Source organism: Pleurodeles waltl, chromosome 2_1 (genome assembly GCF_031143425.1).
Source record: "Pleurodeles waltl isolate 20211129_DDA chromosome 2_1, aPleWal1.hap1.20221129, whole genome shotgun sequence".
Classification (NCBI taxonomy): domain Eukaryota; kingdom Metazoa; phylum Chordata; class Amphibia; order Caudata; family Salamandridae; genus Pleurodeles; species Pleurodeles waltl.
The window spans coordinates 596,714,191-596,858,369 of NC_090438.1; the positions used below are offsets into that span (position 1 = coordinate 596,714,191).

General features: G+C 42.7%; 1 protein-coding gene across 3 annotated transcripts; it reads right to left on the minus strand.

Annotated features, from left to right (window-relative positions):
* Window positions 1-11,776: 11,776 nt before the first annotated feature.
* On the minus strand, window positions 11,777-107,081 carry TBX20 (T-box transcription factor 20). 3 transcript variants are annotated; one of them, XM_069215490.1, is made up of 9 exons: window positions 106,111-107,081; window positions 94,644-94,881; window positions 71,868-72,032; window positions 68,807-68,915; window positions 66,288-66,446; window positions 54,261-54,337; window positions 43,764-43,820; window positions 21,864-21,976; window positions 11,777-14,345 (listed from the first exon to the last, which is right to left on the minus strand). In XM_069215490.1, exons 1-9 carry the CDS (start codon window positions 106,235-106,237, stop codon window positions 14,005-14,007), a joined length of 1,386 nt encoding a protein of 461 aa, XP_069071591.1. In that variant the 5' UTR covers window positions 106,238-107,081; the 3' UTR covers window positions 11,777-14,004. The 3 variants fall into 3 exon arrangements, with proteins under 3 accessions (XP_069071591.1, XP_069071593.1, XP_069071592.1); XM_069215492.1 differs by lacking the exon at window positions 106,111-107,081 and adding an exon at window positions 102,972-103,450; XM_069215491.1 differs by lacking the exon at window positions 43,764-43,820 and having other exon boundaries at window positions 11,779-14,345; window positions 106,111-107,078.
* Window positions 107,082-144,179: the final 37,098 nt, after the last annotated feature.

The following is a 144,179-nucleotide window of genomic DNA, read 5'->3' on the forward strand; positions in this document are numbered from 1 at the left end:
CAAGGAGGGACTCCCTTTTTGCTACAGGTGAAAAATGGCTATCCAGAGTCCCCTGCACCAACTCCTGAATAAATCAACCAGCTGGCCACTGCCCAGTGGCCAAAAAGGAGTTTGCGCCAGGTGCATTCTGGGAGTTGTAGTCCGCACCCCCAAGGACCATCTCAGAACTTCTGGACCCTTGGGGTGAGCTGTGGACCTCACAGGAACCTTAAAAGGACATCTGGGAGAAGCCCCAGAAGTTTGGAGAAGTTTGGTGAACTTTTGTAAAGACGCTCCATAGAGGGACCGACCCGCCGTGGCAACTCTAGCCGGCTTGCCTTTACTGCGACCCGGCCTGATTTGGTGGTTCGTCCTGGTAAAGAAAATCTCCGAAAAAGTCCGAAGGTAAAAAGTTGACCGGGACCTCCCAGCCAGCGTATCCGAGGAGGGATCCATGGGTGTCGGGTCAAGATCCAGGTTTACCCCGGTCTAAGGATTTTCACCTCAAAAAAACGACTATCGCGTATCCGGAGAAGGGCTCCAGGAGGTCGGATTGGACTGGCAGGTTCGTCCCGCTGAAGAAAATCTTCGAAAAAAAAGACTAAGGGGGTCATTACAACCCTGGCGGATGGAGGAGAACCGGCGGTAAGACCGCCAACAGGCTGGCGGTCTCACCTTGGTGAATTATGACCATGGGTCTCCAGCCCTGCGGCAGTCAGTATACCGCATGGCGGTAAGCACTATCAGTGCCAGGGAATTCCTTCCCTGGCACTGATAGGGGTCTCCCACACCACCCACCCCCACCCCGACTCCCTCCCCTACACCTCCCACCACCCCTGCCACCCCCCAAAGGTGGCAGGGCCCCCCTCCCCACCCCGACCCCCAACATCACATTACTCACACACACCCGACACGCATGCAGGCACCACCAACACACACACGCCCACACCCCGAAATACATGCCCACAGCCACACACACAGCCAGGCACGCACACCCCCATTCAAACATACACGCACACATCCATACAGACATACCCACAGGCATACACTCACTCATTCCCATACACACAACACCCCCGCAAGCATAAACGCACTCACACACCCCCTCTACATACACACACGCACACCCCCATGCATGCACACAACACCCCCCACCCCCTCCCCCTAACGGACGATCGACTTACCTTTTCTGTTGATCCTCCGGGAGGGGACGGGAGCCATGGGGGCAGCCCCGCCGACACCGCCACGGCGATTCACAGGACGTGATTCGCTGGGCGGTGTTCTGTTGGCGTGGCGGTGGAGGTGGAGCAACCTCCACTCCCCCGCCGCCCGCATGTATGGCTGTTGGCGGCTCTCCGTCGGAATAACGACGGAGAGCAGCCAACAGTCATAATACGCCGAGCGGCAAACTGCCTGCACAGGCGGTCTTCCGCACGCGGTCCCTCTGCGGTCTTGCAAAAAGACCGCCGAGGTCGTAATGACCCCCTAAGTGTGAAGGTAAACTTTTAACCAAGGCCTCCCGCGGCCTGTAGCCGAGCAGGGCTCCATCGCGGTTGGCCTTAAACTTTGACTTTGCCTCGGTCGAGGTGCAACCAGATGACCCGATTGGCGCTTTTTGTTTCTAGGCGCTAAAAAAAAAGAATAATCTTTAAAAATTCATATCTCCGGTTCCCCTTATCCGATTTTATTTGTTTTGGTGTCATTTTAAAGATAAAAATATAATCTATTTTTATAAATTGGTTTTGGATTTTTAAACTGTTTTTCCTGTGTTTTATTTAATTACTGTTTTGTGATATTTGAATGCTTTACACTTTGTCTCCTAAGTTAAGCCTTGACGCTCTTTTCCAAGCTACCAAGGGTTGAGCTGGGGTTAATTTACTGAGACCTAACTGGACCTTAGTGGAGGTTAGTGGCCTATTGCTAAGTGTAGGTACATACCTGCCCTTACCAATAACCCATTTTCCAACAAACACGTTAAAAGCGCCACTGGCTGTTCAATATACCTCCCCCTATTGAAGGTCATCTAACCCAAACTAATCCCCACAATAACGTAAGGCAGTGCAGCATTGAGGGGTAGAGGAGGGGAGCTACTGGACAAAACAATCGTCAAGCTCTGCAATGGGCTGTTTAGTCTGCCAAATCGTGCTTCAGCGGCCCAGGTTCGCCTTGAATTTAGCCCGGTCAGATAATCTCGTGCAAGGAACGGGCATTTATTAACTTGTGCTTCAAACTCAAGACAGCAAGACAAGGTACTCTAAGCTTCCTCTTCTGGGCTAAAATCTCAGCGAAATCCAATTCTCCTTCCTGACTTTCTTTTGAGTCCCCCCTGGCAGCACTGGGTTTGGCAGACCAACTGGTCCAACTCAGCTCATATCAGCTTGTCAAATTATTTTCACAGCTAATGGACAAAGAATCTCTATTAAAACAAAGCCATGCTTGGCTCGTCTTGTCATCCTACGACAGACTTGTCCTGCACTCTTACCTGGGGGTAGCAGTCAATCCACGGATCAAAACAGCCCTTATGAAATATCGTATGGGCTGTCTTCCAACATACACCCACCTCCCCAGGTGGACACAAAGCATTATGATGGGCATCTGTCAGCTCTGCATGCTGGCCCCAGAAACACTGATTCATCTGATATGCCTCTGTAAAAGTACTATGGTGGCCTGTAAAACTCTCTTACGACCAGCGTAGCTTCAAAGAGGGCTGCACAGGTGCAGGCCAGCAATTATAGCTGGATTTAAAGGAAACAATGTACCACTTAGTTGCAGATGGGTGAACATTTTAGATAAACTTCGGAGCCAGCTTTCAGAGATGGAGAACTTATGACATGGGTGCACAATCAGTTAGCAATCAAATTTGTTATAATCTATAATTAAACTTTTGTATATTTTTTATTTGGCCTTTTTAGCATCTTATGATTTTATTAAGTGCGTCTATTGTTTGTGTAATGATTTTAATTAACCGAACACTGTTAAATAAAATACTCAAATAATCAAATAGATACTGCTTAGTTGTCTTTGTTAGGATTTTTTGTATTGTATAAATTGAAAGTGACATTGATATTGAAATGTTTCTCTGCACCTACTCATACTCACTTGTAGATATTCTGAAGTGAAAAACATATAGGGCCTGATTACAACTTTGGAGGAGGTGTTAATCCGTCCCAAATGTGACGGATATACCACCAGCCGTATTACGAGTTCCATAGGATATAATGGACTCGTAATACGGCTGGTGGTATATCCGTCACTTTACCATCACTTTTGGGACGGATTAACACCTCCTCCAAAGTTGTAATCAGGCCCATAATGCTTGTAGTTATAATAATATGGTGCATAACGTATAGATCCCAAGTATTGCATATTACAAAAACCATCATGGTGCATTTTGCATTCTTAAATTAACGTAGCATTTTAGATAATGTGATTCATTTTACTACTTGAATAAGAAAATAACATATATTTTTTTTATTATTCCCTATTATGTATTTGCAAAAGAGAGATGTAAGACCCACACAACCATTTTCACTTTTTTCACTCTACCCTATGTACATCGGTTCAGGTTGTATACATATGGGCATTGATTCCAAAGACATGTATAAAAGCCAATGTTCGTCACAGCTGTGCTTTACTTTGCTTGTAAGGGGTGTATCTTTATGATCCCTTCCCTCTTCTAGCAAAGGGGCCATATCTCTTGGAACAACTACACGGTGTCTTGTATCTTATGGGTTATCATCTCATAGAAGGCTAGGGGGCCTACTTATGTCAGCCACTACTTATCTGTGTTTTTTTTTTATTTTTCCAGTAACACAGTATACAAATTTTGGCTACCAGGATCAAGATGGCCACCCATTGGTGCCAGGATGAGATTGTGTCCTGCTTTCTGATAAATCATGCAAAATGACCAGTTTTGTGGATGCTCTGAACATATTAGAATTTGGCCTCTCAGTGTTTCCCATATCTCTGACCAATAGGGTACTATTAGTGAACATGCCCAGAGTACCTGGCATAAGGTACCCAATCAACTGCATCTCAAACTGTGAGGATCACAGCTGAGTTGAGATTTAACCAGATGTGAGGTTGTCCAATCCCACTCATGGAGTAGTTTGAAGTATGTGAACTTCAGCCTTGACTACTGAATTTCCTGATCATGTAGCTCCACCAACTCAGACCAGTCATCAACTGTATATGTCACTGAATGGTTGGATTGCCAGTGTATATGCAGATCATTTAGTGAATGTGGAGTGTAATTCTGTGATGAGCGTGTTAGAGAGAGCTCCTACCTGTTTGCCACCAAATTTAGTGTATTTTTGTGTAGTGCTTCAGTTGTTGGTATGTCTAATTCTGGTTATCACAAGATCTAATCTTTGAACATGAGAAGTGTGGAGTCCCTAATTATATGATTGAACTGTAGGGTCCCTCAATTCACCCATTCCCTCCAATTGATGTGCTGACCCACTAATTTTACCCCAGCATATTTTCAAAGGGGAGCCTTCAACTGCAGATAGTGGTCAATCTTCATCACCTTATGTAGAGTCAGCCACGTTATTAGCATAGATCTCGTCATCAGGTTGAGTCCCTTAGACAAAGACAAAGCTGCAGTGTGCATGTCAATAGACCTGCAGTATTATTTTATAGTGATGAGCTGTGGTCATTCCCAGAAGGGCGTTTGTGACAGGGTATGTAAAAAATGAATAACTTGTGATAAGTGTTGGGAACTGTGATGTGTTTAAATATCTAAGACCCCCTGAAGTTGTGTGTGCATACAGTTTTGCAATTTTATCCCTTGGCCTAATTTTATGATTGAATTGTTATAGTGTGTCCAAGGGAACCATAAAAGGAAGAATGTTCAGGGCATAATTGAATGTGGGGCAATCATCATTTTGATTATTTGTAATCAGTCCCACAATGATAAGTTTAATACCTTTAATTTTTGAAAGTCAGGTTCCATTTGACTATGAAGGGAAGATCAATTATTGACGTCTATATCCTTAAGGTCAGTGCTCAAAAGGATTCCCAAGTATGAAGATTACGTGCGATAAACAGCTCACGTTGTACACAAAACTAAATGGCCTGCCCCACCCCTTGCAATTGGGTTTCAGAGCAGGGCATAGCATGGAGTGAGTTCTTCTCAGTGTCACTGAATATCTAAGGCTCCAGCTAGATAATTGTGGTACTGCTGCTTTGATCCTCTTAGATCTTAGTGCTGCTTTTAACTATAACACTTTTCTCCAAAGATTAGAGGAGATGGTCTGTAGGGCAAGGCCTTGTCCTGGATAGGTTCCTTCCTGTTGGACTGTGCTTTCCGGGTGTGCACTCATCAGTACAGCTCAAAGTGATACCCTCTATCATCTGGTGTACCTCAGGCCTCCACTCTCAGTCTGACCCTTTTCAATGTTTATGTAAAGCCACTTGTTGATATTGTGGAAAGCTGCCATCTCACACTCTTCTGCTGATAACAACCAGATTGTGATTTCCCTTTTATCTCAGGATAAATGGAGTGCTGAGGCTTTGAACATCTGCCTTGCAAAAGTTTCATTTTGGATGAGCACTAACTCCCTTAAATTGAATAGGGATACAACTTAGATTCTGTTGCTGGGTAACATCCCCCTCCATTAGGGAACTCATCTTTGGCCTGAGGCTATGGGTAATGCTCCCACTCCAGTACCTGTGTTTAAGAACCTTGGTGTTTGGCTTGATGACAGGTTGTCAATAAGTCTTCAGATTACCAAGGTTGCTTCCACCTGTTTTGGTGTCCTAAGATAGCTCAGGAAAATTCTTGGATGTCTTCCTGTCTCAGCCCAAAGAACTGTGATCCTGCCTTTGACTATACCCAGGCTGGATTATGGGAATATTCTCTTTATAGGTGCCCCGAAGGCTCTATTTAGGTGGCTTCAGACAGTGCAAAACACAGTCGCCCGATTTTTACTTCATCACCCAAATTTACATCCACAGCCAATGACTGCAATTTAAAACACTATGTTACATGCATAAAAGTTTATCCGATTCTCGACACATCTACCTCAGATCCTTGGTGTCACCATATAAACCTAATCATTCTCTGTGCTCTAGCAATCAAGATCTTGCTGTAATTCCCAGTGTAAGACTATCCCAGCCAGGTGGTAGAGTTGTTTTCTGTTTAGGTCCAAAGTTGCAGAACGCCTTACCCCATCCATGAGAGCATGCCACTCTCTTTCAGTTTTCCACAAACTGCTACAAACTTGGTGGCTTTAATGTTTGGTCATGGAGGAGGCGTGACTCGGGGTATCTGGAGGAGCATAGAACTGGGAAACCCTTTTTGGGTAGCCATGTGCTCTACAAATTATTATAATAATAATGTGTGACCCATCTAAAGTTGAGTAACATAACTGCATCTTTTATGGCGTAGCAGCATTCACACTTTATTCAGCTGATTGTATAGCTAGAACAGGAGAATGTCTTAGCTAGAGACATAAGAGATGCCAATATGGTTTCAGGATTGGTGTATGTTAACATATTATCTATGTAAAGCAAAGTTTTAACTTCTCCTACTAGCATCTGAATTCCTGTTATGGTAGGGATCTGTCTTAAGGCTACTGCTGTTGGCTCTAGTGAGATAAGGAACAGAAGGGGCTATAGGGGCAGCCCTGTCTAGTTAATCTCTGTATTGGGAATGAGTCTGATAAGAACCCACCACAGGTCATTTGTGCTGTAGGGGGATCATAGAGGTATTTAACTTTCAATAGGAAGTCATCTCCTATGTTTAACCTTTTGAGGGCTTCTGAATAGATAACTCCACCTCACTCGATCAAAGGCTTTTTTGTGTTGAGGGAGAGGGATATTGTTGGATCTAGGGAGTCGTTGGTCCTCTAAAGTAAATGAGAGACTGTTCTGAGATAGTGTCAGGAATGTCTGCCTGAGATCAAGCCTATTTGTGAGTCATGGATCAGTGCTGGAAAGGCTATCTATATGCCAGTATGTTGCCAGTATCTTTATGTCCATGCTGATTAGCGAAATGTGTGATAGCTAGTGGGCTGCCTGTAGCCTTTATTTGGTCTGGGAATCATTCTTTTTATTGACCTATTAGAGAAACATGGCCATGTGGAGTGTGTTTATGATTTTACTGCCTCCAGTTTCGTAAAATATTCCAGATATCCATCCTTTCTTTGTGATTTATTTTTGGCAGAGAGGATATGGCCTCTCATTTCCTCTTGGAAGATTTCAACATCAAGCAGATTTTGTCCTGCGTCAGATGAAGTAGAGATTGAGAGTTTGGCAATGAATTCTTCCTCACCCACTGTGATATCATTGTCCTATACTGGTCTGTGAAGTCCTGCTATGAATTTTGCAAAGGTGTTGACTAAGTCATATGGGTGTGTTAGAAGGGTATCATTAGTATCACACAGACTGCCCCACACAGACTGCCCCTCTGTTTCAGTTGGAAAGCTAACAGTCCACCCCCTTTCTCATTTGCTCATAGTGGTAGTAGTGTAATGTTTGTAGCTCATATTCTACAGGCAAGAGGGAGATTAGGGCCATCTTTCCCCTGATCAAGTGGTGAAGTCGTTCCACAGTAGGGCATTGCAGTGTTGCATGAGTGGCCTAATGGATAACTCAAGCTCTGCCTGTCTTAAACTTGCTCCTTTTAGGGCTAGGACACTTTGGCCCAAATTTATGGATGGCCTTGCACCATCTAATGCCACCTTAGCTTAATTTTTCTGATGCTAGTGTGGCATTAGATTGCAAAAAACGCTGCGCTGTAGGTTAGCATGATCAGTTATTAGTTGTTCTTGGAATTCACACTTCGGGATTTTGGAAGATTGCAGACCTAAGGTCCGAAAGTAACTGAGTCTAGAGATAGACCATAGACACATGAGATGAAGGTGTAGTTTCTCTCTTTTGGATGCAAAAGATGCCAAACATCTATGAGTTTTTGCTCTTGTAGGACATCATGCAATAATGCTCTGTCAGAATAATTAGTTCTGTTAAGGGGCCTGTTCTCTCTAGCATGGAGTTAAGGACCAAGTTGAGGTCCCCGCCTATTATGATTTCTGTGAGGAGGCAGCCAATGGATGTGCAACAATGAAAAGATTGGTGTGTACACTCATCCACTGATGAGCATGTCATTTGCTAACTTTATTTTGAAAAAATACGTTGCTCCCATATGGTTCCTTCCTGGTTTTTATTATTTTAAGAGCTAATCATTTGTTTAAGAGGCTTGCAATACCATGGAGTTTTCATGTCTTAGAGGTACTTAATTCAGATGTTGTTTCATGCTCAGTATAGCTACTCCCCACTGACAGACTTACTGAGTACCTCCTTGGTTTATCTGTTTCATAGGGTGATATGTGCGTTTCTTGTATGACAGCAATGTCCACGTGCTTTGTAGCCAAATACTTTAGTATTTATGGTTGTTTTATGTTTTGTGAAACTACTCTTGCATTTATTGATAAGATCTACAAGACTTGGTTTGTTGTGACATGTGCACTACGAAGTTGTCCATTGGTCTCTATAATAGCAATGTATGTCATGGTCCACTTTGATTATGATCGAGGTGCTTGTTGCTATTGTGAGTAAAATATCTGACCCAGGTAGAAGAGAATGACAAGTAAAGGAGGAGTAAGCTGTTAGGTCAGCCTCCAAAATCTCAGATGGCTAAACTCTTAAACTGGTAGGTTAAACTTTGCTTCTGGGAGCCACTAACCCCTCAGTTTTTGACAATGTCCTCTGGGTGCAAGGGGTGTCACAGTTCTTTGTAAGCGGGAAGGGAAGAGAAAAGTTAAGGAAGAAAGGTAAGTGGATGTTTCTGGGTATCTATGGTGATGTGGCAATGTTCCCAGTGAGAAGATGATTGGGATAATTTAGTGAATAATATTATGAAACACAATTATCTTGTAAGTGCTTCTGTTGCCTCCCATTGCTCCTCTAAATCTACATATTCACTGTTCAGATAAACCTTACCAGCTCCATATAGTAGAATATAAAAGCATAAAACATTGTAGTTTGTCGTACATGACAGAAAGAGGGACACTAAGATTGAAACTTACAGTGGTATGGTAGGTACTAGGAGGACTTATTTATATTGAGCTAGTAATGGTTTTAGAGGGGACCTCAGTTTCTCTCTTTTTCTTCACTACGTCTCCCATGTAGAGCAGGCTCTCTTTGTTTGAAGTTCTGTCTGTTAGTGGTGTCTTCACTGTAGATACTGTCTAGAGGGTAGTTTATGAGCTGCTGGAAGTCTCTGGAGGCCTGTGTGTCCATATGAGTGAGTTGTCTCTGATGAAACCCCAAGAACCGCTCAAGATCTTCTGGTTCTACAATTTTTCCCTACTTCATGACAATTATTAAGAACAGGTCTAATAAGCCATATTTCATCTCTCTCTGATGCAAATGGGCCACAGAAAAATATTTATTTTCCTTTTCAGGTTGATGGCAGCTGAAAAAAACTGATATGTAGATCTTATCGCCTTCAATAGTATAGGTCCCATTCTTTTTTGCAGCTTGTAGAACCTGTTGTGTCTGTTGGTGGTGTCCGAAGCAAGCTATAATGAGCTGTTGGCAATTGGTATTGTTTGGCAGTCTTGGACCTTAGACTCATTGAAATTCCAATCTAGGTGAAAAGTCCATCTGTAAAAGACAGGGGAAAATTTCACTAAAATTCCTGCATGAAGCCACTTGCACGCCCTTCAGGAATCCCATGGAAGCATATATTGTCTCTTTGAGACCTATCTTCCATGTCCATTAGTTTTGTCTCAATCACAAGGTCTCTCTTTCTCAATGCAGAATGGTGTCCAGCGAGCATTATAATGAAGTTATTCACTTCTCTGTGTTATCAATGTGAGCATGGAAGCTAGCGATGTTTTTATGCATGGATTTTATTTCTGTAAAAACAGTTTCCCTTCTGTGTTCCAAAGTGTCACTATCTCATCTATTGCATTTATCTCATTAATGATATCCAATGTTAATTCTGATTTTCTCCAAGGTGAGTGTTGGTGTTTGGTCCCAGCATTGCTTCTGCAAAACCCATTTGTCTGGAGGTCTTCCTAGTCGACAATGGTGTAATCACTACAAGGGAGTGCCTGCACTCAGAGAAGCTTGAGAGGTACACTATTGTAATGTAGCACTACGAGGGCACAGAGCGAAGAAGTCAAAGCCTATATGAGTTTCTTCTTATTTTATTGTTTTCATCCCTGTGCCCTCTGTATTCATGAGGGGGTTGCCACTGCAGGTCTTGACAATAACCAATATAACCCCTCATGTGTGAGACTTGTCACTGGTCCCCAATTGCTACACTGGTAATGCCTGTAGTGCCTTTCCTGTATAAAACGTCCTCATGAATTTTCTAGTTGGGCACCATCACAAGCAACAGACTCCATGTGGGGCGGGACATGTGTAAGATAGTCTGATGTCAAGAATTCTTGCTTTATTCATGGTCTTCTCTCTGCTCCATTCAATGACTGTCACAAGTTCCCAATGTGGTAACTGCTGACTTCAGTGTCTTTGGTTTTCTTCTTCTAATCTTACATATATCCCTTCAAATGAGAGCCTGCCACTTTCACTCCTGGTAGTCACACAAGGCAGTCCTTGATCTGTGGAGGTTTAGCCCGAGCACTCTGACCTCTGATCCCAGACTCAGGCAGTGTCACTGCTATGCAGATGACACAGCCCTGAGAGCAGCCGGCTCCGCTTCACCTTCAAAAATGTGTCTTTGTTGATCTACCTCATTCTGCCACTGAATCTACATTCTTAGCAGTCGTATTTGGGCTACCAGCTCTTCCACAATCAGCTGAAGGGACGAAGCCCACACGCAGGAGAACACTAGGAGGTGGCCATCTTGTCAACTGGCCATGCGCTGCCCTCAAGAGAGCCATAGTTCATTAAAAGCAGTGTTCCCGTGGTGTAACATTAGCCCCTGCAGCCACCGAACTGTAGGGGAGGAGCTCTAGGGCCCTCAGCCAAGTATCCTGGCCTGAGAACGCCTGGGAATCTGTAAGCGGGCCCCTCCCTGTACTTTGCTGGTGACCCCCTCAAGTTTCGTTACGCCACTGCAGTGTGCCAAATCTTGCTAACGTATTTTCAGTTGAAAATGTGATAATTGTGCATTGAAAAGTAAGTAGAACGTGTAAATTGAAACACCTTCAATAATTTTGATGTGAGAGAAGTTAAACGCCTCGCATACTACCTTTCATTTTACCTAGGATTATGAAAGTTCAGTAACTATTTGGCGGTAAAATTCATAACATTCCCTTTGCTCTGCTGGTTAATACCCACAGATTCGAAACTTCAAACTGAGCCCTGCTTTTCAGAGATGGAACTGTGGATGTTATCAACTGTCGATGCAATTGTAGTTCAAGTCTAACAGTTTTCTTTCACTGAGCAGATATTTTAAGTGGACCCGGTGTACTCATTCAGAATGCTTTTTTCGGGCATATTTAGAGTTAGATAGCTGTTACGAAAAGATTTTAACCTGAGCTTTTCAGAGAGAGAAATTCAAAATGGGGGAGACTCATTATACTGTACATTATACCGTATAATTTTAAATATAGGTCAATTAAAAGGACATTCTTCTGCGAGTTTCAACATTTGCATACAGTGGCATTAGAGATGTTTAATTGTATTTTAATCCCGATATTGATCAATTGAGTCCCTATTGATTCGTATTGACTATTTCATTACTCATTCAAAAATTAATTTGACAAATCAAAATTAGGTCCCCTTGGTTGAATGAATAGGTATCACATGTAGACTCTCGTACAGAAATCTGTTGTATTGTGTGGTTTAACCAAAAGTAAATAAAAAACAGACTTTTCATTTAGAGAAAAAAAAAGGTGAGATTATATCAAAACACACAGATTTTTTAATGAAGAAAAAGAATATCAACGTTTTGATTTATTTACAATATTTTTGTGTTTATGTATATATATGTGTATATATATAGAAATATAGATGCAAATAAACATGCATATATATTTATATATATATTTATATATTATACGGTTTACAAATAACATTAGAATGTAATGAGTCAATTATCACATAATGTTGGTATAACATTTGTAGCAGAAATAAATATATTGCACTTAACGAGAAACTTTTCATTGGATGTTCTTCATAGTTTTTTATGCTTGTATTTAAAAATTTCGTAAAACTTCATTTTATAACACTTCATTACACAGTGACTGTGCCAACACAATTGCCTGACAACATATGAACACAGCAAATATTCAGATCTGCTGCAAATTCTACTTAAAGAACAGGCTATATCCAGTTTTCCCCTTCCCCAAAAAAGGCATCGCCAGCTATTTAAACCAGATATGACAACAGCAAGAAGTTACTTCACAAATCATCGCAATCGTGCAATCATAAAACATATACAGCACTGCTGAAGGTAGTTTTGCAAGATATATATACCACAAACAGTAGAAATGTGACATTTTAGGTATTCATTAGGACAAGACGCCATCATGGCAACGTCACAGTTAACCCAATTTTAGGGTCCAAAGGTTTTGTCAGAATGTAACCCTTACCCACAAAGGGGAAAGAGTTTTCAGATTTTTAACACGTACCAATATATATTTATAATTTTTGCACGAGGACATAACTTCTAATTATATAATTCCTCCAAATGGGAGAATGCTTCCAAAATTGAAAGATTATAACCCCTAGAGTTAGTCTACTGCTCTATCACACATAGATAGGGCAATATGTCTCATTGTGGTTCATCAAGACTAGGAATAGAGACCAATCACACATATTCATCAATTTACACACAAAGTTAGATTTTGGCTCGCAGCCTCAGTCAGTGTAAATAGGTCAGTTCGAGGACACTGTACACCATGATGGCTTAAACAGTGCCTTTAGAAAAGAGACTGCTTCCCTGCGTGGTAAACTAATTGTGATTACTGGCCGTTGTAATGTTTCATCTTGCACAGTTTGTTGCATCATACAAACAAAGAGCAGCTCAGTAATGTTAATATGGAGTCCCAGAGATGCATAAGGGCTGCTGTCAGGAAATGCGCTCAGAATGGCACTGTTCTCGTTTCTTCGACTCCAGAGGGACATCGGCTGACTACTTTTCCGGCATCATGAAAAGAGATTTCAGACTGTCCACTTACATCTGTACTTGCATTAATTTCAACAGCAAAAGGAAATTTTACTAGTGTGGAAGCTTAGTGCACCTGAAGGTGAGGGTCCTCCAAAGACATAAGCTTGACATGATATGAATATGTCAGGCATTGCCATATAACAACCCGATCTAACCTGTGTTCTCAAAGCTGTTTCTGCTCCAACCTCTCTGCAGTGACTCCAAATCGTTCTGCCAATAAAATGAAATGATACTGATAGACTGGCTTATCCATAGCACAGCATCTATTCCTTAGGAATTCCTTAAGAACAAGTCTCGAGCAATAATAGACTAGTGCAAACTCTCCTACTGGAGTGTAAGGCAAGATACAATTACCATTAAATACATACAAACACATTTGAATCAGTTTGCTCCGGGTATCCTTCAAGAATCTCGACTTGGCCTCTGCTTTTTAAAGCACAAACAAGCTGACATAAAATACTCAAGTCAAAGCAGTCGAAACATGCTCAGGTACTACCAACCAAGCTTTTCATACTGGTGGGACATGTATGGTGAAGTGAAGTGAAGTAAAATGAAATATAAGTGGCTATTTCCTCTTCGATAATGATTTTCCATATGCCAAAATTAATCCTCAGATTATCTACTAATGTCTCAAGCAGTGAAACATTTCACTTTACCAAGTTTCGTTGCACATCAGAGTCAATCCACATTTTGTTTGCATCCATTTGTAAAGTTTGCAGTTTATATTGTTGAGCAGACGAAGTGCCTGCATGTCCAAGCGGCTTAATTTCTTCCTCTTCCTTATGCTGCCCCGTTGCCTCGCCTTGACAGAGGGATCCCTTCTGTGATATATTATGTGGGATGAGGTTTATTAAGAATCCAGTTTCCTCCATCAAAGGTCCTGTCAGTCCAAGAGTGTCCAATGTACAGGTAATAAGCCCTGTTTTTTCCTATGCCAGTCATACAAATGGCGTCATCACTGCAGAGGAGTGACGCAGTCCTTGAATGGCTGCGTATGGACCCTGTTGGAAGTAATGGTGGTACCTGGGCATGTGGAATGACGGGAATGCTGGCCCACTTCCTTGCATGGAGCTGGCGAGAGCTGAGGGGGTGATCGGCATTCCTAGCCGACTATAGGGTGGCAAGGACCCTTGGATGGGGTGAGGGATCGGTGTGGCAATGGATGCAGTGCTAGTGCCAAGGGCAGCCAAGGATTGGGGGTGCTGGAACCCAGAAAAGCCTGATGAAGTTGAGACCCAGGAGCTGAGAGATAGGTTATCTGATGTTGTAAATGCTGATCCTGTGAAGAAAAAAATGACACTTTATAAAACTATTGCTTAAAACATTAACTATTCAGATAACCTAGCCACAAAATAGAGGTGCTAGTATGAGACTTAGGGGTCATTACGAGTCTGGTGATCCGAAGGCCGCCAGACTTGTGGTGATGGTCGGACTGCCGCACTCCAGGCGGTCTGACCACCACGTTATGACCCTGGTGGTCGGACTGCCAGGGGACCGCCATCTCCACAGAACGCATGGTTCCTGAAGGGGTGACGGTGATCGGGGTTGTGATCAACCACTGCAGTGCTGAACTCAGCGCTGCCATTCTGATCACAACCCCAGTTACCGCCAGCCTCTCTGTGGAGGGTACTGTGCCATGGAAAGGCTGGCAGTAAGCCAGTGCTGGGGGCCACAGGGGGGCCCCTGCACTACCCATGCCCATGTCGAGGCCAATGCCGAAGCACTGTTCCCGCCAGTCAGCCTGACAGGAACGTCATAATACAATGTTCTCGCCGCTCAGCCCAGCAGGAACATTGTAATACAATGGGGGAGGGAGAACGCCACCTGCATGACAGTGGTGAGATCCCCAAAGTCATAATGAGGCCTTTGGTTTGGAAACATAAAAGTTACATTTACATAACACTTCTTCTCAAACTGTTAATCAGTGGTATGCTTATAGTGAAAATTAATGTTAACTCTATTACGAACAGGTGATTAGAACCTGCACTTGTAATAAGTATCTTTTTTATGTCGTGACTTAAATATTTATATATAAAAATAAATGGCACCTCACAAATGATATGAAGATCAAGTATTCATGAACATCTCTACATGAAGCTCTAACTAAGGTAATCGACTTTGATTACTACAAATGCACTGCATGTGGGACAAGAGATCATTTGCTGCCATAAAGCGAAAACAACATTTCTTGTAATGTAAAAGTAAGTTGGCCTTTGACTTTGTTTGTTTTAACACAAAAGACGAACATTAAAATGCCTGACAGGTTTACCAGAAATACTTCTCAGCCAGAAACAGAACATGCATTCATTGCAGAAACTTGAAATCAATGGTCGGACATCCTTGTGTATCCTCAGTTCAGGTTGTACCTCAAAGAAGGTAAATGAAAGTAAACAGCTTTGGCCCTTCATTGGCTCTAAACTACATTATCTTAGGAGGCAGTCACCCGTCATGTCTGCCCCTCTACATCCTCCGGCAAAGCACAACTAACAATGTCACTCACTCACTCACTCATTCTCTTGTCCCTTCAGTTTCATATATGACTCTGAAGCATCTCACATGTACAGCTAAGGTTACACACTAATAGCAATGACATTGAGTTGCTATGCCTGTATACACAAAAGACAAGCTTTCCTATTATGTCCAGTTGGCCCTTCCCCTCCCTCATTGGAGTGGCTATTCCCTTCAGTTAACCCTCATTTATCTTTTCAGAAGATGTGTACTTTAGGTGTTACATTTTACATTTAACTAGGCTTAACTTGTGTTACTCTTGTGACCATCATATCTTTGTTTAGTCAATGATGCTTTCCATAAACTGCCCCACCAAAGCAACACATCTTTCTGGTCCTCACAAACGTAATGTCCTGCTTGGAGTACACTAAGGCATTTGATTCAGCCTACATATCTACAATTTGAGATCCTCAGAAAGGAGGTGCTAAGTATATAGCTCGCCTTATTTGCAGAATGAAATTATGAAACCATGTTACTTCACTGTTCCAGCCCTGTATGGGGCTCCCATAAAACATCTTTCAGATTTTTAAGGATTTATACTTAATCCAGATAGCAACTCGTGGCTTAGCTCTCAGTCACCTGTTCTGCCCTGATCAACCACCCAGAATGAGCTGTCTTTAATTTTATTAACACCACAGAAAAGGTGGTAGTAGGGTCCTACTTTTGCAAGACTATAAACCTCACGTCGTCCATTACATCGGGACCCAAGAACAACATTGTTTAAAGTCGAGCATATCAATCAATCAATCAATCACATTTATAAAGCGCGCTACTCACCCGTAAGGGTCTCAAGGCGCTGGGGGGGAGGGGGATGTCAGTGCTCGAAGAGCCAGGTCTTGAGCTGCCTTCTGAAGGAGAGGTGGTCCTGTATGGCGCGAAGATGGCTGGGAAGAGAGTTCCAGGTCTTCGCTGCCAGGAAAGAAAAGGATCTTCCTCCGGCGGTGGCTTTGCGGATGCGGGGTACGGCTGCCAGGGCTTTTCCGGTCGAGCGTAGGGTGCGCGGAGGAGTGTAAAAGGAGACGCGGTGGTTGATGAGTTTTGGTCCGAGGTTGTGCAGGGCTTTGTGTGCGTGGGTGAGGAGTCTGAAGGTGATCCTCTTGTTGACTGGTAGCCAGTGAAGTTTCTTCAGGTGTCCGGAGATGTGGTGGTGGCGGGGTATGTTAAGGATGAGTCGTGCGGCAGCGTTCTGGATTTGTTGAAGTTTCCTCTGCAGCTTGATGGTGATGCCGGCATACAGAGCGTTCCCATAGTCCAAGCGACTGGTGACGAGGGCGTGGGTGACGGTCTTCCTGGTGTCGGTGGGGATCCAGCGGAAGATCTTGCGGAGCATTAGGAGGGTGTTGAAGCATGCCGAGGTCACCGAGTTGACCTGTCTGGTCATGGAGAGGGAAGAGTCCAGGATGAAGCCGAGGTTCCGTGCGTGGTCGGTGGGTTGGGGAGTGCTGCCTAGGGCGGGAGGCCACCAGGAGTCGTCCCAGGCGGTTGCTGTAGGGCCGAGGATGAGGACCTCCGTCTTCTCTGTATTCAGTTTAAGCCGGCTGTCTGTCATCCAGTTCGCTACTTCCTTCATGCCTTCGTGTAGTCTGGCTCTTGCTGAGGTGGGGTTGTTGGTGAGGGATAAGATGAGCTGGGTGTCGTCGGCATAGGATATGAGGTTGAGTCCGTGTTTTCGTGCGATGTTCGCCAGGGGGGTCATGTAGATGTTGAAAAGGGTAGGGCTGAGGGAGGATCCTTGGGGGACGCCGCAGATGATCTCCGTGGCTGTGGATCTGAAGGGGGGGAGGCGGACTCTCTGAGTTCTTCCGGAGAGGAAGGAGATGATCCATTCCAGGGCCTTGCCTCTGATGCCGGCGTTGCTGAGGCGGCGTATCAGGGTACGGTGGCATACCGTGTCGAAGGCTGCAGAGAGGTCCAGGAGGATGAGGGCCACAGTTTCTCCTTTGTTGGTCAGGGATCTGATGTCGTCCGTGGCTGCGATGAGGGCGGTCTCGGTGCTGTGATTAGCTCTGAAGCCGAACTGTGAGGGGTCGAGAGAGTCGTTGGTTTCCAGGGCGGTGGTGAGTTGAGCGTTGACGATTTTCTCAATCACTTTGGCGGGGAACGGTAGGAGCGAGATGGGCCGGAAGTTTTTGAGTTCGGTGGGGTCTGCTGTTGGTTTTTTTAGGAGGGCGTTGATTTCGGCGTGTTTCCAGTTCTCCGGGAAGGTGGCGGTGGTAAAAGACGCGTTGATGACGTCTCGGAGGTGGGGTGCGATGATGTTGTCGGCTTTGTTGAAGATGTGGTGCGGGCAGGGGTCGGATGGTGATCCTGAGTGGATGGAGTTCATGATGCGGGTGGTTTCCTCGGTGGTGGTTGGGTTCCAGGTGAGGATGGTGGTGTTGTCGGTGGCGGGTTCCAGTGGTGGGTTCGTGTTGGTAGTGGTGAAGCTGTTGTAGATGTCGGTGATCTTGTGGTGGAAGAAGGCTGCGAGGGAGTCGCAGAGGTCCTGTGAGGGAGGGATGGAGTTGTTTTCTGCGTCGGGGTTGGAGAGTTCTTTGACGATGCCAAATAGTTCCTTGCTGTTGTGGGCATTGTTGTCTAGTCTGTTCTAGAAGGCTGATTTTCGTGCGGCGCAGAGGCGTTGGTGGTGTTGGCGGGTGGCGTTCTTGAGAGCAGACATGTTCTCTTCGGTCTGGTTGAGGCGTCAAGTCTTCTCGAGGGTGCGGCATTCTTTTTTGGAGTCCTTGAGGTCAGGGGTAAACCAGGAGTTTTTCTTGTGGTTGTTGGTGTTTGCTTGGGTCTTCAGGGGGGCCCGGAGGTTGGTGCAGTAGGAGATCCAGCTCGTCAGGTTGTTGGCGGCTTCGTTGGGGTCTGTGGTGCTGGTGGGTTGGTTCTGGGAGAGGGTCGATGTGAGTTGTTCCGTGGTGATTCGATTCCATTGTCTTCTTGGTGGTTGCTGGGTGTGGTGGCGCATGGTGGTCTTCTTGAAGCTGAAGTGAACACAGCTGTGGTCTGACCAGGCAAGTACGGTGGTGTGGCTGAAAGAGATGTGTTTGCTGGAGGAGAAGATGGGGTCGAGCGTGTCTCCGGCGTAGTGGGTGGGGGTGTTGACTAGCTGTTTCAGTCCCAGGTTGGCGAGGTTGTCCAGTAAGGCGGTGGTGTTGTTGTCGGTGTGGTTCTCCAGGTGGAAGTTGAGGTCCCCTAGGAGGATGTAGTCGGTGGACGGGAGTGCGTGTGGGCTGACGAAGTCTGCGATGTCTTCGCTGAACTTAGTGCGTGGTCCTGGTGGTCTGTACATGAGGGTGCCTCTGAGGGTGGTCTTGGGGTGGTCTTGGGGTCGCTGTGGATTGCGAACCCCATAGCAGTGAAAAGGCCCATTTTCACTCAACATACGTTCTTGGCAGGATGCTCAACAAGGAATAACCTACTATGAAATATGCTCTTTCTTTTCAAGAACATGGCCTTTGAGTGAAAAGAGAACTATCCATATACACCATACTTAAACTTTCTCAAGATTGGCCAAGGATTAACTCCAAAAGGTTTAGGATTAATGTGATGGTATAATACTGCCAGCAATTACCCAGGGCTAATTCACTGAGATTCCATACACACATTTAAAGGCGTAAATTATTGGCAAATGGTAGTTTTACATTCTTTGCTAAAATGTTGTTTGTTTAATGTTACACGTTCTCAGCATCACTAAAAGAGAACTAACAGTTGAGGTTATGTAGAAAATGTAGATGTCAGTGGATCTCAAATCTTCTAAAGACTTCACCAATATAATTCTTGGCAGTGAACCAAACCCTGCGCTTGCTGTTTTCTGTGAAAGAATAAATATGACTAATGAAATGAAATGAATAATATATCAATCCACTTTCCCTGCTTACATTATAAAACAAGATAGATTATTTTCTAATTGCTTTTATCCCCTTTATATGTCCTCCACACTACGATATCATTTTCATCACCCTGTGATTCTTCCGTTTGTCTTTGCCCCGTTCGTGCCTTTATTTTTCATTTATTCATATCTATAGCACTACACACATCTGCCAATTTAAGGTTCACAGATAAAGAGGCATCACTAAACTAGTTATCAAGCATAAATTCTATCACATCTGTACAACAGTTCCTCTCTTCTTGTCCTTTTGCTAGATTTGCTCCACATGTATGTCCTTAATTCAGGTGTATCTTTTTTTGTAAAGGATCCCATGCTCTTATAGCTTGCCTTCAGGTTGACTTGTTTTGGGCCATTTTAAAGAACTGCATGTCTTGATCATATACAACATCTCCTTGACAATGAAACCATCCTACCAAAGCCTCAAAGTCACCCTTTCTCTGTCTTGTCATTCTGTGTTGAACATATGCAAAGCCATGTTCCAGTTCTCTTTCAGTTTTAACCCAAATCAGCTATTTATTGCTGGCTCGTCCTTATAGAGCAAACTCAATTTCTACACCTGAAAATTCACTCACTCTATGCTCTCTACAGTGAGGGAAGTTGCAAAGTTACAACCTTGTAGTTTTCTTCTGTAGACTTTACGTAGTTATGCTATGTTAAGAAAAATGTAAAGTGTGGCTGTCCTCCAAGTGAGGGTATCCTGGTGCAGTTAGAGCGGAAAGTGTGTCACCGTACAGGAGAGAGGTCCAGGAAAAAACAACATAGATTTACAGTTCCTAACAGAGCACAAGATGTAAAACATATGAAGTCTAAAAATAATGGCAACTTTACTGAGCCTTGATTCTATGGGGATGCCTTTCCCACTGCACAGGAGGATTGCACAGGGCACCTAGTGTGCCTCATCCTGAAGAAAGTCCTGAGACTTGCCTCTGCATTGCCCCCTGTTTGCCCTCTAGAGATCCACCACCCCTCGAACTACCGCGCCGCCATCTCTGCCACTGTTGCCTTGCCCCCATACGTCTTCCCATGCTACCTATCTTACACCAAGATCCTTTGTGGCAAGGTTTGCAGCTGGTTGCCACAGATTTCCTTATTCAAGATTTCCCACCCTCAAAACGTAATCTGGGAGTAAATCCTAGCCCATAGTGGTCCAGATGATTTAGCGTTGCTAGGGGCGAAGTCAAGTTAGAGATTACCATCTTCGTGGGCAATGGGAAAACTTTTGCCTGACCATAAATGTATTTCATTTCGCTTTTGTATTTCGTCCTACATAATGTACTTCTAATGCATTGATTTTTTGTGGTTAATGTTATTCAGATCTGCGGGTGAAGTGGCTTGTAAAGCCACAATAAAAGAAGTAAAGTCGTTTGATTGAGAAGACACTATGAGGAGAACACTCCGAGATCCATGGTAATGTAGCCACTGAGAATAAACTTAAAAGTTAGATTTCAATATGTTGAGAAAATAAAGTCACTTGAAGTGGTCATACTGAAAATGAATTGATTGAGAAGCAAAATAATAGTCTGAAACAGAAACGATTCAATTGTCAGAAACTGAACTTCGTGTTGAAATGAGAAGACAATTAAGCAACTGACTGTACCCGTACATAGGTGCTCTCATTGGCTGAGAGGAACATGATATCCTGCTCTGATCTGAGGATGGTAGAGTGGAGTATTAAAAAATCTGTCGGGTTGGCTGACAGTTGTTTAGCATTCTATCAGAGAAGCGCTATTCTAGCTCAAAGAGTTATTGTATAACAGGCTGATATTGATGTGTCACATAGAGCTGACAGGAAAGGGATGTCATAATATTAGGCAAATGGACTATGTTGAGGTAAGAGATAAGGGCTCACGTGTTAATCGATAAGTGATTTTGTTGGGCTATGATGGTGCTGAAGTTTCATGGTAGGGTGATAGTAATATAATGGCAACGCAGAAGGGGAGAAACAGAGACTTGATTAAAAGGGTTGTAAGTAAAGGGAATCAAGGAACCGGTGGGGAAGGTCTACAAAGGGCCTACAAATAAATCGCATACACCAAGTGACACATAATTTCTAATTAGACTATCATCTTCCTTGGGAATGGTCACATGGAAGGAATGTAATGATCTGCCAGGGAACATATGGAATTGACAGGCAGAGACGTAATCAGAGTTCCAAGCATGGAAGTGATGCGTGGGACGTCAGGAAATGGACAGTCTGGCACTTCAAAGAACCACGCCACCACAACTGCAGACTCTCCCAAGAGACAGTGGGGGTGTTTGTCTCAACGACTGTGATAGTCTTCCAGAGAAAGTGAGAATGCTTTAGGTCCACTGACGCCATGTGCAATTTGTGTAAAAAGGCACTCCACTTAAATGCTACATTCAGCTTGCTTTCTTCGATTCACCAATCAGTTGCCTGGCCTTCATTCTTACCTCTGCTCTGTGCTGCTTGGCTCTCTTCGCCCATCATGTCCTCTTCTGCTCCATATGTCCTGATGGGTGACCGTGCATAAGAATGCTTCTGAATTAGGCTTTCCACGCTTTCCCTGTTAGGAACGGAAATACACTTCAAAGTAAGTTTCCTCAAACCATCTCTTCACTTGTTACATAATTGAATATATTCATACAACTGAGTTTAAGTTCAGTTTCATTCTGAGTCAAGATCAGGCCCACTGTTTGTATAAAGCCTACAAAGAACAGCTGAGAAGCTGTGTATGTGGCCGAGGTTGGTGTAAGCAAGGGTCACATGTTTACTTTGAGCCCCTGGCCATACAATCAATAGTGTTTTACCCCTTACCAGCCATGCCTTTTTTACAATGCTGGGTGGGAACAATAATGTTTGGCCTACTCACATAGACAGACTAGCAGATCTATGAATGCATTTTGTCAGCACTGACCCTGTCCGTGGTCCTTACATTAAAATTACTGTTTCAGAGATCCATAGCTATAGGCAACCACAACAATAGACAATATGATGAGATGCTTGCCAAATTGATAGTTGCTCTCCACTTAATCGAAGTAAAAATTATTGTGTGTAAAAGATGCCATAAATACTTTTAGCGGCAGTAATAACAAAACTAATGTAGGGATATATTGGAATAGTGACCATTTTGTTTTGTGACTAAGGCCTAAACGGAATTAGAAGGGATTGGTCATACTCCTGCTTCCAGTATCTGCCTCATTACGAGATCTTGGTCAAACAATGTTTTATTCCAATATTTGGCCTCACTTCCAAACAACTGCAAACATTAGGAGTGCATATAAGCAATGTTCACAAATGCTATTACTGATTCTGAACTGGTAAAACAGGTGAGTATTGCATTTAAAGGAAGGTATAAGTAAAATTGGCAACCTACTAAGTGCTTAGACTCTCACTCTTGCATGTGCAGGGTTCCAGTCTGGCAAAGGTCTGAGCCACGACCCAAATAGGGATTGCCCGACTGGTGCTCGTCTGCGGTTGGGAGTCTTTGGAGCATGAAAGAGGTTTGGGGGCATGAGTTGCTCCTTGAAATGTTCGCATTGCCCAGCAGGGGTAGGTGAAACCTTGGCACTTAATGCTTGTGTAGTTTCTGCTCACCTTGCCAGTTTTGATTGCTCTTTCACTTCCTTCCTTTTACCTGGGATGTTTCTGTTGAGCAGTAGGCAGTATGCTTGCCTTCAAAAAGGTGCAAGACTATTGCTCATGTCACTAATTCCCATTCTTGCACTTTAGCCATCTTATTATTAATTTGACACCATCTCTGCGTTGCACATGTTGCAGCATGGCACTCCACTTTTTGGGTGTATAAGAACACAGTGCCCTACTGGCCCTATGGCTAGGCAGGTGCAATGTAGCTGTCTATATGTTTTATTCTTCATTACAATTATAATTTGTATAATTAAAAAAAAGAAATGCACCGTAGGATTGCGCAAAAGAATGACCATTTAATGAAAGAAGTCACGGTCCATTTTTATTCTTATTCTTCATGAATGTCTAAAGTTAAAGAGAATTGCTGTTTCTTTGAGAATCTTTTGGCAGCCCTTCCTTTTATACAGTGGTCCTTCAAAAACAAGAATCTTGAGACTCCACTGCACTTAATCAATCTTTATCACTTATATCTCGAGGCTAACACATTGCCAGCCAATTACAATTTACATGTCTAACTCTTACATACCCTCACACCACCAGTTGATGTGCCCAAAACACGACAACTGCACCCTGGTGGTCATGACATGAGTACACTTCCAAAGTAGGATCAAAACAACAAAAAAACAACTCAGTTCCAACCACAAATCCTATATGATGTATCTCACTGTCCATGCGGGTAAGCCTTCCAACACCCCTAGTAGAGAAAGTAAGTTCAATGCAGTATAATAAATGTTTGTACCACACACTTCCCTGTCTGTCGTTCGCTCTGGGCTGTAAACAAGCTGTTGCTCTGAAGCGGCCTCAATGCAACGTGTGCTGCCCTGTAGCCAATCACTATTTTTGTACAAAAGCAACTTGTCATAATGAGCTCAGGAGAAGTAAAGCCAGTCATTCAGATGTTAATTGTGACATATATCTTAGAAAGAGCGATAGCTATACTAAGTATGGTTTGATGTAAACAACGTCGGACGGTACGTCTAGGAATAATACTCACATTCTGTTGAAAAACACATGCGCCCAAACCCACAGAAAATAATATAACATACCTGCATGGACTTAGAATCCTCACACTATGGGATGCCGTTCAAGTACATGATTTAGTTCAATTATGCAAATAAAACATTGCGGAGATCCCTAACGAACTCTTCGAAGCTATAGATAATACATTATTTTTTTATATGAAAACGGACATCATTGAAGACCCCTGAATATGTTTTCATGAAACTCCATTTTAGCCCCAGTTACCCCAGATCCATGGTGTGGGTTCAGATGCCTTTCTTTATCGCTCATTGGCGCCTAAGATTACCTGGTCTGACCTCTGGAAGGCCAAATGGCACTGGGCAGGTCGAAACGCACCGAAGAGATGTGAATCATGGCCGGCTCCTTCCAAGGGCCTTGATAGTCATTTCGCCCTTGGCATGTCACTGAAATCATGGCGCGCACTGTCCCGGAGGGGAAGGATCTTATCAGAGTGATTTACTTGTGTCAGGACTGGAAGTGGACAGTAAGCTATAACAGCTCCTCCGCCGAGGCTGGGCTAATTCAATTGTTGCCTCTTAAGTGATTGAAACCAGTGGGCATATCAGGGCCATCTCCAAGAAGATTTTACGAAGCGGACAGGCCACATTGTTTACGTTATGTATTTACTGCCTCTGTATGATGTGAAGGAGAAAGCGGCATAGATCATCCATTTAAGGGACAAAGGAAGAAGAGCAGCCTCGCTGGGACATGAATGAGAACTGACTTGTAGACAGGGGTTCAGACTTATGATCCTTGTCACTGCGGACCAGGATGTTGAAAGTCTGAGAGGCACTTTGGTTATGGACTGTGCAATAAAGAGAGCTGCTAAGTGCCTCACTGTAATGTCTATTTGTATTTATCCCACAGCCTTGTGTCTTTTTAAAAGTAAAAAAACATCACCCCAGCTTTTCACAGGTCAGCCCTTAAGGATTGCTCATAATAGATATCTTAGAAATATCCACAGACGAGGGGTGGATGTACAACCAAATGAACCGAATGATTTGTTAATTTATTGGTGGGTGGACCTGTGGGTGGAAAAATGAAGAAACAAGTGAATGGTGAACACATGAATGATTGAATCAATGGATGAATGAGCCAAAGTGTAATTGTGTCTATGATCCTTACACTTCATATTTAATTCTGTGAGGATGATAACTCATGTACTTGGCAGGCCAATACACTGTCAATGGATCAGATCTACCCAGAAGCCCTTGGGACACACCCCGGTTGCCACTAATTAGCTAGAACCTCGCTACCATAGGAAATTGCTTTTTTTTTGTTTTGCTAATAACTTTGATAAATTTGATGAATCCTGACAAAACGTTTTAAAAAACACGTTCATCCACCTTGGCTCCTCCCTGGAAAGATTTGTGAAGTGGGGGCCAAGAAAACACAGGGTCCAAAAACATAGTTTCAGGTCTTAACAGAATTACTTGAAATGTGGCAGAAAACTAGATCTATACTCATAAAGCGTGCTTTTTGTGATTTGGTATACGTCTGTTCAGTTGTTTTTATAGAACTAAGGCTCAACATTTTTAGATCTCTGAATAGGTGGATTGTGGGCAGTTAACTTTAAATAAATAGAATGATCTGATTGGCTGAGCAGGCTACTTTTCCCATTAGCCTCCCCACTCCCATGGGATCTCACCCTCTGATTGGTTGTCCGCTACCTGAAGAAAGTTATTGCAACCACCATTACAGGATTCAGATAAAGGTAAAAGAGTCAGGACACCGGTACCCTGTCCCCCTGACCCTTGTGTGTGTGTGGGGTTGGGTCCCTGTGGGAACCTCCTGGGGTCAAATTACAGAAAAAAAAATATTTTGGGGGTCTCTTTATCCATCGTGAGTCCCCAGAGCCAGTGCTTCCCTTAGACTCCTGCAAAATTCCTGCAGGACTCCTATGGAGCCAGGATGGCCCTCTGGACTCCTGCAGCATTGGGAAAACAATTTAAAAAGTGAGGTCAGTGTCTGTTGGGGTTGGGAGGGTTGGTCGCCTGGGAGGGGGTGCGTGCAGGGACCGACCACAGCCCAGATCCTGTGTCTAACCTCACACCATGCATGGCTAAAGGTCATGCACAGCCGGGGAGTGGCATAGTTAGGTATGGTAATAAAATCTTACATTATGTAAAAAAAGAAACTTGAAATTCAATGAAAATATGAAAGGCAAATGCGAGGGCATGGTTATGTGAAAATGTCAGATAAAACGAAACATTCTAAACTAAAAAAACACAGCTCAGGTAACTATAACTTGCTCCCTCATCATGCACTGCGTATGACCTCACATATTACAATACTCATGAAGTCCTACAACATCATTGGTAACATCACTGATGACAAATTAAATGCCATCTTTGATCACATCACTGTGCATGATGAGTGTGTGTGTGTGTGTGTGTGTGTGTGTGTGTGTGCGTGTGTGTATGTGTCTTTATGTGTTCAAATCACCACACATGTTGCCTATAAAGACAGGGATTTCGCTTTTTCTCTTGCTTGAGGGCTAAGTTCCTTACTAGCTTTGTTACTGCTGATTATTAAGAATGTTGTTTCCACAGCCATTCACAGTAATCTGATGATTTGTTATCATCAGTAAGCAGTGATGGCCCATCATTAAGGGTAAGGGGGCCCTCCCCACTACCTTTTGCAAGCATGATGAGTGTCCTTCTAGACACTGACCATGCCAGCATCAGGCAGCCAGTTTCTATACATGTGCAAAATGCACAGACATCTGACAGCCCGTGTTAAGCTTTGCTGGGCTCAAGATTTCACAGCTTTGAGGGTGTGGTGATTTCATCAACCCCACAAAGTATTTTGTGAACCTCAACCTTATGACAAAGGTGAGCATCACTAAAAGGCTCAGACCTGGGCACGTTAGGTTTAAGCCTGAAGCCCACAGGGCTGACTGTCTATCACAATGCCTATTCCCAGAGTGGGGGTGAGGTGAGTAACTATCACTTAACCCAATTAACTCTGTGGGGATGTGGGGAGTGTCCCTCTCTCATTAGCTGACCCATGAAAAGGGTAGTCAATGAGAGGAGGTATCTGGATCTTCCAATTTTCCCTTCTCTTTCCATAGGGTCCACCTCCTTCCAGTGCCTTCTGCTTTCCTGCCACCCGCTGGACCTGCTGTCACAACAGTGGCCTGGTAAGCAGTTTTTTAAATGTTTAATTGTGTGCATGCATTTACTAATGTATGTACACATACATGCTGTGAATTTTCATATATGTGTTTGTGCTTCTCAATGGTGGATATATGTGTGGGCACTTGTAAATGGTTGGTGTGCATGTGGATGAGTGGATGTGTGTGGTTTTGTGGAAGAGAGTGTGCGTATGTGTGCCTGCACCACCACTCCTGCATATTACAGGCCATTACTGCGAATAAGAGAAAGTGATGGCTTCCTCCAGAAACAAAATGAGAAGTGCGTGATGGTTCAAAATGGCCTTTTCTTCCCTTGTAGTATCCCTTAAAGCTAAGATTCTAAGGGGTAATTCATTTTGTATTCATTAACTTAAGTATTTATATAGTGCAGACCTAGCTGTAAGAGCAATGGAACACTTTACCTAATACAAGGGTTTGGGAGGAGAACGGGGGAACCTAAGATCAGAATAGACCAGAAACACAGCACACAATCTGAAGAAACATATGATTAGACTGGAAAACATTTTCTGAAGAAATGAGTTTTTGGGGGGCTTTCTGAACAATTGGAGGTTTGTGGTTTATTAGGACAGCGTCCCAGTACGACCATGTACATCTTCGAACGTGGACTTACTACACCCTCAAGGTCAAGATGATCACTTTGGTAGCATTTCTAGAGATTTCTGTCTATCTCTGCAGTATGTCTACAGCATGCTGAAATTCTTAAGCAGTTATGAGCAAGTGAATGAAACCTGATAACGCCCTCCATGTAAATATTCATTCATCACTGATTATAGAGGTGCCCACCTATTAAAACGTGTACAACCATTGTAATGTTTAGAAATAGATCATTTATTTGCTACATTTCTGTATCCCTCTTGTTATGTAGAGTGCTCCACTGCCCTTGAGGGACTGGTTTGCTCTAAAAAGACAACCCATTATAAATAGAATATAATAAAAACTCTCTGGTAGATCATTGAAACATTTGTTTTGCAGTGTAGTTGTATAACGAACACAAGAGTCACTCACTGATTTCAGGCTTCTGCACAGTGTTTCAAGCATTAGCTGTTCATTTACTAAGAGAGTAATCCTTGCGGATATCACTTTAGCTATAACATAATTTAAATGATTTATGCTGATTGTTTTATAAATTTGTATTAGATAACAAATCAATATTTGCCGTATTATGATTCTGGTCCATTAAAATACTTAAGAAATGGAAATTGTGGATGGAATCTAATTTCTGGTGTTGTTAAATGATCCATTTTAATTTTATGGGATAGGGATGCAAGTTTATTCTTTTCGCAAAAGATGAAGTCATCCAAATGCAGTTTGATAAAAAATACTTTGGACTGTCAGGCTGGTTGCGATGCTCATTACTCAACACTTATCTGCTCCGATGTTATCCTTGCTAGACTCTTTTAAAATTACATGATGCCAATGTCATGTCACTTTCGTTTAGGAAGATGAAAAGATGCTGGGCATTCGAGCAGTGATGTATTCAGCTTTGAACTGGCTTCATTGCTGCTCAGGCAGCTGGAAACAAGGTGGTTGTCTTGTTCGTCTGAATGTGGTCCATGAAAAATGTTGATTGACTGTTTGAAATCCCTTTTGATCCAGGTGTTCCTTCATAGTTTTGAACATCTTTAATAATTAGGGACCTGATGTATGAAGTGCTATTGCAAACCCCGCAGTTTGTAAAAGCACAGGTCATGCAACCACAAAGGAACAAGTTGCCACGTACTAAAAGTACTTTGTGAGTCAGAAAAGTCCTTCAAACTCACAGAGTACCCTTTGTGGCTCATTCCGAAGAGCGAAGAGGAGAGGGAGTCAAATGGACACCACTCAGCACCATTTGAGTTGAAGTGATATGTATCAATGCCTTCTGATTGCAATTACAGTTGCAAGGCAGTGAGCAATACTCGATATGGGATGGTAACTATTATGCGAAGTGAAAGCTGCCCACCAGGGCACCTTCTAGGCACAGCTTCCACCTTCTGAATGGTGGAAGGGAAATCGGGGGAGCAGGCAGTGGTCTCGATGACTACTGCATGTTTCCCTTAAATAATTCCCTGCATGCAGAGTTTTTAAAAATAATCGTCTCTTTAGGAGACAGACAGAGCTTCAATAGAAATGGTGACATGCAAGGAATACAAAAGAAGGGATGAAGATCTGATCTCTCTCCATTCCTGCATTTGCAGATGCTTGCAGTGGATAAAAGAAATGTGTACCACATCATCATACATGGAAACGAGGGTGAGAGTTTTGGGTCCTCTTGCAAATATGCATTTTGTGCTGAGACTGATTACTACTAAGTCTGCATACCAATATGAAGGGCAGGTTGCAAATCAGTCAGTATGCAAGAAACGCAGACTTGTTTGTGATCTACCCTTTGTACATCAGGTTTTCAATTACAAACCATAGAGAAGAGCATTGTGTTTTTGCATTAATGTGGATGGCTGCCAGATGGCAACCACTGGCAAGTAACTAAACCAGTTGGGCACAAAATACTAGTGTTGTACAAACGTATCTCCAGTGCATCCTCAGGAGTACACCTATTACAGTGACAGGCTGGCAAGTGACCTCTGCTTACATCTTACTCCTGTGCACGGGAGCATACTGATCCCGCCAGTTCTGACATCTAGCTCACTCAGCCACTTTCTAGACAATTTATTGGGTAGTCTTAAATGTTGTACAGCCCCACTGCCTCCACTTGTTCTGAAATTCAGCACAGACGGTGGAGCCAGGAGAAATAATCATCAGGAAAACAGGTTGCATGGGTCCTATCTCATGCATCTTGGTTCTACTTATAATAGCTGTTCGTGTACAGCGTGTGCCATCACTGTAAACATGTGACACGTTTGTTACCTAAAGGGCAGTAAACCCATCAGCTACTGTGTGACGACGCATAAGATATAGCTAGTATACTTGTCACTAAAAAATAAGACCTATAGAAAGTATACATGCAAATGCTCCTACGGAAATCTATAGTGTGCCTGCTTGACAGCTACTCGGCCTTGAATGGTAGACAATGTCACCCACATTTGATACCTATAACATAATAAAGAGAGGACTGTTTTAACACTTAACCTAAAGGCATTAGTGAAAACCTACTCCCCATCATGCCTTCCAGAAAAAACACTCCATGTATATGTATGTATGACCCATACTTTTTTATCTTCTGATCAATAGCAACGATGCAAGTCAAACCTTCATAAAAACAGTTTTGTTAACGGAGTCAAGAGTAACAACTGCTATAGTTTTCATTTGATCCTTTAACTGGAGAGGTATGCTGGGATATGTTATGCATATTTTTCCTTGGCATCATGCTGAGAGCTGCTTCCTCCACTCCATGCACAATGATTTATCTAATCATTACAGCCAAAATGGTGTTTTGAGAGTTTTCATTTAAGAAGTAGGCTGAAGAAATAAAGGTACTGATAAATTAGACCGGCACAGGGCCCTAGTCTTTAGAAATATTCAAATTTGAGCATATTAGACATAAGCCGATATTTTGCATAAATGTGTGCACTTTATGGAGATCTATGGTAGTCATAGATTTCAAAGTACTCCACGTTGAGAAAGCCCAAACCTATACACCCTGGAAATGTGAAGGAGCATCCTTTTTTCCAGGAAAAAGTGATATCTGACGGTGCAATGGAGATCACGAATCATACTAGGTTGGGATGAGCCATTCACCACAGAAGATCGATTCTGCAATCATAGATTTAGACTTAAGGCCAAAGTTAGGGCTCCTAGAGCAGAGCAAGCGTTAGCTAGGAGGGTAGTGTAACCCAAAAGCAATGCATGCGTTAATCAACCTTCCTAGTAGTTTCCACATCAATTTTCACTTTTTAGTATAGACTAAATAAAATTAAAGACTAAAGTATTCAAATTTGGTATAAAACACACCCGAGCACCGCCATATATTCTTGGTGTTTAGACAAAGGGATTTTTTAATCTGAAAAATATTTTGCAAGTGGAGCAAAAAAGAGAGCGTAGGCATTTGCAATGTAACCCTAATTATGAACACAAACATTTTTAACATCAGAAAGTAAGCTGCTGTAGGGTTGGGTTTATGATTATGAGGATAATCAGCACTCAAACATTTCTTATTTTTTGTGAAACGACCCTCATATTTTTACATTACATTATCATCTATTTACAGTGGCACAGCATGAGTAATGCAGTATAAAAGTCCTTATCATTTTCCATTTTCCTTACCCTCTCTGTTTTAGGCACAGGAAGACCTGGTTATTATCAGTGTTGCGAGAGGGACAGATAAATGTCTAAATAAAACGAATACACGCTTCCCTGTTTGTTGATATGTCAGGGGCCAATAGCTGCGTGTTCTTTGATATAAAACACTCCCAATATATTATCTATGAAATATGACCTGATATGCTAGTGGTATTATGCACAGGTTGTGAAAGACTAGGTTAATGTTTCAACATTCCTGTCAGTGAATTCAAGCTTCTGAAATGTTAACAATGCTCGTCTTTTTAATGGCTTACCTTTATTGGAAAAATGTATACCTTTGATAAATACCTTTAATAAATATAAATGATCAATCAGCCATGTGCAAGAAGACAAATCAACTGGATGATGGCTTTGAGCCACTTGCATATTGAAAATCCCCCAAAAAACTAAACCCCAATTTCAGCAGTTGGGTTTGCTAAATATGGAAGTAACCTTATTACAAATAAAGCATATTTTTTAGTGTAGTTGAGCATCATTACGAACATACAAAATTTAGATAGATTGGACATCAAGGTTGAACTGGACACATCGAATTTAGGCTCAGCTTTAGTGAACATTAGTTGAAGCTGAACAATTTAATTTTAGATCCATCTATCTATCTATCTATCTGTCTATCTATCTATCTATCTATCTGTCTATCTATCTATCTATCTATCTATCTATCTATCTATCTATCTATCTATCTATCTATCTATCTATCTAATAGGATTTCTTTGCAGGTGTTGCTGAAAGCATTAAGGCATTAATTGGGAACTCTATTTACAGTGTCTGTATTGGTGAACCGTATTTTTCATTCCATTGTCAATACCTATATTTCTGTAAGTGGCATTACAGTATCACCGCTGGTGCTGTGCCACTTGTGTGATGTTGTCCATGATCACTCTACCCTGTATAACAAAAGATGCACATACTGTGTTAAGGTTGGTGATAGTCAATGTTAACATTTTATATTTTGTGTGTGGAACTGCGACATTGATTGGAAGAAGTAGGCATTGGCCGAAAGTTTCACAACTTAGAAAGTTGGACAATGATTCTTCAGAAATTATTGTAAAATGCCTTGTTAATCACCAACGTGCTTGGGTTTGGCTTGGTGCATACCCTGTTGAAGATTTTATGTTGAGAAGGACAGGGAATCCCAGCTGATCTTCCTGTAACACTAATACACTTTTATTCCATGCTTTAACACCACCTGTATGTTTCTCCCCACCCTTGCCATATCTTAGGTCAAGGCCTGCAGTGGCCAATGCACGCCAGATTCTATGTGATCTTCGCAAGTAGTCTTAGAATAGCTCTAATAACATGGTTAGCTGGGTGTAATCCTGATTTAACCAGACAAGAAACCACCTCGAGAGAGTTAACAATACAGATAGTTTCAATACAATAAGAATGGAAAATCCACCAGGGACTAAAATTGCTGATTGTTATCAAACCAAAGGACCTAACCCAGTAGGACCCATAGCAAAATCCATGGCTGTAAGGGTTCATAAGACATGTGTAAGTCAGATATACATTATAGGCCATGGAGAACATTCCAGCACACATATGTTCTGTCTCTGCTTCCCTGTTGATTTAATATTAGAATATAATTGACAGAAATACCGTTTGGCATGAATATTATGTCCTAAATATCGTTTAATAAAGATTGTTCCATGGGGTGTCGATTTTTTATTATTAACTCGAATGGAGCATTGTTTTTGTAAGCTATATTTAGGGCACAAGATGTATGTCAGAAAGTATTCTGGCAATTATATTCTGTAACCATGGGGCATTTTGAAAAGCAAAGACTATGAAATTTCAACTTGTGATGTATAATTCTGTAATGGGTGTACCTATTGGGTTACACTCACTGCAGAAATGTTCACCGTAGGTGAGCAAATTGCAATAACTGGACATTTCTATTTAAATAATCTTTCATGATTTTATTTTTGTTTTTAATTTTAATACTCATCCAATCCCGGTGCTTTGAGGTGGGAAGTTTGTCTATTAGCTGTCCTACTTCTTCCTCTGTAATGCCTTCCTCCAACAGTTGAGTCAATAAGAATTTAAGTATCCGTAACTCAGAAAGAAAGTGGTCTGATGCTAAGTTAGTGGACCCACATTTTACAGACTATACATTTTTATAAAACAAGTAGAAGAGACAAAGAATGTCCAGCGGATGTCTCACTATCGAGCCCTGCCTGCCTTGTACTGCTGCTGCCACTAGGGTGGTAGTCTAGAAGGTGGGCTGTTTTTTTCCCCACATAAATAATATCTGTTTTAGTCAAAATTTAGATTTTTCAGTCTTTGAAGCATATAACTTGTTGAGGTTGAATTTTGCTTTACAAAGCAGAGCCAGGGTTTCACGTACTGGCCTTGTGTTATATTGCACTCTAAGAAGTGTTACTTCCTGCTTTAAAGCCTTCTGGACAGAATGTGCCTGTCTGTTAAATTTTTCAAATTACATGTGAGCTACCCTCATTTACAGGCCTTAACTGCTTCCGATAGAACCTGGGGTGATGGTACTGAGTGTGTGTTCTCCTTTAAATATGCCCACCGAGATACCTGCAGTTTCTCTTTATCCTGAGGGTGTTTATATTGCGATATAATGAGACACCAATGTCTGGAGTGCTAATAAGTCTACAGCAATGCTAATCTGTATTGTGTCATGATCTGAGGTGCAGTTTGGTATGATGTTCGAGTCAGTGACAAGGGGCAACAAGGAATATGGTACCAAGAAATAATCTATATGAGTGTGTGCATCATACATGCAAAAGGTGAAGGTATACGTTCATGCAGTTGGATGGAGAAACCTCTATGGATCCAGTAATGAATGATCAGTCATTAAGTCACTCGAGATGTGTCTCTCTGCGGGTCTATGTAGTGAGTGGTGGTCCCATTTATGCATTAATGGGTCCAAGGCTATGTTACAGACCCCGGCAATCAACACTTTGGCCCATCAAAGGAGAGTAATAACCTCAGGAGTGCTCTGAAAACAGACTCTTATCCCTGACTGACGGCAAAGATGGACCTCAAAATAAACATATGATGCTGTATGGTGCCTCTTATAAGCACAAAATATCCATCTTCATCTGACCACATTTCACTAACCCCTAGAGGAGGTCCCTCCTGGATTAAGATGGCATTTATGATATGCCCTAGATGCAGCTGCTTAATTGGCTTGCCGGGAATGTTTGCAGGCATGGTATTCCTTCCTACCTAATCTCACCTAATTTCTCACTGCCAGTTTGGTTGTAGTACAAATCCTTGTTCAGTGCAATGTCCATTCTGATCTTGTGACAAAACAACGGTATTGTTTAACTTTTTACAAAATGAGTAAGTCCATTAACATTGAGTCAAATAACCACTAGATCACAGCCTGCATAATAGAGAAATAAGAGCAAGTGAAGAGAAACGGGAAATTTGCAGTGATATTGACTGATATAAAGTTCCATTAAAAGGTGCAGGGCAGGTTCAGCCTAACCTGTGCTTAAGACAGAGTAAAGAGGTATCTGTGTGGTGCACATGTGTATATCATCAGAGTCCAGTCACAAGTGTTACATCCATAGGTGAGGTGACTAGTCAATCAGCCCCACATAATCTGGGTTCCAATCCAGGTTAAATTTAAGGGATACATGAGTATGAACTTTGTAACTAGGTGTGGTAAACATAGCCAGGTGGCCCATCCTTTCTCTCTTGCAGCAGAAGCAGGCTTCCTGTAAAAAAATTAAACCACCAGTAAACCACGGTGAGCATGCCACCCATGGCATCCTCATTAGGAGATTAATGCTGTCAATGTCAGCAATAAGTAACATATTGAGAGTACCCCCTCAGGATTCTTTTTCTACCATTTGGCATGAGATACAGAGAACCATATGGCTCCACAATATGACAACACAAACAGGGAAAATAAAGCAGTCATACAATGATACAGAAGGGAACGCCTTCCTTGCTTTCAAAGCCAAGTCGATGTAAGACAACATGGGAACCAGGCAAACACCAACAGGCAAATGGCAAAAGTTTTCCCTGCTACCTGAGAGTTAAAAGTAACCCACAAGATGGTTTGACCATGTCTTATCTCTAGTAGGGGCTGCTCATTTGGATGCTTAGGCTTGTGGCCAGCAGACCAAGCTCTGGTGATTTCCTCCAGCCTCACTCTCCCTTTCTTTCCATCGGTGGTGGTAGATCCATATTCCAAGGGGCTTGTCTACTCAGGTGATTTATCATTAGTGGTGCAGGATACGTCCATAGATGATGAAGCCCATAACATATTTCAGTTTTTTCTGTAGGGGTCTCAGGGACAAAAAATGGTTTCTCTTTAGCATAATGCCCCAGTAATTATCCTGGGTGGCATGTATTTTGTGGCCTTCATGCATAAAGGGATCTTGTTGCTTAGCTGCCAGGAGCAGGTCTCAAACTTGTTAGAGCTATCAGAATGCTTACTTTCCTTGGAGCATTTTGCCTGTCATTTTTCCGGAATTGTTCCTGTGAGTCTTTTGCAGGTCCAAAGGTGGGTTAAAGGTCAGGCTTGTAAAGTCAGGAATAAATCAGAGCATAAAGGCTATTATAGTATTCTTACCCATTGCCTCCGAAATCCATGAGAACTGCAAGTTATGGTGTATGTTTTTATCTTCCACTTCTGTAAGATCTGCTTCTCAATGCCAATAATCTTATTCCAAATCTATTGCAGTCGTCAGTTTATGCTCCATGGCTGTGAGTCTACTTTCTGTCTGCAAAACATGGGAGTTACAGACTTCAAATCCCGCTCTGATTGAAAGGACAACTGCTTATGTCCTAAGGATATTTTCTTCTAAGGAGGAGACTGAAGTATGCAGGGCTGTCAATTCTTTCAGAATACATTCCAGAGCTGTGTCTTCTGCCATCACTTTGGTGTATTTTATTGTCTTGCACGGCTTCTCTGTGTCTGCTTCTGTGAACAAGAATTGCATTGCCAGCTTCCACATCTAGGCTGGGTTCAAACAGAAGAGCATTCATAGCACAAAAGGATCATTTTGTGTACTTACACTATAAGGAGTCGCCCACAAAAGTGGAAAGTCTTGTTGGGTGTAGCTTTAAGTTTGCTCCTAAATCTTCAAGCAGGGGAATGCAAACGGTCCATTTAGTACTAAAAGTACTTCATAACTTGAGCGTGGCCAAAGGAGTAACTATAGATAGAACATTATGATTCTGCTTCTACTTCACTTCACAGTGGACCGGCAGACTTGACAGTCTTTGTCCAGGGATATGGGTTTAAAAGTGGTATATGTCAGTGTAGTGGAGTTATTGAGTGGGCATTAATTGTTTAGAATTGCAAAGTAATGCTATGATGCATTACTGCCAGTGTTTAATAAGATGAGCACGAGGGGCCCATAAAAAACGGCGTGATCAGACAATGGGGTCTAAATTGATAATTTTTGCATCTGGGTACCAGTCTTGTCTTCAACTTTCACAGAAGTGATCTTTCACAATTTTTGGATCTATTCAGAGCTCCCTTGTGCCCAATCCAAAATGGCTGCTGATAAACTCTATGTGGCAGACCTTTTTCTATTTCTATCACTGCCAGACCTGGGCGTACCACTCTAAAGCCCTGTCAGAGGCCATCCCAGCATCTATATTGGTTCAATGCACTGCAGGATTCCAGCAGCCCTGTATGTTGTGATACAATGCCCTGTGCTCCTCTCTGGGTCTCTGGCAAAATTTTATTGGTGTATGTCAGAGTATCCTATACAGAAATATTGTCTGACATACAGATTGTGCCCTAAATATTGTTTACAAAAATATAGTCACATCGGGTGTAGAGTTTGTAACACTTGCCCATCAAAGCCACCAATAATCCTGAATATGTGAAGGGACACCTTTTACAATTTGCAGGATATTTCATCATATTTTGTAATATTTCAAAATGTTTACACTTTCATTGTGGCCACAGCTTTTTGAGTTCCATTTCTAACAGTGGAACATATGCCCAGATATGAATGGCGTTATGATATTATCTTGTTCATTTTTGTGCCTTCCATGTTTGTCGCAAAATCTAAACATAGTCAGATTGTGAACGTCCACTCATGCTCTTTGGAGGTTCTTTAATTAACACATTGTTGCAAAGATGTATCAGATTGTCAGCAACCTCTGTTACACTGCAGCAACAAGTATTCACTGTCTACCTCCATAAATACATGCTTACAAAAAGATACCTATAAATAAATTCAGATATTCATGTATATGCTGATATCAAAAGCAAAAATATAAATATATATTTTAATTATTGAGTGCTAAAACCGTGTTGCATTTTTATCTATACACTTTTCTTAAAACCAGGCATTTTGAGGTTACTATTTTGTAATTGTAATTAATAAAGCAATATTATTCTGATAATGGCTGCGCTTCTGTGCTCTGAACAGAACACCAAAATGTTAACCATTTTAAAAACCACAGAGTCTAGCCTGTGTTATAGGAAGAAATTAAACGAAATTGCAAATAAAGTCTTAAAGTCAATTATAACAAGCAAAACAGTGTGCATTGTGAGGCTTTGACTCATAGATTTCGCACACTGGAATTGTGAGAATTTCAGTGAGTACTATATTGCTAAGATATTTGCCCCACTTGAGGGAGTTAATGACACTGATTGACTCCTAGGAGTTTGTTATGAATCAGGTAGCAATTTCTCCAACCATTGCTTGGCACCATGTCTTGTTCCCCAAAGTGTTTTGAACCCTTCAGAATAGGAAGGGATGTCAGACAAGGGTATAGTATGGAACGTTTCCATTTAATTTGTATATTAATGTCTGAGACATTTACTTAGTACAAAAAGGTCAAGAAATGTCCAAAGTTGGTGGTTGTTTAATTCCCATTCTCCCATTCTGATGTATTGGACTGCTAATGTCTGCAAAACGTGTAGATCCCTTTGCTCCCTACCTACATGAGCATGATTTCAAAAATAATTAGGTGAAATCTTTTTCCATTATTTTTGGTCATAGGTCTACAAAATCTGGTCTTCACGCACTACTGGGTACTAACATTTGGAAGGTTTAATCTTTGTCATACCTAGGAATACAGTTCTGTTCAGATGGGAATTGGGTTCAGGAGAGATCCATGAACAAACAGCAATTTGATTGCTCTATTGAGTCTATTTTAGATTTGTTAACAAACTGGGACAAAAGCCTTTAAAAGATAAGACCATGGTTTACAATTCTTAATGAATTTCAGTGGCTTATTATGGAGCGGGAGTGTGGGTGTACGTGGAGTGTTAAGAGGATATTTACAAGGAGAATGCATCACCGTTGCTTCCTTGTTTTTGACGCATTGACGGTGCATTCTCTGCTCCATGTTACCCCGCAGTTACAAAACACTGCATTGGGCCCAATGCATCCATTTTTGATGAGCTGCATAAAAAAAACCTGCTCTGGAACCAGCTGCACTAGGCAGTTTATAATGTATACAGGGCAGCATTCCTTTGTATATACTCCTGTAGGACTGACGCAGTTATATTTATAAGTTTTCCACTGTGTGACGCATCTTTAAGAATCGTCGCTTCCAGCCTGGAATATGTCAAAATTGATACGCCTCTTTAACCCAGGCGTAGGAAATGATGCAGTGGCTTTTCAATAGGAATATGCCCATTTGAAGTCACTTCATACATTAGAACATGTCTGTATTTCACATCCCCTCCACTAGTACTGGGTCTACATATGGCAATCATGTTCGGGACCCCTTGACCAATCTGGGACCATGGCACCTATGATTTAGTCACACCCTGCAGCAAGGTTATGTGACGCTGTGTATTGTTTGCAAGGAACAGGCCAGGATTGTCACTTCTCCATGGAGGAAGGGATCACCAAGTCCAGGTCTGTGTACCAAAGAACAACAGGTAACTGCACACATAAGGTAGGCAATACAGGTGTTTCCCACATACATCATATACTTGTATTCACTCACATAACACTGTCACTCACTATGTTCACACATTCACGTCTCCACATGCACATAAGTAGACAATGTCTACTGGAAAGTGACACAAAGCCATACTGTTTACACTACATCCCGGACCAATGTGACATTGTAAAAGGTGCTTTTCCACCATTTTAGAGTTTCTCACATTGGTCCTGACACATTTGGATACTTGTGTCAATGAAAACTGATCGAGCACCTCTAAATTTTGATGCGTCGCTGAAGTTGCGTCTTTTCTGAGGCCAACTTCAGTGATGTGCCACTTTTGTTGGTGATTTGTTACGGCAAAGTTCCCACAGATGCATGAGAATTCATGACGCACCTTGGGTCCTTACGCCATGGTGCCCCTTACTGTTAAAATAGCGAATCCATGCCATCAAAACGTACTTCTGCACATCGTAAGTATTTTTGGCGCATTGCTGCTGCAGTGCAGCACCCCGTCATTTCTTGTAAACATGTCCCTTAGAGTCTTCAAAATTCGAAAAATTATTTTCTAAAAAGACCATTGACGATAGCATTTAGCTGTTCAAACTTTATATGTAATTGGAAGATGGGTATGAATTACCAGGAAGACTTTATTAGCCTCTGGCCCCTTCTGCTGCTGCATGATATATGGACAAAGCTGGAAACGTCCTTTAATAGGTTAATGCTTTGGGGTTACCTTTCTTTTGACCACTAAGTTCATTTCCCTTGGTTAGCTTACCTAGAAAGCCCGTGAGTGATATTAGATGAATCTGATACTTTCATAGTCCTGGTTAATTTTGTACTATCCCCAAATATTACAGCACAACTCTTTTCTTGGATTCATGTAGCAAGAGGGGGTGACAAGTGGAAACTAATAAAGTCACCAATATTTACCATTCTTTGCATCTAACTACGGAGGGTTTGCAGTTCATGTATCTGCTGTTGCTAACGCTCAATATAGAGTTATGTTGACCTATTTCCGACCAAGCGCAGTTCTCATTTTGGATGTTTTCCTGAGAATAGTTGAATGGTCACGAGACCATTTGGCCTGTCCCTGTGATCGGATGTCTTAGCAGAGCACTTTACACTATATTTGTTGTGTTGTAAATTGTATAAAGAGATTCAATTACGCTATATTAGACCCTTATTGAAGAAATACAGTTTTATGCAATGCAGTCCCGCTTTGTTATTTTTGCATCAACTTCAAACAATTGAGGTATGTTCTGGGGTAATAATTTTTTTAAACAAATTTAAGGTGATAAAATGATTAGTTTTTAGCTGAATTAGTGCAGTTTTGTGCTAATAACTTTTTTTATCACAGTCTTTAAGGGCCAGGAGACATTGGTTCGTCTTTATCTGAAATTGTGTTTTAGTATCATGTTCTTGTTTTTATGCTTCTTTTACTGTATTCCACTGCACACTTGTTTTCACTAAACATTTATTGCTTTATGACGATAGTTGTTTTTTTACGGTTAATTAACCATATAAACATTGATTTACAGACTGACTGACTAACTGACTGACTCATACACGGAGCACACTGTGGTTCCTTTCTTAGGTAAAATGCAAGTTTCCTCAAGTTTATTCAAACATTATGTAAGGAATGGGTGTTCCAGTGTAAACCCAGTGGGTGTCTCAACATCCTACTTAACTGCGACTTGTCCTAGCATTTGTCATGTTGAGTGGATGCCCGTAGGATTACTGTAATCTCATATTGTTTGCGCTTTTCATCTCTTCATCATGTATATCCTTGCTCGTATGATGATGAGACAAGGATCTTCCAGCTCATAGAACAACAATTCTGAGATCCAAGTTATGCATTTCTAAATATTACCTGCATTACTGTAGCTCACTTGCTTTAATCTGATGCAATCCTCTCCCTCTTCAACTGTTTTTTCTCGTACTGTGAGCAGTGCCAGTGTAAATGTATTTGATCTTCCAGCCACTGCTGCTAGTTTCTATTTTCCATACATCAACTCAGATACTCCACAGATTAGAAATGTCATTTCAGTTTTCTGCGATAGTGACAATCCCACATTTTTTTGGTCCCACTTAATAAGATGATCTAGCCTGCCTGTCTTCAACTCAATCCAGTTAGGATGTCTTCTTTTATCTGGGAACCCTTCCAATCTTAACGCAGAGCCTTAGCAAAGGAAGGAAAGAGCCGTAGTCAAAAATAATCCCACAAACACTATCCAACAGCTCAGTGATTTGCCCCTGCTGTTCATGCAGCTTGACAAGTGCTAGTGAAATACAGGCGGGGTCTTTAAGTTTTATATTTTCATTTGTCATCATGTTGATATGGGAAAAGCAAACCTGTAAGCCTGCAGGCAAGTGCATGACATTTCTTGTAGCTTGGACATGTTCAAGAAGCATTGCTGATAGAAATTCGTCAAGGAAATGCAATGTCAGAAGGTGGCCTTTTTGGAAAACAGAAGCACAAATCGTTGAGCAACCTGTTTTTTGAAACTTTCAATAGATTTGTCATGTTTATTTGTCAAAGATCTGCACATACTGTCAGATGACACCTGATGACCTCCCTTCATACAGTATCAGATCATACACATCTGAGAAGGTAGTTTTATATGGTCAAACATCTACTACCAGAGACTAGTAAGCAGAAATGTACCTTTCACATTTTACGTTTCTTTGTTTCTTTAAAGAATGGCTTATGTAATCTTACTCAAAGTGAAAGAATGATTATTGGGGTAATTATAACATCAACTAAATCATCTAAGATTAACACCCACAAGCATTCAAATTCATTAGGTTCAACTGCCAACACTTTCGGCTGACCAAGGCATTTCAAAGGCAATTTGCATGAGTTTTATTTCACAGTGTAATGAGCCAAATAATTGGTTCTTTTAATCAAACAGAGACACATTTTGGGGCAAATTTAGGAACCATTTGGGGCAAAAAGGGGTATGTATTTCAGATACAGATGACATGCATTTTGGTTAATCTATGATGGTGAATGGACTAGACATTAGGATTCAGGAAGTTTTGTGCAAACCTTAGTTTGCTACTTATTTGAAATATTAGGGAGCACTTTCCAGGAAACTTAAGAGTATTTTGGAGTGAGGTAAAGATGTGTGAGCAGTTGAAGAGAAACAGTTTCTTGTTTACTATGTGTCAGACATTGAACCAGAAGAGTGCAAATTATAGGCTGCAGTCTGAGTGGACAGATTTCAAATATCAAACTGTGCCATTATACAAACCTATACTATTTTTCTCTGTCTATTCCATTTTTCTGACATTGGTTTGTCACTTGCGCGAGTTCTAGCCACTGCCTTCCCGCCTCTTCAGCCTTTTGTTCAGTCTTGCCACTGAGATTAAATTTTGGCTTTGCTTTTCTTTGCTTTCAAACTGCTTAGTGCAGCAGTGGAGCTCGATGCTGAGTGAAATAGCAGTGCCCCTCTGAGGCTCTGGAATGATTTCCCCCATGGTGGCGGCATTGGTGGCATCAAAGGGCATGAAGTGACCCTGCCCTCTTCCCCCACTTGGGGCAGAGAGCATTGCTTACCCACTGAAAAGGATAGTGAATGTGGCATTGGCAGGGGGGCTTGCTGGTGCTGCAATCAGGATACGCTAGTCGTCATTTAAAGAAAATCCTATATTATACAAGTATAAGATGTTACCTACCATATCATGCACATATCATAATTTATATAAGTATCACTATTAATACCATTGTTATTATTGCTGTTGCCATAATTATATCTAACTGAATGTGCCTAAACCCCAGCAGTCATCCACAGACACTAGTCTGTCAGGAAACGTTACACGCGTCTTTGAAGGCCTATACAATTCTGAGCTCATCTAATGGAATGCAAACTTTTCTGTACTTGTGTTATTTTCCATCTACCAGTTTCCCACTGCCGCTCAGCTGAAGACTTTATACGTTATCAATAGAAAGGGTCCCTGTAGAAGTCTTCAAGCACTGCCAATTTCCATTTTGAAAAATAAGGGAAATAAAGAGTTTTCAACAGATCACAGGGCCTATAGGCTAAGATACATCATAACTCTTGAAGCCAAAGACGGTGTCTCATCCTCTGTTTCACAATGTTTGAGTACTTCAAATTACAAATGACAGCAAATATTAATAAGTATTACTCAATTTGTTCTATCCCTTGGACCTGGGTGGGGATGATTTGCTTTCTTGCTCCCTGTTCACTCTTTGTAAATTGTGTACTCAAATTCTTGGATAAAGACCAGTGCATATTTATTTTTAATTTTCTGTGTATTCAAGAGGTTTGTTGGGCATGAGTAATGTTGATAGTATTGATCACAAATTAGTGTACATGTACCCCAACTATTGTTGCCAAACATACTTAACATAAGTAGCATTTATGTTTCACCCAAATTGGATACTGTGGGGTTCACAATGAGAAGATTTTCAAAAACATACCTAGAGCTACCTCTGTGGTGCATGGCCATGCACACTGACTTGCACTCTGTATGACAGCTTCAGAGAGGGAGAGGGGAGAAGGAATAGTGTTATTAGTAGTAGTAGGAGAATTTGAAGCCACCATTTACAGTTGGGTAACATTAGACACAGGGATATTGAAAGATTATTTGAAGATTACAGTTCGTTGTAAAGCAGAAATAAGGACCAGCTACCCTGCATTCAGGCTTTGACCACAGTAATTGAAAGTAAAACACAAAATACAAGAAAAAAGATGTATTGATCTATCCTTTGCTCCATATGCCTATGTATGTATGTTTATAATATAAATATGTAACAAATGTTTATAAGCATACTGTTTCCTTGAGTTAGTTAAATATGTCTCTCTAAATCAATTGGGAAATGGCCTATGTAAAGATTTGTCTTCCCACTTGGCTGTAGCAGATTACCAACTTGTCAGTCCTCCTGAAAGATGACTGTTTTGAACTGAATTCTGTCTGTCTGCCTTGTTTGTGTCTATCAGCCTTCTTATGACAGAGATGTGTAGGCGGGAGCACTTTTCCACTCCCCTCAACTTATTCAGTTAAGGCCATTTTGTAACAAAACACAAATTATTTGTAGATCAAACACTGTTAAAAGAGCATATTTTGTGGTGCATTAATTGAAGATGCTCCAATTTTAATCAGTGTTTGCCACTCGTAGGTAGGTGGCTGGTTAAAGATATGGAGAATACAAAAGCAGGAAAAGTGTCACAGATTGAGGGCAAAACAAGTCACCTCCCTTCCCACTGCACTAAAGGTCGCCATAAGGATCTTTTTTTAAACTAATTGCAACACGATTAGACCAAATGATTCATGTACTACGCAATTTCAATTGAAATTGGCTAAACGCCTAAGGTTTTACAGGCTATTCAGATGCAGAACTCATAAAATATCCCAATACATCATGATCTGCTGACTTACTCTTACCCCACAAAAAAAGAGTTTTAGGGGAGGTTTACCTCCTAAGAAAATGTTGATGAAAACATACCTAACACAATCCATTTCACATCCCAAATTCACGGGATTGGTTAAAAGGCATACTAAGCATAGGTAGTTGATGTAATCTAGACATGACTCCATTAGGGTCGCCTACTCTTTTTCAAAAGCAGTAAGTGTCTCTGTTTACATCTAGCATTCACTAAATGTTCTGTTCTAATACTTTTTGAGTACATAATCAGTGATATAATGGGAAAGAAAATCTACTTGAAAAGAGAAGGATGGAAAGATAAAGTCACACTTATTTTACTGTCTTTCCCAGCTTTGCTTTTCCTAATGTGAAACGGATCCCATCAGCTTAATAAAAGAAACGCATTCCCTTCTCAAACATATTTTTTTTTAATTAACTGCATGAATATTTTGACCAAATGGCATGTTTTCGTATTCAGTAAGTACTTTTTAAGCCCCAAACATCAGCCAATCATGTTCAAATGTACTGATTTTATACAGATATATAGCTTTTGCATTTTGAATTGATATACTAACTATTCTCCAACGATCTTTCTTCAATATTTAGTAAATAAATACATGCCATTTATTGTCATCTGGTCTGCAGCATATATAGAATGATGTGACACTTACATGTATATGCAATGGTCCAATAATAAAGTAAAGCAAAAATTAGTAAGGATGAAGAAAAAATAAAATGTATATGCTTAATCTATGGTTTTGAAACTCTGTATGACCTGTAGATATCATTGTTCTATATGTCAGTGACCTCTGTCCATTGGAATACGTGTGGTATGAAAACTGGGCCTGCCTTGAGATCGCAATCATTCCACCCAAAAACTCGTAACACACCTAAAACCACCCACATCACAAAAGCTGATTGGCGAGCCAAGGGATTGACCACTCCTGTCACAGATAACGGCCTCTGCAAGCTAAAGTTGTCCAGATAAAAACTTTCCATGTAATACTGGCCCAAACCTTACTTGAGCACCATCGTCACTGAAGAGGAGACTGTTTTTTGGAACAACAAGGAGTCGATTTTCCTAGTTGGAGAAGAAAGTATAATGACTATCATTTGAAACTCTACTAAAAGCCCCTCTTGTGCGGCTTAAACACCAGCAGAAAATATCACCTACAAACTGATTCACCAGCTGTCATTCACAATAGTCTACACCGTCTGATGTAGCGGTAATGATCCCTGCACAAATAAAGGATGAAAATAACTAAAATGTACCTGTGAGGTAATGTTTAGACCTTGCACTCACTTCCAGGTCCACTGCAGTTACACAAAATATACTTTCTTTTGTTTGCAAAAATTGCACTTTTTCCCACCAATTTTTTATGGGAAACTACAGCTGCTGAGGGCTCATTGTGGAAACAAGATCTTTCCTTCAGCTCTTAAATCTGAAGTGATGGTCATTACTTGTGATTTAGGTGTGAAGGCTTTGTTGAAGGCTGATAGTGCCCAGACTCAATGCAATGGTCATTCTAAAATGCTACTGCTGTCAAATTCGGCCCATAGTTATGGGTTTGGTGGTGCAGGGCAGCACAGCAATTCACCTAGTAGTGCTGCCCTGCATCACAGGGAAAGGCCAGCCATGCACTGCATTTATATAATATGGCACATTCCTGACCTTTTCCCCAGCCTTGACACCCTTTTGGCAGCCTATGCACCAAAGCAGGCACTTTTGCACCATCTGTGGTGCATGCAGGATTGTTTTTGTGGAGGAAGGGACACCTTCCTACACAAACCCAATCCTGAGAGGCTTTTTCCTAAGAAAGAGTAAAAAGCAAGGAGAAATAAAGATATTTCTCCTCATTACGCCTCTCCTGGGGAGATGTATCTTTCTGTGCATTCCAAGGTTTACAAGGTTTGGTAAATCCAGTAATGCATTAAAAACCCTGGGAGTTGGATGGGAACACACACGCAATGTCCATGGAACACCTCCTTTGTGCAGAACAAGGCAACACAGCTATCTGGGCTGCATTGCTGTACTCCATATTTTTGAAGCCATTCAAAGTGCGCCTAGCACAAACCACACATAAATATGCCCCTTAATGTTTTGTATTCTTGGAGGGGTTTACAAGACCTCGCAGACGACAAAAAGTGTCATTTGTAATTCATACGAGTATATGTGAGGTAGCACTAAACATTTGTGGATGCATTAGCAGGCAAGACTTGAGTTATAGATGAATAGCTCTCCCTACAAGGGCTTGTCCCTCTGTTAGCAGGCACCAGGATGGCAGCTGTAAAACAAAAAAGTGTAAAAATATATGTTTTTTACTCTAGCTTCTACCAATAACTCTTTTAAATCGAGCATCTTCGTTAGTCAACTTTCCAGTCCCAAAAATGTAGGTAAGTGTTGAGAATCTCTAGGTGGTCTACTACAGTCGAACACATTCTTCTACTTACATGTTTTAAGCCACCTACCCATGGCTTATTTTACAGATGAACCTCGTTATCAGTCTATCATCAAGAATTGTATCTCCTTTGCTTATCTTCTTGTGTAGTAGAACTACATAGTCTTCCCTTTCCAGTATTTGCATCTCACCACACAAAATACTAAGAAGGTTGTTTACAGTTGAAAGGGCTGTCCGCCATCTTGCTAGGCCATTCATCTATTCCCCAAACAATTGTCAACCTATCCTTATTGTGAGATTCCCCACCAGCCTGATGGAGATGTCACTGCCTACAGAGCAAAAGGAGAAACCATGGTTGCTCTGAAAGCAGAAAATTTGCTGAGGGTGCACCATGTTGTTTTTGGTAAACACTCTGTTTAAAAAAAAAGTAAAAGCAATAGACAAGACGTACATAGATATGTCTCCATCTGTGTCAGAGTCACTGTTTGATTTCCCCACCCAAGACTGCCATGTCTTGAAAGAAAATCTAGTGGAAGTTACAATGCCCAAAATAGGATGGGGCATCGATCACTGTGACCTGACTACCCTGTGGCAGATGGTCTGCCATGTCATTGGCTATCTGTGGTAGAGCCAGCTGAGGCTCCACTGGCACTACCACTACTGGCGGGATCATTGCAGTTACCCCAGCTCTAAACAACAATGTATAATTGGTCACCCACTTCACCACTCTCCGAAGGAGCCCTTAAGCACCATGGAGGATGGCAGTACCGATCTTCAGCTGGTAAATACAGATTTCCCAACTTCCCTTTTCAGCATTTCAATGTCACATAATGCCTGTATGACTTTTTCAGTGCAGCTTGTCATGTCTCTGACATGGTGGAGAACAATCTGTAGGGATACTTGAAATGTGGGTCTGGTAATAAACCTCACATCAAGTCAAAGTCATGCCAAAGATTTCTTGCAGCCCCACAGTTTTTCTTCACTCCATCTGTTTGTTCCTACTCTACTCTTCTGATTCACTCCAATGCGTGTATCCATTTGTTTGTTTGCTGTCTGACTGTTTGTTTGCCTATTTCTCTGCCTGCTTATTTGTCTGCCTCTTTCCTAGACCAGTGATAGCTATGTCAGTAGTTTCTGATAAGACGCACGTCATGGGAAATTCACGTCTACTAAACTTTAAATATTTCGGTAGCGATTTTAACATCTTACAATATTATAATTAATCTATTTTCTGAAACTAAATAATGTAGTGAATTTAATCTTTCGAACAATTAAGTTGAAAAGTCACGAAATACCACAAGACTGGGGGTGAGTTTTCAAGATGTATTACCCAAGTCCTCAACACAACCCGCAGGGCTGGCAACCGCCCTCTGCTTTTTAAACATCATCAAACTTCCCACATTCTATGTCCTGTGTCTTGGCAGAATTCTAACTGGAGTTCTAGAGTCAGAACCCAACGTAAGTGTCATAAATAACAATAAAATATTTGCATTACGAGAAAGCAATATACGCCTTATAAGAAAATGCTATGTACCCCACGTGTCTTTGGGATGTCTAATGTGACCCATGAGCAACAGCATGTCTCTAGTTATACAAATCCCACATACATTAAGAGAGAAAAATATCGGACTCTCCAAACCATAATTGCGTAATAATACTATATTTCAACCATTACTCCCTGGTGGTGTAAGCTTGACATGCTGCATATTGTTAAGTAATGGGGAATTTTCGACTTGTCTCATGAAGGAGCTACAGATCTGGGGCAGAGAAGTTTAACTCATCGTGCCTCATATTTACAAATTAAAATCTTTTCCAATTAGGTTACAAAAGCGGAATTTCTGTCATCGTGTAATAAAAAGATGTGTTTCTGTCCCAGTTCTGCCTTAAGGAAAAGTCGTCTATATTGTTACAGATAGAGGCTGTTCTCAGTCAGCTACAGTGAGCAATCCGATTATGGCAGGGTTTAGTGCAGTAACTGACTCCAGACTAATCGAATTATGTAATGTCTCTAAAGATCAATTAGTGTGATTTGTGTCCCTCCCCACGGGCAGTTTGGGAAAAGTAGACTTAAATACCTGAAAATGAAACCCAGAGATCTGCCCGAGTTCACACTATTCAGACCCTGACAAAAAATTAACTCATAATGAACAATCTTTTATTTTATTTCTCAAGAAGACCGGTATAGTTTCACTAAATACGATTGCATTTAATAACTTTTCGTGTTGTTGTTTTTTTTCTTTCCCCAAAATTAAAATTTCTCCGAGTCACATATTTTTGTTTTATCACAAGTGTGGTTACAATTCAATTAAAAAAACTATCTCGGACCTTGAATACGATTGGCCTCGTTTTTTATGATCCCTCCCCAAACATCATAATTAACATTGACAGCAGTATGACCACGGCACACGGAATAGTATGATCACAGTTCGTATTGAGGAAAAGTATCCTTGGTGTTCAGGTTCAGGATGTGGAGAACAAAATAGAAAAGGCCACAGTCGATGATGCACAGTGTCTTTATTTGTAGGCACAGTTTGCCACAGACTTGCGTTGTCTTGGAGAAACAGCCAACACGTGTTTCGTCACATAGGTGACTTCATCAAGGCTGGGCCGTCCGGCCAGGGAGATGAGTATTGGGTAAAGTCGATGGTGGTGTAAGTGAGTACTATGTAGTAGAAAGGCTTTGTAATGCAGATTACGTTTACAGCTAAATGACTCACGGCGGTTGGTGAGTGGAGATCCAGTGGATGGCAGGTGAGCGAGACAGGCCCTGATAAGCCTTGGGTCGGGACCCTGTACAAACAGTGGAATGGTCGTCAAGTGTAGCTCAAGCGCATCTCGGTGTGATAATTAACATTGGTTTAGTGTTGACCACACCCAGTAATTACCAAGAGTGGCAAAGACCACACACCCGGTTTACATTTTGGTTAATCAAACCTGTGAAGTGTAATGGGCGCAAAAGCCCAGTAAATAACTGGTCATGCTGATTTCAAATCAAATCATTAACATTTATAAAGCGCGCTACTCACCCGTGCGGGTCTCAAGGCGCTAGGGGAAAGGGGGGGGGTTACTGCTCCTCGAAAAGCCAGGTTTTTAGGAGTCTCCGGAATGCGGAGTGGTCCTGGGTGGTCCTGAGGCTGGTGGGGAGGGAGTTCCAGGTCTTGGCTGCCAGGAAGAAGGACCTCCCACCCGCCGTGGAGCGGCGGATGCGAGGGACGGCAGCGAGCGCGAGGCCAGAGGAACGGAGGAGACGGGTGGGGGCGTAGAAGCTGAGGCGACGGTTGAGGTATTCCGGTCCCTTGTTGTGGAGGGCTTTGTGTGCGTGGGTGAGAAGTCGGAAGGTGATCCTTTTGCTAACTGGGAGCCAATGCAGGTGTCTCAGGTGTGCGGAGATGTGGCTGTTGCGGGGTACGTCGAGGATGAGGAGGGCCGAGGAGTTCTGAGGCATTTGTGTGCAGAAAGCACCAACGTGTGTATGCTATTTTCCATTTGTAAGCCAGAAACTTAGAATCTGAGGTAATTATCGCACCCCATACATTTTAAACCCCAGTATTGGATTTTATTGGACGTGATAAATATGTTATAATCCAACAGGGAACTGGCAAGCAAGGCCTTGTTCATTTGAAATCAATATACAATCAAGACTGCGCACACATTTGTATCTTTGTGTAAATGTACACACATTTACATTCTGCAGTTTGCAGCTGACTGATAGGTTCTCTTTTCAGCCCTTGTATTATTTTTGGATTGGTGCATGCATGACATTGCGCCTCAATATTCTTATGGTTTGATTTAGAGCTACACTGGTGCTGACCGTAGCGGTATTCTGTTGGGGGAACTTTGGCGGGCGGCCTCCGCCGCCCGCCAAAGTTAGAATCACCCCCTTAATTCTCTTTGCAGTTACTGCTCGAACTCAGGTTGGTGACTGCAAAGAAAAAAAAAATACCTGTGTAATTTTGTAGGCATGCACATACCTGGTGCGCTCATCTACAAAGTGACGTAGGTGGCTATGTCAAGATCTTTGTTTTTTTTTTACTTTAGCTACAGTGCACAGCGTGGCTAAAAACCACTGACAAAGCCAATAGGTTACAAAGATGAGATACACTGGCTTTGCCAATGCTTTTTGGATAGTGCGATGCTGTGCACTAAGATTTTCAGTAGTCAAATGATGGTGCTGTTTGAGAGACATGTTCCTTTCTGGTGGGATTGGTGCAATAGATGTTCCTTGACCATCATCACATTGGCGCTGATTTCTTGACCTTCCACTCAATGTTTACAGACTCAGACTAAAGTCGCAACACTCATTTCATATGTTTCATTTCATGATCTGTCACAAGGTGATGATGACGTTTGACCACTTTTGACTTTGGAATTTCGAGCAAGTGGCATTTAGCTGCAAGGCTTTCTTACGCCAATCCAAGCAAATAATTCTCTTGTAGTAGTTTATTTTAGTTTTTGTTATTTAAAGTGTTGTAATAGCTCTATGGAAAATATTTGTCTGTTTTTTATTTTCTCAATATTGATTCGCATTGTTGGTTGATATGTATGAAGGACATCACTCACGCGTTGGCACCTGATGACATGGCTGGAAGTGACATTGGATAAATGTTGAATATGATGCCACTGCAGGAATTACATCAGGTGAAAAGTAACTCCACTGGCATCACAGAAGTGACCTCACAGAGAAATGTAAAAACAATAAAATAGAGAACTTATTGAAACACATAACTCACTTTGTAGTTATGAGCCATATAGTAAATATTTCACTTCATGACTACTGTGGTCCACCCTCAACTAAAGTGGTGTCTTGATATAAATACCACACCGAACCTGCACACAATGCTTTCGGTTGAAACCCCAACGAGAGAGTGTGTTACTGCGTCCCTATGCAGCTAGTTTTCATGCACAGAGCCTCTGTTTGATTTTCCTTCCTTGGGTTCTCTGGCACAACATAGTTAACAATACACGTGGTTTGAGGATGGGGAGGAGGTCCAAGATGGTTTCTGGTGCTTCTGAGGTTCAAGTGGGCTTTGACGGTTATAGCCTAATTTGTTCCATGCATCTACAAATGAAATGGCCCTAAGAAGCCTCAGATGTTGATGTATAGCCTCAAATGCTCAGCGCATCTTTAAAAACACTTAGCTCTAGATGGACTGCAGGTAAAACCGATCTATGCTTTAATCAGTTGAAAATATCACAGAACATACTTCTTAACCAACAAAACGTGATGCAAAAACTGATGTTGCTGCTCGTCTCACCTTTTCATCATGAAACTCGGTTTTATAAAGTATTCCGCTCACTGCGATCTCTTAAAATGTGTTTATACTGCAATCCTTTGACATTGGGTAGCACGCTTGCTTATATTTCTTTGCGTGCAGTATCATATGGTGATTCATTTGCTTACATTTTTTCCTATCATAAATTATTTGTTTTAACATCTACAGCTACCACCCACCAAAGTAAATGTAAACGTAGAAGCTACTTCCTACAGCTCATGGTTCATGTGGCTCAGCTTACAGTCACCACTTCTCCAAATGAGGGTAACATTACAATGCCACTGATTAATTGTAAGAGTCTATAAGCGAGGCTTAGTGTAATTGAATGTTATTGTCTTCAAACTCTTTCATACCAAAGTAGAATTTAAACTTAAATAAAGTCATAATTTAAGTTATCTATATTGTTAGTGACTTTTAAATCATGTTATGTAGAGACACTGAAAATTAAATCTCATCATAAAGGTGCATGCTACTTTTTCATCTTGTTTCAAAAGTGATAGTTAAAAAACTACACTTAGCTTTTTTTTATTAAGACTGGTGTTAAACAGTATGGCCCATATTTAAGAAAAAGTTGCGCATCAGCTATGATGTAGCACTTTTCTTGCACCCCCCTAACATCACCTAACAACACCATAATTGCACTGTATTTATAATACGGTACACCCTGGTTGTCATTAGCGCAATAAAGTCAAAATTGTTGACACTATTGTGGCGCTTCACTACACTAACGTCAAAAATTTTGCAGCCAGTGCAGCAAAGTGCAAGGAGACCCAGAGGTTACTATGAGAGCGTCATTTTAATGCATGCTTTGAGCAGGCGTTAAAAATGATGCGGAAAATGGGGCAGTGAAATCTTTTAAATTTCACTGCGCCATTTTTGAGGACTTCCTAGTGCTGGAACGCACCCCCCTTGCATACATTATGCATGCGCAGGCATAATGTGGCTCAAGGGGTCACAAAGTGGGGCGATGCATGTATTGCATCACTTTATAAATATGGCGTGGTAGAAAAGAGACTTTAGCGCCGCCATGGTGTCATAAAATGCTAGGTGGCACTAGGGGCTCTTAAATATGCCCCTATATGTGTCCTGTGAACTGTCACTGTCTTCCCTCTTCCACAGTGGAAGTTCTGTTGCTGAAAATAACTTACAGACTTTGGTTATGTTTAAGCACCTTACCAGGAATCTATAGCTAACTACAATATTGTGTTTTATTACAGCTGGAAAGTAACATGGTCATAATTTGAAAGGTGCGGGTTGAGATTATCAAATTTAACGAACAAACATTATTACAATTCTACACAGACAAACTGGAAGAAATTTAGAAAACAATGTATATACCCACCCTTCAAACGTGGATTAATAATCATATTGCTAAGCTTGTTTCGCGCAGACAAGCCAGTGACTTTTTTTTAAACCTTTCAGGACCATAGATCAGGAAAACATAATAAAATATATTTTTTGAAAGGGAGCATTGCAAGTTTCTTTGGGTAAGTGGGCCCTATATCTGTAAATTGCTTATTAGCTTATTTTGCTCATTAACTAGCTGTCCATATTACTGTAAATAACTTCGAGCAGTGGTTTTTATTTTCCGAATCTGCACGACTATATTTATAAAATGTGTAGCAGCTGCCCAGGCTCCCAACAAATCTCTTCCGAAAGTTTGTCTTACTGCAGAAGGGCAGTTTACCAACTGAAATTCCTTGGCATATTTTTGTTGAGGAATGGAGGGAGAGGCCAAAGGAAGGGGAGCCGGCTACTATATACAAACAGATAACAAACATTAATACCCACAACTTCTCCGGCACTGTGCTGATATTTTCACTACAAGCATCCCCTCTTTATCTTATCTGTTCAGAAAGTAAACACAAGGTTCCCATTACCTCTCGATATCAGTGAGTCTGGAGGAGTCGCGGAATCCTTTAGCAAAGGGGTTGCTGTCAATTTTCAGCTTGGTTATCTGAAATACAAGAGAAACACAATGTTATATATCAATATTTTGGGGCTTTTTAAGATTTTCACCTAACGCCCTGATTAGCAACTAATCCTCTACTTTTCAATGCTAAGTGCTACATTTACTCAGATTCTCCCAAGAGCATTCGGGGAAAAGTCTTTTAGGACATGTTGGCTTACAGCATAGATGGAGTCTTAAAGGAGCAGGACAGCCCCCTCTAGATTAGGTAAGAAATTAGTGTATGCACAGGAAGGGTTTCCAAACTACTCAGGGATCAACAATCTAAAGAAAATGAGATGTCTCCAAAAATATTTGAGGATACTCCTGTTTCACTCATCCATAATCCGATGGGCAGCAACCTGCAGAGAGCAGCTGCCTACGCGTCATGTGACTTTAGATTTGTTTTCATTCAGTGCTATGTATAACTCAGAGATTACCACTCGTTTGGCCTCTTTAGCTTGATATAGCCAGCTATCTTTTCTCATTTATGACTGCCCTATGACGCGCACCGTTCCCCACACAAGGAGATTCTGCCCTCCTACGTGCAGACAGAGTGATCAACTCAGTAGACAGAGATTCAGCTAATATCATATTATAAACTAGCTGATGGTTAATATCAAATGATACACTAGCTGTTGGGGAGAAACCTGGGCGTACCTGCTTACTAATGGGGAACGATATTCTTTTTTTTCAGGTGAATTTCAATCATTTAACATAATATATGTTTGCAGTACATGTTTAGTTTAATTAATGTTTTTCGTTATATATCCCCAATGTCCTTATCTTGTCAAGTGTCCTTTAAAGGAATCGTTGCAGCGTTTATTAGTGCACGGTCACAAAAACATATAACTTATTTATGTCACAGCTTGAGCTGAATGTATACATTTTTTGCTGCGAAACTCTGATATTTCTGTTACTGAACTGGATTTTGTAATTCTATAAAACTAGACATTGGCATCTCACACTGAAAACCTACAAAGATAGCAAATACTTTCATCATGTCTATTTTGCTGCTGTTTGTTGCAAAAAACGAGAAAGATTAAAAACACCAAACGATTCAGAAAAAGGAAGGAAATACACTATACACAGTAATGATGCAGGAGAAATGTAGGGGCAGTAAAAAAAAAAGTGGGACACTATTGCAGGACTGGTATAAGAGAACAAACTGGTGAAAAAGGAGAAACAAAAAAAGAGGCAAAGCAAATAAAGAAGCAACATAAAAAAAAGATAAATGACACATAAATAATAATTTGAGATCCACCTTTTATGGGCAACGTCTAAGTTACTATACGCATTCCCACTTTACATAAGTTTGACATTTTTTTTTTGGTTTGGACATGTAACACACTTTTGTGCTTATTCTTAAATACAGAGTCAGCAACCCTTCGTCCTGTGCTTCGAGAACCGAGGGCTTTCTATCGTGCTGTCAATGATGCTTGCAATGGAAAGCTCCACAACTAAAGCAATGCATACATTTATGAATCTTCTTCTTTATGTGTTATCCATTTCAATTCAACAAAGACATCAGGAAGAGGGTTTCAATTGAACCTGTCTAACACACATATCACGACACATGCGTACACTCACACAGCTATGGATGGATTCTCTCACATATGTGAATTTCATGTAGGTTGAAGGGGGCAGAACCGTACCTCTTCTGTATTGAGGATATCCAGTCTAGGTCCAGAACGGCCAGGAGGGCCAGATCCATCCAAGACTTTGGAAGTTGTCATTCTTGACAGTATCTACATGCCCCTCCTACTGTACTGTTTCCCCTCCTACAGGCCTCAGTAAAGCTAGACGATAACCACAGGGCTTTGTTATGTAGGATGGGGAGGCCTGTGTATACATGCTTGCATTTGTGTTTGTTTGAGAGATTGTATGTAAAGATGAATTGGAGTGAATGCATGAATTCATATGTTTGAGGGTGAGCCCTGTGGGTGCAATAGTCCATGTCATCCTGGCATGGCATGACTTTCTTGCTATCTCTGATGTAATTGCGACACATTCTTGATATGTAGTTTCATTCTTCATGATAGCCATCTGGCCATCTTCAGCATTAGAGTGGGCCATCTTTGACATTATTTGGTCATTCCTAATAATGTTATGGATATCCTTGACATAACGGCGACCATCTTTGATGTACTGGTGACGTTCTCACCATCATGGGGGCTATCTGTTGCGTAATGGGGACCCTTACCCAAAGGTAATCATCCTTGACTTATTGCAATCATTTGTGAGGTAATTCTATCTATCGATTCAATAACAGATGTGAAAATCCTTGCCTTGACAGCCAGCCCTGGAATTGACTGGTGATGATAAATGAACATGAAAGTAAGTATCTCTTCTTGTGTGATAGCAGTGCATATGAGTGATTGGTGAAAGTAACTAGTTGTGGGTGGAGCTCATGAAATTCCAAGGAGTTCAGTGAGCGGCAGTGTGCCGCCTGCCCTAGTGGCACTCTGTCCTGAATGCGTCTGATCTTGTATGCGCTAAGGAGGGTCGGGCCTGGTTAGCCTGGCGTGACCCTGCTTTGCGCTTCTGAGATCAGGCGCGTTCAGGACAGGGCCATTTCAGGCCTCTTGTGCGCCGGCCTGCCCCATGTGCACTGCACAAGGGGCATGCCTGTGCACAGGAGGCCTGGGCAAGCCCCTGCACCAGAGGCCTGAAAAGGCAGCTTTCTCTGCCTTAAGACCCTGGCCTGAATTTGAAGAATGAATGCCTCTTTGTAATAACGTACGGTTCAGCTCACAAATTGAATTTGGATATTCACAAGCAGTATGGCCAGGTATTCGCAGCTGGTATTGTAGAGGGATGGGTGGGTGGGGTGTGTGTGTGTGTGTGTGAGAGAGATAAACATATCACATAGTCAAGTTGCATCAAAGCCTTTCATCCTTCCGAGGCTGATGATGCCAAGAGGCAGTTCATTCTGTGGTGAAAGCTAAATATATGGCCTAATTACTCTCACTTAAAGCCTTAGTAGTCTACCCTTCCTATTTATGGTGTGACAATTGATGCAGCTGTAAAGCTTTTTGTATATACCCCCACATAAAATAGTTTATGGTCATTTGTGATGTCACCATCCAGACAGTGATTATCAGACGAGACTGTCTCTGGGAAAACTGAGACATTATGTGTACAGAAGCAAGGCCAAAGTGGCTCGTGACTTAGCATTCAACTGTGTAGCAGTGGTTTGACTGCTTCAATGGACATGTGACCTTTAAATTCTAAAATACGAGATAGTTTGTTGAAAGTGTAATGTGTTTAGCCTTTATCAAATAACAAATACAAATTCAACCAACAGCAGTATTAAAATGAATGAATGACAGATTCATGACTTTATGTCACAAAAGAATAGTTCTACCCAGGGCTTATACGCTTTATAAACTATTTAATTAGATGTGTGTGCATGCCCTTATAAGTGTGTACATGTGTGTGCACATGTGTATATGGATATATTCCTTAAAAATAACTTTTATTGGGGCTTTATGCTCACAATCAAAAGCCCAACAATTATTTGAATTCCACAGCGATGGTTATCTACTAAACATTAATGCCTCACTACACTGCTGGTGACCTCACACCTGAAAGAAAACATTACAAATGACATAGCAATGATATCACTGAAGATACAGTATACTTTACGTTACATGGAGAAGAAAGGCTTCTGCAGTTTTATTCACAACTAACCTATACCGTGACAGACGTTAATTTCTTTAAGGCTACATTACCACTGTCAACATCTACAGTGCCTTTCAGATGAAATGCATGCAGACATGCAAATGAATCTTCTCAGTCATTAAAGCAGGTCTATGCCTACAGCACCACTGTTAACCTTTAAATGTCCTGCCACTAAATATGCAGATATTAAAGGCTTGTGTGTCATTGCACACATTAAATGTTGTTGTAGGCTGGAGTACTACTTTGAAGATCCACATGTCTTCAAAGGTGATTAACTGTATCCAGAGGAGAAGTACCACTATATGCTCCTGGATTGTTTTCATATTATCCATTAGTGCTGTCACATCCTGGAAAAACAGGGCCTTATCACCCTAAACTGCCAATGCCTGTCTCCAAAGCTAAAGGCCTACTGAGATGAAATGCTTTATTGTTTTATCAGGATGGCATTGCATGATTGAGCCACCATCTACTCCAGATATGTCAACATATTTTGAATTGTATAGTTTGTAGCCAGTACTAGTTGTGAAATCATCTGTGTTTCATGTGTGAGTTCATGAGCAAGTTGTGGCTGGGTCAGGAATGAAGATTGCTTTGCTAGGTTAATTGGAGACCTTCACTGTTTTTAGGTGTTAGGCTTGGCATCCTTGGCATGGTCTCCCCTAACTTTTGTCCTCTGCTTCCCAGGTTGTTGATGTGCGCTGGGCTCTGTTTTTGCTGTTTTGGATACTCTGGGCACTTTACCACTGCTAACCAGTGCTAAAGTGCAAGTGCTCCTATGTAAAATGTATGTGTAACTGACTTATCCATGATTGGCATATTTGATTTACTAGTAAGTCCCTAGTAAAGTCCACTAGAGGTGCCCAGGGCCTGTAAATCAAATGCTAATGAAGGGCCATCCACATGAGTAGCCCTGTAAACATGGCTCAGACCTGCCACTGCAGTGTCTGTGTGTGCAGGGTGCAGCTTTAAACTGTCAAATTGATTTGGCAAGTGTACCCACTTGCCAGGTCTACACTTTCCCTTTTCATACACTTAAGGTGCCCCTACGGTAGGCCCTAGGAAGCCTCATGGCCAGGGCGCAGAGTATGTTAAAGATGGGACATGTACTGATGTGTGTTACATGTTCTAACAGTGAAATACTGCTAAATTTAGTCTTCTCTGTTGCAAGGCCTATCTCTCTCATACGTTAACATGGGGCTGCCTTTAAATAACTTTAAAGTGCAGATTCCATTTGAGAGCAGATAGAAATATGTTTTGGGTCTCTGAATTCACAATTAGATCTTTTAGTGAAGTTGCTTTTTAGATTGTTAGTTTGAAAATGCCACTTTTAGAAAGTAGGCATTTTCTTGCTTTAACCATTCTGTGATTGTGTCTGTTTGTGGATTGCCTGTTTGCGTCAGTTTGACAGTTGGGCTGTTTGTGAATCCCCTCTAGACAGTGAGACAAAGGGAGCTGGGGTATAGCCTGCATATCCTGATGAGCCATATGTGCTAGAGTGGAGGGGGGAGTGGTCACTTACACCTCAATGGGCTGTGCCTGCCCTCTCACAATGCAGTCTCCAACCCCCTTGTGCATGTGTGGGGCCTGGCCAATGCAAGGCAGGCTCTTGTGAACAACAGAGACTTTCCTTTGAAGTAGGCCTACTTCAAAGGCAGAAAGGGGTATACGTATTGGACCCAAAACCCCTGAAAATTAGATCACTTCTGGATTCAACAGGAACCTATGTCAAGGAAAATAGCTGAAGAGCTTAGGAGAAGTGCTGCCCCTGCCTGTGACTATGCTCTCTTGGGCTATCCTGCAGTTGCTGCTTCTGCCTGTGAAAGAGGACAAAGACTGGACTTTTGTGGTATATTACTGTTTGTGATGAATCTCCAACGGCTTGAGCGGAGCCTGCCTCCTGTTTTGAAGTCTCAGGGCCATCAAAGACTTCCTCTGCCAACATCTGGACTCTCTGTTGAGACTCCTGCCCTGCCAAGTGGTGTCCTATCTGGTCCCTGGGCACTTGAAAGGTGAAGTTGGCAGATAAGAGCTGAAAACCCACGCACAGAACACCATGCAGGGAACGTTTTGATGCACCATCCGCAACGCAGCTGATAAAAGAAGCGCTGTCAGCCTCGTGGCTAAAATTGATGCTCCACCTGCATCGCGGCTGGGAGATGGACGCATCGCGCCTGCTGATGCAAACCCCACGCAGCGCAGTTTTCTAACACCATGCGACAGGATTTTCCATGCATCTTCCCTGGGTGTTAAAGTCAACCCGATTCTGCGTGGATCCAAGGTGCCCCATCCAGAAATCGACGCATCCCTCTCTTGCAAGCGAGAAAAACAACGCATCGCCGACCTGACCAGCCAGGGAAGAAGTGACAAACAGCCTCCCTTGCAAGAATCGCTACCTTTCAGACGCACGCTCACTCCTGCAACATTATTTTTGACGCTAACCAGGTACTTTGTGCAAAATCAATGTTTCCATTGTTTTCTATAGAGTAAGACTCTTATTCTTTTGAAAATTCATATTTTACCTTGTGTATGTTGGATTTTTGTAATTTTGGTCTTGTTTGATTGAGATAAATATTACCTGTTTTTCTAAACTGCTGTGGTGTCCATTGTGGGGTGTTTTCACTGTATTACTGTGTGTTTGGTACAAATACTTTACACATTGCTTATAAAGTTAAGCCTGCCTGCTTGTGCTAAGCTACCAAGGGGGTAAGCGGGGTTAACTGAGTGTGATTCTCCATTACCCTGACTAGAGTGAGGGTCCTTGCTTGGACAGGGTAACCTTACTGCCAACCAAAGACTCCATTTCTAACATTAGGCTTTTCATTCATAGCCATAAAATAACTTGAAAGTCAAAGAACACAAATAGAATCTTAATGTGAAATTAAACACACTAGAAGTTTTTTACAAAACAAATTACAATCGGTTGAATGTAAGTCATATTAAAAAATGCTGTAGCTCAGAATGTAAAGAAACATGCAGAAATCCTATCTTACCTGTAGAATAGCATGAAAAAACTGAAGATGTTGCCATAAATATCTAATTTCTGATGATCACTGTTAATTTCAGAAAAACTCATCAGAAGGATGAAAAGCCAGTTCTCCTTTTGTCAAACTGCAAATGTGATAATGCTCTTTGTCCTGCTTTTCACCTTGGCTGTTAGTAACAGGCATTATGATGTTTCAGCTCAACTGTAATTACAGATGAGCAGCTATGACATTTTTTTATTACAGGTGACTAGTGAAGTCACAACATAACTGTAATCGGAAATTAGAGACAGGCTTGTGATACCGAGATTGCAGTCTCCCATCTAGTATATACTTTAAATATTAAATTGTGTGACTAGTCAATGCTGTCAAGGATCAGGAAACAAGACACAGTCTTTGACCATGCCATACACACGATTAGAGTGACATAAGTACCCACTGAACATGGCCCATGGGTGTACAAAGGAAACACAAGTTACAGATGAGGCTTTCCAGGCATGCCCCATGACCTGACCCTTGCACTATATTTACACTATTTAGCATCAATTATGAGTTCTGAAGAGTAGCCTGCCAAAGAGTATTTTGGGTATAGCTTTTGGCTAAATGCTTAGCATTAGTCTGTTCACCCTTCGCCTTACGTGGGCATAGATGCTGGGAAAATAGCAAGAACCCAGCTAAAAGCCATGCCAGTGTCCAGTATCTGTGGTGCATCTGTTAGCTGCTAATCAGGGTGTTAGGTGCACATCTCAGCCAAAGCACTAAAGATACTTCGGGCATGGGAATGGGAATGGGGCAAAAGTTATTGCTGAAGGTCATGATCTGTGATGAGTTGCTCCTGTAAAAGGCACAGAAAAAGCCCTGTTGGCACTATGGACACAGGTAAAGGGGCTATCCAGATTCCAAGCAGCCAGTAGACTATAGTCCACATATCATAAACTAAACGTTGACTTAGTCTGTGTGCTGTGTCCACCAACCAGGGGGGGGCATAGGGCCTGAAGCATGTACGTTATACAGGCTGCGGCCTTCTCTTTAAAACAACAAATGGGATTCACAGCATGAGCTGTGGACAAATGGCATGTTTATTTACTGCAAAGGCACAGGGCACATCAGGAAGTGGGGACTACAGTACTTGATTTAGGTCACGCTAGTGTGCTTTATGCATAAAGGGATATCAGATCATATAGGCCCTGGTTTGCCACCAAGTCCTGTAGAATGTACATACATCATATTTGCTTCACTCATGCCCTGTGTACATATATACATGGACAATATATACCCCTGTACATAGAATGCAAAGGTAATGGCTTTCTCTAAGTTCTGTATATGCTAAATGCATAGAGAGCGAACTCACTTGTTTGAAAAGGGATGTACAGCATGTTCTGTGGCTACAGCCTGTACCCGCTACATACAAGAATTAGTTCTACTTTCAACAAGGTTGTCTAGTAAAACAGTATCTAACAGCAAAGGCCCATACATCTCCCTACAACTCCCCCCATGCCATCTCAAAGCATCTACTTAAAGTTATCAGCTTTGGGTGTATCTGGAAGCCTTGACAACTCCATGTGAGGTCACTCTTTCCTGGCCCCTGGAGAATTATTGCAGCAAATTTGATTTTCCTGAGAAGGCGTAAAAAGGCCTGCCATTGCATCTGGGTAGCCTCCAAAATGCACAGATGCTATTGATGGTGCCCATTTCCTCCTGGGGCACCACAAACCATAGTATGTAAATTAATTGCATCCTTCCCAGGCACTTCTGTGGCAAGATCTTGGTTTACTGTGGTTTTCCTTTGGGGCTGCTGCAGCACCGGTAATCTGTTTCCTTATTCTCTTCGTTTTTGTATCAGTTTCTAAAGTGCCCACTTAGCTGTAAATCTCCAGCAGATGCCTCTGCCTTTCAATAGGGCACCCATTCTCTTAAACTAAAAATGGCAGTGGCTCTTCTGGTGTGTAACTGGTCACTGACAGATCTGCATCTATCCGGCACTCTCTCATTCAGTACTGATTTTTGGGACCAGTGCCTCCTCTGCTCCCACCTGCCTTATTTGAACTAGCAAGTTAGAGGGCTGAGCACAACAAAGCCCAGTTGACCTGGGACTTCCCTCCTTATCAGCCAATCCAAGCAGGCCTGCTGCTCCCCCGGCTTGGTGGTAGCTGACATCTTGCTCTGCCTCAGACAACTTTATGAAAATATGACTGTGCTGTTCATGTAGCTCAATCACAGGGCAGATCCATAGCTCACTTCCTTCCTCGCCTTTCAAATCTAATCCGACCAGGGACCCCCTCACTGCCATGAGTGCTTCCAGGTACCTGCAGTGATGTGTGAAAAATAGAACTCGGTGGGACCTTCTTCATAAGTACCTACCACAGGATCAGACCTCAGATGTCCTAGGGAACCTTCCCCATCATGCCTTTCCTCTACTGTTCTACAGAGGGATCAGGGTTCACGAAGCACTAGTCCATAGTCCTTCCACTGCAGGCAGGAGTTCACCTGTCTGTCCTTCCTCTCCATGGTTCCACTTTTATAAAACAGGGAGCAGGTTTCTAAGATGGGCAATTTTACCCAGCCTAGAGACCTATCACCACTCCACTCCTGACTGACATTTCCTAGGAGTACTCCAGTCCCCTGAGCTGCATCAGGGGATTTTTCAAGATAATAGAACCAAGTGATTTTCTCCAAGACCTCTGACTTTGCTTTATTCCTAACTAACACTCTAAATCTAGTGTTTTCCTTCAAAGGGAATCTCTGGACTGGCTGGTGCCACAGTGCTACCTGTTCCCTCTTTTTCTTTGTAAGAAGTGCATGCCTATGCTTGCCAGTGAGTATCAGCTTACTAGCCTATGTAAATTCCTCCCTCACCACCTTCCTATCAATGGAGAAGGCCAATTTCTCACAAAAGTGCATGCTGTCCGGCAAGAGACTTTGAACTACCAGCTGTGCAGCAGAGTAGCTAACTCTACACAGGAGAGCAAATAAAACCCCAATATTACTAGGACTTGGTTTGGGAAATATTACAAATATCAACGTGCATCAAGGAATGTGTGGCCAATTGAATGTTTTATATGCATTTAGGACCACGTTAAACATAGACATTCACTTGCCTCTGTTAATTAGTGGTTACGGTCAGGAGAAGTGCAGAGGTAAAATTGGTAAATGGATTATAACCGTATTGTACCTTTGACTGATTTTTGTAAGGTTTTTTTTAATAATGTACGTCCAAATATAGTGTTAGTAAGAACAATGAAGGAAAGATTTTTTGAGTTTACCTTGTTTGTATTCTGGTACTAACTCTTTGTTTTGAAGGTCTGTTTGCAGTACCCACAGTGGTTCTGTGTGCATCAGAATGACCTGTAGTAATTTATGTTCACAGCAGTATTGCCTGCAAAACCTTCAGCGCAGGCCCTGCATTTATTTGTAGATGGCAAAGATCATACAATTGATAACGGTACCCAAAGGGCATGGCCAAGGGCTATGCCCTGTGTACAGTTTTTATTTGATCTTACCTACTGATCATGGCACACAACCAAGCCTAACACGCACCGAACAGATGTTCTATCCTTTGTTCACCTCCTTCTCATCCTATGTCTTCTCCCAATAACTGCAGGGTTCAGTGGTCAACCACCATAGTCTTTGAAAAGGAAAATAGTGCATGCTCCTTGATCATTCCTTGTGCACGCTATTCTGAATGGGAAATAGAACTTTTGTGACAGCCCCTTATAATTTTCCACCTTGGTGATCTTAACAAACGTTTTTAAGATTAGCCCACACCATTTTCAAAACCAGCTGCATCATTTATAAAGCCCTTACGACCAGCACACCTAGCTATTGTGCAGACAAGTCCTGAGACACCAGCAGTCCAGGAACTCGAACAAAACCACCTTCTGCAACTGGAACATCACAAGAGTGCTCCAATTTAGGAAAGAGTTGAAGAGTGACCTCTTTAAAGAACACTGCATCACAATGCATTAATTGTACATAACCCAGCAACCTATCCTATCACTCGTTGACACTGTCTTTTGGTTAGGTTTAAGTTATAGATATACCATGTACATGCATGCATATAATGAGAGTTTGGTGGACATTTTAAAAAACGTTTATAATGATTAGCCAAATGGTGCCAAATCGCTTTCAATTCAAGAAAATCTCTTGAATGCAAAAGGAGATTTAACCGTAACTAAAGAGACGCTTTCACTCTCGCAGGGTAGGTCACATACAATGAGTGTACCGATACAGCATATACGATTGAAGCCACATTCGATTTAAACATACACTGGGTCAATGCACAACATATATGAATAGCCTTAGCTCTTTAAAAAGTATGAAGGCAGAGCGTTTTCGGCCTCCCACCATCCATACAAAAACATTACTGCCGCAGCTTTGGGGAAGTCAAGTTTTAAAGGATGCATGTTACACCGTGCCTTCTCATGACTGCGCAGGTTACCAGGTAACGCAGTTGCATATTCTATCCTCGGGGCGTCTCTTAATAGTGTAGAATGACACACACTAAACGCTCAATATTATTATTTATTGGTGCCTAATGATAATGTAAAGCATTCGTGCAGCCATGGATAGCCACTTCAAAGCTCTTACTTAAGGAAAATGGCGCAAATATTCCTCTCAGATCTGAAAAATGTGAAAACATGTTGTACTGCTCAAGGGCAAATTTTTGCTGGTGTCAACCATTTACAGAGCAGTTATGAAGTAAATTTCAAAAACAAGTACCGAGCTTAATTATTCTAATATAATCTTTATTTTTGCCTTATGTTGAATGTAGAAACATTTGACTTATCCTAAATGGATGACATCACGTTGACTGGAATTGATCGGACATAACATGGGTCCTTGTTAAGCTTTTTTTCCACAATTAAATATTTCTGGAGTATCAGCAAAGGCGCCTGCAATGTAATCTATTCTATGTATTTGTTTATACCTGTTTAAGGAAGCGTCTGATTCTATTTTGCTCAGACACCATCATTGCTATTAAGCACGACCGTATCAACGGCGATAAAGGACTGAATTCCACGGGTCCAATTCACAAAGAATTTGCTATTTTGTTTTATCGGTTGTGTCTTACTTTTCTAGTACACTTGGATTATTCCTGAATTCCAGGAATAAGTCAAACGTTCTATAGGAGTAAGTCACAACAAAAGCATTGTGAATCGGGCCTTAGCGGTATATGGGCGCCCATGTTGAAGAATTAAAACTCTCCAAACAATGAGCTGATACTTTTCTGGGTTGCTCAAAAGCTGTGCCATCGCGAACTAAAAAGTGCACCATTAACCAGGTCGCCTACTTACCAGCTGGTTTTGATAAGCTGTCACAGCTGTAAACACCGTCTCTGGAAAGATGAATGTCCTGAATTCTTCTGATTTCAGGTTGAGCAGGGAGGCTGTGTGGTCCTTCTTTTTAATGATGTGGACCCTGGGCTGGTACTTGTGCATTGAGTTCAGGATGATCTGAAAAGCAGGAGATGCTTGGTATTAATTATTAAGAAATCTGGACATTACAGGTCCACAAACAATGTATCGAATTAAGAATTGAACAAATCAGGAAAGTTTAAACAAAAATGAAGGCCAATAAGAAAAGAGAAACGTTCATTCTTTGCTATAACAAAATTAATAAGGGTATTATGTAGCAAGCAAATGGTACACATAACAACAGATGTGACGCACTGAACGTGAGCCCATACCTAGCAGTTTCGAATTAAGGCTAACATGTATCCACTAGTTACTCTCCTAGAGTCAGGGTGCTTCTTCCTAGGGCATCCCAAAATTAGGATACTGGAACCTCACCAATCTAGGTGGCATGCTTCATCATCAGGTTCAAAGCTCCTACACTAGGCGGGCACTGCACTGCCTAACGGGCCCTACAACCCCCCCCCCCCAAAATGTGGAAGGGCATTGAAGTGGGAGATCTTTTCACTCCCCAATATCATGTTCAGTGCATTAGTGATGTGGTAGGTGATTGTGAGTTTGAAGTCCATGCAAGTTAAAATTGACTTAAGAATCCTTTGTGCACAAGCTTTAACTACAGGGATTTCTGTTAAGGTTAAGAATAGTCAAGAGGGCCGATGGAACACTATTAATTCGGTGGTCCCTCTATGTCTATATGCCCAGGCAGGTCAATAGGAATTTCGTCAGGACTCAATTAAGTAATTACTCTGCTCTACATGGATACAAAGTGTACAAGCTGCCCTCAATGTGAAGTCACTAGTGAACAGTTAACCGATGCCCAGCCCTCCAACACAGACTCACATGGATAATTAAGGCTGACCTATGTCACATTTTGGGACGGGCGAGCTTACATAGGTCATTGGACTAGCATCCTTTGGGACGCTGTAGCAGAGGATATGCATTTGCATCCGGCTCCCATTAAGCTCTAGACTCACTTCAGATATACTTGTAGTAATTCAGTATTTCATTAGTGCATGAAGTAGTGCTACAGTAGTACTACTCGTGCACTGCAAAATACTATTCACTATAGGAGCTAGGAAAGGCAGAGGAGACATTTTCTGCCTGCAGGTGAAGAATTTCTCCTGTCCTATCTTTTATGTGCAAAAATCTCTGCCATGGTGGCAGAGATCTTTGTACTTGTGAGCCTATCTCCAAGTAGTAGGTGTGAAAGAGACAATGGGAAATCGCTGGAAAAGGGGAACTACTTAAAAAAAAGGGAGGTGTTAAGGGAAAACTAAGTAGGTGTGTAGGGAGGATCATGATACTAAAAACACCCACTCACAAAAGAGTAAGCCCATTGCTATTCACAAACTTAATTTCTAAAGTTACTACAGCCCTACAGGTGGAAAAACAGTAGCAGATGCAGACCATCCTTGGAGTAAATCAACCAATACACATGGCCACTCACGGGCACTGCAACACATTGCCATAGCAAACAATGGAGCCTGAATTTGAAATATTATCCCATAGAAAATAATGTTAGATAGATAATATGTTGGTGACAAAATAACGAACTGTATATTATTTTATATTGTAATATATAGCATATAAAATAAGATAGATAGATAGATAGATAGATAGATAGATAGATAGATAGATAGATAGATAGATAGATATTGAATATGTATTTTTAAAAGTGTAAATATTCACTAAGTAATTCTAGGTAATTGTTTTAGATTTATGATAAATATTTTAAAGTATTTTACAGTTATATCTTAGTAATTTATTTTTAAAGCATAATACACTTTAATATTTTCCCACCTCCATGTGAAAAGTTAGTATCAGTAACTTTACACTGATAAATCCTGTTGTACAAGAGATCCATCATAGAGTAGAGACATGTAAGTCTATACATAGGTGTAATCTTCACTTGGAAGTGATAAATAGCACAAAAAGTGTAGATTTACAGTTAGGTGCAGTAGCAAATTTACATGTGAGTAAATCTGCATGATTACATTTACCTCTGTTAATCAGACCCATTGTTTTCAATAGTCTACATAAAAATACATTGTTGATTATCATGTTCTACCACAATATGTTCTATTATTAACCATCAATCCAAATGTGGGTCTGGTGCAGATATCACCATGACTTTTATTTTATTTACACCACATTGTCATGCTCATAGGCACATGTATTGACACCACATATACACATACATGTATACCACAGTTTCATATTTATAATTGCATGTACGTATACCACAAAGCCATACTCTCACATGCATCTAAACCACAGTCACACTTATATGCATGTGCATGTGCATGTACACCACATAGATATACTCATACAGATATGCGTTTATAAAACAGATGTATTCACACGTACATGCTTTTCTACTACATTAACATATTCATACTTACATGGCCGTGCTGGTCCAATTCATTGTTTGTGAGCTTCACTTTTTCAAACGACACCATCTGCTTGAGCAGCTGTTCTCCCGTAAACGGGGAGTCTGGATGCACGTACAACCTGAGTAAAGAAATGAATGTGTCTGATTTAATGATGGAACACAGTTTAGCATTGTTTCTAGTTTATCAAAGCATTAGCCATTTTACGCATACTTTGTTCACTACACAGAGGCTGATTTACGAAACATTTCCCAGATGTAAATTCCTAGGAAGGTCATGATGCACGTGTGACTCACAAAGGTGCAATGTGCTGCGTACCTGTAGTGATATATAACACATTACACACACACCTACTTTCCTCATGGGTGTTAACAAGTGGGCGTTCCCAACAGGCTGTCATGGGTTGGCTAAAACAAACAATGAAAAGTAGGTAAACATCCTAAAAGTAGCAGGTTTGGGGTATTTACACAAAGGGTGGAAATTGGTTGACCATGCTAACTCGACTCTTAAATTACACCCACGTGCTTCAGGCAAATGTAGTGCAGTAAGTGTGAAAAAAAAAGCTCCCCAGTTCGTACAGTAATTGAATTACTTGTTCAAATTGAGGATGGATACTTGTGTGGACTTTTGAATAATAACTAATTTCCACATTTTCCAACCCAACATGGCTGTACAGCATGCACTTTGTATAGAAGTGATAAGAGCCAATAGAAAGGCACGATCACATGTGTGCTGTCATTGATTACCATGTCGGGATACACAGCCTTTAAGTCACGATAAAAAGATGAGCAAAAAGAGGAATGAACTGAATAACTACACAGTTGTAAACTAAGCACGAGTTATCATAACAGACTACCCTAGACAATCCGGACGCTCACTGTAACTTATCTAAAATAACTTGCAAAAGTTTTGCATTCACCAAGTCATGTTAAAAATACATTCTCCGAGATTCTCTTTGCAATTCGCGAGTGAAACTATTTTATAGTTTAATGCTGTCTGCTGCACTAAATTCAGCGATTATTCTCTCGAATCTTGTTGCTTTCTGTGTATTTGAGTTGAAAAACATATAGTTACATAGATAGTAGTAAAAGTTAGCAGTATAAAAGACCATCTATTCTGCCCATTTTCGTATACAACACGCGCTGTCTTTTCTACTCTCAATATGGCACCCCCGGTGCCCGCTCTATTCTAATTTAAATCTTGCACCTATTTTACCCTATCTTTTCTGCTTGCATGAACACACGAGCAGTAACCCCCCGACTCTAAATCATGGCATACTCAAAAAGAAGATTGAACAAATAGTGTGACGTCATAAGCGGGTGCTGTGGCGGGTACATTGTAATGGGCAGATAGATCCTATGGCATGACAAGAAGATAGGCCTTGAAGGTAGGCATAAGTAGTTGACAGCGTATAAACAGACTTTGGGGCGTAGGACAGAAATGAATATATAGTCCGGAACTAGTGCATGGCTGGAAAATAAAGCATGATGGTAAACTGAAGTATGACCAGAAACTGACGCATGTAGAGGAAACGAGATATAGCAGGGGACATGACCAGAAACAATGTCATGACCATGTGAGAAATATATGTTAAGAGCATAAGTCCTCACTTAAAGGTTAAGCAGGGTGAGTAAATGAAGCATGACCAGAAGGCAGGACGAGGCAAGACGGACTTGAACAGGTTAGTAACCATGAGTATAAGACGCATGGATTGAAACAGAGACATGGCCAGAAAATGAGTAATGACAAGTAAATCAGACGTTACCAGAAAATGTAGGCTGATAGGTGAGGGAATTACAGTAGTATTAGAAAATCAGACGAATCAGCACATTGCTATGACAAGAATATGCTAAATCTACATTATGGGATGTGTCGTAGAAACAGAGGCAAGCCCAAAACTGAAGCATGGAAAGAAGGTGCGACATGCCAACAGACCGAAGCATTTCCCAAAAATTGGGCACATAACCCGAATTTGAGGCACATAAAGTAGAGAGTGACCAAAGCCTTTCCAGAAAGTGGTTCTTAACCAGAAAGGTGGGTGAATGCCAGATGTTGAGGCACGAACAAGTGCCGTTTTAGAATTAAACTAGGCATGATGATAAAGTGAGGGTATGACCAGAATGTTTCACTTCTTTCATCTGATTAAGTCAGGGGCAGAAGAAGATAACAACTTTAACAGCTTTAACATGGCAGAAAAGAAAGGTATAAAATTATCGAAGCTTAATATGTCTTAGATTTTAAAACACTATAGAATCAACAAACACTACAAATCAAAAATCAATGAGAAAAACATGACACGCAAAACACGTTGTCACAGGAATAGATCCTTCATGTCTAGTGAGCATCAGCTGATAAAAACTCAACTATTGAAGATTTTAGCACATGTTCAAACAAGACTCAACACTCCAAAAGTAAAGTCTTGTGAGCAAAGTTTGTGTGGTTCAGTTATGTTTCTTCTTTTATTCTTTTTTTTTCAGGCCGTTTGGGGGAATGTGACTCTGGTCGCCTAACATGGACTATTGACTCATCCCGCTCATGACCAGCCACTGACTACATAAAAGGCAGCATGTACCTCTTCCTTGTGGGTGCTCTGCCCCTTCCATTATTTACTGTTTTAAACAGCTCTGTTCTCAAGATCCAAATGGACATATCAGCTAGGACCACTAAGCACATCTCACTGTCTCTAACTACGGAAAATGTTGGTTGTTTGACTTACATTGTCGTGTTTTCATACCAATTTCCCAAACCAGTTCAATTCCGCTCAGTTCTTCCCTATTTCCATTGCCTACTAGCATGTTTTAAGCTCATGCAGAAAGAATTGTTTTGTTAGTGGTGCCAATTTAATACCTGGGGGCCCACATTCAACACACAGGGGGTTATTCTAACTTTGGAGGAGTGTTAATCCGTCCCAAAAGTGACGGTAAAGTGACGGATATACCACCAGCCGTATTACGAGTTCCATAGGATATAATGGACTCGTAATACGGCTGGTGGTAAATCCGTCACTTTTCCGTCACTTTTGGGACGGATTAACACCTCCTCCAAAGTTAGAATAACCCCCACAATTACATACCTTGCAGGTAAAGGAGGGTCAGCCTTTCCAGCCACCAGCCACGAAGACCTGTGATAGGCATAGCGATATCTTTTATTGTCCACAGGAACGATGTCCATCAGCACTATGTACTTGGCCTCCGGGTCCACTCCCAAGAAGGAAACTCGAATGGTAGGGAACATTCTCCTTAAAAACACAAGCAGGAATAAAAGATTGAGCATATTGCCACAGTAACAGGACTACATCAACTCCTTTCCCACCCTCTCTCTGTCTCTCTTTCTTATCTTTTTCCATCTTTCATTACGACTCTTCTGTAGACACACCATTTCACTTGAAATATGTTTTTTTAAATATTATAATCAGAGAATGACCCATGTTGTACAGTCTTGCAATATTAAAAGGCCAATCCACATGATCTGACGTTGTTTCAGCTACTATGTGGGTAATATCAAGTGCATCTTACCTTAAAATAGCATACTTGTGAAATCTCCAGTTATAGGGGGTTATTCTAACTTTGGAGGAGGTGTTAATCCGTCCCAAAAGTGACGGAAAAGTGACGGATTTACCACCAGCCGTATTACGAGTCCATTATATCCTATGGAACTCGTAATACGGCTGGTGGTATATCCGTCACTTTACCGTCACTTTTGGGACGGATTAACACTCCTCCAAAGTTAGAATAACCCCCATAGTGTGCAGTGCCTCACGAAAGCGCACAAAAGGCATGGACATGTAAAGAGTTCTTAGGTTTTTATTACACTTGTGATAGGTAGGATCAGATTTACTGTAATTTGCACAGGTGTTTTAAGATAAACTTCGGCGATCTCAAAATTATACTAGCATTCTTTGATCTTATTGCCTAATGCATGAAGTTGAGCAAACCATTTCCGTTTGTGAGAGTCTCAAAGATACTGTGGGCAAAGCTTCAGTGCAGCATAAGGCCCTCATTACCTCTGACCCGGTGTATTCCAATATGTGGGACAACTCTAGTCACCACAAATATCAGAATTACAACTCATGCAGGAAAAAAGTATGCTATGGCATGCGCACTAACATCTGCAGGTCATTCACCATTAATGGAATCCCATAAATTGACATATTTATCGCACTCAATAAATAACGTTCCCTACCATTGATCTTCAGGGAACAGGCCATCAATTCTCCTTGGCGTTCCAATTTGGAAACCTTTATAGTCTAAAATATCCTCCACTAAAAGGCAACACTCTAGACGACATTAATGTGCATCTAAAAAGGAACATGTGTGTGTGTGTGTGTAAATTAGATACATCAGTGTATTTACACAATCAAAGCAATCCACATCTTAAAACTAATAGACAAACTCGGATTTATATTTTTCACCAAAAATCAAAACTTGAAAATATTAAGAGCAACATGTAAGACTATAAATGCTACAAAAAATTAATTTATGAGCCATAATACAATATTGCACAAAGAAGAGAATTGTGAATGCTGGGATATTTCAAATCGCCATGCCATTTTGAATAAGAGAATTAGAAGGAAACGTTTGCACAGGGAGGGAACAATAATTGCACTTAATACTAATTCTTACAATGACTTCTCGCGCCCACTCACACAGAATCTATTATCCTGTATTGAATTTACCCGGCCTTCATGACCACAAACCTTTTCTACAGATTGCCAATGCATGCCAGTCCTGAAAAAGTAATAATTTCGTGGATTCAGCTTTGATTGACATTATGAAGATGTGACTCCTGTAAATCCACATGAATAAAGTAACCGTCAGATAAAACACGGTTCATGTTTGGAAATTTTGCTGCACTTATTGGTGACATCGGGACAGAGAGAAAACATGTTCACAACATTCTCAGGCTACAGGTTGACACACAGGGTCCTGGCCTAAGACCTAAAGATGCCCAAACACAATAAGTTAATGTATTGCTACCATAAATCCAAAGAGGCTTCTGTGGTGACTGGAGGCTTGTAAATGACTCAGTGCTTATCATTGTGAATTGAGTGTTTTGAGGCTGTTCTTCACTGCATAGGGATACTTCAGTGATTAATTCTGTAATAAGCAAACAACGTGAGTTCTCTGTCATGCCAAAATAACCTCAATGTGACAGGAAGGAACTGTTCCATGGTGTGTAAGAACAGGGGCAAGAACACAAGGGTGCATATACCTCACTCACTGCCACTTTCACTTTCCTATGTTGTTCTCTAATTGGCACAAACACTGAAAAGCACCTGGAGGTAGGGGCTGCATTCAACTCTGGTTCAATAAATAATAGGCCCCAAAGCAATCAAAAAGTGACCATCTTCCCTGGAGTCTTAGTTAAAAAAAAGTAAATCAATTGAATATTTTGATATTCTTCTCAGCATATTGATGGTATTTGCAAAGCATATTTTCAACACAATGTGACAATAAACTAGCAGAGACAATTTATGACATGGGAAAAGTGGGCAATTGTCCATGGCCTTCACCTTCAAAGGTGCCCCCTGTGAAAGTAATTTCTCTCTATATGTAAACTCTATTTATTCATTCGCCCCCTCCTCCCCCACCTACCCCTGCCTCTTTCTCTCTACACAGTATCACATTAAGGATTTGGGGACCCAGCAAAGTCAAAGTTTGACTGTTACTGTGGGTTTCCGTTTTTTAAATTTAAGGTACAATATAACATTGTTTGTACTTGAAAGTTGTTCCGAACAGGCGAGCCTCAAAAAGGTGTCTTGACCAGGATCCCCAAAAACCTGAGGATGACAGTGGACACTGGGCAAATTGTTCTTATCAAGCTTGTTTGGCTGTAAGCTCGTATGTCTGAGGGCCCTTGTGACCAGGTTGTGACTGCAGTTTCTGCTGCTGACTCAAGCAAAGTGGTAATCCATTGTTCACCATAGGGCTAGAATACGTTGTCTATTTGTTTTTCAACATTAGAAGGCACCATAAAAACTCTGTGAAAGAAGTAAACCGTCCAATAACATTCATAAATATGAAAATGGTTGTGATTACTATAATGATAATGTTGACAACAGTTCGAAAAAGAATTATGTATGGGCCCACTGAAAGGGATCAAATCAAAAATACTTTCTGCTAAGAGTAAATATGATGACACCAATATTACCTGATCTGACTAAAATCACTTCTGCAGTAAATTTTGGGCTGCTTTAGCTGGTTTTACATGTTGAAGCTCAGGAAATATTTGCAAACATAAAGTACCTTCTATCACAGGGTATAAGGATATTGCAAGTCACTAATAAGTTCTATGACTAGTAAGCAGAATGAAGCAAAACGTTGTAATTTTGGGTATGATCACAAACTTCCGGGGTAATTTGTGATATCTTTTTATTTATGCTAGAAGGGCGCTTTGTGTTTTATAGTAAATAGCCCCCTCGACTCCTCATATAAGAAGGCCACATAAAAACCTCATCAAAGCTGTAAACTGTTCATGAAAATTCATGATCTGAAATTGTTTAAGATGATCACAATAATGTTGGAAGCATTAATAAATTACTAATACGTATGGTGAATTTTATAATAGTCGATTGTATTGACTACACAAATATTGATTAATAGAATTATTCTCTTCCCTTCTGGAAATAAATTATAGAGGTACTTGAAACAATGGAAAATATCATAACTACCCATTTCTATGAGTGAAGACTACAATAACAAGAGTTACCTAATATATGTTAAGGCACTTCTTAGATTTTATACTGTTTTATTTTTAATTGTTTCCAAATAGCGAAACACAAAATGTTGTTGCTATACCAAGATGTTTTACTGCAAAACGACAATTCCTTGTTTTCCACACAACATATATCCATAGGTAACCCAGCAGGATGTTGCATGGTGTTTGAAAAGCACCCCTTTTCATACAGTATAACTCACTGACCAAATGGAGAATTGAAGCAGAGGGCTAAATTACTGTACAAGGTGACAGATGTCCACAGAATTTCTGACGCAACTGTGAAAACATGTGCCATTAAGCTCTGTATTGTAAATACAGCACATCTATTGTGTCGTAAGGGGAGGTGCTGCAGGTGCAAGAAATCTGACATATTGATGAAGATGCAACAGTTTCTTGTAAATGAAGTCCTTGGTCTTTTGCACCCTCTAATGCAAGAAGACAATGCGTTGCTGGTATGGAGTGAGGATAGAAATATCTCAATATACATTTGCTGTAATCACTCTGTTTACCAGATAGTGACTGATTGTTAGGGGGAATAGATTCAGATGAACAAGGATATGAGAAGCTAATCGTCACTTTAAATGAGTGACAGTTGGTGTTCTGTTCATGAAGTTACTTTTCAAAACAATTGCTAGCTGTGGCAACAGGTATTGTAACATTACAACTCAACTTTAAATTATAACAGTGGAACAGTGATCTTATCATTTTTTTGTATGAGGTAGTGATGTCACAAATAGACTGCAAATAAGTTTGTTAAATACAAGTACTTTTAAAGGTATTGCATGCTCCAATGCATTTTAATATAGGTGAACAAGCTAATGGCTGAGCACCTTCTACATTCAGCATTTAGGAAGTTCTGGATTACCAAAAACGCAACCTACTTGTATAACACATTTTTGAAATAAAACAAACACCAGAATGATATTGCCAAGACGGCTTGAGAAATTTAAGGTTTTACACAAGAGGTTTTAGACTCCACACATCCTTAGGTGGACAAAGATGTTTTCACTATGGAAGGGTTATTTGATATAGTGCTATGAGTGAACCAAGAGACCCATTGGCATCCTGGGAATGGAATACATTATCCTTCGGCCTTAAAAGCTAATGTGAGAGCTCATCAGCAATGTCAACATCTGGCATGTAAGTAAACTAATTTAATTTGAGGATTTCTTTATTGCAGAATGATGCTGCTCATTGAAGTATGTCTTCAATGAGCAGAATTTGAATTCTTAAGTCATGGACTAAAGAAAATTATGACTGCCCTTCCAACATGTTAAACAACACAAACTGCTGTGAATGATTGTTCTCTACTAAGACGTATTACATGGTTGAAAAAGAATGGTTGTTTTCCCAGAAAACCATATAGAAAACACATTGACAAAGCAAAAAAGCCTGGTTTGCATTTTGAGTCTTGACTAGACCATAAAAACCCCACTACAGTGAAATAAACTTGCCATAAGCAATGAATCTATGAGACAACATAATATATATGAGTATCAGGTGTACTTTTGAGGTGTAAAACACTCCCTTGTGCATTACAATGCACTCCAGCGAAAAGATAATACAAGAGTCAATAGCATGAGGTGAGACATTAATAATCTTATGGATGCAACCAAAGCTGACTCAATGTTGTTTTAACAACTGGTAACAATTGGTCATGCAGACAGCTCTGTCCTCAAGCCAGACCTAAAAATTCCACACTGGGTCATCAATCCTCAGAAGAAAATATGGTCGTTGCAGAGGGCCTGCTAGAGATTTGGTCTCTTGAAACAGGAAGTTCTTGAGTGTAGCAGATGAACATTTGAATCTCGCAAAAGACCCTTTCTGTAAGCTTCCTTCATCTTTCTCTCTAGAAAAACAGGAACAAGCATGTGTACTATTTCTCACACATTGGGCAAGACCCAGGAAAGTGCTGATAACCTCACCAAACAAGTGTGCAACCTGACAGCAAACAAACAGGTAACACAAAACCACATTCCATGCAGAGCTTAACTAAACATGCATTTTAAAAATATGTACTTCCTACTCAGTCAGGTTTTTATAGAATAATTTATTTGCAAGAAGGAATAACATAGATTCCTCCTCATCCCCCTAGGTTGTCCAAGTGAATTTTGATTGTTTCATAGAAGAAATGAAGCCAGAAATTAATTGCAGACACATGAATGTGTGAGGAACTCCCACAAGAGAAAAGACTGTGTGATTAAATGTTAAAGATGCACAATGAAAATACATAAAAATGATTTGATAAAGCAAACATAGGATTTTCTCTCCCAATAGATCTCTCCTTGTCAACTGGTGCTTTGCAAATATACACAAAACAATTCTGGCTACAATGAGTCGGCAGCATTAAAAAGATAATTTATTTTGCATAAAAACGCATTAATGCCCCATGATCAAGACATTATGATATACTAGTTTCAGTTATTAATTTATTTATAAGAGTGCCTTCAGCTTGTTGTAGCCTGGAGGAAATCCATTATGTCTCCAGCGTTCTCATCTAAAACAGGCATAGGAAGATTCACTCTGCTTTATACAAAGGTTAAAGATAGTTGACAGAATTGTTCAGCATGATGGGTTTGGTGTTTGTCTCCATTTGCAATCCTATTGGCTCCCTTAAGTAAAGATGCCACCTAAGGTAATCAGCATCTCAGAAAGGACCCACATTAGACTAATATTATTTCAATATTTAGACGTGAAGGAATAACTCTAACATGTCACTTCATCACGTAATAGAGCAGATACATTTAGGAAGGCTCAAAATGTAGGCATATCATCTGATTTCAGCCGCAATTGTTTGTGTGACTGGTGACACCGCTAGTTAAATGTGAAAAAATAGTCAAAGTAGCTGCAAAAAGACTTTGAAGGAGTCTAAGTGACTTTTCTGAATAACCCTAAATGTTCAATTGTACTTTTCATGAAAATGATTCTAAACTGCCGTTTGCAGGATAAAGAGGGAGTGAAGGCAAATTTTAGAATGTTAGATTGAGTGCTCTGGGTTTGCTCATTTATGTGCAAAAGATTCAAATTCAAGTCTCTCAACCCACCTCAGCTCACTCCCAGTATTGCTGAAAGGTGAGAACTTCCATATTTGCATTTTATTTTGTTATGGATGCAAGGTTTCCGAAGAAAAAGTCATTGGGCGTCATTGATAAATCACAGATTGATCTCATAAGACTATGGGCCTGATTCCAACCCTGGCGGTAAAAACCGCCAGGGCGGTGGTCCGCGGGAGCACCGCCAACAGGCTGGCGGTGCTCCTTTGGGAATTCTGACCGCGGCGGTACAGCCGCGGCCAGAAATGGAAAGTCGGCGGTGTACCGCCGACTTTCCGCTGCCCAGGGGATTCCTCCATGGTGGCGCAGCTTGCTGCGCCGCCATGGGGATTCTGACCCCCATACCGCCATCCTGTTCCTGGCGGTTTCGGCCACCAGGAACAGGATGGCGGTATGGGGTGTCGTGGGGCCCTGGGGGCCCCTGCAGTGCCCATGCAACTGGCATGGGCACTGCAGGGGCCCCCGTAAGAGAGCCCCACTTTGAATTTCAGTGTCTGCTTAGCAGACACTGAAATTCGCGACGGGTGCTACTGCACCCGTCGCACCCCTTCCACTCCGCCGGCTCCATTCGGAGCCGGCTTCCTCGTGGAAGGGTGTTTTCCTGCTGGGCTGGCGGGCGGCCTTTTGGCGGTCGCCCGCCAGCCCAGCGGGAAACCCAGAATAACCGCGGCGGTCTTTTGACCGCGCAGCGGTATTCTGGCGGTCCCAGCCAGGCCGGCGGCGTCTGCCGCCGGCCGGGGTCAGAATGGCCCCCTATGTCCTGTAGGTGATCAGGTCCTCTGACCTTACAATAAAATTAAAACTATTGGCATTGGTTCATCAGGGATATCGAATAAGAATTCCTTGTGCAAGAACACCACTTACATTCACTCTGATTTCCCAATATTTAAATCAATATTTACTGCATAGTTTGTTAAAAAAGTATCTAATCGTGCAGTAAACAATAGTTCCATCACTATTTCAGGGAACAACTTAAAACCAGTTATCTCATTATGCAATAGTTTAAAATCCATCTTACCTAACCGCAGCAGTTTCAAGTCTAAATAAAGATTTCAAGGCACTTTAGCTGTCTTTTTGCCAGCCTGTTTAAAAAGTGGTCTAAAATATTATTTTCCTCAATGCAGTTGGACATGTCAAACGTAAATGTGAGATTTTATCTTGATGTTGCATAACAACTCATACATGGCAAATTCAGCTTGGTATGTTGTACCTTGGAAAAGTCCAGTTCTCATTATCCTCAGATGTCTTCTTAATTCTGGACATGTTACTTTCTTTAAAGTAGTGTTCTGTCTATAGCACAGACTTATTTGCATACATCCATTAAAGTGACATTAAATATATACTGTCGGTCTAATTAAAAGCTATTTCCTTTGTTATTAATCTGAAAAGTATTTTTGCAGCAAGAGCACATTCACTTTTTCTTAACTATTTTGATCTTTCTCCAGGTTGCATTTTTGAAACAGATTAATAATAGTAAACCTACGCCCCATACATAAATTTGCTCACTAGTGAAAATATCATTCAAATTTATAGCAGCATCATATGGAGCTTTAGCACTCTGAAATGTAATGCTCAGAATGTCAAATTGGACCTGCACATAAACCTGCTTTGATCATTATCGCTTCTACTCCAACAGCACTTGGCAAGCACAAAGCTTGCCTCAAAACCTTGGCTTACAATACACTTTTGTCACAGTGATTTTCCAATACCAGTCCTTCAACACCATTTGTTTAATGGCAGAAGCTTTTTGTTATATGCTTGTTTTATCAGCACAATGGATAGACCTCCACATTGAGCACTAAACTGAATGAAGCCATGCATTGTACAACAAATGATGCTCCTCTTAATTCTGCTTTTGTTTACTGCTATTCCAAGGTTTCTGTAGATATTTATCCTCTGTGATTTAATCGTGTTAACTAACCAAGCATATTTAGGGACATTCTTCCTAAAAGTCTTGGTTTGTGTTTTGTCAAACTTAAAGATACGACTATTTTTAAAGTTGGAAATGGCTAGTGTCCAATTTTCTTTGCTGGTCAGACGGCTCAGTCGCTATAATAATGAGGTTGTCGGCATAGAGCAGTATGCCGACTATTTTTGTCTGGTGATTTTTTGTATAGACCGCTCAACATCTTCAAAGCCATTGGTAAATGTTTAAGAAATAAAATAAGAGGTAATAGAGCCTGGACCCATCGTTGCTTAAGTCCATTTCAAGTATGGAACTTTTTATTTCCCTACATTTCGCTCATGTTGAAGCTTAGCCAAGGTATGGTAGTGTAGAACATGATTATAGCAAGGAGGCCTTGTGGGCTGCTTCGCTGATCTAATTTTTTCCACTGTCAATTCTGGTTCATTGTGTCCACCATTTCCACTGTGTCAACTGCAAATTAAAAATTAATGTATGCGATGCAGAATGCTCATTCTCGGGTAAAACCTTGCTTACTGAATTGGAAGTAAGTTGTAGACTGTCACCCATTCTATCATATGACCATATGCCACCTTAGCAAAAACCCTACATAAGACATCTATTCAAGTGATGAACCTGTACTAGGGACAGACTTCCCGGTTTCCTCTTTTGTATGGTACTTTCATGATAGATGCAAGTCAAGTTGCTGGTAATTTCCCATGTTCCACGAGTTGAAATAAATTACTTGTTCCCAAATCTGTGAATCTTGTTTAAGAGTCAAACTGGATATGCCCTTCCAGACCAGAACCTTGGCTGCTTCTAATGCAGTTTATTAATTTCATACCTCTACAGATGTTAACTTTACGAGTCGACTACTCATCTAGAACATATTCATCACTGGTGGAAGGGCCATCTTCTTGAGGTGCACAGAGATTTCTTAGAAGATACTCCCAATGGGCTTCCCTAGTGAACAGATCAACCTGTCCCTCAGGTATTCCGATTTACTTGTTGGTTAAACATTTTCTAACACTTCATTCCTGTGACGTTGGCAGCAAACCCCATGAATCTCTAAATGTGTGTATTCAGCATTATTATTGTTTGATTACTGAATTTCATTTAAAGTTACATGCACATAGTGCTTGTGTTGGTATGTTTGAAAAAATATGGTTTGGTACCAAAATATCATAAACAACATATTGTTTAACAGAATATTGTCCTAAATACCTTTTACAAAAATATCGCTCAACTGGATTTAGAAATTGAAAACCTACACCAAATGGAGCAACATTTCCATACATGATGTATAGGGCACAATATTTTAGTCAGTTTCTGTTTTTGCAAATGATATTCTGACATACACCTAAAAGTATAGTACTCCTTCATGTCACTTGAGAAAATGTTTGTAATCTTGACTTGAAAATTGAACATAATCGAGTTATTTAGCTTCATGGAAAATTGCGAAGTCCCGATGCTAGAAGATTGCTTATAACCACCAAAGCAACATGTAATTTTGATAAATTATGCACAATTATTTTGAAAACTGGTCTCTAGGTCCTACTTAGGTACTGTTCATAATCTTTTATTATTTTATTTAATTAGACAGCACTTTTCAAACCTAGGGGCGTACTTAGGATATATTGAGTGTACATTGGTGTTGCTGGTCGAAAAATAATTAGAATAAATGTGATGCATACTTCGGGTATCCAATAGTTCTACTGATTCTGTTCCCCTTTGCAGAGTGAAACTGGTGTCTTCATCTTTCTGAGGTATTTCTGGAGGTGTCTTTCGAGTCATGTTGTAAAATGGTGTTCTACAACTCTGAACGATGTCTGTGGGGGGGATCTTCATGCTATTTATCAAAAAAATCTTCAATAAACACATTCTTTCAGAAATCTGTTTTAAAAAGTTCCCTTCTTAATAGCAGCTGAGCGTGAGAGGCTATGTGTGGCATCTTTCAGCATGCGGTTGTGAAGTCACCCATGAGAATACTTCCCACATGTGCCCACGGAGATCTCCACTGCTACACCAGATTGGGCAGTCTCACTGCTGATGACAGAGGTGTTTTTGTTGGCATGTCTTGAAGCCAGTAAGGAAGAACATTCTGGATAGATGTCAGGCCGTCAATGTTTTCTTGGTTGCGGACTAGGATCATCGATTTCTGATAGTATAATTTTTAAAGTTAGTAAAAACAGGGGCAGAGAAGAAACATAAATGTGCCCAAAAGAACACAAATGGTTGAATATAGTCCAGTTAAAAGCAACAGTACTTTCCAGTAGTATTGATCAAATATTCAGCCTACAGAAGCCCGAAAGTGATGCATACAGAGGCATTTTCATGGCCTAAAATCCACTGTTTGCTGAAAGAGAAAAAAAATGACCACTAGTTTCCAAAAAGTCATGTAAAAGTTTCTACAACAAGAGATTTGTTTAGACAGAACGGATGCTGCCTAAGCCTCAGTGTAGTAGGGGTACTAGCAGCTTATAAACTGCGCCTGACATAAACGCATCCAAAAGATCCGTGTGTGACCTCATTGAAGGGCATTGTGATTTTTACCCCTCAATTGGATTAACTGACAGGGACACTCTACTAAAAAAAACAGAAAGTTTCAAAATTGTGAGGAACTAACTGAGCGCATCATTTACGAGGCACTAGCAGTACACTGCGCCACTGGAGCATCATTTGTTTATGCTCTGGTGGTGGGGTGTGCCAGCCCATACTTACAAGGTCATACAAAGCTACCTTGTGAGGCTTTTTATGGCCTTATAAATAAGGACCACTTTCATGCGTAACACTGGGTGAAAGGGGTGTTCCATAGGTGTTGGTGGGGGTGTTCCCACGTACCGCCCATAGAATATGACGGAATATGACCAGATTTACAAGTCTAGGAATAGGTCAGACTCCTACGCCATCTCAGGGGTGGTGCTAAAGTGGTGCATCAGGGAGAAATAACATTAGTTCTCACTGTGTTTACCTCTACGTGTGCTGCATTCTGCAGCATACATAGAAAGAAAAAAATACCATTAATTATTGTTTATGTGCAGGAAGGTATTCCATCCTGCACATAAACAATCATCCCTGCAAAGCAGGCACCCTTGCAACATGCTGCAAGGGTCCCTGCATTGGCAACAGGCAGCAATTTTTGCACCAGGCAGGGGACAAGGACAGGAATGTGCTGTATCTTATAGATATGGTGCATTCCTGCCATTTTTCTTTTACACAGGGAGACACAGCAAAAAGGCTTGTGGTGCTGTCTTGCACCAAAACTTAGTAAATGGGGACCGGAATTTGGAAAGAAAACATTAGACATAGCGTTTTGCCCCCGATTAAAGGCTAGCTCATCACAGAGCTAACTGGTTTCATATTTTAATTGCTTCGGTAGTTTTTTAAGTGCAGGATTTTCAAACGTTCAAGAGGCAGGCAAAGGCATTGGCTCTTGAGGGTGACCCCTGTGCGTCGGAGTAGGAGGGCATGCTCAACTGATATCACAAACCCTGCGGAGTAGACGCCTGCCACACAGTTAATGAATTAACTCATATTGTGGGGTATGTCACTGAAGCAGTGGTACTGGATAAATGTCCAGAGTAGGATGGTGTCATCATGGTTACATCACTAAAGTCATAGTGATCGTAAAAACCGCAAGTACCAAACAGAGAACAAGTATATCAAATGAGACTCGCCAAGTGATAAGGGTGAGATACATAGTAGGTGGTATATTTTGGATCACACTGTTGCAAAAATATTACTAAATCATGGTGCGTACCATCATTTACAAGCGGCATGGTTTCAGTTGAAATGGACACAAAATTCTCATTCTCATTGACATGCAGTTTTACTGATAAAACTGTATAGCACACAAATGATAATGTGTGGCAATAGGGTTTAAACAAATATTTACCATTTGCACATTACCAAGAGTCTTTGGGCCATATGTACGAACACTTTTTCCCATAGCCACAGAATGGTTAAAAACCTTTGCTACATCTGGCCCTTTATGTGTTTTGTTCCTATTAAAATCTTTGTTTCCATTGCACTTCAGAATTACAAATAAAAAGTGTGCTTCGTTTGTGCTTACCTAACTGCTGATATATTTAGAAATATTTCCACAGCTCATTTACAGGTATTTAAATGTTGTAGAGTGCTGGAAAAAAAAGCAGACATCCTACACCAAACCCCTTTCCTTTGATACTCCCTGTGCTCCAGCAAGATTATCAGATAGTTAACTTTACAAAACCCTCTAACTATGTAGTCAAGGAAAGAAAAATAAACACCATGCAACATGTTAAATGAATAAGCAGCAATGTATCAGAAGACATAGCTTGACATATGACCTGTCTTTGGGCAGAGAGCAAATGTGATATGATAAAGCGAAAATGTAAAGACATCTTTAATGCTCCTTCGTCTTCAGAACCCCAGCACCGTTACTTGGGGGTGTTGCATCACCCCCTCTGCACCCCTTCTTTCAGGGCCTATGTACTGAAGTGGCTTTAGGCAACTCACAATAGGCATTACAGCATACTTGATTCAGAAAAGTAAAGAAGAATAGCTTTGAATATTTTTCTGAGGTTGACATGGTCCCTTCATGCCCCATCCCTGGCTCATCATCTGTGTAAACTGGGAGCATATTGCTCTACAGAGAAAGGTGGAAAAATGTGATGGTTGGAATGTTTTGAATTCCTCATATATGGCATTGCTCTCTGTAACATGTCATTCCATTATATTATGCTAACTGTGGCTTGATAGAGAAAGACCAGTCACATGCAAATCCATATTAGTCCCATCCCGTCCCAGAAGGAGCAGCCTAACCAATCTGTCAAATCACACCCCTTCGAGTGGGATAACGAATAAACCCAGAACAATTTAATCCTTGTTTGGCCTTGTCAGTGAGGTACAGTTTGAGTCCCTAGGGCATAGTGAAGAATGGGCCTACCCAACAACTGGCACACCAACTCGGCCTACCCATGTTGTGCCCTAAGTTTTCATCAACAGGTTTCCCTTAAAATGTCCCAGTTTGGGTTTGGCTCACAGGAGTCAATGTAACTTTGGGTATCAATGTACCTTCTTGCAGTTTGGAGTGGGTGCCGTGCAGCTAATTGTATTCTCTTACGTTTGGATAGGCCACCTCTCACTTCTTAGCCTCCCTTCCTGTTTCATTCTTCCAGAAGGTTCCTGCCAAGTAATGTGCTGCCTTTGCTCTTTGTTTTTGGTCTCATTAAGGGTGGTGTGTGAGGATGATGCCTGCATGTGTGGGGTGTGGTCTTAGCACATTAGTGAATGGCATGGAAAATAGCATGGCACCTACAGTCATGAATTCTGGTCAAAGATCAGATCGTGCAGTGGCTTTTTATACAGGCCCTGCAGGAATCTGTGCATCACTTGAAGAGAACAGGTATAAATCCCCATCAGTGCATTCAGCCTTGGCTCCGCCTCCAGTCAATAAAATGAGAACTATGAAGTCTGGCAAAAGATTAATAATGTGTTATCACCATCTATTAATTATATGCTTTCGTCAGTGTGCTAAGCATTGAATGAAAATATAATTGAAGTAGGGCCAGTGATAGCACTAAAACGTGCACATACTAAAACTGCAAACTTTTTTTGTGCTATTCGAGTCTCAGACTTGTTGCCCATTGATTCACCCCTCTCTTATTAAAAAAGCGCAACAATTCATTAAAGGGTGTCACTTAGCAGTGTTCACTGGCAATGGGATGACTTATCTCAAAATGAACTTCAGGTCATAGGTGTAACAACTAGGGTCTGAGCAGGTGGTAGAACCCAGGGTTGGCCTTTGCAAAAGGCAAACTGGGCGCACCCCCGTGACACCGGCCATCCAGGGGTCGCAGGAGCAGTCTCTCTTCAAACGGGCTCTAAAGAGAAGTGTGGTATGCACTTCTAAGAAACATGTTTTCCTTCCTTCTCTTGCCCTCCTCTCCTTCTCGCCACCCCTCCCATTTTCCAAACACACACTGACAAATGGGGGAGGGTGACACATTTTGTTTCCCCCTGGTCTGCTGTTTGCTACTCAGCACTAAACCTTAAAAAATGGTCAATAAACAGCCAAGTACTTATTTAAAGATTAATTGATGTTAAATAAATGAAGTAACTATGGAGTCCTGCACCCTTATGCTTAGGAATACCTTTAAAACATCATGCATTAAAAGTGTAAAAATATGATAAAAGTTTCTTCACAGTTCAAAAAGTGTGTTTCATTGAAATGCAGAACTGCTTTGCTTTAGCACAACAGATTATATCACTGCGTTGAGATTTTTTTCAAAGTGATATTTTAGAAGCTTGAATTTTGAAACAGGAATTGCACAACCTGAGCCCCCACACCAATGCCAATAGTGAAATAAAGGGCAAGTCATTTGTTAAGTGCAGTCTTCGGGTGGCCTAGGTTATTACTATACATCAACATTATGCTTTATTAAATCAAACACATGAAAAGGTTTTGTACAGCTCACATCCTGAAGTCAAGTATTTCGAGCTCTTCTTGTATATGATAATTAAGAAAAAGGAAGGAAAGTGAAATAAATAGGATCAAACTCTGTGATAAAGTGGGGAAGCTGGGATTAATCCAAGGTTTCTGGTTTCTCCCTGTGCAATTCAGCAAATTGATGTATATACCCTATGCCCAAGTTACTGCCAACCCCCTGCCCCCCGCCTGCCACTACTGGCATCAGTGCGTTTCTCTGTCACATCACAGAACAAACGTTTTGGCCCCTGGGAACATGTTTGTGAGTGCCCACGCCCTAACGTTTCCCTCTATCTTCTCTCTGTCATACTGCTAACGCTACCTTCTCCCTATCCCTAGGACAAGACAGGGTCATGGCGCCTAATTTCCGCGTTGTCCCAGTCCTCTGCCATCTCGTCCCTCTCACTGGTTGCAAACGCACTGCGGAAACGCAGAGAGAATGAGTTTCAGCCACTCAGTGGCCACGTCATTACGCACGGGGCAGGGGAGTAAGTGGGCTGAGCCCGTGACCCTACAAACAACCGGAACATGAGCGATCGCCGCCGCGTCTTCACCAAATGCGCTGCTGCTGTTTATATTGGCAGTTGCTGCTGCGGGGCGTGGCGGGGCGTGGCTGTGCGTGGCTGTGCGTGCACGCAGCCCTCTGCCTCATCCCGAGGTATTTATTATCCACTCGAAACAATAATCAAGACTCTGACATCACCGGTGGCAGAGGAAGATGACAGATGGGAAATGAAAAGAGGAGGGGAGCGGAGAATGCAAGAGGGGAGGAAGAAGCGATCAATTAGAAGACGCACAGAACAGATGGGAGTGTAGAGCTTTTAAAGAGGGCTCCAGAATGAGGGAGTAAGACAGGAAAAATGTCTAAAGGAAAGAGAGACGGGCTAAGAGGACAGAGTAAAAAATATAGTGATAGAAAGAAGCACTGGAAACAGAGGAAGAGAGAGACTGGGATGGAGATAAAAGGGAAACGACGAGGGAGCGATGGAAGGAAGATGAAACAAATGGTAAAGGAGAAAGGGGCAGAAGGAGGTGAGGGGGAAGTAGGAATAAAACAGAGAGGTGGAAGGGGGAGAGGTAAGGAAGAGGAGACGTTAAAAAGATGAGAGAAGAGAGAGGCACGACAGCGGGGGTGAAGGAGAGTGTGGCAGAAGAGGCAGATGACTGTGGGACAGCAGAGGGAGAATAGGGAAATAATGGGTGACGACCGAGTAAGATGAAGAGGGGACAGAGAAGAACAAAAATTAAGAGAACGGGTAAAGAAGAAATGAGAGGGAGTGGAGAAAGAAGAGGAAATGCAAAAGACAGACAGAAGGAGAGATGGATTTATTCACTTTAAAAACCAAAGGTTACTGGGATGTTATAGTTATGTTCTGAATTTATTCAGACAAAATAATAGAAATTCACCAGTTATAGTTATCTCAAGTAACTACAACTTGTGCCCTAAGGTAACTATAACTTGCGCCTCCACCATGCACAGTTGTTTCATCAAAAATGTTACTGCAAATATTATATTGATATTATCAATGATGTTATCAAAGATGTCAGGAGTGCTGTAATTTGTTGAGTAATAAGCAATGCATGTCGAGGGTGCAAGTTATAGTTACCTTAGGGCATGAGTTATATTTAGTTGAGATATATTTTTCTATAACTGGTGAATTTCTATGTTTTTATACAAGTAAATTCGAAACATAACTATAATGTCCCTGAAACCTTTGGTTTTTAAGTGAATTTCTATGTTTTTTTTAATTCTATTTCCTGACTATAACATCAACTTAACCTTTGTTTTTTTCAGTGAATTTCTATTTTTTTTTAACATAAAGTAATTTTCATTACTATATGTTAATACAACCACTGCTGTGTACAGCTTTTGACGTGCGCAGGGATGGTGGGCTGCAGGACCTGGTCTGCGGCCAGGTCCTTTGGTCAACTTCCTATAACCACCCAATCTTGCACTGCGCACGGCCTTCGCCATGCACAGTGGGATTGGTCACAAGGTCTGGCCTTCAGCCAGGTCCCGCAGCCAACCCACCTAATGACCCATTCCTGAGAGAGAGAGAGAAAGAAAGAGAGAGAAAGTAATTGAGAGATTCAGACAGCAATTTAGGATTCGATGAATGATATACGTACAATTAAATATTTTAGGACAAATTAAAAATAAAAGTGTATTTGTCATTTAAAACAAGTGAGCTCACCATCCAAGTATGAACCTTTAACTTTTGAAGTTTAAATTAAATTAAAGAAGGGAAAAGACCACAGACACACCTGGAATAGAACCCTCAACTTTCAGTGTGTCTGTGACCATAAACATTACATCACAGGCTGTGGCGTAATAAAACTGGAGGGGGCCCCTTGCAAAGAACATGGAGGCCCTCCCCTCCAGACTCACATAGGCCAGGTGGTGTGCTGAGGGAGCCCCCTGAAGTTCCGGACCCCCCAGCAACTCAGGGCTGTAGGGCCTTTGTTACACCCCTTAACACAGGTGTCTAATTACCCTTCTGTTTCCAGACATATCTATGACATTCAACCCACACATGTGATAGGAAAGAAACATGAGTGTTCCATCACTAGGAGGGCTTAACAGTGAAAACAATAGTGAATAAAGAAACACACTACCAAACGATACTAGGATTTGAACCTTCAGCGTACTGAGTGACAGCACAAGACCTTGATGATTAGGCCAGAAGTTACTCTGTTCTGCTCTGCATCCAAACGTAAGTATAACATTCATCCCAATCATCTTGCTAGTCTTACTCATTGAAGTAATTGCATTGAGAGACCATTGCATTGACAATCTCTTTCTCTCTCTTCCATCCTATTATGGGTTGAGAGAAAGAGAGAGAGAGAGAGAGAAACAGAGAGGGATAGATAGAGAGAGAGAGAGAGAGACAGAGACAGAGAGAGAGAGAGAGAGAGAGAGAGAGAGAGGACCATGGTGGGAGCCTCATGCCCCTGTGTTTCTAGCCAGCTCCCATCACCCTGCGAGAGCCAGCATTGCTCCCACAAGCTTTAAATAGCAGCTCCCTGCTTGTGGAAGCAATGTTTACATCTGTTTCCCTGCACGCATATTTGCACACAGGGAAACAGATTCAAACTCCATTTTCTGACAGTGGGAGCTGTTTGATATCTCCCACTGTCCCAAAGCAAACAGCTATGTCCCGGAGGTGGGCACCTCTGGACATAAAAAAGGAGCTGGCCCTGGGGGGTGGGGCTCCCCAGGGCCATCTATGGCTACTCGAGGCGGAGCGCACAGTCCCCCCCCCCCCCAATGTAATCTAGCCTTGGTAAGGTGGTGGTCCCCGGGACTCTGGGTCCGCAACGGACCTCCTTCATTCTTTTATTAAAGCCCCGGGAGGTGGCAGTGCATGGGGCTAAGGGAGGGGGGCTGGTTGCTTTATTTGACAGATAGTTAACTTTACAAAACCCTCTAACTATGTTTGTTTTTGTTTGTTAAAGGCCCCGGGGAGGTGGGGGTCCCTGGGGCTGCGGGAGGGCCATGCGGCCCACTTGCACCCTGCACCCTGCATTTTAATTAATAAGCCCCAAGGAGGTGGCAGTTCCTGCAGCAGCGGGGGAACAAGGTGGGCCCCCTGCATTCCATTATATATTTGCCCTGGGAAGGTGACGGTCCCCGGTGCATCAGGGGGCTCTCAGAAAGTAGTGTAGGAGACCACACTTGTTTTTTTTTTCTTTAAATTTCGCCAGCTCTGCTGCGACTATCAGCGAACGTTTTTTTTTAAATGTTCTTGGCTCAGGGAAGGGTCCTTCAGGGACCCCAGCACCAGAGCTATGGGCTCAGGGTACCCCTACCCTGGCCCCTTTTGTTTTTTTCTGTCTTTTTTTCTGGGACACGGCCGAAGCCTAGTTCCAATATGGCTGCCATCACTTCCTTGTTGATGTGTTGTCAGCCAATCAGATCTCAGCACGAGATCGGGAGGGTTTGCAAAGCCTTCGCGTCCCTATATTTACAAATTTTGATTTTCTTTAATTTCTCTAAAACTACTGAAAGGATTTACACCAATTAGCAAAAAGGTTGCTTTGTGGACCAAGAGCTACCTTTCTGTTTTTGGTGTAATTCCGTCCTGTGGTTCGAGCCCTATCGCAGTTCAGAATCCCTATGGAAAAAGGAATGGAAAAGAGCATTTTGGGACCCCCCTTTTTCTCAGCCTCTGCTTGACGGATCACCCCAAAATTTTCCAGACAGCAGCTCACATGAGCGACAAATTTTGGGGGAATATTTTGTAAAGATTCGTCAACCAAGGTCAAAGATATAGGCAAGTAAAAAAATGTTTTTTTCTATAGAAACTAGGTCCTAAGGTTACAGACACAAACACACACACACACACATATATATATATATATATATAAATGAAAACAAATGCCTTAACTAAAAGAAGAATCCAGACTTTGTGGTATTGCCAAAATACTATTTAATACAAAATTAGGGGATTACAGGCTCCCACACCAACATGTTTCAGCCGTAGTCTTGTGCACGTGAACAAGGCTACGGCTGAAACGCATTGGTGTGGGAGCCTTTAAATCCGGTAATTTGTATTAAATCGTAATTCGGTACTAGCACGGAGTACGGATTCTTCTTTCCGTTAAGGAGTTTGCTTTCATGTGGATGGGGTTACCGCTCCCCTCATGGACCGCCCTGTTACAGCCTTTGTACTCCGGGTAATTGTGTTGGGAATATATATATATATATACAGTGCTTTAAATGGAAAAATAGAAGTGCAGGTACTCTGTAATAGAGTACCTGCTTGTTTCTGAGAAGTGCTGGTACTCTCCAATTAAAACTATTACGTTTTTCTTGAGATATGCCGGTACTCTCCCTCTCAAAATAAAAAAGTGCCGATACTCAGTACCGGAAAGTACGGACCCATTTAAAGCACTGTATATATATATATATATATATATATATATATATATATATATATATATATATATAAAGAGAGAGAGAGAGAAAAAAATATATAAGGGTTGGGAGAATGTGATGCTGGTTTTAGAAGGAAAAATTAATAGAAAGGTGGAGAATGAGGGGGGTAACAGAAAGCGGATGCAAAAAAGGAAGGCAAGAAGGTGTGTAGGGAGAGACGCAAGGTGTGAAAGGAAGGGTGGGGGAAGCTGAGGAGAAAGAGAGAGCCAGAACCTTTGTAGGGGGAGATGCAAGGTGTGAAAGGAAGGGTGGAAGAAAGCTGAGGAGGGATTAAATGAGTCGGGTAAGAAGACACCAGACAGGGATGCGAATACAGAAGGAGGGACAAAGAGAGAGATATGGAATGTGACAGTGGATGTTTACAGGAACATAATCAGTGACTGAGGAGGTTGAGGAATGTCTGCGTCATTGTCACCTCATGAGTGGCTTGGGGGTATGTAGCAGGCATTTTCGAATCCGTTATTTCGTTTTTAAACCACACTGCGATTATTGTCTTGTTTTAACAGAACAAGAGTTGAAAGACACGAACTCCAGGGGTACTGCGATAGAGCATTCGATAGGGAGGTGACGGGAGGCAGCAAAGCGCCACCTCTCCGCCCGCCCCGTCACACTTTACCGCATGTTTCTCAAGTGTTAATGTTGGTAACGGCGCTCACAGTGGCCCAATCCGTCGTTAGTCCTTGGGCTTGTTTTGGACTCACGGCGCTGTATTTGGGGCATTCTAAGAGTATGTTTATGGGCTACTCAAAAAAGGATACCTAAGGTATTTCAAACACATTTAGGTGAAATGTTCCCTGTGAGTAGAGTTTGTAAACAGATAAAAGAATATTATTTTATATTATTTACAGACTTGTGATCTATCTGATTGTACGGTTACCTGGTTTGCTTTCACAAAGCGTCGCCATTGTTTACCCTCTTCCCTCGCACATCCCCACTGCCCTTTAATGCGCCACAGCCTCCAACACCCCCCTCCTCTCCAATGTAGTAACGAAACTTGAGGGACCCTCTCTGCAAAGAACCTTGAGGGACCTCCCTCCCCACTAGACCCAGTCAGGGACCTGCCGCCCGTGCACAGTGTATTGTGTTGAGGGCCCCCCTGGAGCACTACCCCCCGCCTCTCTCTGAACCGCGGGGGCTGCGGGGACCTTTGTTACGCTACTGCTCCTCTCGTGAAGCAGCTGCTGCCGGACACCGTCTACGTCTATCCGCGCGTCTTTCCGACGCGATCCGTGGCCATTGCTGGTCTGCAGAGTGTGACTGGTGATTGAGGAGGGGCGAGACTCTGAGCTCGACCCTTATTTTCATCAAAGGTGACGCTGAATGTTCTAGGGGGCAGGAGAGGCGACCCAAGCAAGGCTGTCTTTGGCGGGGAGGAGCAGACAGCCATTAGTTCACGTTATGCTGCCCGACAACACCAGGCCACCTCACCTCCTCTATGAGGAACTTTCTATGAAGGCGCATGACGACCCTTCTAATAGACTGCAGTTGGGAAGTGGGATCGCCTGCGCAAATAAACAACCTGTATTGTTATTGTGTTTATATATAATACAAGATGTTCGTTTCACTTATTAAAACAAAATATTTCGGCCGTGACGTTTGTATCCAAATGCACATGTCGCAAGTCTGAAGAATGTTCTTAACTGAAACATACACACGCTCTTTCTTAGTTTAGTATGCCCTTAATTATTTCAATCTAGCCGCCCTTCCCTTATCTTTCTACAAAGCTTTCTTTCCCTGATGTATTTTCTTTCATACTTTTTGCCAGAGGGTATTTCCATCGCACGCACCCTTCCTTGGTTTATTCTCTTATTGGTGCCTGCCTTCTTGAGTTTACCTTTCGTTTTGCTATTCGAATTTAACTCCTACTAGTTTTCGAAATCGTCACATTTCCTCCATTTCAGTGCTATTCTGTTTACCCCTTTTCAATGTTCCTAATTCAATCTTGTGCTTGATTTCTTGGTTTCCAGCTCTCAGTTCTGTTGTTTCTTTTGCATTTGTTATGTTTCGTTTCTTCCCTTGCACTTTTTCTTTAGTTCACAGCTTCGTATATCTCACTGGCGTGTTGCTGAAGTGTGGAGTTCTAATCTGCTAGAACCCAACACTCATTAACATTTTTTCTGTGAAACCTCGCAGACCAGTGGGTCTCACTAATTCGTCCACCGCTGTGTTGTCCTAAAGTTCTTAGAGGGGGCGGTATAGGCAAGTTATATTTTGGCCCCCCCGTATGGAACGTATTTGAATTTTATTGCACATGACCTGATCATTCATGCGTTCTGCGATGTTAAAGTAAATGTTAAGATTTAACAGGGTCACGCAACAGCTGAAATATGCGTCTGTCATGACCCCAAACATCTTTAAATGACACTGGGTAGAAAGCCTCAGTCGGGGAGGTAGACAGAGGGAAAGAAGTTTTAGAGAGAACCAGCCCAGACAGAGGTCAGAAAGAAAGGAGGGGGCCTGGAATTTAGGTCCCTTGTAATTGCCTATTCTGCACGCGCCTTAAGGCGCTCTCCGCTGTCACCTTGTTATTACCCTGTTCACGGCTACAGCAGGGACAGAATAACAGTACATTTTGTGTCAGGTAATACCTCTCATAGCAAGTTTCAAACGCTTCCTGTAGGTTAGTGTATGTTTCGCACTCATTCCCCCATCTGCCGCCACCCAATTTATTTTCATTTCTGTACAGACGGGGTTAAAGGTACTGGAAATCGCGCCTAGAAGCCTCACGCCCTAAAGAGGCGCTGCTGTCCCTCCCTTGCCCCGCTCACCTGCCGGACTTGGTAATGATCATCTCGGTGCCCAGGTCGTGGAACTTGTCCCAGAGGTCCTTGGTCTCCAGGCTGCAGCCGATCTTGGCCATCTCCTCGCTGGGGGTGCCAGGGGTGGTGGGGATCAGGGGCTCGGTACACAGGGCCGAGACGGGGCTGCCGCTGAACTCCCCGTGGGGGTCGAGGCCGGAGAGCTCTCCGAGGGCCTGGGCGCAGGACGACTTCTCCACGAATTGCTCTGGGGAGGAGACACAAGGGGGCGCCGTGAGACACTCAGAAACACACGTCCTCGAGCCCGTAGTTAAGTATAGGTGGTATACACATGGGCCGTGGTAGGCAAGGAAATGCAGGTGAGGTGAAGCCCCGTTGCTGCCTATGAACATACCAGATATCAAAACATTACAGATTACATGCGCATACCACCGGCGTCACCGTTACTGGCAGATCAAGAAAAGATACTGCTTCATACCCACGCCCCCCCTTCCTCCCCCACCACCACCATTTCTTGTGTTCTGCCGATAGACATTTCTCCATGACTCTCGTTAATACAACCATTTATAAATCGTTTCTTTTTTTAGATAATAATTATTCCGACTTCGGTATTCAAGATAGCATATGAACACAATTATGACGTATGTTTCGTCCTGGTACTCACAACTTCTCGTCAACTTTTTAAATATTAGCTGGTTAAACGAACCCATGCAGTGACGTAGTGCAATATTGACGCTGTGTAGGTAGGAAGAGGCTAGAAGAGTTACCAGAGGGCAGCTTTCTTCCCACACTGCACAGGACAGGCACTTAAACCGGGGCCTGAGGGTGCATGAAGCCCAGCGGCCCCGTGTGTGTGTTTCCCATCACACCTCCCACGGTGGTCAGGTGTGCACAGGCGCACGTACAAGCATTAGCACCACATATGAGCCTCAGTCAAGGGCCTACACATTAATCTTCCACCAGAGGCGCCTCTATAAAAAGAGTGTACACTAGGCGCATTAACTGAAGATGCCGTTCGACACCCAGGGAAAGGCGGCCTTCCTAAAGAAAACACAGCGCTTGCCCCACTTTCTAATTAACGTGGTCTGTCTTTAAAGAACGCTCTCAGCAGACACACATTCAACCACAGACACCACAGCCACGCGCGCTGGCACACTCCCCCATACGAAAACACACACGGTCAGAAATTCCCTACACAAGCCGCATGTACACTACCCTGGATGTTTGTGGGGTTGCTACATTTTTTGGGCCTGGTGTGGGCGAAAAGAAGATCTGTAATCTAGTGATTATGATTACTGTGGCTCCACATTGGTGGATATGTTGGACTGTTTCTCTGCCACTTTGTTGACTGTTGCCATGCCATATTTTTAGCTAGGTTCTCTAGCATCTACTGTTTTATTATAATTCACGCTGCTATTCGTGTTATTTTAGTGTATTTAGATGCCTTCTACCTTCTGTTTGATTCCTATTTTATATATTGCCTGATCATATTGGAACCTTTATGGCTTGGACCGAAATAAAGCTATTTGTACTATGTACCACTAATGCACACGCAGTGTTTGCATTTACGGCATTTACTGTTTCATTGTCCTAAGTGGGAGCTGCTCACAGGTCTGGTCTGCTCGGGTGAGAAGGACGCTATAGTGCAATAGGGGAATGTGCAAAAGGGGCCGAGGGTCAGGCACACTAGTAGCTAACACCCTTAGTGCACACGGGGTGACGCTCGGTGCTTATGACGGGCCGAAGGGGGGGGGGGGGGGGGGGGGGGGGCTGAGGGGTGGCAAGGAAAATAAAGACTGAGGGGCGGGATTTTCGGTTAGAATTTTGACGAGGGAGAACGAGTCCCTGTAGTTTAAACTGTCTGTGAACAAACCGGGGATCTGTCCGGTGTTTCCGCGCATTGAATCTCTGCTACCAGAGAACCAACCACCCTGACATGGACACACACAGTGTCCGGAACTTGGCACAGCCGTGCACACCAAGCGCAGGAAACGGTAATTGTAATTCGCCTGCATCATTGCTAGATCGCTGAATCAAATATATTCGTGTGAAGTCCCAGGTGGAATTCTCAGTTGCCCAGTTACAGATGGCGTGTCATTTATTGAAGTGTGCCATATGCGACTTTACGCAGATATATGCGCAGAGAAGTAAGGCGCGATACAAAATAAAAGAAAAAAACGACTGAAACCAATAATTATTTTTATAAAAATACCATTTCCAAGATTCATAGATTCATCTAAAATCACTTGAATGATCTCCTCCGCAACGCAAGCGATTTCGAGAAATGGATGCAGGGAGAGACACCGCCAGAGCACAGTGCCAGGCCAAGAACCAAAACAACGAAGAACCCACCCACCCAGGACTGTGATTGTCTCAGAAAAATATGTCGCACAGTGTTATCAGTGGATACAAATAATACCTACAAAGGATGCGCGCATTTATTAACTGCCAATGCTGCAATTACGAAATAATACTAAACTTCGACGTGAACTGCCTTTTAGCCATTCTTCTACACACCCTAACCACCCTGGGCACCTAGGCCCCATCCCAAGTATCAAGACTCTGCCCCCACAGCAAGGGGTGAGGGCCATATATTAAACAGACCCCCAAAACCATGCCAAAGACAACCCTTTCATGGACCCTTGAAGTCTTCTGAGAGAGGCGCTTGGGCAACCAGGCCATAGTTTGGTCCCCTGGCTGGGTCAGCTAGTTCACATTAATTTGATCAACTGGTACGTACTCTTCCTTCATTCCATTCAATCATTTTATAGTTTGTCAAATCCATTACAAACAGGAACCAACAAAATACAGATCCGTTTTTGCCCCCACCCCGTAATGAGCAGTCACCAATTTGAGGAAAAATACTGTCCCAAAGAGCACCACAAAGCACCCCCAGGCTCTGCAATGTTACCCCGAACTCTGTCCTCGTTGTATTATCTTCGTAAAGAGTACCTTGTACTTTATGAATAATTACAGTGCCGATTCTTCACATCAATATGTTTCATTACTGGGTGTTAAGGTTAGCACAGAAAACAATCCCCTCAAATAACTAGCGGCTACCTACTAGATATATTGGTACATCAATAGCATAGATAGATAGACGGACGAACGGATAGATAGATAGATAGATAGATAGATAGATAGATAGATAGATAGATAGATAGATAGATAGATAGATAGATAGATAGATAGATAGATAGATAGATAGATAGATAGATAGACAAACAGACGGACGGACGGACAGACGGACGGACGGACGGACAGACAGACAGACAGACAGACAGACAGACAGACAGACAGACAGATAGACAGATAGATAGACAGATAGACAGATAGATAGATAGATAGATAGATCACACTGTTGACCATGGGAAGAGAACTTAACTTGGCTTACGAAAACTGAAACCTGCAGTAATATGCAATGCCCTGCCCCTTCCTCGACAATGGCAATAAATGGCGTACTCCTCATCTAGACCTGCATTTATATTATGTGTAGTAGTTAGGGGGAAAAAAGACTATAACCAGACTCGATCACAAGGGGTTAAGTCCAAGTGTCTTTGGACATTGAGCACAGTTGTTTTTCTGTGTAAAGATTTTCTTCCAACATACTGTCTGTGAGACTATAATAGGCGCTGTTCACACCAGTTTCACCATACTGTGGAGATGACATGGACACTGAAATGTGTACTAAAACATAGTACATTACCCTGTACAGCTACATGTACACTAGATACATGAAAAAGTGGTGAGAGAAGCGCTCAGTAAGTAAAATCATAACATTAGGACTTAAAACAGAACGACGGGAGTGGGGTGACCTACACCACCACTACTGTGCCTAACATACACTAGGTATATGATGTGGCTGATTAAAACGTTTGGTAAGTGTGTACTAACATAGGCGCAGAGATAACTCCAGTACTACTGTACATGTGTCACTTTGAAGGGTATTGTCACAGTAGAGGCAAGAATGATTCACTCCTACTTACCCGTGTGCTGTGGTTAAATACCTTTGTTCATATCCTAAATATGAACACCCAAAACACATTGTCATAAACTGTGCGTAAACATCTGCTGGTGCGCTGTTCATCACCAGTGTCAATGTGTATAAGTGATTAAAGTTATTATAAGCAACAGTGGCATGTAACCGGAATCTAAGCTTAGGGAGTTGAAGCCTTGAAATGATCTAGAATCTGCCGTGAGACAGATTTTCTTCTATATGCACCTGGAATCTGTGAGACACCCAAGCTGTGATTTATGACGACGTGGTTAATGAGTCATTAGTTAACATGGCTAAGATACATTTTCCCCAAATGGGATTTTTTTTATAATCAATGAGTTAGCTTGTGTTGTAGAGTCGACTGTATGTAGTAAAACTGATAGAAATATTTTCATATATGCTTGCCAGAAAGTATGCGTTGACAAAAACATATTCTTTAAAGCCTAGGAAGCACGTTTTAAATCTAGAAGTGGAAGTTTTTGCAGCTGCTTTCTGCACTGTGTGGTTAACAGTTGGGCTCTGGTTAGTTTAGAATTCTTGCTATTCTTAATCTTTGAGTGCTCATCAGTTATTTTTGTAGTTGCTATATTTAAATACACTGACATACTTAGAAACTACTTAGCTGATGAAAAGAAAACCGAGCCTCGATTCTCATTTCGGGCCTTCTGCTGGATAGGATCCACTCTTCGTGGAAACAATGCAATTTCCATGAATTATAGGAAATAATGGCCATACATGTTATAGTTACCAAAGAAAATGTATTTTGAAAACCTATTTGTTTAAGTACTACCATGCATATTGTACAGCAAAATGACTCACTGAATGAATCTCTTGCTGGTGACATCGGTTGCAATCGGAAAGACCGGCAAGGCCAATTTATATTTTAATCTTTCCTAGGTAGATAAACAGCCTACCAATTCATTGGTTAATAGTAGTTTCAGGTGTTTACAGAGCGGAGAGGTCGGAGATATGAGATGTGCAATGATTTAAAATAATTCTTAGACAACACACTGCACTTACAAATTATTAAACACGCTGTACAAGCACTATTCTTATGTAAATGTTACTGTTGTTAATGTCCAAACACAGGAAATAGAAAGAGTGTAAATAATTTTCTAAACGCCCAATTCAGTGCTTAATTTGAGCCGGTGGTTTCCTTTTACATTTTTTGAGGGCCGGCACTTATTAGTCTGCCTCAAGCATTTCCTGTGAGCAAAAGACACATATGGGAAGGACGGGGGACGAGGAAAACGAAAAGGCGTCACAAAGGGAGAAAACAGAAAGCTGCAAGAGTGGGCTGAAGGAGCAGGGAGCGGCTGTAAACGAATTAAAGATGCCCGAGATGGCTTCAGGATTACGCTTCCTCAGTATTTCCTGCTCGCACATTCAACTGCAGCAGCCGTGTATTTCAGAGGAGGGTTCTGGGCACCGGCAAGTTTTTATTTACACATTAAGCATCGGCCTAGTTCAGGATGTATTCAAAGAAACGTGAGAAGTAAAAAGTAGGCAATCCATGGTAAGGTTTTCCTAAGGCCAAATATTTTATTTCCGTAATATAAGGTACACGATGACCTTTCCCAGCCGGCCCTGCTCCCGCCTGCTGAGCCGCAGACAGTTTGACTGGTCCGTGTTGTTTTAACAAAGTCGGTGCAAGGAACAGCCGTGTTTTCCTGCAAACCGCTGGAATCGCTCAAGGAAATGCAGATAGCAGCAGCACGGGAGCTGGAGATCGTGAGAAAGAGATGTCTAACACGCTTCATCTAAAGCGGACAGCAGGGGGCGCTGGTGAGCTAACTTACGAAGCCGCAGATAGAGCCAGGGGAAAGGTTCTAAGGGCAACGGGTGGCTTAGTGCGAGGAACCGTGACAATTATAAAGAGCAGTGGTTCTAAAAACAGGTGTCTGCGTATATACTGGAAATATAAAAAAAATGCACTGAATTCATAAAGGTCACGGGGGTTTCAGTGGGTCACATCTTTTTCCACGCATGCGCAGCGTGAGAGAAAGTTTGTGGCAGATGTTTTATTATATTTATAGCATAAAACATGTCATGCCATACATTGTACGGCTATTGCAAATCACTGAAGAATTTCACGACCTTAGAAAGGAACAGGACAGAAAGCTTATTGATCACCAATGTAACTTGCAGCATCATTTTAATGTGTGGCAGAGTATATTTTATTCCTTAAAATCATACCATCCTCTTTACACAAAGCTTTACATTCTTGGTGTGTTGCTCTTTCATGTTCATTGCGGACAACAAGAACACACACAGACTCTGTACTGTAAATTATAAGCACCAAATTGTAGTTAGTAATTGCTGCAACAATATATTAGGATAGGAATGATGTAAGTCAAGTTAAATATGCTGTTGCTCAGAATGTGTAGAATTCTTTCTTGCAACGAAATCTAACAATGAAAAAACCTAAACATGTTGCCATAGTATCTGTTTGTATAAGTAAAAAAAGAATGTTCATTTATTCAGGGGTTGAAATAGAATCACATATCTGTCCCCAACCAGATGCGCATAATGGATACACATTTTTTAGTCTTTTCATAGTGTCACAGGGGTGGCTGCTGCTTCTGTTTTTTACGTTCAGTGGGTGCTGATCAATTCCTTTCCGTTATTTGCTGGTGATTCCCAGCCTGGTAACACATTCATTTCAGTGTGTGCTACTACTTTGTATCAGCATTGGTTGTCATTGCAGAGGCGCCTGCTACTCGCACGTGTGTCTGTTGCTCACATCCCTGCTAGTGCCCGCTCGCCCACTAATTCCACTTTCTGCTTACAGTTAGCTGCAGTGTCAGCTCATAGTTTGATCTTAGTCTTTTCTGGCACTCACGCTCAGGTGCCTGCTGCTGACTGTCATGTCAATGTCTGCTACAACCTCAATTTTAGCGCCTGCTGAGACTATCGATTCCATATTTATTCAACTTCAATTTAATCGTTCATAGCCAATTTGTATTCGACGGATTTAGGTGGTCGAATTTCAGCACCTACTAAACTTTCGTTTCACTGTTTGTTCTTGTTTTCGTTTCAGTGTCTGCTGATACGGGTTATTCCACTTTCTACTGCCGCGTCCACTTCAGTGTGTGCGACGCCTTTACGCCGGTGTTTGCTGCCAAAGCCACTAAGTGTATTTTTAACATGCTGGGCTGCTCAGTGTGCAATTTCTAAAGGGCTCATACAACGCGAGGAAAAGTGAAAGTAAACGTGGAAACCCACTGCCTGCTGGAGCATCACATGTTAAAGTCACACTGTCCAGAACTGTGGAGTACCGGCGAGGGTTACTTCAACTATTTTGATACAATTGTGTTAGACTGGTGTGGGTTTACTCGTTCGGTATCTCTCTCTCGCACACACGCACGTAGATTCATAACTCTGACAACTTCTTTTTTAATGTTTGGTTGCAACAAAATATGTTACTATTACCACCTGGCAATATAGGTTAAGTGCGGATTTTATATTGCTAACGGTGAATTGGGTAATATTAAGAGCCTTTATTTATAGCGCTAAAAACAACCCTGCGGTGGCAAGCACTACATGAAACACATGCATATCTGAGTGTTTGCCCACCTGAGGTACCTGACATTGCATACGCGGTATACGTGACGGGAGAAGTAAAATACACACACATTATTATGGATCTTAAACTACTGAGATACTTGCCTTTGCAAAAGGCTCAGATGGCGCATAGGCGATGGAAGGAATGAGATATGGTCTGGGTTGCGGGGGAGGGGGTGTTCCTTACTCTCCAGGCCCCCACAGGGGTGAGATCCGGGTACCCGGCTGCCCCGAAGAGCTGCAATAGAGAACGCCTCGCTATGAATGCACTACGTCTGAACTAGGGAAGGGTTTGATTGTGTTTCACTCGCCCCCCACCTCCAAACCCCCGATGATCAGTGAGTCTGGGGGTTCCACGCGAATCCACAGCAGGATTGAGAGGGTCCCGAGCCACCGGTGGCGCTCCTGCCCCTGGAGCCTGTGACTGTGACCACAGACGTCTCCCGGCGTGGGGGGCGGGCGCTGGCGGTGACCCCACAGACGGAGGGCCGCAGCTCCCCCTGTTGTGTGGGCCCTCGGTGAAAAACAACTCCCTGGCGCTCACAATTCAGGCTGGTAAGGTAAGGTATGACAGGAAAAGAATACTAATATTATGAGTTTTCTTTTTCTGAGAGAAACGAAAGAGGGTGAAAACATAGCGTGCCCAACATAGTGCGCAGAATGTGCCCACCTTCTGGCCAAGTATGTGGTACATGCCCTGATATTTCTGCACTTACAAGATTAACCAATGCACAGCAGGCCGAGTAAGCAACAGCAGCGCGGCACAACATACTCACCGCACACATTTAGCGGAGCCCCTGACGCGCACACGCATCAAATATCCAGACATAAGACCCCGCCTCTCTGACATAAAAACATGTCTGTTCGTCCGGGTCCAGCAATGCCAACGAGGAGTTCCGGTGCCCCGAAAAATTCGTAGAAAAAAACCAACAGAACACACAAATTGCAATTTTGAACTATAAAACTGTGGCTAATTGGCTTGTGTTTTTTTCTCATTAGACAGAAAAAAAGCTATCACCGTATTCCTATTCGTTGGAAATGACATGCCCAGCAGCGACGTAATTCCAGTGATAAGTGAACTGTATCTCGTGAATTATGAATTAATGAACCGCTCACTAATGTCCGTGCAACAAAAATAACCAAAAATTGCATGCGTTTGTCACGCACATACCAATATAGGCATGTATTTTATTAGGAAAAGGGCACAATGTTAAGCCTCTTTAGGCTGCACTCGCCTGCGTGCCACGATAAAATAATAAATGTCCACTTTCTGATCTGATTTTCCCAACAGCGCGGCTTCATCTGTCTTGTGCTCGCCGTGGTAAATAAATGAACACACCCACGCGGGCCACGGGCTCCGTGCAGCTGACTTCCACCGTCCTCTGTCTGAAGTCAGACGCGGGTTAGAGACGCAGAAAGCTGCCACCCAAGTCCCTCTCTCAGATGAAGCAATCTAGGCGAGACGCGCCTGGTTTGTGTTTGGCATCTCTCTCCAGTGCGTAATAAAACCCGATCTGTAGATAAGGCCTCAGCAGCGGCACGACGAAACTGGACGGGGCCCCTTGCAAAGAACATGGAGCCCCTCTACCCCGGACTCACTCATGCCAAGTGCTGTGCTGAGGGGGTCCCCTGGAGCTTGGCCCCCCGATGCACCGCAGGGGCTGCGGGGCATTTGTTACTCCACTGGGACTCGGCTTCTGTAGGAACAGCACTCCCAGCCTCCAGCGGCCTCAGCCAAAGACACAACCCAGACAGTCCAGGCACCGGCGCGAGGGCTACATCTGCGGCCGAAACAGGTCTACACGCGCGGTAGTGGAGGCAGACCAGGGTCAGGCCCCAGGGTGTCAGTGGAGGCTGAAAGGAGACGCAGTGTTTTGCGCTCAAAGGTACAGGGAGAGAGAGAAATCGGGAGGCACTGTCTCCTGCACTGTGGAGGTACAGGGAAAGACAGACGAGACACTGATTGCTGCCCGCGGAAGGTACAGGGAAAGACCCAGGAAGACACTGCATCCTGCCCTGCGGGAGATACAGGGGAAGATATAGGGAAAGCCACAGGAGACACTGTCCCGTGCACTGCGGAAATACAGGAAAAGACACAGGGAGACACTGTACGCGGCAGGCACAAATATGAAGACATTGTATTCAGCACTGTGAAGCGTACAACAACAATGAGATACCTCATCCTGGGCTGTGGAAAGCCAAGAGAGTGAAACCCCGAGATACTGTCTCCCCTTTGCACTGATAAGGAACAGACACAGATACTCAATGACTCTGCATCCTCCACTGTGAAGGTAGAGAGATAGAAACTGGAGACTTAGGGGGTTATTCCAACTTTGGAGGAAGTGGTAATCCGTCCCAAAAGTGACGGTAAAGTGACGGATATACCACCAGCCGTATTACGAGTCCATTATATCCTATGGAACTCGTAATACGGCTGGTGGTAAATCCGTCACATTTGGGACGGATTACCACCTCCTCCAAAGTTGGAATAACCCCCACTGTGTCCTGCACCATGAAGGTGCAGAGTTGCACACCCGGTGCTGTCTCCTGCTTTCAGATATATCATAGAAACACGTCTGACTGGAGCTGATAGAGAAAGAAAACAGACTTCCCAAGAAAACCCGAAGAGCTGCTATCACTGAAGAAAGACGCAGAGACCACGCGCGAGGATGTCAGCTGTCACTCCTGTCATCGGCTAGGCATGAACCGCAGTATCAAGCACGACTACCTAACTATAGTGTGTTTATGCATGTATCTTTGTATCGAAACTGAACTGTCGTAATGCACACACTCTGTTTATTTTCCCCTTGATTAAAAGCCATGTGTTCACTTTGAACAATCAGAGACGTTTCAGGACCTAGACCAAGTGGGCAGTTGCCCACAGCGCCGCCTTCCAAGGGACCCTTGCGAAAGAGAACATTCTCTCTCTAGCTGGCCTATTTTTTTCTTTATCTCAAACTTTGAAGTTTTCATTATTGTTAGGTATCATGCGGCATTAATTAGCAGGAAATGAGCAATAGAATGCAAAATTGTTCCGAACAGGGCTCCTGATATATGTCGTGACCGCCCCTAATCCTTAAAATGACGCCGTTGCGTAGACTGTGATAGCCTGTAGTCACTAGGGGTCATGTGACTTGTACTGGCCTCCTGTTGAGTCCACTAGCCACAACTCAATAATTACACTACAGTAAGGAGGGCCATGCTCCCAGGGCTTCCACCGGCCGCCTCTGTCCCGTGTCCCTCTGGGTGTGCTCTTGAGACTCCTCGCTGTGGGCCTGGGCCCATTTAAGGTTGAGGGGATAGTCTCAAGCATGCTCTGTGTTTTAATGAAGCCTCGGTGCTCTCTGTGCTTCGGGGGAGGGGTGGGTGGGGAGAGTTGTGCCAGGGGCTTACTGAACACGAGAGTTCTGCGCATGAGCAGTTGTGAATGTGATGGGTTCTCTGCACGAGCCACTGTTTGTACGAGATCTGTGCACGATGGGAATCTTACTGCGCGATGACTTGTGTGCATGGGTACCTGTAGTACATGAGGAGCTCTTTGCAGGTGAATTTCTGTGCATGGTATTTGAGGTGGACCTGTGCATGGGGGTTTCTGTGCATAACGATATGTGTGCATGATTGAGAGGCTATGTGCACTGAAGTTCCTTATATGAGGAACAATAGCACGCTGAACTATGAACACCTGGACATCTGTGCACGCAGGCTCTATAGATGAAGATGTATTTGCAATGCACGGGCGTCTGGTTATGGGTGAGCCCTGTGCAGAAGGGTGTAAGTGCCTCAGGGTCTGACCATGTCGAGTCAGGTGCTTAGGACTCGGTACGGTAAAAACTCTGCGCATGCGCTTACTGTGCCTGGCGTACCTGTATCGCAAGGAGACTGCACCACTCATGCAGGTGCTCAGGTGTAACTCACCCAGAGGTTTGATGGTGTTCTCCTGGGCTTCCTTCTCCTTGGAACTGGCGCTGGACATGAGGGCAGCGATGGAGAAGGCGTTGGCCCGCGAGGAGAGCTGCGATTTGGTGGAACTTGTGTATTCCATCCTCGCAGGAAGACAGGAAGCCGCCCCACTGCAGAGAATAAAACCTATCACCCTTGTCAGAGTTCAGCCTGTTACTGAGAGTCTGGAGTCCAGCAGGTATCAAGAAGCCGAGTGTAGTGACCTGACACTGCCACAGTCGAAGGAGAGCAAAGGAATAAAAACAAGTGCAGTCTCTTAAAGTTTACGCCTGTCACAGATCCGCTCAGGCGGCGGTGATTACTGTCTCTTCAGGGGACTAAGAGTGCCGGATTCCGCTGTGTGCGGTGTGGTGTACCACAGTGCCAGACTCTCTCCAGATGTGGTGGGCAGAGTCGGCTTCCTCTCTCTGGGTGAACTGGTTGTGCCGGGCCTTGCTTGCCACCTGACGGCACCGTTGGCGAGCTGTAGGTTCCAACCGAAGTACCGCACTGTCTCTGGGGGACGGACTGCCCAGCCGGTACAGGGGTCCCGTGCACAGATGATCAAAAGAGGTGGGCGCAGCCCCTCCTCTGTGGGTGTCTCACTACGGCCTGGGATGCAGGGGAGCCTGCCCGGGGTGTGGGGTGACCCAGGGCCCCTCTTCTTTAGCCGTGCTCTCTACGGCCTCCGCCCTCTGGGGATCCGGAATCAAGTTTCTGCCTCTTCAGTGCTGCCCGAAGCGTGCAGGGACTGGGTACAAAGACAGTGTCGAGTGCAAGTTCGGTCCTCTGTAGCTCTCTCGTCGGCCTGGGGTGCAGGGGAGCCGGCTTCGGGTGCTCTAGTCTGTAGGAGATGGCTGCAGGTTACAGGTGCCTCCTTCTGGGTTCAGGGCAGCACTGGCCCCAGTCCCAGCCTCTCCTTCCTTAATGGAACGGGCTCTGCCATCCTATCTGCCCGCGGCCAATCAGCGCGCAGGACGTCAGCTCCCTGATAAGCAGAGAGTGAAGGGAGAGCCTGACTCGGGGATGGGGAGAAGTTGGGCTGTGTGTGAGTTTGCTGGAGGTGGGGGTCACTGTGGGTGTCCCTTGGCGCCTCGGCTCTGGATTGACACCCACCATCCGAGCTGCCCCTTGGGCGCAGAGCCAGGGTGCCCGCTGCAGGTGGCAGTGCCCGCCCACACAGTGCCAGAGATAGGTGCCGACAGCACAGTGCCTTTTTCGGTAATTTGCGCCTAGAAGGAAGACTCGGGAAGGCGGTGGCGAGGTGTGTGTTGTTAGGGCGGAGGGTGCGAAATATGGCGACACTGCCCTCGGACAATTGACATCAGCGCTCTGTTACCTGAACTCGCAGCTCGTATCTTCGCGGTTGGCCCCACCCCAGGGGCTGCGGGCGGAGCTGACAGGGTGGCGGGTACATGGATTCACAAACATACGCACCTTTGCGCTTCACCTGCCGCGCGTGCGCGTCTCTGCGCCTTTGGACGCAAGGGCCTGGGTTTCACTGGCTGAAACTCAGTGGTTTTTACCCCTGGGTCGTTAAACCCACATGGGAACAGCCACAATGAGGGCGCTGACGTCTTTCAGATCACTTTAGTGAACCCGACAACTCAATCTCGCAAAACATATCACAGATAAAACAGCATCCTTAAAAATTAGAAAATGCTTATCAATAACGACATTTAATAAAAAAAAAACTACAAATAAAAACACCATCAAAATCAGAAAATGATTACCGGTATCCCAATTATAAATAGATACAATAAATGAAAAAGCACCCTTCAAAAACGAGAAAGTTATTCATTGTTCCGAATTTCTTTTTTTGGAGGGGGGCTGTTATTGCTGTACAAAAGATACTGGAGTCAGTTTGGATTTGACAGATTATGGCTTCACTGGTAGGAATGAAAATAAAAACTAATGAAACACTTTATAGAGCCGTAGTGGCCTGACGGCCACAGCTGCCGACTTTGGAACTGGGGAACCAAGTTCGTTGGTTTAACATGCTGTGATTCTGGACAAATCACTTAATCTCCAGGTGCCTACCAAAAAATGAATGTGTCCTTGTGTGACATAACTGCTGCTTATCTAAAGCGCTCCAATACCTTTGGGTAGAGTTCATGCTATATCAAACCACACAAATAAAAAAGGAATGTTTAAATGAAGGCAAAAAAAATGCTTCCATTACATTTAGATCTATCTCTCTCTCTCTCTCTCTATATATATATATATATATATCTATATACACACATATATACACACAGTTAAGAGGCCGAACCGAAATTACATTTATTATGCATTTAAAAAAAAAACAGAATGTGATATTAATGTCTCACCACTGTAATACATTTATCGTGTGTCCGAAAATCATATCACTTCAATGAGAAAACCAAATTGTTTATGCCGCTTTTCAACTGAAGACAACACAAAATTCAATGCACGCTAAAAAAAAAAAAAAAAAAAAAATCATCATTGGATTCCCGTTTAAAGGAATGCGATTTACCCGGCGTGTCTTGTGTACACGGCCAGATTCACACTCACAGACCCACAAGCACACACCCGCAGTCACATAAAATGGTACCGTAATGATTTGTATGCAGGGGTACATTTTGCACTATGTTTTTGTACCAAAATAAACAGAGACATATATTGTGGTATAAGTTGTAAAGTAAAATTAAAATATTAAAATATGCGTGCGTGTGTGTTGGGTGGGGGACAGGGGTTAAGTATGCACATAAATTCACCCGGATATAGTTTTTGGAATTCCTGACTTTGCGCACATTAATGTGGCCAAGGCTGGTATAGAATGTGCGGAGAACATTAGCAGTGATGTTGTTTTTACTGTTTTTTACCAGTGACAGTCCGCGTACGCCTAGAAGACGTGTCTGCGCCCAGTTAGGGGCGCCGTGATTCACAGGAGATCCACACTGCACTGCGTCCTACAGCTTTATTGTCGGAGCAGTTATGTTGTGTTGTATTGCACACCGGTAAACACAAATATAATACATGGATTCACAAACTATAATGCACATACTAAACTGCACATCATATAGTGCGCAGATTTTATAATTATCTCCCTCTATGCATCTACTGATATACTACAATGTAATGTATTCCAATAGCGGGCATATTTTATTGTAATAAAACGAGGACGCGGTCGCCCTTATTCCTGCGCGGATTTTGTATTTTTGCTCGTAACTAATCCCCTCTTGACTCCTGACTTGTTTCACCCTCTTGGCTCTAGTAATATGCCTCTGTGTATTACAAAAGTGAAAATCCGCTTTCAGAATCACAACCAGATGATTCAAGCGCCTTGTAGCACACTTTACACACTCCATGAGCCCCCCCTCTCCTTTCCCGAAATGTCCCCTTTCCCGAGTGGGGGAAAGGGATGTACAGTGCGTCAGCTGCCATGCTTGCAGTATTACTGCTTTAAATATCTGTTTGGAACTGAAAGGTATCTGTGTGTACCTATTCGTCTGTCTGTGTGTGCCGGTGTTTGGAATAATTGCCTTATTCTATGTGTGTGTCTGTATGTTCGGCGTGTGCCGTTGTTTGTATAAGTGTACTTATTTCTGTATCTCTGTCCTGTGTGTACCGGTTTATGTGTAACTGTACTTATTTCAGGGTATGTGTCTGTATGTTCGGCATGTGTACTTATTTCTGTGTGTGTTTCTATGTGTTCGGTGTGTGCCAGTGTTTGAGCAAGTGTACTTATTTCTCTGTGTGTGTGTGTGTATGTTCAGTGTGTGCCACTGTGTGTAAGTGTACTTATTTCTGTGTGTGTCTGTAGGTTTGGTGGGTGTCGGAGTATGTGTAAGTGTACTTACTTCTCTGTGTGTCTGTGTGTTCGGTGTGTGTATGTGCACTTGTTTCTGTGTGTGTGTGTCTGTGTGTTCTGTGTGCGCCGGTGTATGTGTAAGTGTACTTATTTCTGTGTCTGTAGGTTTGGTGTGTGCCGGTGTATGTGTAAGTGTACTTATTTCTGTGTGTGTATGTTCGGTGTGTGCAAGTGTGTGTGTAAGTGTACTTATTTCTGTGTGTGTATGTTCGGTGTGTGCAAGTGTGTGTGTAAGTGTACTTATTTCTGTGTGTGTGTCTGTAGGTTTGGTATTTTCAGTGTGTACCGGTACATGTTTAAGTGTACTTATTTCTGTGTCTGTCTGAGTCTGTAGGTTTGGTGTGTGTCGGTGTATGTGTAAATGTACTTATTTCTGTGTCTGTATGTTTGGTGTGTGCCGGTGTATGTGTAAGTGTACTTATTTCTGTGTGTGTATGTTCGGTGTGTGCAAGTGTGTGTGTAAGTGTACTTATTTCTGTGTGTGTGTGTCTGTAGGTTTGGTGTGTGCCGGTGTATGTGTAAGTGTACTTATTTCTGTGTCTATAGATTTGGTGTGTGTCGGTGTATGTGTAAGTGTACTTATTTCTGTGTGTGTGTGCCTGTATGGTCGCTCTGTGTCAGTGTTTGTGTAAGTGTACTTATTTTTGTATGTGTCTCTATGTGTTTGGTTTGCGTCGGTGTTTGTGCAAGTATACTTATTTTTATGTGTGCCCGCGCATTTGTGTGGTATTTGAAAACGTGTGAGTGATTGTAAATATGTGCCGATATCAGTGTTTGTGTCGATGTTTGTAAACGTGTGCGTGTTTGTGTGTGTGTGCATAGGGTGGTTGAAGACGTACACGTCTGTCTGTGTTTGTATGAGAGCGTTTGCTAAGAATGCTTCCCCTTTTACAAGGTGATAGGAGTTTACAAAATGTTTTCTTCAATGAAATGAATTTTTTTCTGAAAGTAAACTAACATTTATAAAAGTAAAGACAATAGAAATTGTGACCTTCCTTTAACCTCGGGTCACATATTATGGGGCTCTTTCCAAGCAGTTTCATTAGTAGCTTATTTTTCAAATGTTGCATTCAATCTAAGTAAGAAAATAGCCTCCCTAAATTGTATGAACCAATTTAACTTTTTGTGTTTTTTCATCCAGTACTTTTATTGTTGGTTACGAAGACTGAGCCGCTGCCACCGCCCCTAATATTCCTAGTAATAGTTTGTTTGTGCATATCTGTTCATACACAGCGCTACGTCCTGTAATCATAGGTGGCAACTCGTGTTTATGTGTTTGTTTCCTTTTTGGCGTAATGCACTGGTCTTGATATGTCTCATGGAGCGCAACAGAACACACATATCCAAAATTAAAAAATACATAAAATGTAATAACACATAACTAATGCGGAAATGGGTGTGGTAAACTCAAGTCTATACGAATAATGAAAGCAGCAGCATCCTAATCCCACCACAATGTATTTTCAGAAAACGTTCATCGTGCAGCCTGCACGTGTGCAATTGCGCCCAGTCAAGAAAGGTGCCCGGAGATTCCACAGAGAAACCGAGCCTTTATACGAATGACCTTCCTGCCGTGCTAATCAGCACCGTACGGTCTCCCACGACGACGTATATATTCCTTAGCATTACTGAGGACTCTTCTGACTGGCCCCAACCCTATCACGCAGTTCAGTTTACAAAAGTGTCAGCATCCGGGTTCACCAGGTTGGCGGGAGCGGTGCCACATGGTGTAAATGGGCATTGACTTACTCTTTAGCGTAGATATCCCGGGGAAGGGAAGGAGAGAGAACATCACGAAGGTACATTTGTAATATAAACATGTTGCCTTCCTTTGGAACAGGGAGCTTTGAGTGCATGCATGTTCTGTGTACACAGCGCAGACCCCTCCTCAGGTACCAGCCACGGCCAGAACCCCTAATCCACTCTCCCTTCATCCCTCTGACGCCCAGCGCGGGCCTCGATTGCTGTCTCGGAGATAACTGGGTCCCAGCAGCAGACAGGGCGGCCTGGAGCAGAGCAGGCTCTCCCGGGCTCGCTGGGAGACAAGGCGGCGACGTGTGTGCAGTTTGTGTCCCCTGAGCAGACTGTTAGACAACAGACGTAATCCTCTTTGGAGTGACAGGCGAGGATTGACACCCGAGTGACAGCCCAGCGTTCACCTCCGTCGAAAGTTTCCAGTCAGACACACACAGACCGACGCACACATTCCGTTTTAGAGGCGTGCGCACCAACAACACACACACCAGCACACGGACATGTGACGACGCGCGCGCACTCACACACACACACATCGAAAGAATCGCTGACAAAAAGACCAAAAACAAACACACGCGCAGGGTGACACGCTGACTCAGCCAGTCAGGCTCACAAAGAATGCCACACATACACACATTCAAACGCACAGGGATACAACTACAGACACGCGCACAGCTGTGGAGAGATGCGCACGCGTTAGTGAACGTAAATCAAGAACACGAACAGACAGACACATGCCAGCACTCGCAGTCACTATAGACACACTAATTGCACTATATATACTCAGTATAGTGTACATACACATTATATACACACTGTCAGACACACCTCCACCTACACACTCACACCTCGAACTCGCTCACACATCTTACTTCCCCCAAGGCAAGGATGTGGACCTCAAAGTGGTAACAGTAATCTTCACTGGGCAGAGAAAGTATTCCGGCGCAAAATATGGACTGCACCTCTTGCAATTCGGTGACATGTTTTTAAACAAACACAGCAGTTGCCGCTTGCATCTGTCGGGGTGCTATCAATGTCCGTGAGCTGCTTTCAGTTCGGTCACAAATACGTCACCGCGAACGCACGGTGCACGCTGCAGCCAAACTCTGAGCTCACCATTATACAGTCAAAGGCACCGAGTCGCTGCAGAGGGAACGCCTTCAACCCCGATAACTGGGATACAGACGTTGTAATAGGGTCGAGACTGCACTTAATGACTTTAGAGATGGGTAGGTAGATGGGTACATGGGTGAGTAGGTAAACAGATGAGTGGACAAAGGAGAAGACAGACAAACCTCGAAGGATGGACAGATATATGGGTTAAGTAAGGAAAGAAGGGTAGGTAGGCAGATTGACAGACGGATGGGGATACAGACATAGGGACAGTGTAAACAGAGAACGAGTGTTGTGAAATGGCAGTCATTAGAAGGTTTAACCCACTCTCCTGCCCCACTCCAATAATAGACTGAATTAAGAGAATGAATGTTTGGATACCTTTTTTGTGAACCCACTCCAGTGATAGACTGCATTGAGTGAATGCATGGATGGATACAGTCTTTGTGTACTGGCAGACCTTGAAAAAGGTCAGAGATTCATGAGCAGCAATGCACACTGCCTAGCGTGAGACATATTGTTTTTGCTGTGTTTAGATATTTTATTATTTCAATTTTTTTATACCACTGGCATTGTCTTGGGGGACGTCAGGGCGCTTTACGTAGTCTGAAAGACGTACATATTTAATGTATGCATATAGTGCGGCAATACTAGAGATCAATAGAGTAATGCGGGTTGCTTCTCAAGAACATAATTGAGATGACAGGAGTTCACTGAAAAGCAGCAGGGCTCCTACGCCATAGCAGAGTAGCATCGCCCCCTCCCCATGCCAGCAGCATCAAAACTTAAAAAACTAAAACGATAATAAACGATGTTTACGTTGTCATCCCACCTACCCCCTTTAAAAATAAAACAATAATAAACAATTTCTATTATCGTTTTATTTTTAAAGGGGGCGGGGCCACTGGGGGATGACAGCCATGGAGGGGAGTGGTGTGCACTCCCCTAACTGCGCATGTGTGTTTGACCGGCCATCTCGGGATGGCCAAATACACATGCATACTGAGCTCTCTCCAAATCGGCACTGTGTTACTGGGTTGGAGACAGCAGGCACCGGCTCCCAGTCTGCCTGGGAGAGCAAAACCAACCAAGGGTGAGAGCTTGTGCCTACCTGCAGTGGAGCAGAGAGCTGAAGAGAGGTGTGCGGCGGGGTCAAGGTACGTTTAAAAAAATAAAAATACAAATTATTGCTTTTGTTTTGTCCCCCTGCCACTTTGCCCCGTTCCCAGCCACCACTGCTGAAAAGAAACACTACAGTTTGGGGTGCTGGAGTTTATCAATACCACCAGGGTCTTATGCACGGGGGTGTTTGGGATGATACACACCCTCTAATAAGTGTATTTTCGGATATATAGTTGAGTACTGGTGCTTTCAGTCAGGTATGGTGAAGTGTCTGTCAGATTTCACCAGGAATTTTTAAATACACACAGACAAAAAGACACACTCACCTTCTTTCTGTTTTGATAATCCTCCAAAATGTTGGTTATTTTACAAAATATTGTGTTTTCTCTTTTTTAGTGCCCCTACGAATGCACATTCCTCTCCCTTTCCACTGACCCTTAAGCTCCTCTCATGCGGCCAGCTGTTGTATGATGTACTTTATCATTATATGCTAGCATGATTGTCGGGAAATCTGAAGCTCACTCCTCCCCCCAATCTTACTGAGCAAGCTACGCCCTTGAATACCACTTAATATACTAGTCTCCAACTTTAGGGTTATGTGGTTATGCTAGTTTACGAGAAGGGGGTACAAACCAACTTTAACACAAAAGCATTAAAGTTTTGCTGTTAAGGCTTATGCATTTCTAAATGGGAAAAAGGTTTTCTAAATGAACAGAAGGGTAACGCCATAACAGTGAGCCCTAGGCACAAGTGGGGCCGATACCTGGGATAGGCGCTCCAACAGCATTTTGCTGCTGGTGAATGACACACGCTTCCCAGTGATGCACAGGAAACCATGCATATTGGTTGCCAGGGGTCAGCAGGGTCATCTGGGGTGCCAGCAGAGGCACAGAAAGAGGCATTTAAGCCACAGGTCCTGGAACACCTGTATCACTTCCTGGTTTGCGGTGTCCTTGCGGACCCTTGACACCTCCTGCTGCCCCAGGCACAAGTTGTTTATCCCCCATCACTGATTCAAGATTGGGGGAGGGGCAGGTGAACAATTGTATTGTGCACAGTGGTGCTGTTCATCAGCCTTTATTCCTTCAGATAATTGGATAGTTTGTTATATTTATTTTGGGGATGGACTCAGGTTGGCCACAAAGCTAGTAGACAACTTAGCATCTCAAAAGGCAGGGCAAGTGAATTTTGATACATTTGAATTTGAATCTTTGATCAAGTTTGGGCGAAAGTAATATGGTCTTTACGTCAGGGCCAGGTGTGTGCGCTATAGCGATGCCCTTGGCCGCCCGGGTACTTTACAGCACTTCCCTGGGATTATTGGGAGTTGGAGCTTGCACTCACAAAGGGTGCCAAAGAGGACCCCTTTTGGGTTGTGAAAAAATGTAAGCTCCCACAAAGAAGTTTCTTCTAATTTGTAGCATTGAATGTACAATACATAATAGGAGTCCAGTTCAGCAGTTTTTAATTGTAGACTGTAGGTTACAATGTTCAGTGATATTATACTCCAATTGACACAGTCTTTTGATTTAAAGAACGAAAAGGCTTCCAATGTTCAAAGATGTTACAGCCAGACTGTAGGTTACAATGTTCAGTGATATTATACTCCAATTGACACAGTCTTTTGATTTAAAGAACAAAAAGGCTTCCAATGTTCAAAGATGTTACAGCCAACACGTGTTTCGCCCCTTGTTGCTATTACGCCAGGGCTTTCTCAAGGCTGGAAAACATATATGAAAGAAACTAAGTAAGACTAAAAGTCAGTAATACACAAGAGAATGGTGCTACCAAGAAGTGAGTATCCTAATTGCAGGCGGATGAAGCATGCATCCTTGTCTGCTGTGCTCCCAAGAAGTAAAAAATAGAATAAAGTAGTGAAGAAGAACTACTTGAGAAGGAGTAGTGATACAAATGTGACCCCGTCTAGGGGTTCACGACTGAATGACTATTATTATAAGGAGTGCGACTAAAAATAGTGTACAGTGATAAGAAAAAACATGCGTATCACTATACTCAGTGTCATTTCTGGCTGGGTGAAAAAGTAAAAAAGGTAAGAAATAAAAGATAAGAAGCTAAAGACCGCATGCTGGCACTCATGTAAATTAAGTGTGATCGCAAGCAAAGTAAACTAACAGTGATTAGGCTAAAGATAGTGAAGAATAACCTATGTTGGTAACATATCATATGACACATCATAAACGAATCTTCGGACAAAAATGTCCCAATTTTGAAGTAGATCTATACATAGAAATATATGTAGAGCTTGTGAAGAGACCCCGTGGCAAAATATTTTGTAGTTAAGCCATATTTAGAAAAAATACACAATATCCCAATCTAAATACACGCATATAGAAGGAGTACAGTGAACTCGTAAGTGAACTGTCCAGAGATCAAATAGTAACTGTCCGAAAAGATAAACAAATAAATGGAGGCCAATTTTAAACTACCTTCTAGTGCATAGACCAGTAATCGATACGTAAACAGATGCATAAGAAGAACAAAAGGGGACAGGCAATTCAAGTAGACTGCTACAGATATCGATTAAACAATAAGCGTCCCGATGTGTCCTGCCAGTAATTGCAAAGGACGCACTGGGGGAGAACCGCTTAAAATAGCAGCGGTCCTTCCTCCGAGCAATACTTCAGGATCTGGAGGGGGGGGAAGAACATGGTCGTAGGAAAACGGTAACATAATGAAAAGGGGCCAAAGCGGGGCCACCCAAAAACTAAAGATACTGTACAGACGACTGATGAGAAAGTGGACTTACCCAAATCAAGGGAAAGACAGGAAAATGTCGAGACGCGTCCTGCGGTTAATCGCTAGGGACGTGCCGGGAGAACCGCATTAAATAGCGGTAGTCCTTCCTCTGTTCAGGGGCACCGTATAGTACTACCAATATAGGCCTTTTGGCAGGGACAGAAAATTAAAGAACCCTTCCATTCAACCATACATTTCTCATCACGCACAAATTGGGTTCCGTCGAGCCCCCAATCTTAGGGATAAACTTTGCCCGTCCTTCCTCCAACTGAAATCCCCTGGACCACTCTTTCCGAAACCCAAGGGGTTCTATACCTGCACCAAATGTTCAACATGCAAACTAGGCCTTAATAGATCCACTATGACCAATATCAATGGCAAGGAATTTATTATTCAAGACTTCATCAATTGTGAGAGTACTAATGTTGTTTATTTAATTTTCTGTCCCTGCCAAAAGGCCTATATTGGTAGTACTATTCGCTCTCTAAAAACTCGTATCCAAGAGCACTATCGTAATGTCCTCAAACTGGAGGCCAAGGCACCTCTCGTGGAACACTTTCAAGAATTTCATTCCAATGAACGTACCTTTACTTTCTGTGGTCTACAACGTATTACACTGTCCCCAAGGGGGGGCAACTTACACCTGCCTTTACGTCAAGAAGAAAGTAGGATGATCATTCATTATGACACAGTGAACACTGGTTTAAATAAGGACCATGAGTGGCATTACTGGCTGCTATAATGCGACTGTTGTTCCTTACTCACAATATCCGTCTATTTGTATTGATGTTTTTGTATCAGTTTCACTGTTGTACATTTTCTACACTTATTATTGCCGGATGTTATTTATTCAGCTTTTTCTTTGTTATGTCTGCCATTTTGTTTCTATTCCTGTTTTTTTCTTTCCTTTTTTCTCTTTTCCTTTTTTCTTCCTTTTTACCTTTCTATTATATTTCTTTTTTCTGCCCTTTTTCAGTTTTTTCCATATTTTTTATTTTTTATTTATTTTTTGACTTCATACTTCTGAGTTCTGTCCATTTATTCTAATTGTTCTTACATCATACTTTTTCTTTTCTTTTACTTTCAGCACTTGTCTTTTCTTACTATACACATTCTATTTTGATCGGTTACTTTGGTCCTAACCTCTCCCTTTTCCAAAATGGCGCAGTTTTTCTAGTTTCGTGACTTTGTTTTTAGTCCTTCCTCTGTTACGGTGCCCCTGAACAGAGGAAGGACTACCGCTATTTAATGCGGTTCTCCCGGCAGGTCCCTAGCGATTAACCGCAGGACGCGTCAGGACATTTTCCTGTCTTTCCCTTGATTTGGGTAAGTCCACTTTCTCATCAGTCGTCTGTACAGTATCTTTAGTTTTTGGGTGGCCCCGCTTTGGCCCCTTTTCATTATGTTACCGTTTTCCTACGACCATGTTCTTCTCCCCCCTCCAGATCCTGAAGTATTGCTCGGAGGAAGGACCGCTGCTATTTTAAGCGGTTCTCCCCCAGTGCGTCCTTTGCAATTACTGGCAGGACACATCGGGACGCTTATTGTTTAATCGATATCTGTAGCAGTCTACTTGAATTGCCTGTCCCCTTTTGTTCTTCTTATGCATCTGTTTACGTATCGATTACTGGTCTATGCACTAGAAGGTAGTTTAAAATTGGCCTCCATTAATTTGTTTATCTTTTCGGACAGTTACTATTTGATCTCTGGACAGTTCACTTACGAGTTCACTGTACTCCTTCTATATGCGTGTATTTAGATTGGGATATTGTGTATTTTTTCTAAATATGGCTTAACTACAAAATATTTTGCCACGGGGTCTCTTCACAAGCTCTACATATATTTCTATGTATAGATCTACTTCAAAATTGGGACATTTTTGTCCGAAGATTCGTTTATGATGTGTCATATGGTATGTTACCAACATAGGTTATTCTTCACTATCTTTAGCCTAATCATTGTTAGTTTACTTTGCTTGCGATCACACTTAATTTACATGAGTGCCAGCATGCGGTCTTTAGCTTCTTATCTTTTATTTCTTACCTTTTTTACTTTTTCACCCAGCCAGATATGACACTGAGTATAGTGATACGCATGTTTTTTCTTATCACTGTACACTATTTTTAGTCGCACTCCTTATAATAATAGTCATTCAGTCGTGAACCCCTAGACGGGGCCACATTTGTATCACTACTCCTTCTCAAGTAGTTCTTCTTCACTACTTTATTCTATTTTTCACTTCTTGGGAGCACAGCAGACAAGGATGCATGCTTCATCCGCCTGCAATTAGGATACTCACTTCTTGGTAGCACCATTCTCTTGTGTATTACTGACTTTTAGTCTTACTTAGTTTCTTTCATATATGTTTTCCAGCCTTGAGAAAGCCCTGGCGTAATAGCAACAAGGGGCGAAACACGTGTTGGCTGTAACATCTTTGAACATTGGAAGCCTTTTCGTTCTTTAAATCAAAAGACTGTGTCAATTGGAGTATAATATCACTGAACATTGTAACCTACAGTCTGGCTGTAACATCTTTGAACATTGGAAGCCTTTTCGTTCTTTAAATCAAAAGACTGTGTCAATTGGAGTATAATATCACTGAACATTGTAACCTACAGTCTACAATTAAAAACTGCTGAACTGGACTCCTATTATGTATTGTACATTCAATGCTACAAATTAGAAGAAACTTCTTTGTGGAAGCTTACCATTTTTTCACATAGTATTTTGGCAAACAGGAGGACCAGGGTCCATGCCCTCTGGTTTAAGTTCCCACAGCCCTTACAATACGGCATTCTCTACAGGAAGTCTTCCGTCAGGACCCCTTTTGGGTTGCTCTGGCATGGGTGGTTAATGGCTTAGCTCACTTACTGGCCTTGGTTCCTCCACTTGTGAGGGAGCAGGGGAGTTTGCCTTGTAAAGATTCTATCAGGGAGCCCAGTGGCTTGCACTTGGCCTCCAAAGTCAATGAATCAGTACTCTATGTGTCATCGGGAGGGCCTATATGACTCCAACAAAGTGGATTATGAGATTCAAATGTATCAACATTTTCAGCTAGTTTCTGGTCAAATATTTTACAATGTGTGGTTGTAATTAAAATTTGTTTTAATGAGTCGTGTTGAACAATTTGTTTTAATGCAATTTAGTTGAACAATAAAAATGGCCTGAGAATAGGTTTCACACAAAATGAAGATGTCTCAGGCCAATCCTCTGTTTTTGTTTGGTGATGATAGCCAAAACAAAGGGTTGAGGGTCTTCTGCTACTACCACGGGCATGAGAGCAGTCCCCTACCTGCAGAATGATACACAGGAATATGTAAGACAGGACAGGCAAATATTGTAGGTGGTTGGCATGTGAAGGGCTATGTACAAATGTCTGACTAGAATTATGTGCTAGAATAGTCTTGGAAAAGTGCCTTTTCTGCAGGGTAACCACAGAGTTTTGCCTTCTGCTGCTGAACCTGTTGGCCATAGGTTATGTGCACGTTACTGCTGCTAAACAGTGGTAAGGTGTGTGAGCTCTCCCCTTTGAACATGGTAAAACCGGCATATCCAAGATTGATACATTAAATTTACATTATAAATTCCTAGTATATGGTACTACCTTTACCAAGGCTTGTAGATTAAATTCTGCTAGTGGACTGCAGCACTCATTGTGCCACCCATCAAAGTAGCCCTATAAACATGACTCAGGGCTGCCATTGCAGCATGCAGTGCAGTTTAAAACCATCATATCCACCTTGCTAAATGAAACCTTTTCCCTTCCAAAACCTTCCTTTTAAGTACTTACAAGTCACTCCTAATTCCTAGAGCAAACCCTAAATGCCCATTGGGCACAGTTCCTGGTATTAAAAAAATTAGGCAGGTACATTTCAAGTTATATATGCCCTGGCAGGGAAAACCTCTCAATTTATTTTTCACTTATGCAAGCCTGGTTCTCCCTTAGAGTAAATACTAGTTTACCTTCCTACATTTAAGTGCTAAATGCACTTTGAGAACAACTTCTTCCACTATTTTTAATTGTAATTCAAAATCCTCTTCAATCCTATAGCCAGATTTTAAACAATTATTTTAGAAATGCCACGTTTAGACTTTTGCCTAAAATATCCGTGGCCTTCCAGCTGTCTTGGGCTGGTTGATGGCTCCCCACTGGGACATGTATATTCGGGGCCTGCAGTGGATAAAAGAGCCTGGAAGTATAGGGAAGTGGGTCTTTCTGGTAGGATGGATGGGATAAAGGTGAGCCCTGCCGTGGGAACACTTCACAGGGATGTGACCGAGCAAACACAATGACCTCTTACATCAAACCTGCTCCTACCTTTTGTTTCACTAGCCAAGCTGGAGCCAAACCAATGGAAGAGGGAAGAACTGTCTGGAACTCGTTCAGTGGGTAGACACAGAGTTTGTCCCCAACCCACATGCTGGCACTTGGTATAAACAAGACATCCTCAGATCCTGAAATCAGAATACTCTTCATCCTGAGATGATTGATCACATGGACTGCACTGTGACTTTGTCCCAGTCCGTTGTGACCAGATGCCTACAGTTGGCGGTATGTTTATCCAAAACGTTAAAAACTCATAACTCCAGTTCTAGTGATTGGATTTTTTGGTTGTTTTGGTGTTATTTAATTATTAAAATATTCTCTATTTTTTAAATTGGTTCGGGATTTTTCTTGTGTTATGTTTCACTTTATTATTGTTCAACGGCTGCATAAATACTTTACGCATTTCTTTTAAGTTAAGCCTGACTGTTTTGTGCCAAGCTCAGATTTATTTATTGATAACTGTCGTTCATCCTGATAAGAATTGTGATTATTTCTTGAAGTGGGCTCTCACTACCTGTTAGAAAAGAAGTCTCTAATTGGCAGTGTTTTGCACCATGTCCAAGTAGGTACCCTCACTCTAGTTAGGGCAAGGGAGCCACGCAGCTAAGATAACTCCTGCTCACCCCCTTAGTATCTTGGCACAAGCAGTCAAGCTGGCATCAGTGGCAATGTGTAAAGTATTTGTACACGCACACACACACACACACAAATTCAGTGAAAACACCACTAAAGTACTCCACAGCATCTTATAAAAATAGCCATTATTTATCTGAGTAAAACAAGACCCAATTGACAAAAGTCCAACATAAACAAGCAAAAATATCCAATTTAAAATATTAAATGTATTTGTAGTTCCTTGAAATGAATGAAGCGCTTGACAGAAGCGAAGTACCTGAGATGTGTCAAAAACAAAGAAGATGCGGGCTGCAGTGGAGGTGATGCATGGAAAGAGCCGTGGATGCGTCAGTTCCTTACTGTTGCAGGGGACATGATGAGTCAGTTCCTTGCTGCTAGGCAGGGGAGGGTGATGTGTCAGTTCCTTACTGCCACAGGGGAGGTGATGTGTTGTTTGGAGCACAAAATGACGGTTCCTTACTGTGGTGCGGTCTCAACAAAGAAAATGGCACCCAGGGATGATGCGCAGATGATGCGTCAGAAGTTGATCTCACATCAATGAAGCAGGTACTGCGTCGGAGTCAGGGTGGTACGTCACAGACTTCTTTGATGCGGTGCTTGATACTCACACAGCTGTGGTTTTTCTGATACGCTGACATGGAAAGCTGGGGCCTGCGTTGAAAACCATGGTTGTTGATTCAAGGCGGCCCACGCTCCAGTCCAGGCAGGGGGATGCGTTGAATCATTACAGCGATGCGTTGGTTCAAATGACGCGGTGAGTCGATGCATGGATTTTCATCTTGTAGTACCAAAAATCTCCTTCAAGGGCCCAGACTAAATTTAGCACCACTTGACAGGACAGGGCTCTCACCAGAGGAGCCCGGGTGCTGGCAGATGAAGTCTTCGATTTCCCTGAGACATTTTAACAGGAGACAAGCTCAACTCAACCCCTTGGAGAACTTTGGAAAGCAGGATATAAAAAGCAAAATCCAGTCCTTTCGCTCCCAGGACAGAAGCAGCAAGCAGCAGGCCAGCACACCAAAGCAACAGGCAGAATTGTAGTCCCTCCTACAGCATCCAGCTCTTCTTCCTGGCAGAATGCGCTCAGTCCAGAAGTGTTCCAACTTTGCGGTATCAGAGGTCCGTTGCTTATACCAATGTTGTCTTTGAAGTAGGCAAACTTCAAAGAGAAGTCTTTGTAGTGCACAAGACCCTGCCTTTCCTTACCCTGGCCCCAGACACACTCTGGGGGGTTGGAGACTGCTTTTTGTAAGGACAGGCAAACCCATATTCAGGTGCAAGTGTCAGCTCTTCCTTCCACTCTAGCTCAGGAATACCCATCATGAAATCTAGGGCACACCTCAGCTCCCCTTGTGTCACTGTCTACTGCGAATTCACAAACAGCCCAACAGTCATCCTGGACCAGGTGTGTATTCCACATTCAGGCAGAGGCACAGAAGGGTTAAGCAAGAAAATGCCCACTTTCTAAAAGTGACATTTTTCAAATCTTCGATTCAGCTACCAACTTCTCCAAAATATGTATTTTTAAATTGTGAGTTCAGAGACCCCAAACTCCACATCCCTATCTCCTCTCAATGGGAAATTACCATTAAAAGATATTTCCAGGCAATCCCCATGTTACCCTTTGGGAGAAATATCCCTTCCAATAGTGAAAACTGAATTTAGCAGTATTTCACTATCCGAACGTGTAAAACACACAAGTAAGTAGCCTACCTTTCAAATACACTGTACCCTGCCCATGGAGCTGCCTTGGACCTGCTTTAGGAGAGACACATGTAGCAAAAGCGAAGGTCTGGGCCCAGCAAGAGGGGGCACTTGCCAGGTCGACATGGCAGTTTAAAACTGCACACACAGACACTGCAGTGGTAGGCCTGAGACATATTTACAGGACTACTCATGTGGGTGGCACAATTAGTGCTACTGGCCCAATAGTAACATTTGATTTACAGGCCCTGGGCACACACTCACACTGTACTAAAAACTTACTATCAAATCAAATATGCCAGTCATGGAGAAAACAATTATCAAATACATTTTAGACAGACAGCATATGTACTTTAGCACTGTTAACAGTGGTAAAGTGCCCAGAGTCCTAAAGCCAACAAAAACAGGTCAGAAAAAATAGGAGGAAGAAGGCAAAAAGTTGAAGGATAACCAATCAAAAAGGGCCAAGTCCAAGACAACCCCCTTCCAGCCTAAAGCTATGGAAGACCAATCAATACCTTGATGGACTTCCCTGCTTAGAGCGATAGAACATGGTCCCTGGCCCGCAACATCAGGGTTGCTTTCCAGTTCTATGCCTTTTTGAACTCAGTTGGATTCACCTGTCCATAATCTCAGGGCCCACTAAGCTAACCAATGGGAAATCCTTTTCCCCACCTGCGTACCACATCTGTACAGCACCTAACCTTGCTTTGCTTACAGATGTGTCCCAGCAGGCAGACAGTACCGCCCCCATTCCACCCTTTGGGGTGTGACTCCTGCCCCAACCGAAGGGCGACTCTGTCCACAAGGACAGCAACCCACAGAGGCCACTGACAGCTGTCAGTGATGAGAGCCACGCCTCAGTCCTGTGAGGGCTCTCTAACCTCTGTGGTTTCTCAGAGTGGGAGGCGATATCCCCAGGTGACTGGTGCCCTTTGTCGACTTTCCCTTCCACCAATTTAAGGGTGGTATTCTGAGACTGGTCCTCTAGCCCAGGGTCTGTACCCTTAAGCCAGACAGAAGTCAGATGTGAGTCTGCCCCTCCTTGCTTCCCTCCTAGGGGCTCTGTAACCTCCTTGTCAAGTATAAGACACCGCGCAGTCTCAGTCCCGCTCCATCCAGGGTTTTACCCATCACTGTGCGTGTTTGCAGCACCCTATTTGTTCCATCCTGTGCTAATTCACACTCTCCACCATTCCCATGTGGAAAAGCTCATCTATCTGCGGGGTTTGGGCGTTGGTGGTTGCGCTGCAACCATCGTTCTGATGCCTGTCTTAGGAGTGGTGCTTTGTAGCAAGACAGGACCACAAGTCCCAGCATGCCTTGGAGGCGGCCATCTTGGGGTGTGGTTGGGCTATAAAAGCTCACTATTTTGGGGATCTAGATCGAGCGAGGGAGAGAGAGAGCGCAAGATTCCTACAGCAGATTTGTTTAAAGGTAAAAGAGTTGACAGAGAATAACGAGTGGGCCGTACTCATAACAGTGAGTTCGTTTCCAGCAGGGTTTTTTCCCTTCTTTGATCACTTTCTAAATACGCTCGCATTTGAGATACTTTGTTTCACATTCCCGAATTCAACAAGGGTTCGGGGAATACAATCACAATACTGAGAGTCTGTTTGACAGTAATTTGTGAGTTTCTTTGTGTTTCATTTTAGTGCGGGTTGTTATAGAAACGATCTTTGTTTTCTGTGCATATAAACTCAAACAAATTATTAAAGTATTGCTGGCAATGTCTCCCATAAGAGAATACTGGTGGAAAACTTGAGTTCAATAGGACACTTTGATTCACTGTGTTTCATGTTTTATGAAGAAATGTTATTTATTATTTATGTTTAAGGATCACAGTGTGGTTTTGCAGTGAGACGTTTATTGGCAGGAGTTATTCTCAAATAATCTTTGTTCTAAGAAGCCTACTGCATTCTGTCTAATGATAATTTCTAGTAAATCTTAGTGGCTTCCGTTTTTGTTGCTTCTAGCAACTGATTGTTGGACTAAATCTTATTTAGACTTTCTTTTTGTACCCAGTGATTACTAATTTAGCGACAACACAAGATATTACATTTTTAAAGAGTGGCAATTGTAATTACAGTTTTTATTGTGTTGCACTGTGTTGAAAACCTTTTGTTTTTCAGATCTCCTTCCTGGCTGTTCCCTTCCTACTTCCCTTCCCCTCTTAGGGCACCTCCAAAACTCAGCGCTACAAAGGCATTCTGAGTTGGTGTTGCCGGGAGGTGGGCATCTTGCTCAGCAACGCGTAGACTCTGAGGAATCGGACGCTCTGACATCCTTTTGCGAGAATCCAGAACTGCCAGGGTGCTTGTGGCACCCGTCTTGCACAATTCTCTCACCAGTTCACGAGGGCTATCCTGCAGCTGGTCCCCCAACCCAAGGTCTGTACCCTTAGGCTGAGCATGTGGCTGGAAAGGCAGGACTTCCAGGGAAGTACAACGCCCCCCCCCACCAGTAAAACACATTCCTCATGTGTTCTGTGATAGTCGGCCTGGTGCAGGTCCCCAAACACCTGTCCATCCGATAGAGCAACAAACCCTTTCAAGCCCAAAAGTGGTGTCACCAGAGTCATTCTTGGGATGTTCTGACCTCATAGCGGGCAACCCCTGATCCACTGGCCCTCCTACTGGGGGCTGTCTCCCCTTCTCACCCCTCCATCTGGGCTTCTGCACCCTCCTCTCTGGAATTGTGCTGCCAGACACCAGAACTGGTGGGATACTTGTTACAGTCACCCCCCTAAGCTCTCCTGACACTGTGGGACTCCCAACACTGGGAGGTCTCCTGATACAGACCAGGTCCCCCAGCCTGGGCCTCCTCTGAGAGCCATCCAGCACTGGGGCTGGTGATAGGACACCCGGGGCCTCTACCCATTCCCACCCCTTTTCTTGGAAAGGACATGGGACCCTCCCCCCCATTACTACACTGGGACCTGTCTGAATCACTGTCACCCTCCCCCTCACTCTGATGGGGAAAACCTGAGCCATCCTTCTTGGGATCCTTTCCCATTGCCATCCCAGGCACTTTGGCACTCATCCAGAGGTCTGCGTCCAATGCAAGCTCCCTGGGGCCAGGGAACATACACTCTACCAGACGTAGCTCTAGAAAACAGTGACTGAACATTTGCTCATTAGCAGTCAAATTGTACAGCCCTTCACATGTGGTAACCATACTACCCTTCACCCAACCACCCAGTGCCTTGAAAAAGTACCTCACATCATCCCCAATCTGGTGGGACAGTATCTGACTGCCCCTCAAACTCAAATTACCCTCCTTTGGGGTGACTCAATACTCCCTAACCAGGGCTTCCTCCATGGGGCTATATCTCTCCCTATCACTCCCTTCTAGAGCCAGTAAGGTGCCCCTCCCACCATCCCACTACTAGGAATATGACCACCAGTTCCAGTGCCTCAATCCACCTCATGGACCCTGCACCCTCTGGAGCTACTTCATATGCCTGAGTCAACTGGTGTATGTCACTCCTCTCCTTAGGAACCATGTTTCTAGGTATGTGGACCTTTTATTCATTACTGCACATGGTACTTTTGCTGCCACCATCTAAGCTGAACTCAGCTTTCCTGGCTTCCAGCTTCATCAGACTGAGCTCCTGAGCTGAACGAGCTTTCTTCTCCTCATGGGCCAGTCTCATTTCCTTCAAACCTTTTTCTCTCTCCATCTTTAACCTGCACTTTACCAGCTCCAACCCAAGCTCCCTGGCTCTCTGCCTATTCTGCAGGCCTGGGGAGGAAACACTTCTGCTAGCTCTGAATGGAGCTCTTCCACCAGTCCAGCTGGTCTGTCTCCCCACAGGCGATGCTGGTTCCTCTAGTTGTCACAGGTGCAGATTTTTTCCTCCTCCTCCACAACATCATTCTCATCCTTTGTCTGCTCACCAGTCTCCTTGGCTGCCAACTAGGCCCTCAGCACCTTTTGCAGCTCCTCCTTCTTAGTGAAGCCTTTAAAAGGACACTTAAACATCTTGCAATTTTATTTAACCTGAGACCCCGTATAGATTTCCAATCTCTCCTGCTCAAACACCAAATATGCAGCTACCGCTTATGGCTTACCAGACTGAGGCATAATTGTGGCCAAAACTTAAGAGTTGCAAAAACTGAAAGAGAAAACAGTAAGCTGGTATGTAATGGTCTGCGATATAGAAGCAGTGCACACCAATCACTGCACGTAAAGTACAAATACAAGTTCTAGCCCAACGCTGCCACCACTGTTAGAAATCGGGTTTCTAGTTGGCAGTGGTTTGCACCCTGTCCAAGTAGGGACCCTCACTCTAGTCAGGGTAAGGGAGCCACACAGCTAAGATAACCCTTGCTCACCCCCTTCGTAGCTTGGCACGAGCAGTCAGGCTTATTCTCAGAGATATTGTGTAAAGTATTTGTGCACACACACACACACACACACACATATGCACACACACACACACACACACACACACACACACACAAACACACACAGTAATACAGTGAAAACCCCACAAAAGTACTCCACATCAGTTTAGAAAAATAGCAAATATTTAGCTGAGTAAAACAAGACCAAACTAACAAAAATCCAACATAGATAAGCAACAACATCCCTTTAAAAGATTAAGGGGGTCATTACGACCCTAGCGGTCATGGACCGCAGGGCCGGGGACCGCGGATGCACCGCCAACAGGCTGGCGGTGCATCCAGGCCTATTCTGACCGTGGCGGTAAAGCTGCGGTCAGAAAAGGGAAACCGGCGGTTTCCTGCCGGTTTTCCCCTGGCCTGAAGAATCTTCCATGGCGGCGCTGCAGGGAGCACCGCCATGGGGATTCCGACCCCCTTACCGCCAGCCTGGTTCTGGCGGTTTTGACCGCCAGAACCTGGTTGGCGGTAACGGGTGTCGTGGGGCCCCTGGGTGCCCCTGCAGTGCCCATGCCAATGGCATGGGCACTGCAGGGGCCCCCTAACAGGGCCCCACCAAGATTTTCAGTGTCTGCATAGCAGACACTGAAAATCGTGACGGTGCAACTGCACCCGTCGCACCCTTTCCACTCCGCCGGCTCCATTCGGAGCCGGCATCCTCGTGGAAGGGGGTTTCCCGCTGGGCTGGCGGGCGGCCTTCTGGCGGTCGCCCGCCAGCCCAGCGGGAAACTCAGAATTACCGCGGCGGTCTTTTGACCGCGCAGCGGTATTCTGACGGCGGTACTTTGGCGGGTGGCCTCCGCCGCCCGCCAAAGTCAGAATGAGGCCCTAAATGTGATTATAGTTCCTTGAAATCAATGAAGCTCTTGACTGAGGCAAAGTATCTCATATGTGTCAAAAACAAAGATGATGCAGCCGCAGCAGAGGTGATGCATTGAAAGAACTGGATATGAGTCAGGTCCTTAATGTTGGAGGGGATGTGATGTGTCGGTTCCTTATTGCTAGGCAGAGGAGGTGATGCATTGGTTCCTTACTGCCACAAGGGAGGCAATGAATGATTTGTGGCACAAAATGTCGGTTCCTTACTGCAGTACGGTGTTGATTAAGGAAATGGCACCCAGGGATGATGCGTTGGAAGTCAAGCCTAAATGCTTTGATCTCACACCAATGAAGCAGGCACTGCATCAGAGTCAGGGCGGTGCGTCACAGACTTCGGTGGTGTGGTGTCTAAACATGCAGCAGTGGTTCTTCTGGCACGCTGCTGTGGAAAGTTGGGGACTGCATTATAAACAGTGGTTGTTACATCATGCGGGGACCATGCTCTGGTCCAGGCAGCAGCGATGCATCAAATCCTTACAACAATGCATTGGTTCGGAATGGCTGAGTGAGTCGATGCGTGGATTTTCTTCTTGCAGCACCAAAAATCTCCTTCAAGGGCCCAGACTGGAGGTATCACCACTTGACAAGACAGGGCTTTCAGCAGGAGAGCCCAGGTGCTGGCAGATGAAGTCTTTGATGTCCCTGAGACTTCTACACAAGAGGCAAGCTCAACTCAAGCCCTTGGAAAACCTTGAAAAGCAGGATGTAGAAAGCAAAACCCAGTCCTCTCACTCCCAGGACGGAAGCAGCAAGCAACAGGCAGGCAAAGTGGCAGTCCCTCTTACAGCATCCAGCTCTTCTTCTTGGCAGAATGTCCTCAGTCCAGAAGTGTTCCAACTTTGTGGTATTAGAGGTCCAGTACTTATACCCATTTCTGTTTTTGAAGTAGGCAATCTTCAAAGAGAAGTTTTTGTAGTGTGCATGACCCTGCCTTTCCCTGCCCTGGCTCCTGACACACTCTAGGGGATTGGAGACTGCTTTGTGTAGGGACAGGCACACCCGTTTTTAAGTGCAAGTGTCAGCTCCTCCCACGACCTAGCTCAGGAAGACCCATCAGGAAATACAGGGCACACCTCAGCCCCCTTTGTGTGACTGTTTAGAGTGAATTCTCAAACAGACCAAGTGGGGGTACTCAGCAGGTCAACATGACAGTTTAAAGCTGCACATACAGACATTGCAGTGGCAGGCCTGAGGCACATTTACAGGGCTACTCATGTGGGTGGAGCAATTAGTGCTGCAGGCCCACAAGTAGCTTTTGATTTAAAGGCCCTGGGCACACATCGTGCACTGTACTATTGACTTACCAGTAAATTTAATATGCCAATCGTGGAGCAACCAATCACCAAATACATTTTAGACAGAAAGCATATGCATTTTACCAATGGTTAGCAGTAGTAAGGTGTCCAGAGTCCTATAGCCAACAAAAATAGGTCAGAAAAATGGCAGGAAGACAGCAAAAAGTTTGAGGATAACCCTGTAAAAAGGGGCAGGTCGAACACCCCTTTAACAACTATAACAAAGTCTTACAGGTGGGACAAATTACAATAGATGCTTGAGAAGCAGGTACCTGTTTCAGCAGTTTTTAAAGGATGATGATGTTCCTTGTCTGATTTTTCCACATATGTGAAGCAAAACAGTATTGAATTATGCATTAAGCTTTCTTTCTGACAAGGGGCATATGAACAAATTATCATACCTGTCAGCGCCCGGATGGTCTTCCATCAAAAGGCTTGCCTACTTACCTCCATTTTGTGTTGAAATTTGTTTTTGTTAACCTTGGGACTCTGTGCACGTTACCAATACTACACACTGCAAAAGTGCTTGTTCTCACTCCCCTAAACATGGTTTGATCGACTTACACCTCATTGAAATATTTAATTTATGTATAAGTACCTTGTAGAGTGGTATACCATATACCCAGGGCTTGTAAAATAAATGTTACGAGTGGGCCTGCAGCATGTATTGTGCCACCCACTTAAGTAGCATTTTTAAATATGTCCCAGGCCTTCCATTGCAGTCTAAATGCAGTTTTAAGCTGCCTAATCGTCTTTGTCAATACAGCTCCCTTGCCAAGCGTGAAACTCCCCTTTTCTTGCATATGTCACATCTAGAGAAGTCCCTAAGCAGCCCATAGTGCAAGGTGCATTGTAATTAGAAGAACAGACATTTACCTTTACATTTTACATGCCCTGTTAACAGAAAAACACCTAAATTTGCTTTTCACTACTGTCGCATAGGATAAAATTGAGTTACCTTATTGCATTTAATAATTGCTAACTTTTTATTTGAACCAGGTATTCAGTTCATGTTTGGTATCAATTAAATTGTAATGCAAAATGCTTTTTTAATGATAAAGTCTGATTTTTAATTACAATTTTGAAAATGCTACTTTTAGAAAGTTGATAACATACACCACTGTCTCAACAGGTATTAATATAATGATTCAAGCAACAAATCTATTGGAAAAGAAGCACTGAAGACCACTACCGAATTTGCTGTGGTTAAGACAACAGCATAAATGAGTGAGAAGTGAACACATTGTGCTTCTGAAGAAAAACCGTGAACAGTGCATGTGAAAAGAAAATATAATAACAGCACATTATAACAGTGAGTAGGCAATGGGTTCAAAAGATATTAAACATGAAATTAAGATGTACAATTTTACAATATCATGTGATAAATGGAAAAGCCTTTAATTGGCTGATTAATGTCGACAGCGTTTCAACCTTCATTACTTGAGGTCATCATCAGGACAGAAATGCACATGGAATTATGATTGCTGTAAAAAAAATAGAAGAGGAGGGGGAAGAAAAAAGGTGAAAACGTCCTAGTAAAAATTGACATACACTACTTATAAATATGTGGTATATATCTTGTAACTTGTAAAACTTATCAAGCCCAGAGTGCCAGGTATCGGGGGCGAAAGGTGAAGTCCACTTCAACTGCATGGAGGAAGCGTAATGCATAGGGGATGCACAGGCTGGTCACACTTACCTAAAATACAGAAACGGGGGGGGGGTTAATCAACTGTTGGTGACAAATTAGGCTTGTTAGTGTCGGCCGAAAAATTGGAAACATCTGACCAGCATTTTAAAAAAAACATGTAGTTTCAGGTCCAAGTAGGATACCAGCACTAAGAAATACTCTTCATCCTTGCACAAAACATTAATTAAAGGACCTCCTGTCTGTGCCAAGAAAGTGGGTCGCACTTTTAGAGCACCTAAAATACAAAATGGGTCAACCAGTTGTTGTTCACAATTAGGATTATTAGTGTGGGCTCAAAATTATGAATAACTCACCAGTATTTCAGACTACTCCAGTGTAGTTTCAAACCCAAGAAAGATACTAGCATTAAGGAGTGTGCTCCAACTTTGCACAAAGTGTTAATTGTGGAACTTCCTGTCAATGCCAAAAAAGGTAATGGAGGGGCTGAAAACCAATTACTATTACCCCAAACTAATCATGGGTACTTAAGTGAAGAAGGCAGACAGGGGAAAAATCAGGAGATTGATCCAGACCGCTACATGTTTAAGAACTGGAGAGAAAGTAGCCAAAACACCCTCCATATTTGGAAATGCAAATGCTTACCTCTGGAACAAACTCACAAGAGTAGGTACGCCTAGAGAAGTGTGCAGCTATAGGTGCCGATTTAAAGCCAACTGTGGCTGAATTGTAAGCAAAGAGCGTAGAACACTACCTGATGGAAGTGTCTGTAGAGATAAGAGGTCCCTCAGGGGCACTTGTGATGGTGAGGATGCATGGGTCGTCCCTGAACCCAAGGGCTAAGTCCTGGTCCAGTTCGAGGGGGAAAGAAGAATAGCAAAGAGAAAGAGGACATGCATATCAATCACTTGCCCTCTAAGAAGAGCTTACAGTCTACAAATAGGGATGTAGATGGCAACAATGTTGCACATGCGGATAACAATTAAAAACACACCACATGTAAGGTGTCTGTACAATAGTGAATACAAAAGACGGAAGGCACAATCAAGTTTAACAATAAATGTTCTAGTGTTGATGCATACAAAGCTGACAAAAAAAAAAAAAAATAAGCGTGTTACATTACCTTCCCAATGCCTATACAATGACAATCTCGATTTGGAGTTGAGGTAAAGCACAAATTGTTCATAAAATAAAAACACTTAACACCTGGAAAGAATATGTACAAATTAGGGAAAGGAACCCCCTCCTGACAAATATGTTACCAAATCCAGCCTGTCTGTATTTAATAAATAGTGCATTAATACATGGTGGCTACAATAAAGATGACTAATCAAATTACATTCAGGAGAAAAGCTAAAGAGAGGGTATGTTGTTCCATTCATCAAGTCTATTCAGATCATTGTTTACTGAGTCTCAACATGTAATCCAGCAACATTCACAGTGTTGTGACAGATCCCCGCCATGTAAGAGGAGAGTATGTTGATCAATTACCTGTCAAGTCAAGTCATTTTTTGTGTGGTGAGTGAAGTAAAATGTGAGACCAGAGGGGCAATTACTCATGAGACTGAGCCAATTCAATTACAAGGCTTCGGAGGACCCCAGGAACAAATTATTTTCAATTTGATAGATGCCCCGCAATTTCAACTAATTCTAGGTCTGCCTTGGCTCACTGAGCACAATCCCCAAACTGATTGGAGTAAAAGAACCATAACGATGAGCTCCTCCTATTGCATAGAAAATTGCTTTCAAGGGGAAGTACGAGCATTCACAGAGTCTCAAGCTGCCTGTTTGTTATCACATTCCCCAATGATTCAGGCCATTGAAACAACGGAGATGCCCAAGGAATATGGAGATTTAGTTACAGTTTTTGACAAGAAGGAAGCAGAGAAATTACCACTGCATTGACCATATGACGGCAAGATAGAATTAGAGCCAAGAGTAATATTACCACGTAGTCGCATTTATGCTTTGACTGAAGCGGAGAACCAACATTTGAAAAAAGTATTTAGATCAATATCTTCCTAATGGTTTTATTTGCCGCTCTCAATCCCCAGTTTCCTCCCCGTTGTTTTTCATACCCAAGAAGGATGGGGGACTCAGATCTTGCATAGATTATTGATCCCTAAATCAGGTGACCATCAAGAATCTATACCCGTAGCCTTTGGTGTCAGTTCTTCTAGATGAAGTAAAGGATGCAAAAATTTACACCAAATTTAGATCTGCAAGGAGCATATCATTTGATAAGAGTGGCATTTGGAGATGAATGGAAAACCGCCTTTCAAACTCGATATGGATTATCCGAATATCAATTGATGCCATATGGATTATGCAACGCTTCTACAGCTTTACAGAATTTTGTCAATGACATCTTATGAGAATTTCTCGATAGATTTGCCGTGGTATATATAGATGATATTTTAATCTTTTCCAACAATTTGCAAGAGCACGTTTCGCATGTTTGTTTCATCCTCATGAGATTGCTGGAGCATAATCTTTATGTGAAACTGTAAAAATTTGCATTCCAAGTGGAACAAGTCGAGTTCCTAAGATTCATTTTGTCACCCGAAGGAGTGAGCATGGACCCTGCTAAGATACGGACAGTTAAAAAATGGCCTTCTCCTAGTAATGTCAAAGAAATTCAGAGTTTCTTGGGATTTGCCAACTTTTATTTAAGATTGATATCCATTTTTTCTCAGACTGTCACTCCCATCACTCGTTTGTTGAAAAAAGGAGTGAAGTTTGAGTGGACGAAAGAAGCAGAAGACACTTTTAAATTTTTGAAAAACTCCTTCACTACAGTCCCAATATTATTACACACCAATCCAGATAAGCTTTATTATGTAGAAGCAGATGCTTCAGACGTTGCTGTAGGAGGAATTCTGTCTCAGCGTCATACAAGTACTGGTCAATTGCATCCCGTGGCTTTCTTCTCTCGAAAATTGACTCCACCTGAGATGAACTATTCAATTGCTGGTAAGGAACTTTTGGCAGTCAAAGAAACCTTTCAAGAGTGGAGACATTATATTTTGGGAGCTAAGCATAAAGTTACTGTCTACACTGACCACTGAAATCTGCATTTTTTAAAGTCAGCTTGTACCTTAACAGCAAGACAATTGCGTTGGTCCCTTTATTTTGCAGATTTCGATTTTGTCATCACCTTTTGACCTGGAAATGCCAATGACAAGGCCAACGCTTTGACCCGAATTGATATGGATACCTCTAAAGAACTGACAAAAGAAAGTTTGATCATACCACAGGAGAAGTTGATAGTAACCACTCATTATGCAGATTTAACCAAAGAGATTCAAGAAAGTTTAGCCCCCAAAAAGATGCAGAAATGGTCCCAAGAGAGGGTGATTAAGAATGGCTTGCCATATTACAAAGGTGCATTGTATACACCAACTCCAGAATTGCAAGAAAAGATTCTTTAGGCATGTCATGATGATCAGTTGGCTGGGCATAAAGGAATTTGAAAGACTCAACATATGGTACAGCAGAAGTTTTGGTGGTCGCAGATGAAAACTCAGAAAAGACAATATGTGTCAACTTGTGAGAAATGTTAAAGAGGAAAATCCAATAGAGCTGCTCCACAGGTCTTTCAAGACCGTTACCCACAGCACCCCACCCTTGGCATACTGTTACTATGGACCTCATAGTAGATCTCCCCAATAGTCAGGGGTTTAATAATATCTTGTTTTTGTGGACACTTTCACTACAATGGCACCTTTCATTCCTTTAAAAGGAATTCCCCAAGCCCCACAGGTTGCCCAGTTGTTTACGCAACATATAGTATTCACTCATGGAATTCCCAAAAATTCTAGCTTCTGATAGGGCGCCCCAATTTGTTTCTCATTTTTGGAAGGCCTTTACTAAGTGACTAGGAATTGAGTCCCGTTTCTCTACCAGTTATCATCGAGAAACTGATGGGCAAACAGAGAGAGTGAATCAAGAATTAGAACAATATTTAAGACTCTATCTGTTCGACTAAGAGAAGGAATGGCCAGAGTTGGTTTGGGCAGCTAAAAGCAAATTCTGATGCAAACGTTTTTCAAAGGTTTATGAAGATTCAGTGGTAAGAGAATATATGACTATTCAAAGAATATTATGAGGCTATATCAACAAAATATATATAGCATGCCAGATATAAACAACAGAACGTAAGAAATCTATAGCAGGAAAATAAATACGCTTATTCACAATATGAAAGGGTTAACTAAAAGACAGTTAACTGGAAGGTCATTCCGCTTCATCTGCAACCAAAATAAGAAATAACTATTCTTGAGCAAAGAAAAAACGTGTAGAGGAAAAAATACTCAGACATTTCTCAGTTGAGAAGCGAACAATTCTTCTAATTGAAGTTTTTTCAAGAAGTTTTCATTTCATTTTAACAACAAACATTGAAACAGACAGAGAGTGGTAAAATTCTCAGAGGGCTCAGGGTGAGTGATTATGACATTGTTTGTTAGAGAAAATTAGCTGTTAGTTAATCAGAAAGAATAGTATTATATAATAGTGTGTCCCTATTAATTGTGACTATAAACTTTCAGGTGCAGTTCTCCAGTTAAGCCAGATGTGAGGTGGCAGTCTGAGTCTTGATGAAACATCGTCTCTGAGGTAGTCTCTCTAAATCCCATTCCACTTTCTCCTTCCAGGGTGCTCAATACGGAGATTAGTTTCATTGTGAGTAGTCTGGGTTGGGATTGAGGATCAATCTTCTGCTAAGGAGGAAATCAACTCCAGGTATCTGACACATGCCTATTTTGTCATCATGTACTCACAAAGGGAGATCCAGGAAGGGTACGTCACTGCTTTAAGCCACAAAGGTAAAGTTTAGATGTTCCTTTGTAATGTTAAGCCAGTTGACAAAGAGATGTAACGTATCCTTTTGGCCATGCCAAATCAGCAGGATGACATCTAGATGACGTTTTCAAAATGCAATGTGATTGAAAAATGCATTCTTTTGTTTGAGGATTTGTTTTTTTTCCCAGGCTGCAAAAGCAAAGATAGGCAAAATGTGAGATGAATCAGGCCCTCATTGAGACTCTCATCTTATGTAGATAGAAGGTAACTTTGTATAGAAAATAGTTATTCATGAGCGTGATTTGCAACAGCTCAACTCTAAAATCTGTAGGAATTCTGGTGGGGTTTGGTCATGAGTTCCGAAGTTCCCAAATTACCACTATGCCATCCAGCTGGGGGTCTAAGTATATAATGATTCCCTATCCAAACCCACGATTAAATCTGACTCAGAATTGAAGGCTATGTCCTCAATGTGACAGATTAAATCATACTGTCTTTCACATATGTCTCAGTAAGGGGAACAAATTCTCTTATGATTGCGTCTATGTATTTATGCAAAGATTCCAACACTGAGCCACACCTGGAGATGATTGATCTTCTCAGAGGGGTGTTCATGTCCTAATGTATTTTGGGGAGCACATAGCGAACTGGGGTATGAGGATGGGCATTATTATGTAAACAATGTTCCTTCTTTTTAAAAATGGGGTTTGTAGTTGGCAGTGGTTTGTACCCTTTCCAAGTAGGGACCCTCACTCTAGTCAGGGTAAGAGAGCCACATAGCTAAGATGCCCCCTGCTCACCCTCTTGGTAGCTTGACATGAGCAGTCAGGCTTATTTCAGACGCAATGTGTAAAGTATTTGTATATACACACACACAGCAACACAGTGAAAACACCACAAAAGTACTCAACATCATTTTGGGAAAATAGCCAATATTTATCTGAGTAAAACAAGCCCAAAGCGACAAAATCCAACGTACACAAGTACATAAATCACTTTTTAAAGGTTTAAATAAGTCTTAGTCCATAGGAATCAATGGTTGTACCTTTTTAGCACAAAGTACCGGGGATGCATCAAAAGCAAAGATGATGCGGGACGCAGGGGAGGTGAGGCACCAGAAATATGCATGATGCATTGGTTCCTTATTGCACAGGGGAGGTGATGCGTCATTTCTTTCCTTGCAGGTGTGGCGGTACATCAGTTCCTTAGTGGCAGGTGAGGTGATGCATCGATTCTTTCCTTGCAGGAATGACAAAGCGTTGATTTCTGGACCTGCAGCCTCGGTTCCTTAGTGCGGTGCGGGGTTGGTGAGAAATTGACGACCACAGACGGTGCGCGGAAAATCAAGATACGTTGTGTTGACGGATCCGGGGTGTAACAGGTGCTGCATAACTTCTGTAGCTGTTAGACAGGGGTTACAATGATTCATCAGCTGTGGGACAGGCTCTGCATTGATTCTTCATCCGCAGCACATCAGTGCATCGCATTTCATCTTCAGGTCACCAGCTTACACTTCCAAGCGCCCCGGGACTGGAATTGGCACCACTTGGCAAGTCAGGATAGCAGAAGACGCCTTTAATGCCCCTGAGACTTCTCAACAGGATGCAAGCTCAGCTCAAGCCCTTGGAGAACTTTGGAAAGCAGGATGTAGAAAACAAAGTCCAGTACTTTCATTCCCAGGACAGAAGTAGCAGGCCAGCAAACAGAGCAACAGGCAGCGTGGCAGTCCCTTCTACATCATTCAGATCTTCTTCCTGGTAGAATGTCCTCAGTCCTGAAGTGTTCCAACTTTGTGGTATCAGAGGTCTTGTACTTATACCCATTTCTGTCTTTGAAGTTTGCGAACCGCAAAAGAAAACTCTTTGAAGTACACAAAACCCTGCCTTTCTCCATCCTGGCCACAGACACACTCCTGGAGGTTGGAGACCAGCTTTGTGTATGGACAGGCACATCCCTATTCAGGTGCAAGTGTCAGTACCTCCTACCCCTCTGATTCAGGAACAACCATCAGGAAATTCAGGGCACACCTCAATTCCCTTTGTGTGACTATCTATAGTGAATTAACAAACAGCCCAACTGTCATCCTGACCCAGATATGTATTCCACAGATAGGCAGAGGCACAGAATGGTTAAGAAAGAAAATGCCCACTTTCTGAAAGTGGCATTTTCAAACTTAAATGCAAAAAACAACTTCACCAAAAGATGTATATTTAAATGTGAGTTCAGAGACCCCAAACTCCAAATCTCAATCTGCTCCCAATGGGAAAGTTCACTTAAAATATATTGAAAGGCAATCTCCATGTTACCCATGGGAGATATAGTCCTTGCAATAGTGAAAGACTACAAGCATGGAGATACCGAAAACATCAATGAAAACACAAACATCTGCAAAGCCAATATGTCTGGCCTTAGCAATATTTAGCATATTTGTTATTTTTGTTTCTGGAAACATGAAGTAGACATTAAAACTGCTAGAGTAATGAACTGTAGAAATGCTGTCATCTAAAGTGGTGTGCATGTGTTTGCAAGAAAAGTGAAAAAACATAAATAAAAAGAATGAAATTAAAGCACAAATTGGCCTTTAATCCTGGCACTGAAGTGGATTGCTTTTTATGTGGATGTGCAAATGTACAAGAACAAACTGCAATCACTCACAGTGAAAAAAAGATGATTGCAGTGGGCTGACCTACTGGCCGATGCCTTAGGCTGTGGCGTGTGCAGGCATTCCCTGAATGACAGATCAACCGACCAGTGACTGAAGAGGCCTGGAAAAAAGCCACAGTGTATCAATAAACTGATGCATTTGTATTATAGTTTGTTTAGAAAGGCTTTTTAGGCTGCTAAGAGGCTGCTCAGATAGGTAAAGCTGCCTCTAGGCCAGAAAACAAGAGGCCAGTGAGATAATCATCTAGTAAATGAATTTATTATATTTAAAGTCTTGTCTCACCTCTAGCCACTCTGCCACTCCTTTTAGATTGAGCATTCCCAGGCCCTTGACCCCCACTACTCTGTCTCCTGTTACATCTTGCACTCTGTGCCCTCTGTACCTCTTTTACAGATATGCTACTAAGAATAGGAGCCTCCTCCCTTTCAGGAGCTATCACTTGTTACCATGCTGAAATAGAGAGGTCTGCAGCTCCTCCAGAGCTTAGGTCATTTGCACCAATCCTTGGCCACATTCCCACAATAGTGACCAATATCTATTTGGAGGTTGACAGCATGTCGACCCAGGAGAGCAGTTAGACTGTCCAGCACATATACTGATCTGCCAAACACAGACATTCTACTAAGTAAATAGCATTGTCTGCACCTTTATGCACTTCCTGCCTTCTTTAATTCATTACATATTGCAGCAATGGCCTCTGTTACTGGGCAGGTCAATGGCTATGAAACTATTCCTCCATGGCATTATAAACTGCGTGGTAGCCGTGCTGTTGGAATGTGGGCTTATCGAATGAGAGCTGGTACAATCTTGAGGGCTGGTAGAATCTTGTGCATGTCATAGGCACTGTATGGGACCTGGAAAGTGACATCATTGGATTCTGTGACAGTTGGTGAACGGCATTTGTTAGGTGTCTTGCTTTACAGACATGGGTTATCTGCCATTAAACCTTAAGAAGATTGCCAACGTGCTGCGGTGTCATTTACAACACGTGTGTTAAGAAACTATCCCTAAATGGCATTACAGACTGCATGGTAGCCTTAATTTATGTGTGTGCCAAGGTCACAAACTCTCCTATTTATGACATGCAAGGCCTTAATTGTTGCAATGGAACACCTAGCGTAAGGGATTCACTCACCTGAAACTGGGTAGATGTCAGGTTACTCCCCTCTTCTTCCTGGTCATTGGAGCTTCGTTGCTTCAGTGCTGCACAAAGCATCTCAAGGGTCTGTACCACCTCTTATGTGTCTCATTGATGGTACAATTGGCTACACCCAAGGTATTAATCCTCTCATCAGATTGTTCCTTTTGTTGGCTGCTGGTAGACGTAATGAAGAGTTTCCAAACAAATCACTATTGTCTGTAACAGTTTTCTCCACCAGTATCTCTAGCTTTTCAATAAGCTTGTTCTTGTTTTTTTCTGGCACCATCCTCCTTCTGTGGGTCCTGTACTCTGGTAAACGGATTTTCTATGTTCTCTCCTTAGCTGTATTAAGCAAATGGTGTTGCACTTTGTCAGAAATGTGGTTATCAATTTGGGAGTGGTAGCCCCTGCTAACTTAAAAAACACAGGCCCTCATTCTGACCTTGGCGGGCGGCGGAGGCCGCCCGCCAAAGTCCCGCCGTCAGCTTACCGTTCCGCGGTCGAAAGACCGCGGCGGTAATTCTGACTTTCCCGCTGGGCTGGCGGGCGGTCGCCTTCAGGCCGCCCGCCAGCCCAGCGGGAAAGAGGCTTCCACGATGAAGCCGGCTCAGAATCGAGCCGGCGGAGTGGAAGCTGTGCGACGGGTGCAGTTGCACCCGTCGCGTATTTCACTGTCTGCGCAGCAGACAGTGAAATACATTTAGGGGCCCTCTTACGGGGGCCCCTGCAATGCCCATGCCAGTGGCATGGGCACTGCAGGGGCCCCCAGGGGCCCCGCGACCCCCCCTACCGCCATCCGGATCCCGGCGGTCGGACCGCCGGGATCTGGATGGCGGTAGGGGGGGTCGGAATCCCCTCGGCGGCGCAGCAAGCTGCGCCGCCGTGGAGGATTCAATGGGGCGGCGGTACACTGGCGGGAGCCCGCCAGTGGTGCCGGTCCGACCGCGGCTTTACCGCCGCGGTCGGAATCCCCATTGGAGCACCGCCGGCCTGTCGGCGGTGCTCCCGCGGTCCTCCGCCCTGGCGGTCTTTGACCGCCAGGGTCAGAATGACCGCCACAATCTAGTTAGGTCAAACCGGAGATCTGAAAGAATCTGTTCTCAATTCCTGCTTGCTATGGCAAAGGTAGCAGGCAATCCCCAGAGAAGAGTGTGCTATGTTCAAACAGTAACAACAATTTGAAAGTGAAGAATGCAGCACGTTAACATTCTTAAACCAAGGTAGAGTAAAAGTAATGGCAAAAAGACACACATATCATTAAAATTGGTTAAGGGGAATTGGAGCTGTGACATTGTAAAGTATTAAGTTAAAAAGTGGGCACAAAAAGTAAATCACCATTGAAAACAATAATGGTGGGCTGAGATCTAGGCACAATTTCAGGTTGTTCACTACAGAGCAGAGGTTGGATATATCAAGAGGTTCATCTAGGTCACCTTTCTTATCAATAACAAAGGTACACTGTTCCTGACTATAGGGTGAACAGTTAAAGTTTAGGAGCTAGAACCCTCACACACCCAAGAAGGGTGTCATGCTTCATCATCGGGAAGCTCCTCGTCAGACCGGCTGGTGCAATGTCTGACGGGCTCCCCTTTCGGGGGCTCTTTGCCGGAGATCTTTTTGGTGTGTGGTGGCTGCCGTTGAAGTTGTGGAGGTCAGACACTCTAAATGGCAGGAGAGTGGAAAGGATTTAAGATTGATTAGAAACCCCTGAACTTATTCTGTTTAATATCTAACCAGAGGGGTTACGATCAAGATTAAAAACACTATTAAGTGGAAATCGAGAATAATGCTCAACCACTTAAGAAAGCCTGGAGTATTGGGAAATTGTCACCTGCCCCCTAGGGTCTGGTCAACATGTTTCGCGTAATATTGGTCGTGGAAGATCCTCTAACGCTTCATCAGGACCTACATCAAACTGGACTTCTCCTGGCTATATACAAAAAGAAAGAAAACACTATCTAATTATGTGTATGAAAACTAAGTAGCAGTCACTTACATTTATGTGAACTGTCTCGTCAGTAGTCTGAAACAAAAAAAGTCGCCCAAGAAAACAAAAAATATAATACACACAAAACTGAGAGCACGGTTGTTTGACCTTCACCCCCAATGTGAATCTGTGCATCAAGTGGTGTCAAGCAAATAAAAACACACAACATTTGCTTACCCGCCCTCTTCGTATGGGGGGCCCCTTAGGGAGTAGCACAATCCAGCCAATAGCTTCTGGTGGGTGTAAAAAGTTATTAGTACATGAAAAACTATATATAAATGTCAACCTGAAGTGGGGGACGAAATCTGCAATAGTTGTTGGCACGTAACTACCCCCGGGAAATCGTTAATCGAGCCCGGAAAAGAGCAAGGAATAACAATCGTGAAGCTTTACTTGCACCTAATACCAGGGACACCAAAAAATCAATGACATGCGTGACTACCTTTACCCCCCTGTCCAACAAAATCAAGAGATCTATCTTGAAAAGATGGTCAATACTTGGCAGCAGTGGCTGCAATATTCCTAGACCACTTTTTGCCTTTAAACGATCACAGAATATCAAGGACCTGATAATCCACACTCGTCCTAGAAACATCACACAGACCCAGGCAACACTCTGGAATCTTCCTCCAGTATCAGGACACTATCCATGTGGACAATGCAACGTCTGTCCTTTGACGTATCACACGAAGACACTTGATCTGGTACCCATCGGCCGATGGAACCTGATAAAACATACAAATTGCAATACAAAGAATTGTGTGCACATGATAACATGTCCATGTGGTCTACGATATATAGGAATGACCACTAGACCTGTTAAGACAAGGATCAATGAACACAGAAGTAACATTAGATGTGGCCGAATAACTACTAAGTTGAGTGCCCACTTTCTTGATAAACCCCACCATCCAGATGATTTGCGCTGGGTAGTGTTGGAATCCCCTAAGTTCACCAATGACTCCTCCCAATCACTGTTTAGACTTGAACAACGCTGGGTGTTTAAATTACATACCAACATTACTGGGTTGAACGATGACATTCCTTGGGCATTTTTGTCTCGGTAAGATCATGGATCATTGACTCTTTTATATCAAGTGAGACGAACTTTTTCACAATCACTTATACCCCCCAACAATGGGTTTATCTACGAACTTCTCTGGTCTTTGAACAAAAAGAGCAATGAACTTTCGTTTCTTTACCGCTAGTCTATAGCTTATCTGATTTACGACTTACAATCTGGTGCCATAATCTCTTATACTGACTACATAAATTTATTGTTGACGATTGACACAACAAATATAGGGGGTCATTCTGACCCTGGCGGCCGGTGGCCGCCAGGGCCACCGACCACGGGAGCACCGCCAACAGCCTGGCGGTGCCCCTTAGGGCATTCTGACCGCGGCGCTTTGGCCGCGGTCAGTGCAGGAAAACCGGCGGTCTCCCGCCGGTTTTCCGCTGCCCGTCAGAATCCTCCAAGGCGGCGCAGCATGCTGCGCCGCCTTGGGGATTCTGACACCCCCTACCGCCATCCTGTTCCTGGCGGTTCGGCCGCCAGGAACAGGATGGCGGTAGGGGGTGTCGCGGGGCCCCCGTAAGAGGGCCCGCTTGTATTTCACTGTCTGCATAGCAGACAGTGAAACACGCGACGGGTGCAGTAGCACCCGTCGCACCTTCCCACTCCGCCGGCTCGATTACGAGCCGGCTTCATGGTGGGAAGGTCGTTTTCCCCTGGGCTGGCGGGCGGCCTTTTGAAGGCCGCCCGCCAGCCCAGGGGAAAACTCAAAATACCCGCCGCGGTCTTCCGACCGCGGTACGGTATTTTGGCGGCTCCCGCCGGGCGCGCGGTGACCGCGCCCGGCGGGAGTCAGAATGACCCCCATAATTTTTTATCATGTGGCCTTCGTTTATTTTCTCTTAAATTATCCCTAATTCAATTCGAGATCAGCTGTCTCAACCCCTTTCTACAATGGCC

Excerpts from the sequence above, each read along its gene's own strand:
- TBX20 (XM_069215490.1), bottom strand. The coding sequence starts at position 106,237 with ATGGAATACACAAGTTCCACCAAATCGCAGCTCTCCTCGCGGGCCAAC. Across the intron at positions 54,338-66,287 it reads CAGCTTATCAAAACCAGCTG|ATAACCAAGCTGAAAATTGA; the intron begins GTAAGTAGGCGA and ends CTTGTATTTCAG. Across the intron at positions 43,821-54,260 it reads AGACTCACTGATATCGAGAG|CTGTCATACAGAGTGCAAGT; the intron begins GTAATGGGAACC and ends CCCTCTCTGAAG.